The 144,179-nt window shown below is 40.0% G+C and overlaps 1 protein-coding gene, 1 long non-coding RNA gene and 1 other non-coding gene across 3 annotated transcripts; 1 reads left to right on the top strand and 2 right to left on the bottom strand.

The window, feature by feature from the left end:
- Positions 1-10,490: 10,490 nt before the first annotated feature.
- On the bottom strand, positions 10,491-12,273 carry LOC147657407 (uncharacterized). The gene is made up of 2 exons (XR_015292473.1): positions 11,925-12,273; positions 10,491-11,837 (listed from the first exon to the last, which is right to left on the bottom strand). It is a non-coding gene; the product is annotated as an uncharacterized LOC147657407 (long non-coding RNA).
- Positions 12,274-19,438: 7,165 nt separating this feature from the next.
- LOC116415591 (U12 minor spliceosomal RNA) lies at positions 19,439-19,587 on the bottom strand. The gene has a single exon (XR_004226218.1). It is a non-coding gene; the product is annotated as a U12 minor spliceosomal RNA (small nuclear RNA).
- A 57,040-nt stretch (positions 19,588-76,627) lies between these two features.
- LOC147657406 (uncharacterized) lies at positions 76,628-136,895 on the top strand. The gene is made up of 6 exons (XM_086909701.1): positions 76,628-77,181; positions 85,730-86,126; positions 102,741-102,853; positions 125,477-125,518; positions 129,423-129,609; positions 136,776-136,895. The coding sequence occupies exons 2-6, from the start codon at positions 85,901-85,903 to the stop codon at positions 136,823-136,825; spliced, it is 618 nt and encodes a 205-aa protein (XP_086765827.1). The 5' UTR covers positions 76,628-77,181; positions 85,730-85,900; the 3' UTR covers positions 136,826-136,895.
- The last annotated feature ends 7,284 nt before the right edge of the window (positions 136,896-144,179 follow it).

Raw genomic sequence — 144,179 nt, 5'->3', positions numbered from 1 at the left:
TTTCAACGTTGTTCCACCGAAAATTACAACAGGCGGAAGAAAGTAGGTCGCCTCAACGTGATTTTCAACGACTCTTCAATCCGAGCAAAGCAGCGATTTCATCGCGGGTTCAAAAGTCCAAGTACAATCGTGCAAAATTAAATTTCCTCCAAATTTTCGTTGAATCTGTAGAATCTACTACAATCGCATTTAACTACATTGTCCTGTTCCCCGGATTGATTTATGGCGGCGGGGAAAAAAAAGGTCGAATTGAAAGAATATTATGAAACGAGAGGGCGGCACCGCGCGACAGCTAATACTTACGACCCAATTACGACTTGCACTCCTGTTACCTCGAATTATGGAAATATTTATATGCCGATAAATAATCGTACAGCACCGCGCCTTAATTGTTGCCGTCGCGAGCCGAGTTGTTGTTAATGATGCATAATAAAACGTATTCTCCATCTCTCGTGGATCTCTCTGCGCTGGTAAACTCGTTGCTAAACTATTATGTTCACGATCGGATCACGGAGATGATTTATAATCGAACCGGTCGACTTTATAACCCCCTTTCCTTGATAAATGTTTGAGAGGGACTTGTGGACTAGATCAATTGATAATCAAGCGATAGGTACCGGCCTGATAAATCTTAAGTTTTATTCACGGCTGGTTTCAGCCTTTCCAATATTTTCCACTGAATCGATGTTGATAAGTACAAATTATCGAAAGTTAACGATTACGAGAGACGACGTGAGAGAGGGACGGGCGGAGAAAGAGAATAAATTATTCTTGAATAAATTTTATCATCGAAGGAATTTCGAGAAAATGAAAATGGCTTCTGTCCACGCGGGGGAGAATAATTTTTTTTCTCGTGTTAATAATTGCATAGGTTCGAGGGGCGTAGTTGGAATCGAAGCTGGTGTACTCAAAGCGTGTAGGTTAAATCGAAGATTGTGTAGTTGGGAGAATTGAACGTTTCAACGAGAAGCGTTCGATATAATACGATAGCTTGTTTGCTGGAAAATCCTCCGACGCGACTCACTCGCTTTGATCTCCCGTGTTACCTTTATTCGTTCATTAGTCGCGACAGCGTGCTGGCTATCGTCCTTTCGCTTCACTAATTATGCATCCTATCGCGATATGAGTAATGTTGAGGATTGTCTTTATTGAGGCCCTATCCTCGTTACGGAACCTCGATAAATACAACTTTTGGTTTGAATTCTATGAATCTCGTGAGAAGAATTTTTACAATTTCGAAATTAAATTATATTTTTCGTGAAAAGTTGAAATTGCATCGATGTAAATTTTGATACGAGATACGAATAATGTTGAGAATTATCTTTAAGGCCGACTTTAAATACAACTTTTAGTTTGAATTCTGTGAATCTCGTGAGAGGAATTTTTACAATTCTAATTTAAATTATTTTTCATAAAAGTGAAAAGAAAGGGATTGTGTTTAATATCGTTATCAGCGTGGAGAAATGTTACGATTATATTAAATTGCCTTTCGTGAAAAGTCGAAATTGCATCGATGTAAATTTCGATATTAATTTCGTTAGATTAAAGTTATTTATCGTCGATTTCGGATAATAAAATCCATTAATAGCTCCTGAAAAAGCTTGCATTTACGAGTGTTCTCGCTCGATCGATCGATGGGGAAAAAAAAAAAAAAAAAAAAAAAAGAAAGAAAGGAAAAGGAAAAAAGAGCTCTAGACCGGGGTCGGGCAGCACAATTGTTTAATCTTTCTCTGGATAGCTCCAGTATCCTGCAAAAAGCCATCAAACAAGCGACGCCCAGCGTAATTGAAATTACGGTAGAGACCCGGCGCATCCTGGTAGAATGGCAATCGTTAATTGGCGAGCAAACGGCAACGAATTTAATACACACACGGTACTCCTATCTCGGCTTGTGTACACGTAATAATACGTCTGTATTTGCCGTGGATGTTAACGGATGGTCCCGGGTTAAATTATCGAATTGACATACAACGAAGTTGCAGCTTTTATTTTATTTTTTCTCTTTTGCAAACAAAAGAGATTACCGTGAATAATCCGTTATAGCGTTATAAATATATTTATAAAGATCAAACTTATCGCTACGAAAAAAAAAAAAAAAAAAAAAAAGAAAGAAATTCCCTCTTTTCTCGATCTTAATGAAATTCTAATCTTGCATCGATTCTAAATTCCTTTCCACGCACTTCCTATAAGAACGCAAGGATAAGAGAGCGGAATGGCGGGACTAATTAATTAAGAGTGATACACGGTATCGAGGAGATTAGACACGGCGATATACGACGATGGTGTGCATCGCGGGTCATGGTGATCCCACACTCGAAGGAAGAGTTTCTTTCGTCGGTGAAGGAAAGAGGAAAAAGAGGAAAAGAGGGGAAAAGAAGAAGAAGAAGGGGGGAAAAAAAAATAACACCAGTTCCGGCATAACGCGCCGCATAATGATCAACCGTGTGTGTACACCGGTTCTTTGCCGCTCGGTGTAACAATATCGCGGTGCAAGAGATTGTTGTTGGTAGGTTTACGGTTAAGAATCGTACACCGTCGCCGACCTGTCTTCAACTCCCGTGTTTCCGCCCCCCATTCTCCCGTTTCTTCTTGTCTCTCCATTATGCCTACTCTCCTCGCCACTTCCTTTGTCCACGCAACGTTGATTAGATTCATTTTTCATGCACGCGTTCCACGAACGTTTCTTCCTTTCAGCCTCCTCTTTGAGGAGGCCTTTGAGGCCTTCCACGGATGGCCACGTTACGCCATCAGCTGTTATCCCAAACATTACTTCAACCCTGGAAACTCCTTTTCCTTTCGATAAAATATTTTCCACAAAATTAATACCCGATAATTTATCGAGATAGGATCTACTTATTCTCTAATGATATTTATTAATTACGTGTCATTTGCATGTAAAATAGGGAAAAACCGGTTCTCGCGATTTTTCTAACTTTCGTCAATTATTATCAGATCTCGATTGAAACACTTTCTCCTTGCCGATTTTTCGTCGTAACCGGTTCACGCATCCGTCCGTTTTCATTTCTCATCCAAACGAAACGAATGGACGTTTCGAAGTCGGTTAACGCGTTTCACCCATCCACGATAAATCGTGATCGGCTCCTATCCCCGCGGACAATTTATCGCGTTGATCACGCGTAGCCATCTCGTCCCCTTGCTGACACGTTGTCGATTGTTCCGCGGCTTCATCAAGCGCCATTCGTTATTTCCTTCCACGATCGTAAATCACAACATCGAAACATTTCAACAACTCCGTTTAAGGATACGTAATTTTGCCCCCCTCTCGTCGCCTTTCATGCCGCGCAGCCGATAATTTGAAGTATATTCTCACGATACCTGACGACGCAGGAATTACGTGATCCACTACATCTAGCCCGGTTGCTTCCACGAATTCTAATGTTTATCGACGAACGTAACAGGTTTCTGTTATAACGATAAAAATTAATGTAAAGAATGTCGTTGCTCGATCGAAATTGTTCAATCGTTATTTCACCTCGAAGTTGGGGATAAAGTTGCTTCGATAAGTTATCGTCCTTTTATGCTTCACTTTTAAATATTAATTTTAGCCCCTTCCTCTATTATTTCGTACTCGTATCACGAGAGTGATGCTCGAAAATAGTCGCAATACGAGCCGAATTATAAATGTGATATAATCATTTGTTTTACGTGATTTTGTAAACAATAATTCTTTTTGCTTTTATAAATCTATTATTTTTTAATAAATAACAGTTTCAAAACTATATTTCATTAATAATAATACTTTAACACAGTCTTCAAGTGTATGTCTTTGTTCTAAAGAATGTAATAATACTACGTCTAAAGATAAACGGTATATTATAAACAAAAAATTTAATTACAAAAAATGCTCATCAATATTTAATATCAGATGTTCGATTTTCATTTCACTCGTGCTATTCGCGTTTGGGCCAAAATCTTCGTCAGAAGATTATAGGGATTAACGAATTAAATTCTTTTCAATTCTTTTCTTTTTAGCGTCGATGATCCGAAGCGTGAAATCGAAGCTCGAATCGCGAATGTAAGGGAGCACTATTTACACGAAATACTGTCAGGAAATAAGTTCGTGGGAGTCGATCATATATCATGTATTACCGATACCGTCAGTTCGTGTAAAAGGATTTTCCTCTGAAAAATCAAATGCACATACATAATAAATTTACAAACAATAAAGATAACGACGTACGTATTTCTTAATTACATAATATCGGAAAGACGTCGGTGGAAGGGCGATGGCTCGATAGCATCGTCGAGATAATAAATGGCCGGGTGAAGCGCGGATGATCGAGCACCGACGCCGTAAAATCTCGTTCGCATAAACGAACTCGAACGCCACTGTGATTAAGAAGCGAGGGTATAATGATCCAACTTACTTACCGAGTACTCACTTTTCTCTTTTCTTTCTTTTTTTAACCAAGCGAAATATCTCACCGCGCGTCGGTTCCCTTCGATTTATCGCAGCGTGGCGCTGGGAACGCGGCGCACGATTTATTCCATGCGGTGAAAAATAAATTACCGCGATGATGTAACCGTGAGTAACAGCGTCTAAGACGAGCGCGCACGAGCGTATTTCTCTATTATCCCGTCAAATATTTACGATCCGCTCCCCCCCTTCGCGACCGTAAACAGCGACCTGTTCCTCCTCCGTCGACTCTCGATGGAATTATCTTATCGAATCGTCGAACCTCCACCCATTTCCTATCCTTTTCCCAATCCTCCTCGAACCTGTCAATTATTATCCCTCCTTTGAAAAGGAGAGGAGAGGAGTTCCCTTAATAAATTAGCTCCCGTTCTTTGCGCCACGAAGTGTAGCGAAGACTGAATCTATCCGAGTTGTGTCGTGTAATTAATCGACGCGAGGCCAGGATTAACGCGTTATAATAAAAAGAAAAAAGTTTGAAAACGGATGGATCGTGGAAAAATAAGTAAGCTTCCTGTTAACTTTAAACTTTAAAATGCAATGCAAAGCTCTTCGAGCTTTTCTATTACATTTTTGTAATTTTGCTCGTAAGACAAAAGAGGTAGAGCAAAAGTGATAAACAATCGGATATAATATTTTCGAGAGAGTTAAAATAGGATTGCGATACCTGTTTACGATTTTTTTGTATGTGTATTTAGAGAGGATCAAAGAGTTTGGAGGTTTTATCGAAACGGGATTGTTCGAGATCAGCGGAATCGAAGGAGCAAAGAACCGATTCGGAACAAAGAAGCGGTTCGATAACAGCGATAATTTCAGCGAGTAATCGTAATCTCGACTCGACCTCGAGCCAGGGTCTGGGCCGTTCGATGGTGCATTCACCTAATCGCCCGTAAGATCCGGTATTATCGCGGTGGATCTTCGATAATTGCGATCAATTAACGACAGAGGAGTTGTCTCTGTCGAAATCATCCCCGAACAAAGATATCTCTCATACGAGTATCGAGTATTATTATTATTATTATTGTTATTATTATAAAATTGTCGCCTCGATATTCCACTGCGCGTATTAACTCGTCGTACGCCTTTTCCAATCTTCGACGAGAATAGGCCATTGTGTGCTAATGGGGCAATTTTTATCATCCTTTTGTCGCCGATCGACGCTGGTTGTATCAAGCGGAGCACACCGCTTGGAACAATGCGTTGGAATAAACGACGATTCATCAATTAATTCCTCGGAGTAATTTTTACGATTACGATCCTGATCGAATTAATTTTGTTCCTCGTTTTCATTAATTTAGCTTTCATATACCATCGTGGTGGATTCGAGAATTTCTCGCGAAGCGTTAATTCGGGATAACAATTCGATTTCATCAAATCAAACGTCTCGAATCCTTAATATTTTAAGAATTTCGAGACGGAGTAAAAAGTATACGTTTTCGATGCGCGAATATATATGGGATATTTTTTGTATACCAGTTGAAAAATTACAGGAGCTGCTAGGTTGCGAATCAGTCCCATCTATGATAAACTAGTTAGTAATTTCACCAACCAGAAAAGGATGTGCTGTACACAACAAATACATGAAGCACGAATGGCACAGTGGGGTTGTTCAAGTTCCACTCTACAATTAAAAATCTTTACTTCTTTATTAGAATAAACCAATTTTGTTAAATTTAAATAAATTTAAAGAAAAATTTCTGTGTAATATATTTATTTTTTTTCTGAAATTCCGTTCCGAGAAACACTTTTGAGTTTTGTTATTCGAGTTACTCACGTACGGTTGACAATATATATATATATATATATATATTTTTTTCTTTTCCACCAACGAAGAATTTCGTAATAGCAAAACAACGTTTTCGAACGAGATCATCATTTTAATTACCGCCTTTCTCTAAACGAAATGAAACGGAGGGAGCAGGGAGGGGAAGATAAAAGTTGTGTCCCACTCGTTGCGAAACGTTGCTGCTCGTAAACGCGTCTGTTTCCCACGTGTTCTTGCACATGTTTCCGGTGGGACGGGTTAATTAACGATGGAAAAAAAGAAAAATTCGTGAATGAAATTAATAAAATTGGAATCCGTCCACGCTCTTATAGAATATGTGTATTCGAGAAAGAGAAATTTCGCGGGAAAGGGAAAACGAATATTTAGAAGGTGACATCTTTGCGAATCAATGGGAGCGTTATAGAATTTAAAGTTCACTGAATTTATTTTTATTTTTCTTCGATACGCTTCAAATGTTTTGTGAACAGATTACGTATAATTAAATATAATTCGTTCAGAAATAAATCCGTATATCTTATTTATTATTTTTCAATCAACAGAGAGAAATATGTGAGAAAAATGTATAAGTTTATCTCTTTCAAAGGAGAGTTCTCCGAGTTTTTATTGGATATCTCTGGAAAACGAAGTCGAACGAATGTTCGGTCGAAAATCTCACTCTGTTCGCACTTTCAGAATTCTGTGGAAATCAATGAACGAATTCGAAATTGAACCCTCTCGAAGAGAATCACGTCCGCATCGGGGTTAAGAATAAATGCATCATACCGATACGTCTGACGCATATTTCGTCCTCCTCTCGCTTCCTTTCGTACGTGTCCACGTTTATTTTAGAACCTGCCACTTATCTCTCGAATTAGAATCGCTCTCCTTCTTTCTTTGAATCCTCCAGGCCAGGAGTTATTGATGTTTCCTATCCGCGAACGGATTCGAGAAACGGAAGTGATCGAAATTTCGATCACATTTCTGCCATACTTTTCTTTCTATCAAAGAACGTTCCGAATCGACAATTATCGAGTCTGTTGACACGACTCGAATCGATCCACTCGCAACAATTTTGCGATTCTTCTTTGATGATTTAATAAAGATGCGGAATTTCATCGACACGAAATTCTCGCTTTCCCGAGCGGTTGGGCACTTTGCAACGTTAGATTATAAGAATCGTGATGAAATTTCGATCGAGAAAATTCATTCCACTCGTGATGTTTAAGTTTGGCTGATCTTCACTTCCACTCGTGCTATTCACGTTTGGACCGAAATCTTCATCACGAGTCAGATAATACGGTTAATTAAAAAAATCGCCCTCTCAAAGTTGTCACGAAAAGTCGAAGGAGCAGTGGAAGAAACGAAACGAAGTTCGCGTGAACGAATATTTAGGTTTCGTCGCAAATTCTCTCGCAATTTTTATATTCCGCGGAAACTGCTGCAACTAGGCCGTTTTTCCCATGGAGAGTGGCGCGCGATAGTTGTGAAATAATTGCATCGTTGTAAATATTTATAAACAAATTTATTCCATTCTGTTTTAAGAAAATTTATCGCGTTCCTCTTTCTCCGATAAAAAACGGGAATTCATCTTCGATGCCTTGGCATTCGTTATTATCACGGCGGTGCAGGAGGGAGTAAATTAAAAAGTCGGTGAACCGCGGAATTGCTGTTAAATTGGGAAAGTTTCGTAGGAAGAAACGCTTTGCCCTTGGTTCCTTCGATCAACCGGGAACGAGTCATCCGAGGGACGAGATTAAAGTAAACGTGGGATATATATATATGAAAAATACGAGACAATCATTATTTATTCCAAACCTCGAATTCTAGGCGAACGAATCTTGTAACGAACATTTATTATTCATATTAGTTTATTTTTTCAAAGAGATTTTCAAGTTTCATTTCAGCCACGTAACATTTAATGGTACAATGATATAATTAAATATTTATGGGATATTTTTTGATCAAAATTCCATCATCCAGCCTCAAATGTATCGGACAGATTTATCCTCGATACGTCATCGCTCGTCCGAGAAACTTGCGAATTAATTTCGCTTTATCGTCGGATTTAATTTCGAGCCCTCGTAGATCGTTCTTTCTTCCGAGATTGGCGACCGTTCTTTTCAGAAATTGGCTCTTTGTTGCACGTGTCGGCGGGTTGAGAAAGGTGGTTGAAACCGTTTCGGATCGATCCCTCCTCCAAATATTTAATTTGCTCGCTCGAGACGAGAGTTATCCTCGATGGGATCGAATTTTGGGATCGAAAACGACGACAGAAGGCTATCCTAATGCACCAACGAATTTCCTTCGAGTTTCAACATCCGTTCAAATTCCGCGGGTTACACAGGCGAAACTGTGCAAACCACTCTCGCCTGCCACTCTCGAATTTTCGCCTATTGATTTTACAGTCTCCCGGGCTCAGAATTATGGCATCCGATTCCGATGCGAAGGAAATGAGAAAGTCGTGCGATAAAAAACGATAAGGAAATGGCGTTTCCCCTCTTTATTAACACCATTTTTCACCCCCCTCCCCTCCGAAATTCCGAAATAAATTCTTTTAGGCAAATTTTAATTTTTCCAAACTATCCAAGATAGATAAGAAATACATTGATACGACAACAATAACGAAGAATTATTTTCAATCCGCAATCATTTTTCCCGAACGAACAATGCGAAACTTGTCTCTCGAAGCTGCAACCACACAGATCTATCTTAGAAAGAAAACATACAAAATCGAATACCTTTAAACGCGACACAGCTTTGAAATGGCCGTTTTTGAAATTTCGTTTAGAATTTCTTGTATACAAAGTTGCTGTATCGCTGTATATTGACTTTTTCTATAACGTAGATACAACCCATTTTTCAATATTCACAACTTTCTGTATCGTTTACTTGACGAATCCAATTAGCTAAAATCTCTTTCTACATTAAGATACAAATGTTTTTTCTTTTTGCATTCGACCGCTCATGATAGGTATACACGAAATGTCGGTAGGTTTAGTGTTAAACTCGATCGTTCGAGCTGTACCACGGCAGACCGGAGCGTAGCGATCAGAGATGTAGACGGCGGTGTTCATTATACCCGTTATCGCTAAAATGCAAAATTCATGATAGCAGAGCACGAAGTCTGGGTCTCCTTCTCGTAGCCAGTATGGCGGCGAGAAAGCTTGATTAGGGGCTAATGAAACTTCGAATATCTTGGCAAGTCTATCCAATCCCTCCTCCACCGCTGGGAGTTACGGCATAATTATGTCGTTGATAAAGCAATCCTCCCCTCCTCTCCACCGCCTCTTTCTTGCGCGACGATACGCCACGTCTTCGTGCTGGTGGCTGGCGTCGTATCAAGCCTCGTTCGTCGATTATATTCGCGGTGTCGGTGGCTTCGTTCCACGGCACACGGTGGTGGTGGTGGTGGTGGGCAAAACGCGTGCCAGAAACTCTTGCCTCTTACGGACGATGAATCGTGATAAACGGCTTAAATCGGGGAAATCGAGATTGAAATTTTTGAATAAAAAAAAAAAAAAAAAAGAATTGGGAATTAAATTTAGACGAGTGGTGGTGGAAATTCGTTTATTCGTCGAGTGAACCGCGATTCGTACGAATTATTGACGAGACTTTTCCAATTCCACGTACCACGACGAATCTTTGTAACGCGTTTAGAATCGAAATTCTCTGATCTTTTCCTTTTCGTCGCAGAAACAAGATCTCGTAATTAGGAAAGTTTAAATCTGAATCTTTGAAAATTTTCTCACACGCTTCATCTCGTGCTCTTTCTTTCGCCAATCATTTTTACACGTGAAAGGTATATGTAACAAGAGAATAAAATTCGAGCGCAAGGATCGAATGGCACGAAATTTCAAGTATCCTCTTAAGCGATTGAACGGGTATAAAGTATTCGGAAATTCATGCGATAATTGCGGTAATGTAGCATGTAAGTTCGCGACAGCATTAAACATTCAATCGAATCGTCGTCGGTCGACTGGGTATTTATCACTCATCACGTTCGCGTTGACGTTTAATCGATCGTCATGCCGGATAGGCATTGGACCAGTGTAAATTTCGTGTCGAACGTTTCTATTTCGTCGTCCTGGTGGCTCGTCGTATGTCCGCTATTTTTCACTTACCTTTTTTACTCTCGGCGATAAAACTCTCCACTCTAAAAGTTACAAATCACTTTTCAACTATGCTGTACTTCGAGTATCGTTCGAAAGCGAAATTGCACGTTTTCTCTCTTTGCCGAGTCATGCTTATTTTTCACGGAAACGAACGGTTTTTAAAATGACTCGAAGAGAGTATAAAACGATCTAACACGATTTATTATAAATTTGGAAGAAAAGACTCCACTATCCGAACGCTATAGCTATATATCCTTTCCTATCGTCTCGTGTAATCCATCACAGATATATGAAAGAACAGATATATATATATATATCCTCGAGAATGATGAGCGTAAAATTGCTTAACTTGGGCTCCAATATCGGCGATATTGGAAATAAGTTTTCTCCGCTGCGAAACGAAATTTGTCCGTGAGAGCTTGGAAATTGCATCGAACTGTTTTTTCGTGGACAATTAACGGGACGTATCGCAGCACCATTCCAATTTCTTTCCTCGTCACACCAGCGCTCAATTGTTTCTTACTCGGTGCGGGTAACCGTCCTTTCGTCTCGATGATACACACCACCTATTCCTCCTCCTCCTCCTCTTTCCTGTTAACACAAGTGTCCCTCTGCTCGCGATCGTTGTCCACGGTGTGGACGGTCCATTAAGGGCCTAGACGGCAATTCGCAATTAAATGCTTGGGAGAACGGATGCGAGGAGGATCTCTCTCTCTCTCTCTCTATGCCTTCCCTCTCCTCGAAGAGTGGCCACTTTTGGAACTCTTGCTACATCGTTTGGAGTTTAAATACTCGACTCGAAAATTCCAATTCGATTCATTGGACGAAGATAGCGAAAGAAGCGTGCAATTCTTTAAAATTGAAAAATTAATTTTCTTCGCTCGCTTTGAAAAAAAAGCGAGGGAAAACCTTCAAAGTTTGAGACCTCTTTTCGCTCGTTTTTTTCGCTCAAACAAAGACTGAGAGTCGGGGGAATAAAAGAAAGGTACACGTCTGTCTTTTCGAGCGGGTGCTCGCTAGAGGGTGGATGAATAAATTTGCCAGGAAACGCGAGGAGAGGCGAAGGAATAGGAGGTGACCTCATAGGCTTAGCTCTCCCTCCTAGTCTTTTTCGCAAATGTGTCTCTGGCCAGGATGATGCTTGCCAGAATGGAATTTCATTTGACGAGTTCGCGGGAAGGGGAGCACACGTCAAAGAGATACCATCGTTGTTGTTTCCATCCACCCGTGGAAAATGTTGCATACCAGCTCTCCGCCTGTCTCTCTCTTATTCTCTTTCTCTCTCTCTCGCGACTGAATTTTTGTCGAAATTTATATATATATCTTTCTCTCGCTCCTCTCTCTCTCTCTCTCTCTCTCGATTTCCCTTTGGTCCTGGCGATATTGCTTTGCCGAATTTTTGGAAGGGTCGCGATGGCTCGTATTATCGAGTCGATTTTCGTGGAACAAAAGGCGAGGCTGCAATTTATCCCACCCGTGATACGCGCGCTTTTTACGGCGCCTCGATCATTAGGCTTGATCGTCTCTGTGAAATTTAATTCGACTCGTTAATAAAAACTCTCTTGCCGCGACCGGTGAAACTATTCAATCGTATACTCGTATCGCGTATTACCGAATTTTTCCTCTTCTAAAGAATTGTAGGAGATCGGCGTTAATAATTTCTTTCTTTCTTTTGTTCGAAACTCAAGTTTGGTTTCTTCTCATAAAAATATTAATCCATGCTTCGGAATTAGTTCAGAAGATATTTCAATAATTTCCCTTAAAAAAAGGAAAAGAACAAAATTGACCGAATATGCAGACACGTTTATTTGAAATATTTTTCGTTTCACAAATTCCTTTCATCAATTTCTAGGTTAGTTGCTCTAACACACGGTAATTGATACGTGGCGCCCTCTGTGTCAAATCGTCAAACCCACAATTTGGTTAAAAGCTGGTAGGGCGATCGTCGCACGCCAAAAGGGATCACGCGAATTCCTTTTTTTCCCCTCTCTCCCTCTCTCTCTCCTTCATACAGATACGCGAACACCGTAGAGCGGCGCTTTTAACGGTTTGTAAACTCGCGCACGAACGCGGTCGTCGATGCGTGTCCCTTATCTATGATGCGTGTCATGCATGGCGAACACATTTCCGGCACTCTCTGTCTACAGTTGCACCTATCCATTGACCCGTCGTCGTAAAGGTTGGGGATCGAGCCGTAAACCACCGTGTCGCACTTCGTCCTCGAACCGGTTGCTTGCAAGCATTCCCTCTCACTCTCGCGCTTTCTTTTCAAACGCTAGATCAAACGAAGAAAGTTCATAAAACAGGGGGCGTATGCGGTTCGCTTTGCTCGCGGAAAGATAAATCTTGGCTTCTCGCGGTGAGAAATTTGTTTAACGATACTTGTTTCCTATGTCGAGGAGGGAGAAATAGATTTCTCTTGGAAAGTGTAGTTTTTTTTCTTTCTTTTTTCTTTCGTTTTCTCGTATTAATAAGATTACTTATCGTGTATTGGAAATGATTAATTCTTTTTTGGTTCTTAATATATATACGATTTTGAGAATTTTTTTAAAATATACATTTCTTTTTTAATTCGTCGCAGAAGGTATAACAGCAAAGAATTTTTTTCTTTGGAAAAGTTTGAGAAAGAGAGTTCGAAATATCATAAACGTGTATAATAATATTTATTACGTTGAAAAAATTGAAATAAAATTCTTCTCTGCCAGATTCGAATTCGAATGTATCGCTTCGAAACAATCGATAATTCTCTAGTTAACTTGTTGAAGCTAATTCGACCATTATCTACTTATAACACTTTAAAACACGAAACAGGCATCAAAATGACTCTGCATCGTGCGAGAGTTAACTCTAATAATTGGATCTTTTGATTCGTTTTAAATGTAATAGAAAATATCCTCGAGTTAACGCGCGCAAATCAAAAAATTAACGTTCTCGAACCCAGCTTTAAAGCTTCGCCCGTCAAAAGACGAAAGAAAGATCGTAAAAACGCGAAGCCTTGCACGGAGGAAACGAGCTAAGTCACGTAATACCAGCCGCGTATCCTGTTCGCAATATTCCTTTGTCGACAGCAGAGTCGTGACATGCGCAAGACGTCGCGATAAGGAGGGAAGTTTGGCGCTTTAATTTAACCGTCAAAGCGTTCTTCTTTGTCATTGGCTTATGCGGAAATATGGATGCTCCCCTCGGCTCACCTCTCTCCATTTAGATTATTAACATCTCCGCGAAGAAAGGATCGCCGCCAGTGGCTGCACTCGTAATTAAACGCGCTTGCGACACGGCGAACCGAATTCGAGCATCTCCCACCGCATCGCGGATAGAGATCGATCGATAAAACAGGAATCGGACGAATTTTATCGACCACGAAAATTCGAACCATTTCGCCGCGTAATAAAATTGTCGTACTTTCAACAAACAGGAGGAAAAAAGAAGAAGAAGAAGAGATTTGCTCGAGTCAGCTAAACTGTTGTCGAAATATATATATAAATAGGAAGTGCAGTTTCAAAAGCGGGACATTGCAAGGCCATTTAACCTTCATCGATTTCGTCATTGTCGAAAAGAGGATGCTCGATAAAGCACGCGCAAATATCCGGCGTACAAACTGCAGTTCGTTGTAACGCAGCTAATTCGACCACGCATCGAGGGCCGCTCTCGTTTATCGTTCGAAAACGAAAGAGAGAGGGAGACTCTGTTGCGTAGGGTACAAGTTGCATGGGGTGCAACGCGACAGCAACGCGTACCGTTGGGGATCATCGAGTCCCACCACCTGGATACGAATGGAAAGCTGACTGGTTGACGGTGTAAGGGTTGTTGTTTCGCCCCTACCCTCGCCTTCTATTCCGATACAGCTCGTATACAACGATCAGGAGACGTGTGTGATAGAAACATTGAAATACGACAGTATTCTCTCTCTCTAACTCATTTGTCACTACTAATACGTTTCTGAGCAGGTTTTAGGGAGGGTGTCGCACCCTGCTGGGAGGAAACACACGAGGGAAAGTGAATGATGATCCGTTGATCGAGTTCGTTTTTTCTTTTTTCTTTTCTTTATTTTTTTTTACAAGAGTTACGAAGAATTTTTGAAGAGGATAGTGTTGCTCCAAGGTGAGACATTTCATTCGGACACAGCAGCATAAGTTGTACTTATAGATCGAAAAGTTTCGAGGAATTTATTCGCGCAAAGGATGAAAGTTTAAAAAAAGAGGAGACTCTCGTGTATCCCGATTTATAAAAGTTTCCTTCCTTTTCAACTATTCTTCCTATATTCTGACTAATTATTATAATTTTTATTCTTAAAAATATGGATATTAGAGATTATTACAATATTGTATCTCTTGATGCAATTTTAATGTTGATACATTGATCGAGCAAAATTGCTTAATCGAGTAATAAACAATACGTAATAATTGGAAATATTCATATTCCAATATGAAGTTATTGCAAATTAAATTTCCGGCGATATTTCATTATTAATTTATGAATTAATTTATCCTTAATTAACGAATATCGGTTAAGGATAAATGATTTAAATTGAACAATTTTTATTTTTGTAATAGTCGCGAGTTCCAATTTTCTCTCGCAGTGCAACTATTTTCTCTGTTGCGGCTTCTAGTTCTATCTAAAAGAGAATAGAAAAAACCAAGAATCAATAAGAAGAAACGATACGCAAGGAGAAAAATAATTTTGAGGTGTTTAACGATCGTTACGAAGAGGAAAGTAAATTTTATTTCTGTAATAACACGAGACGAGTGTTGTTTCGTTAATCGTAATGAGATTAAATAATTCATTGATGGATGTTTTTCGTAATTAATTTCTTCATAAATATTCATTCGTATAGTCAATGTATACATATATATACATACGTATTGAAGTTGATTCGAAACTGTGTGAAAATTTATTCCATTTGCCGAATTTCCAAAGAACAAGCTTTAATCGACTTTAATCGATCATTCTACCAACACTTTAGAACAATAATCCGATCGTTGAAAATGGAAATTCACACGCAAAAGTATTTAAAAATTATTTCTCGTACATAAATATTCATCTCGCGCGCATATTTAAATCGATCGGGAGAAAATTAATTCGCGCACGATTTATACTTCCACACCTACGGATTATTAAATTTCAAACAGCAAATTTACCTGGAAAAAAATAAATTTAGCTCGTTCGAATCGTTCGAATTATGTTATTTAAACATTCCGTAAATATTTGATCGATTTCGAAGCAGTCCGAATTTTTAGCATCTGTTAACCAGTCGGTGATAATCGGGATGATCCTTCGCGGTATTCAAGGATCGTTGGCGGATTGAATTCCGGATGGAATTTTGTGTCGCAATTGTGTGCGAACGCAGAGTGGCTAAAGGACACTCGCGAGGAGGCTTTGCACCGTTCTCGCACGATAATGTGAAAGTGGCTCGGCCGTTATTCACAGGGACACCGTAGAGGAATGCACTTATCCAATCGTGGCGGGCACGCGTGCACGATTCTCTTTCCTTCGCATGCCTGCACGAACCCGCCTCTGTTTTTCCCTCCCCGCGGATCGGCGAGCCTAATTGCCCCGTTTCGTCCGCCCGATTCCAGATGCCTGTAATTGTAAGATTACCACCGAAGTGGCTCGCTCGCCGCTTCTCCAACGAGATAATCTTCCCCCTCGAGAAGAGATTTTTTTTTTTTTTCCTTTCTTTCTTTTCAGCCAACGAGAATACTTTTTTTTTTTTTTTCTTTTTGGGCCGCGTTTCGACGAAGTTTCACGATTTCTGCCGGTATGCCACGGTATCTTCGCATTTTCTTTCGAAGAAAAATCCAACTCGATGATTATTTTTTTTTTTTTTTTGGAATAATCGGATAATCGCTCGGGGCGATTCGATTTTATTCGTTTGATGTTGAAGTTCCACTTTTTTTTTTTTCATTCTATTTCTCTCGACGTTTGCACGAATTTCGAAGATCTTAAGAGATTAACCCTTGCTTACGTTTTAATGTTTATTATCTATCTTTGCATATAAAGGAAGATAATTTTTTTGAATATTAAATTGTTGAATATTAAAAATCTATATTGTTGCGTGATGATTTTGATAATAAAGTAATTACTAAAATGCATCCTCGGTTTGTTTATCACGATAAAACATCGTTACAAATCTTACGATCTTAATAGCGTGCTCTCATTTATTGTCTGTTATTCTTATTTTTCATCTTCTTATCTCTATTTTTATCACTATTCTCCTTCTCTCTATTATCAATTTCTTAACGAATAGAAATAATTTCATTATTTAATAACGAAAAACATCCCAATAACTTGTTCTCACATTCACGGTCTATTATTCTTATTTTTCTCCTTCTCTTACTCTATTTTCTTTCGTTTTATCGTCAATTTCTTAACGAATAGGAAGCATTTCGTTAATTTCGTTACAGTAATCCATGCTTACAAAACTCAGAAAATAAATATGAAAATTTTGAAAATAATATATCGCCACGAATGTATATTATTCTACACTTTATAAGATAATACTTAAAGAGCTTAGGAATCTATTCACGAATTTTTAAAAAAATCAAACATAAATAAATATTGTCGTTGCTGCATCAATCCAAGTAATGGCGAAGAGTCACCGTTGGAGCGCAAAGGATTAATAAACAATCCTGATTCGAGTTGTAGTAAAATTTAATACGGAACGATCCTTCCGTATTTTCCATTCCCCATCGACAATTCGAATCTACATTCGATGATTTATTTGTCTCGGCTACGCTATCATTCGTCTAAACCTTCATTTTCTCGTGCTTTCATAAAACGTCCAGTCAGCGTTTCTCTCTCCCTCTCTCTTGAATTGTGCACGCGTAACAGGAAGAGAGAGAGAGAGAGAGAAGGGAGAGCGTGTGTATATCTCGTCCAATCAGTGATCTCGCAACACCCCCTTCTAACCTCGCTCTTTGCACCCTCTCGTATGAACTCCCGTATGAATATACATGCATAATGCATGCGAAAGAGTCTGCACGCTGCGAGATTCTGCCGGAGTGGTAAACCGCCAGCCAGAAAAGATTGCACTCGTGGTTTGCTGCACTTGCATCCTCGCTACCCCCAGAGTAACATCGTTTCAACGACGGATTCTCCTCGTTCCGCCTGAAACGAAATGAAACGAACGAGCGGCGATTTCTATCCTCCAACGACACGATACGTTTCGAGAATTTGAATTTTCTCATTCTAAACATCTTTTGTATCATTCGAATTTTTGTTAGAGAGAGAGAGAGAGAGAGAGAGATCTCTGCTCGACACGAGGATTCCGGCTATTCGATGCCTCTTAGGACCCTAGAATGGAAATTTCAGGGGATGATAGCGTTGCGTGGAATGGTAATGCACCGGCCAACCATAAAGATCGAGATTGCGCACGTGAAATTATTATCGATCGTGGCCGATATCGTCCGGAAATACCGTCACGTATAAATCTCACCAGCTGCTTATCTCTCTATACGTGCAAATGATAAAAACACATGATGGGATTAATTATGAAACGACAGTTGGCATACGACTGAGGCAGATTTCTGTTTTCTCTTATCACTTTCGTAATAAAACGAGTAAACTTTTAACTTTTTATTTCTTCGTTTCGATCGTTTTATATTTCTCTCTCTCTCTCTCTCTCTTTTGAGTCAGCGTGTATGCATCGCTGGCGGTGATGGTTCCGATTGATAGTTTTACATGCGAAACGTTCAAAGAGACTCGTCTGGAGTCTCCCTCTTTGTCAGTTGGCAATTAGTTCGGATTCGAATTGCTCGGTTTTTTAACAGACGGGGAACAATAATACCGAGGCACCCATCGGGCTGGGTTTAATCTTTAGTGGGGGGGAGGGGGGGAGGGGGAGAAAAAAATACGGGCGCCACTCGATAGTTATTGTCGCTGGTTTCTCTTCTGTCCTTCGTGCGACTGTTCGTAGCCGCGTATGAAAAGATCATTAAAAACAATGGATACGTGGAACGCATGCTTTTGAAAAATTCAATGAAACTCGAAGATGGGGACGAAGAGCGAAACGAGTTGTGTGTACGACATCGCGTATACTAGTTTCAATTTCCTCAGTAGTTTGAAATTTTATAAAAAAAAAAAAAAAAAAAAAAAAAAATTCGAAATAATTTATTCTTTTTATAAATAATTCGTTGTTATGAAAAATGGACGAATATGGAACCAATCTTTCTCTGTAAGTGTCAAACTAGAAGAAAAAAACGAATCAATAGAGATCTATCGAAGTAAACGCAAAATATAATTTAGAACCCAAGCTCAGTAAAATCGTTATCGGTCTCGTGGATTTATAGAGTCTGTATTAAGTCGACTCGACGTAGCTCCGACTTTAATATATCGCAGTTTCTTCATTGTCTCTCCCTGTAAGGCATAAAAAAAAAAAAAAAGACGAGAAGCCCAGACAAGTCTGGTAGACTCGTAAAGAACGCAAGAAATGGCCGGCTACATTATATTAAACACCGAAGACTGAGAAAAAGGTCCGGTGCAAAGTGTCTGCCCTCTTCAGGGACATTTCCCTGACGAACGCGTAATGGAGCTTACGAGCTTGCGTTACAAAGCTTTCGTACTTACACTCGTTGTAGCTGCTTGCAAACGTGGGGCGACACGTGAAACGCGTTGTCGAGATAAAAGCATGGCCAGCCCCTATAATCGTGTATCAGGGATATGCATGTGTCTTCCTCTCGCGTTAAAAATTTTTCCTTCGAGTCGTCGATTATTTTAGTCTTTTTTTTTTTTTTTAATTTTACGGGAAAAAATGTTCGACAGATCGTAAGCAGGGATTTTCGAGAGAAAATAATTCTAGCAGAAGAAAATGACTTTTCGCGACGACGATGTTAAAATAGGTTGCGAAACGAGAGATACAGGAAGAGAGAGAAAGAGCGCAAAGAGCAGTTGTATCTTGCCCGTAAGAATGTTTTTATTTAGATTAGCGAGGCGTGTACCGTTGCGAATAACGTGACTCATACGTGACTCGGAGATAAGATGAAATCCAAGACGCGAAATTATTATTTCGCGATAATACGATTACGATACGATAAAAATAGAAAGTTACAGAGTGTATTATGGTACACCTACACGGAAAAATCGTGATTTATTTATTAATCTTTGAAATGCGATTGGTTCTTTATTTACGAGGTAGATCGCTTCACCCGGCCACGCGAAAAAGTAGTCGCGTTACCATGGGACGACCTTTGCCCCTTCAAAAATATGGTCGCTTGATAATTAGCATAGCTAAGCGTTACCAAAGCTCTATATTTTCCTTACTCATTAGTTTAAGGCACGATTCGACCTCGCGTCTCACCGGCTTTTGTGCTCGTACACTTCACTTTTTACTTGCGAGAAATATAGAAGGTACTTGCCATCTACTGGATACCGTAAAGTACTAGAATTCAAAGGCGGGAAATTCAAATTGTTCTAACGCATCGTTACGCGATAAATGAATATGCAAACTAGATTAACGAATTCTTTGATATCTCGAAACGGAATCTTTTTTTTTTTTTTTTTATAAAACTTGCGTACTTCTTTTTAGACATATTAATATTAAATTTAATTAGAGACAGCAATCGACGAAATATATATTTAGTTTTGAATTTTTTTTCTTTCTTTTTTCCTTTTCTTTTTTTTCTTTTTTTGAACGTTATAAACTTTTGCTTTGAATAGTAAATTGCAAAAATGAAGAGGAATCTTTTCTGAAGATATCTTTAGAGGTAGAACGCTTAACCGGAGCAAAGATGACGAAGCTGTTAAACGAACTCTAATGGTTTCATTATGCCTTAATGAACGTCCTATAATTATATTAGATTCATTATGCGCGGTGCTTATTAAAATTGCACGGCTGGCCAGGTATTTCTCCGTACGAGTTCTCTATACATTTTGCCACGCTTTTGCCTCTGTCAATCCTTTTCCTTAACGATTTTTATTTAAATAAACATTCATCGAATTATAAGAAGAATGAAACAGCAACGAATGAAACAGATCAACTATATAGCGGTTGAAATGTGTCACCATTTCACATACACCTCGTTCAATTACTCCGTTTATTTAATGGTATTTCGGGGCATTATATTATACAATATATTGTTCTCGACTCCGACGTAATAACCTTTTAATCTCTCTGACTGCAATAAACGAAATATATACTTTCCAACCGTATAATATTTAATTACACGGATGAAGGTATCGTTTAGTCGATAATAATAGATAATTAGCGTTTTCAATAGATAAAAGCTACAGTTCTATCGTTACGTTAATATAAAAGCAATAATCGACTCGCCTATCCGATACGTCGACTCCGTGTTTAATCATTTGAATTAAACGATAAAATCGATTTAATCATCATCAATGATAATTTTCTTTTTTTTCAAAAGAAACTCAACCATTTACTCGATTTAATCATAAATACAAAATCGAGTAATACAAGACGATACAAGCTTTAATCCTGATCTCGTCGAAACGGTGTGTCCATCGAGTCGGCAGGGACAAATCCTTCCACTTTTTCTCCAACCTTGGCTAGCTTTATCGCGAAGGAAGATTACGCAACAACGCAGCACAGCAGCCGTAATTAACCCCGATGTGTCTCTGGCAGCTCTGATGACAACCGGGGTCAACGCGCGCGCACACAATTCGCTAGGAAACGCGTCTCGGTTCATCTCCCTCCTTCGTCTCCCTTCAACCCTAATTATCTGGGTGCTGCTCTCCCTTCAGGGATCGTATGCACCCCACGCGTTGCCGAATAATCCCCTCGTTGCGACTCCACCCCGTGCCCACATTGTGTGCAACCTGTCACATTGTTCCGTACACGTGCACACGACCATTTTCGACCCCTCCTCCTCTCTCTCTCCGCGTTCGTGTACGTTTTACATTTTCGATCACGGAACCTGTAACCTGTGCCTCCACGCGCTATATATATATATATATATCGTTGGTTTTCTTTTTTTTCACTCGATCTTTCGCTTCTTTTCCACTGTTTCGCGCGTTGTTACGCTCGCAACCGATCCCATTCATCGTCCTGCAGGCGAATTGATAGCAACGCGCGAGAGTTACGAGGCCAGGTATCGCGTGAGATACAAGGTGGTACTGTATATCACGTTGATGCCCTCAGCCTCGATCCTCCCGTTGAAACCAATGCCTTCTCTCTCTCTCATATATATATAGAATGTTGAAAAGATGCCCGGATCAATTATTGTGCTCCGCTTTTTGCCTCGTCCGTTTTGAGTGGAGTGGCGTAATTTGGAGTGAGAAAATTTGTCGAGTCAAATTTGGCTGAATCATTTCAAAGAGATATTTCCCTCTGCTTTTCTGCACGAATAATAGGGTATTACTCGTTCGAGAAGTGTAAATAGTTAGAAATTGCAGAAAATTTTATTACATTCCAGTTTGTACGGATCTGTCCTGACTATTTTCCAGTCATTCGATTATCGACAACGAGGCGTCGATATTTTAATATCAAAATAAATTGAGTATAAAAATAATTAGGTGTAGAAAGGGATATAGAAACGTCGAAGTATAGAAAGATCGTAGTATGGTTTCTTCGATTCGGTTCTTCTCTTCTTTACGGGACGGATATATTTGACAAGTCGAAAGGACAAACGAACAAGTCTCGCCGCCAAGGCAAACAGAATAGGTTATTTCTGTCTTTCGTCGTAGCTTGCGCGGAAATTCATGCTTACCTAATAAAGCCAACATGGGAGGAACAAGCGCGGTTTGAAGAGACGGTTTCGTTGTATTCTCAGGCAAAAGTTCGGATCCGGGCGAAGTGCGATGCCACCCCAAATAACGAGGGTGCAATTTGTCGTCGCGTGCAATATTAAAACCGTCCCCTCTTTTGTTACGAGGCCTCCGCAGGCCTCCTAGCATTCCTCTCACCCATTGTTGTAAGCAGGATGCAGTTTACCACTGCCTCGTTATTAGCGATGTAAAATACTTTTTCCAAAAAAAATAACCAACCTTTTTTTCTTCTCCCTTTTCTTTTTTTTTGAAAAAAGAAAAAAAGAAGAAAAATTTATTTTTAAAATCTGTCTCTATCTACAAACAAATTTCTAACTCTCTACTTTTTAATAAAAGAAGCACGATTCTAAATTCTTTATTTTCTTTTTCATCCTATCGATAATTTCGAACGAAAAAAAAAGAAAGTTTACGACGAAAGCAGTCTCTCGCTTATACCGATATAATAATATTCTATAAAAATACACGCGTCACAACTATATGTACGTCGAAAAGAAACCAAAAAAAAAAAAAAAGTTGAAAAATAACTTCATCGAACGAATCAAAGTGTCGATTTTCTCTTCTTCTTTTTCGACGTAGATATCAAAGGCTTGCCAAAAATAGAAAAACGGAGAAAGAAGCACGAGGGGGGAGGGAAGGATCACCCCTCAAAGCATGGGAATCAATTAAAGCACTTAAAGGCACGTGACTCGTGCGTAATACAGCGAATTTTCGATCGCATTATCGTTCGACTCGATGAGAAAATGGGCGACAGTGGCCGCCCCCTTTTTCGCCTTCCCTTCGCTCGGGAAAAAGGGGAGAGGGGGCGGTTAGTAGTCGTATCCTCCCCCTCCTTGTGCGCGTAGGTGGACAGGGATGGGGTGGGTAAAAACGAAACGAACGCGGCATAACTCTGAAGGGGATTGATCGGCGAAGGAGGGAGGGTTGGTATCGATTGCTCGCACTCATCCACGCGGAAGTCCCCTCTCCTCTCGATTGGATTTTTCCCAAGATTTTTCGTTTACACGGATAACAACCGTTCCCCTTTCAGAAGGGAGTTTCTTCTTTGTAAAATTTCATCGATCGATCGTTGCACAAAAGATACAACAACACGTTGTATTGCACGAGACGAGATCGATGTTTCCTCTTGTCTCTTGCAGTGAAGTTTGTTTGTTTTTTTTTAATTGTTGCCCAAGAAAGATTCCTTTTCTTTTTATGTGCTCGATTTTTTTTTTTTTTTTTTTAATTTATCAAGGTATGGACGTTCGGCGAGAGGATGTCACAGTTGGGAAATTATCACGGATTTAAAATAATCGTTCTCCTCTCGTATATTGGAGAACGTTAAACCCTGATCGTAGGGATCGTAACGGTTTCCATTAACTCCGAACTGCCTTGCATAATCTCCCATTAACCATGGGGTGTAATCTCGGTTTGGAAATTCAAACTTTGCGGTTCCCGTTAAACGGAAATCGTTTCCACGTGTATCGATCGTTCGAGTTCGTTTGCTCGCTCAATTATTTCACGACTCGATCAAAAATTACGCTCTTCAAAAATTATTTATCGACGCTTTTTCTCAATTTTCTAGCTTAACTATTTTAGATATTTCGATACATTGCCTTCTAACGTTACGTTTAATCTTACGTTTCACGCTCCGCGCGTTTCTCGAGCAACTCCGGCACATTTTTGAAGCGCCTGGAAGTCTTTCTGCGTAATTGTTGGTTTCTTTTATAATTTCATTTACCAATTCCAGTCCGTGAAGAATAATTTAAAATATCGTATCGGCTGTTCAATATTTGTAGGAATATGTAATTCTTCCGTACCATTCATCCAAGTCTTGCAACGAATCTTCCCTTTCAATAATTCTCATTCTTCGTCTCTTTGGTAGTATAATTTCGCTATTATTACTTGAAGTGTCAGAATCATTGTCTTCCAGATCAATAACGTCTTCAATATCACTCTAAATTCAGCTCTAAATTCTCATCATAATATTTATTTTCCTTCGTGTTGCTAACCATAGAATGACCAAAATACGAAAAATCATATATATCCATTTACATCGTTTCTTCCATCTTGGAAAGATCTTCGAAATATCTTCGAGATGTGACCTCTGAGTCGAAGAAATTCACGACGATTCCATACGATTAACCCTAACCTCTCGTCTCTTCTTGCCGAGAGTGGCGATCCCAATCTCGAACATCGTCGACAACGAGCTACTTACTTGACGAACTCCTTCTCTCGTTCGCCCAACCCCTTCCTCCGGCCGGGATTAAGGGGTGGATACCAGAGAGAGAGAGAGAGAGAATGGAAACTGCGCGGCAGTTTGTATCGGATTTGCATTCCGTTGGAATAATGGCTGTCGGAGTTTGCCGAAGGAGGAGAAGGGAGGAGAGAGAGAGAGAGAGAGAGAGAGAGAGAGAGAGAGAGAGAGAGAGAGAGAGAGAGAGAGAGAGAGAGAGAGAGAGATAAGACAGAAGTTGCTGCGATAATTATGATCTTTCCATTCGGTCGTATCGACAGTTTGTCCACCAAGGGAGGAGGGATGCTTGAAAAAGAGGAGGAGGAGGAGAATCGTTGAAAGAAATAACGAACGAGCCTCTCCTCGCTACGCAACTCGTCGTCGTCGTTGTCTCCTTTCTTTTTTCTTTCCTTTCGTCGAACGAACGAAAAAAGGGAAAAAAAAGGAAGAAAGAAAAATTAAATCGAATGCGAAGATAACGCGGCGTTAAACCGCGCAAAAAATTGTGAAAGGTTTCTTTTCTCAGGGAGGGCTAATTACATGTGTATCCTTCTCGAACCAAATTATACTTTCGTTGTGCAAAGTTTAATGGACGTAATTGCATTTTATATCATTCTGCGAGGGATACAAACGAGTTACGAAATTATCGAAACGGGGGGTTGCATAAGTTGTAATTATTTGAAACGTGTAGAAAAATTCGTTCTCCAGGAAAGGATTTCGAAAAATCAAAAATAATTTAACATTCGTCAATTTATCTCCCCATCCTCCGTTCCTTTCTCAACCATCGAATTATCTCAAAACTCGACGCAAAAAAAAAAAAAAAAAAAAAGAAGAGAAAAAAGAAAAATCACGATGATTCTTCGCATCTTTATGCGAAGCACGAGGATAAAGAGCGCCATTAAAATACCGGGTGTTAGTGAAATCAATGACCGAGACCAGAAGCGACACCACGACTCTAGGCGGATGGATAACGAACGAGATCTCGTGATTCTCTCTCTCTCTCTCTCTTTGCCAGGAAGCACAGTGGCACTCGGTGTTCACCGCTCTCGAGAGATCTCGACGACATCGTAATCGTAAATCGCGCGCGCGGATGGAAAAGCTTGACAGGAATGACGACAGTGCGTGTACAACTTCCTGGAGGAGGGCCCCATGTTAATTTAATAAGAAGAGACGTCAAAGCGATTCGCGAGAGGAACACTTTCTTTCTTCCTTCCTAGCTTTGCGAGAAATCATATTCATCCCCGGATAATTTCTTTTTTCCTGGTGGATACGAGAGGAAAGAGGGACAGGCAGAAATTAAAAAAGGAAGAGGAAAGGGGAGAAAATTGAATCTAACTATTTTAAAGTTTAAAAAAACGCGATATCGATCGGCCGAGGAGGAAATAATTTATCACGCGGGACATTTCAGGGATTTCTGGAAGAGAATCTGGCGAGATAGGTGGGTGTCGCCGGACATTTCGAGCGAAAGATATCGATATCGGCAAAAAGATAGATCGCGGAGAATGGTGGACTTTACACCACGAGGATTTTAATTTTTCTAAATTTACGAATTAACCTGGCCGTATATATATAAAATAATACGATGAAGTTGTTAGTCGGGAGGATAAATCGTCGGCAAGAAATATTACCCGATCCATTACACCGTAATACGTCGTGCTTACGTTGAAATAAAATCGGCGAACCCCTTACTTACTTACTTACTTAATCTTAGGTAAGATTTTTAAGATCAAAGATCGTCCGTTCATCACTATCACGTAGGCACAATTTCGTTCCATTGTGCTCTCAGAATTGCCTCTTGCCTCCCCTCGATTATCCACGATCGTTTTTTCGACACGATTTCGTCCCTTTTCCTTCGAGGGAGTAAACTTAGGATCCAGACAAGTCACGTTGTCTAACGTGAAAAAAAGAAATTCGAAAAAAAAAAAATCAATAAAAAAATGGAAAACGACGCAAGACGAATGATGCAAAGAGTACACCGAATGTTACGCGTGGAAGCATCTTAGCCACGAATCGTATATCGTTGTCATGTTGGATGAGAGAGAGAGAAAAACGAGAGATAGGGCGAACCTGGAAACGATGTTGGCACGCGTGACGAGATACGTTGGCGTGTGGACGAGAGAGAGATCCTTTTTGGTCACCTCTCGCGAGACTATTGCGCCCGTCCATTCGTCTGCCTGCCTACGTACGACTGTCCCTATCTGTTTCTCTCTCTCGGTCGACTCGTTTTTAACCTACGTAGAACGCCGTTAATGAACTTGGAAAAGATCACCGACTAGGGATAACCTTGTACTCGTCTTAACGTTTCAAAAGTCGTACGAAAGAGAGAGACGCGCGAAGTGAATCGTTCTCGCAGCGCACAGTGGTTCGAATAATAGGAGTTAACTGGATGGATGGAGAATATTATTTTTTTTTTCTTTTTTTCGATTCTATACGAAGCTTATATACGGATGATTCAATTTTTAGAAAGATATTGCTATTGAAATCTGTTGTTTCGTTGTATATAAGGTAAAAATATATATAAAAAAAGAGAAAAATTAACGTTGCAATTAATTAGCATAGAATAAAGAAGAAAGTACACGATAATCAATATGTGAAAATATGTATAAATATGGAAATATACAAAGATCTACGAAACTGAAAATTATAAAGTGAAAAAGGAATTGTACTGCATCGCTCAAAGATTGAAAGGAATATTATTACTGCTTATATCTTCAAAATATAATAAATGAACGAATTAAAATTAGTCTATAAATATCAGTACATGGATGGCCGTGAACAAAATTAATTTTAATTTAGCTTTGCAAATCAAATAAACGACGATAAAAAAAAGTAAAAAGTTTCTATTTTTCACACATTCCATTCTCGTTGCATGGAACGATGTGGAACGTGTAAAAAAAATCATTGCCGAATCATTATGTGAATTTTTACTAAGAAGCAATTACTTCAAAAAAAAACTTATCGATAATTTATAACGATTTAAATTAAAATAAATGTTTTCGAGATGTTATATCCGTTATAAAATTGAAATTTAAATGCTTCTTAACTATTGAAATGCGACCGATTATCGATTATCGATTAGTTCTCTGCTTATATACGCGTATTTTCTTTAATCCGTGAACGTTTAAAAAGAGGATTTAAAATTTCAACGTATAACAGTTTCAACCTACATATAGTTGTTGCACATTGAAACAATTATTTTTCGTATACATTTAAAAATGAATTTTCTCCAGTTATAACGTACACTATTCGAACCGCTGCGCGTGATTATTCGTTTTTTCTGTTTTTCGAGGGAAACGCGGGTCCGTTTGTAGAATTAAAATCTTTTTATCTCGCGGATTATTCGCGCCAGGTGTAAACGAACGCTTTTTAAAAGGGGGACAAAATCCTAGAAATACACGCTCACTTTTCACTGTTCCTGCAAAAATGTAAAAATATTTCTGGGATATAATTAATTGTTCATTCTCTCTCCTCTTTTACTTTCCCTGGAATTTCTTCTTTCTCGTTTTTTCTCGAAAACTTAGACAGTAAAATATTCGATCGATTGCCGTTCATCGAGAAAATACGAATCGAAACACTATACGCGAAGCAATACGATCGATCTTTTTCTTTCTGTCAACAAAGTTGAAAAAAAAAGAGGGGAAGGGACGAAATAAATCGACTAAAAGAGAATCCACGGTTGGCATTTAAAAAAATGGCACCGGTCGTGGTAAATGGTATAATTTTGTTTGGCGAGAGATCGAGCCGAGTTCGACCAGGTGCGGTCGTTATCGGCCAGTTTCGCTTGGAAACAAAAGGTTGGGTGAAGAGAAACGGCGACAGATAACGCGGAGGAGACGGTACCCTGGAAAATAGGAAAAGGAAACTTTCTTCGAAACGAGCGTCGCCCAAGATTTTCCAACATTTTTCAACCGTCCTTTATTCAACTTACCAACCACGTACAAGAAACGATTTTAGCATAATCGTGTCTTCTTTTGATACCAGCTTACACAGACTTACGAAAAATATACGTATTTTATTTCGTGCGTATATATATATATATATACATATAGTCGAATATTTTTTTCTTTTATTCGTCGAAAAGTGGTTTCTTTTCTTCCTTTCTTCTCTATTCCTCGAGGATCTTTTTTTCTTTTTCTTTTTTTTCAACGATGAATCCTTGGTTTCGTAAGAATAGTTTCGTATTCAAAGACTGTATAGTAGATAGGAGTTTAATGTAAGTTAAGACTTTTTTTCTTTTTTCAAACAACGAATCCTCGATTTCACAAGAATAAATTCAAAGACTAAAAAAACGAGATTGTTATTTCTTTAAATTAACAATTTAACATTTTCTTCTTACGACGAATGTAATTAGATTTCGCTTTTCAGTTTGTTTTTAAGAAACCAATCTTCTTCTCGAACGGCCAAGTTTTCAGAATGGAAAAGGATATCATATTTTATTCGAGGGGAATTCGAAATAACCGTAAAACATCCCCCTTCCACCCTTCTTCACCAATTATCAATTAGACCGCCGTTCCTGTTTCAGTGATTTAGATGGGTCGCGTGTCGGGCTACAAATTAGCGGCCGCTTACTAATTAGCTTTCGCTATGCTTTAAGAACGCCACGGCCAATTATCTAAATCAGTGCTTTCGCGGCTCTAATTCGTATCGAGGGGATTATCTCGAAGGTACGATGTGGTTGTAATACGATGGATAGCCGCCTGATGTCTCGAGTCACTTTAAACTCCTCGCACGAGTTGATCAATCTATTTGATTCGCGACTTAAAAGTTCGCGTCGAATCAATCTCCGTGCAACAAGAGTGCATCATTCGTGAGAGCATTAAGTGTAAATGTGGTAGTGCAGGGAATTAGAAAACACAAATTTTTCCTACTTTATTTAATTTAGAAGAGTATTTTTCAATTTCAGTTTAACACGCGTTTCCTAGCAATTCCTGCTCAATTCTTATTCGCATTTCTCAAAGTTTCGTAGAATACATACATTTCATTGGATTCTTTTCACGGTATAGAGACACCTCGTTACGAGATCTTTGCATATGTTGCACGAGATGAAAAAAGAAAGAAAGAAAGGAAAGAAAGAACGATTCGATTTTAAATACAGGTTCGAAAGTATTTCCTGTGAAATAAAAATTCCCGAGGAAATTTATCAGTTTCAGAAATGGGGGATGAGCAAATTGCAGGCAGGTCTCTCCAGGCCCATAAGAAGATGTTATTCGCGGGATTATCTTCGTTTTCGTGGAGGTCTGCCGTAAGTCGGTTCTTTTCATCGGGCTTTTGATACCGTTCTTAGTAGCCGGCAAGGTGGTCTCCTCGCGACGTTCGGTCGTTCCCTTGTTTCCTAGTATGCGATCCAACCCATGTTTACGAACATTTCCGCTCGAAAACGAAACATTCTTCGCTGAATTCTTTCGAAGGCAAGAGCTGTTGGTGAACTCTAAAAATAGTTTCTCTTTAATATGGATGCTACCTTTGATTTATTATACATTCTCTCTCTCTCTCTCTCTCTCTCGAAAAGAAGAGAAAAATTCAGAAACATCTGTTTCCTTTTGCTGCTTCCACAAAGATGATCGAGGCATTTCGAGCATTTCAAGTTCACGTAGCGAGATTCTCACGGTTTGCCAAGAATCCAATGCGTTCTTCCGTTGTGCCTCGCGTTTTTATCCCCCTCCCGAGATAAGAGATGTCGGATAAGAGATTACGGAAAAGCCGAACGCGAGTCAAATTAAAGTTTAATCCGATCCGTATGTACGGCAGTGCAGGCCGTTCAACTCCTTAATTCCTTGAACCTCTTCACCACGGATCCATTAAGTTCACGCATCGAGTGGCCAGCAGGGGGATCTCTTCTCAATCTCATTACGTGCCTCTCGTTACGTTCAATTTATGCGAGTAATCAATTCACCGTCTTATTCGCGGTTACGAATAAGACGTGTTCGCGAAACCACGAGGACGTGTTTCGAAAAAAAAAAAAAAAGAAAAAAGAGGGAAAAAGAGAAAGAAGAATCGTCTCGATTTCCATTTTTCTTTTTCTTTTCTTTTTTTTTTTTTTCTCAGAGAGAAACGCACCGTATATGAAAATTAATAACCGAGGAAGGAACGAATTATATTTATCATATTTGAGAGAATCCTTGTCTCTGTCTCTGTGTCATTTGCATAATCGTATTGCGTTGAATCTTCGTCTTTCGTAAAAACCGTAAAAAGGAAATCTTATAAGACGAGCCATCCATCCTATCTCGTTCCAGAGAGGGAAGAGAGACGCAGTGCGATTCTTTTCGACCGAATTTCCATCGTGGTTCATATTTTCCATCCATATTTTCAATCAAAAATTGTAAAAATCGTAAAAAGGAAATTTTATGAACCGTTCCGTCCATCTTATCTCGATTTCTTTCGACCCAATTTCGATCCATATTTTCCATCCAATTATTTTCAATTAACCTCGTAAAAATCGTAAAAAGGAAATCTTGTAAGACGATCCATCCATTCTACGTCGTTCCAGAGAAAGGCAGAAATTACAAATCGTACGATTTCTTTCGACCCAATTTCGATCCATATTTTCCATCCATATTTTCAATTAACCTCGTAAAAATCGTAAAAAGGAAATCATGTAAGATTCCATCCATCCATCCTACTTCGTTCCAGAGAAAGAAAGAAAGAGAATTTCTTCGATTTCTTTCGACCGAATTTCGATCCATATTTCCCATCCAATTATTTTCAATTAACCTCGTAAAAATCGAAAGAAAGGAAATCTTACGAACCGTTCCATCCATCCTATATCGTTCCAGAGAAAGAGAGAGAGAGAGAGAGAATGCGATTTCTTTCGACCGAATTTCGATCCAATATATTCCATCCAATTATTTTCAATCAATTCTCGATCGCGTGGAGGAACGACTCGGCTTCGTACGCGATACGTTATATAATTAAATTCTCGCGCGCGAGATTATTGTTTTTCCAAGGATCTGCAGGAGGCAACACGCGGCGCACGGCGTCGTTTAACGCGCGGGGCGCCGTTTTGCATACAAAACGGACGAACGTTACTCATCCTCCCTCGAATAATCGAGGCTCATTCACATGCATGCCGGTTAGGCGTTCGATGGTCTGTACACCGGGCAAGGAAGTTCCTAGGGTACGTGGGCTCTGTGTATCGAGACCGTCTGGCGCGTGCAACACACCCACATTCGTGAAATATTATCCATCCTCGACGCGCCGATATTCCTTAAATAACTCCTCCTCGCCGCGTCGATGAGCGAGAATTGCTTTATCTCGTTCCTTCTTTTCTTTTATTTTAGAAAATGAATTGAAAAAAATTCGAATCGTTTCTTTCCTTCGAAGCCAATTTTCCTCAAAGTTTGAAACAAACTCGAAGAAGTAATCCTCATCGAATCGAGTAATCCTTACATTTGTACATCCACAACGAGTGATCAAATTTTTAATCATCTGGTAACACATGAGTAATTACCAAAAAAAAAAAAAAAAAGAATCAAATATCGTACGTTTATCAATTAATTACCGTCGAATTATCGTGAAATTTTCCCCAAATTTTCCTCAAAGTTTGGAACAAACTCGAAGAAGTAATCCTCATCGAATCGAGTAATCCTTACATTTGTACATCCACAACGAGTGATCAAATTTTTAATCATCTGGTAACACGTGAGTAATTACCAAAAAAAAAAAAGAAAAAAAGAATCCAAATTACCAAATATCGTACGTTTATCAATTAATTACCGTCGAATTATCGTGAAATTTTCCCGCGAACGACACGACTCGACTGATAAAAAACGTGCATACGAAGCAATGGTGCTATTTCGAATTCAACGAGAATACGCGCGTATTTATCGTTTGCCCGATTTCTGGCGAATTCAAGCGGGAGGGAGGGAATTCTGTTGGTGGCGAGGACACGCGAGAAAGCGGGACAGGAGGAAAATATCGGCGCGCGCGCGTGTTCTGGCAACACTTCAAACGATGCATTTCCGAAAATCAATTTCGCGCGGTGAAATCCCCGGCGAGTTGAGCTGTCGCTTCGTCGGCGTCGGTCGGAAAATTAAAGCGTCCAGATCGGAGATTCGCGGCGGCGCGTTGCAAAAGGAAAAAGGGGGGGGAGGGGGGGGGAGGAATACAATTTTCCTCCCATCCCTCCCGGAATTTTAATTTCGAATCGAAGGGAGGGCGGTCAAGTTAATCTCGAACGAAAGCGAAAATGCTGCTGTCGCTTGCCACGAATTTGCTAAATAACGCATAAATGCATAAATGGGGGAGAGAGGGGGGGGATATATCTCTGGCCCGGATAGAGATAGCATCGCGTCGTGAAACTTTCGATCGATAAAACCGTTTGTTTTATCGTTCGTTCGTGTTCGTGTTCTCTTTTGTTTCGTTTCTTTTCTTTTCTTTTCTTTTCTTTTTTTTTTTAACCTTTAACCAACGGACGAAGCAGTAAATTTTAACGATGCCGTAAAACAGCTAGAAATTGTTACTCTTTAATCCATAATAATTACTTTACTGCACGCGGATTATTTATAGACGAGTGTCTTATTATGGCGTAATCAGCAAATTGCAAATATATATATGTATAGATCGAAGAGCGACAGGACGAGCGTGCATCTGTCTTTAAGAAATTTGAATTTGATCGTTCGTTGATAATATTTTTTTATCCCTCCATTTGCGATTCCATTATCTCGCGTTTCCGTCCGCGCGCAATTAATCGTAGCCCGCCAATCGTTTCTCTAACAGATCTAACAGGTTGCCCGATCCAAGGACAGCCTGTTTCGAAATGAACAGCTTAAGCGCTTTCTCGACGTGCAAATCGGGTCAATCCTTTCGGCACGTTATTTACGCACGTTCGTGCAGGAAATTCGACGCAATAAAAGAAAATGTCTGCCCAGTCCAAACGATTCAAAACCATGCCAAGCTAATCAATCGCTCACAATCGATCAACTTTATTAGATATTTTCAGTTTAAAAAGATTCCTCTTCGTTCCAAAGCTTCGTTCTAAAAAACATTTTACTATGGTTTTACTACGAAAAAAACGAGGAAAGGGGAGGAAAGGAAACGAAAGCTAGCGAAAAAAACACAATTAATTTCCAGGATCTCGTTAAAACGCGACGGGGTCGTCGCGTTACGAAACGTTACGAAACCCCTCCCCAAACCAATTAACGCTATATTCCTCGTTTCACGAATATTATTAATCCATCGGCATTAAAATTCAACGAAAATACAAATTTTCCATGAACGTGATCCAATTTCACCCGCGTGTAACTGTCGCTCCACGCTGAAATTGGCGAACCGTTCTCTCCCATTCTCCACCCCCCCCCCCGCCCCCTCCCTAGAGAGAGAGAGGAGGAGGAGGAGGAGAGGGCGCTCCTCGCGTCGAATAAATTACATTTAATCGCAAATTGCGCGTAATACGCGGTTTTACATTCGCCGCGTAAACGGTCTTAATGGGCCTATTGTTAGCACAGCCTGTACCCAACGCTGGAAGCATGCGTGATGCTCGAACCATTCCCAACCCGTTATCACGGTAGCAGGTCGCCTCTTCCATCATTTCTAGCCACGCTCTATTGTCCATTAGACGACCGGTTTATTAACGCGCAGGGCGATCATCCGATGCGATGAGATCGTGGCTTGGATACACCGACTTGTTAACCGTCTTCTTATTTCTCTCCTTCGGATTTTCATCAATTGTCGAGAGAGAGAGAGAGAGAGAGAGAGAGAGAGGGAGAAATTATTGGGGAATGTATCGATCGAGGCGTTGAAACAATTACGCGATGTAAATATATGTTTATTGAAGAGATCGATAATGGTGAGTTTGGTGATTTGGATGAGGAGAAACTCATGATTTCTGAGAGGATTTTACAGATTTTTCGGGAAGGAAAAAAGGGGTGACGTCAGAGCGAGTTAATAGAGCGGGAAATTAGGGGTTTTCGTGGGTAAAAATGTTTTTAATGGTGGTTTTAGGGAGGGGGGCTAATGTAATGGGAAGTGAAAAGAGCATTAGATTTATTTTCGAAAGTTTCGATAACACGCTTTGCCGGTGAATAAAGATCGCATGTCAATCTTTCATAAATAAAATAGCATTTGTCAAAACGAAACTTCACCTGGACCGTCGTAGTTTTCTTGTATCGAGGAAATATCTCCCAAGATTCGCTTTAACGAAATTTATTCACGCGGAATAAATTTTCTAAAGTAAAATAAATACCTTTCCTCTCAAAATCGATCATTTTCATCTCCACGTTCGCTTCGAAACGATAAAAAAAGATATAGTAGAAATTAAAAATTCGATCCACAAATTAGAGCATGATTTCTCGATTCTCCGTATAAATAATCATCGAACGAGTAACAATATTTTTCATATTCCTTCCTGATACACCAACTCCCTCCATTTTTATTCCGAGTATCTTACCATCCAATTTATTCCATTTCCCAATTCATTCGATAATCGTATTACCAAGCGTACCGCGATTCGATCGTTCAGAAGCTTGTTCAGAATTGCTCGCCGAGCAATGAGCGAGGTACAATGAGAGGAGGAGGGAGAAGGGAGTTGAGCGAAAAAATCGCGGTGGATGAGAACCCTTTGTATTTTTGTCTCCCCGGGTGTTTGTGTGGCGTGCAAGTTGGCCGTGGATCGGCGAAAACGAAAGCGTTGTTCCACGGCGGGGCTCGTTTAACGAAGCGTAATTAGCACCGCCGTTGCTCGAGGATCCGCGAACAACCGCCTTGGCCTCTCCACGTTTTCCTCGTTCGCTCGTGAAAACAATTTCACGGCCTAATTTCACCGTCTCCTTCGCCTCCTCGTAAAATCTCACGGACCAATGATTCCGATTCGTTTGCGCGCCGACAGACGCACAGCGTCCTGGCAATTTATCGAAGGAAGCGTTTGTTGGCAGACGCTTGTTGTCTCTCGTTCGTGATTAATTATTTTTTCTTTTTTTTTTTTTCCCTCTACATAGAGACGAATAATCCGTCTGTTCTCCGATGGAATTAAATTGGATAATTTTCTGCGTTCGAATCGATGTATGAAAGAGGGGGATTTTAAACGGATGGATAGAGTTTGATGGAAAAAGTGAGTAATCGATCGATACAACGATTTTTTTGGAAAGGTATTTCGTAATTGGAAGGATAATTTCCTGTATTAGAAGCGATATATGAAAGAATTTTAATTGTAATCGTATAGCAGAGGTATAGTAGAAATTGGATAGATGGAAAAACTGGTTTAATTAACCGATCGAATAATGCGGTACGTGATTTTTTGAAATGTTATTTCAAATGTTGGTGAGATTATTTTTTTTATTGTTGCTGTTGTGCAGACAAATTGTATTAGAATGATTATTTTTTGTTTAAATTAATATGTTCTTTAAAAAAAAAGAACAGATATTGTGGATCCAAGTTGAAATTGAATAAAATTGAACGAAGAGATTCTTATTTCCAAAAGTCACGTTAGATGAGTATCAAATAATAACAATAAAACTTGAACAATGTTACTAAAAACTGGATTTTTTTTTCTGGATTCTTCGAACAAAGTTTTCAAATTCACGATTTTCACGATTAATCGAGCGAATAATACGACTGTTAAGAAACTATCATGCTAATTTCCCTCTTTATCGTGCATAAAGAGCTGATCCGCCAAGAGGTAACCGTGGGAACCGTGGTGCGCGCTGTAACAACCGTAACGTTCGATTCGAGTGATTTCGTTCCCCCTTCCTCGCCCCCCTTCCCTATTTCGCGACCGAGCACAATTTCTCTACATTTCAATTCCGCGAGTTGCGCAACGCCGGGACACTTTGCCGGTTAAGCGTAAATTAGACGCGATTCGCGAGTAACGAGGATGGATGATAGTCGTGATGATATCCCTCGCCGTCGATCGAGATCCTCCACCTTTTATCTTTCGGTGAAATTTCGTAATTCGCGCCATTACGCGCCACCGAGAGCGAGAATCGAGTGGAGAGAGAGAGAGAGAGAGAGAGAGAGAGGGAGAGAGAGAGAGAGAGTACGAAGATCGAAAGCAAGGAAGAGAAGTAATTGAGATTTTCTAGAAAGTAATCTCTCGCTCATCTATACGCGATTAAGATATATAATCGACGGTAATTTTCACGGTGAGTTTTTAATCGAATGTTATTAACTCGATCGAATATTTCATATACACGTGAAATCCGAGAAAACCTCGTAAAAATCAATCATCCTCGCACGAATGCGTTTCTTTTCGCACGAGTGATACTCGTTCCTTCTCTTTTCTTTTCTCGTAAAACGTCGTTCCTCTATACTTTTATCTTTCGGTGAAATTTTCGTGCCACTACTTCGTCAAGCGAAATCAAATAAACGACAAACGTCGTGGTGATGACGGTTGACAGGTGTAGAAAGAAGAAGAGTAATTGAAATTTTAGAAAGTAATCAACGTTTCGAAGATCGTTTTCTTCTCGCGATTAATAACAGTCGATGATAATTTTCATCGCCGAGTCTTGATCAAATAATCGCTAATTTCACCGAATATTTCGTGAGAAATCTAAGAAACGTTATTAAGAAAAGAAAAGAAAAAAAAACACTTTCGTATACATTTTATATTTTCCTCCAAATAATCGCTCCTCTCTCGTTCATCTTCCGCGCTTTCTCTTCTTTATTTATTCGAGCCAGGGAGATAATCTCGACTCGAGATTTGCAAAAATCCCGGGGGAACCGATGCTATCATTAATCAGCTGCTCATTTCTAATAAATAAATCTAGTCGGCGATAGTATCGAGAGATATATACCCAAGGAACGTGTACCTTTATCGATCGTCAGAGTATTGGCATTCAAGCTTTACTTTCACACGGCGCCACGCTTCGAATTGCACGCTTCCCGACGAGATACGCATACGCCGACACCTGTTCGTTTTCCATCGCCGCGTTGCTCAAGGGCTCGTTCGTGTTTTCGTGGCTGGAGACTGACTCACGACGTTTCGTATTTATGAATCATCGAGGCGACGAATCCTTGAAACCGGTGTCCGAGTTGAAGGAGAACTCGTAATCGACTGAAATGGAAAACTCTTCGGTGTGAGTAATTGTCTACAGGGTGATCCAAAATTGCGATATTGCAAAGAACGCGTGAATATCGTCGAACGTGATGTTATTCTTTGTATCGATTATGCCGAAAGGAATGTCTGATTGAGAGGAAACGCTTTTCTTTGTTTCTAACGTGATATTTGTCGCATATATTGATCCAGAATATCTAGACGTAATATAAAAAATAATATGTGTAGGCTAATTATAATTTATATTCAAATAGTTAAGATTATATATAGTATAGGAATAAGCTAGATATACTGGTCACAATAATTTCGAAAATATTTCATACATCGATTTTGAATATTCAATTTATCTAGCTCTTCTACATTATACGGCGTGTAGTGTCAACAAAGGATTGTCAACAAAGCGTGTGAAGTGGGGATAGCGAAGCATGTCCTCTTGTCCCCGTGCCATCTCGCGAGACTTCTTTTCACTAATGAAAACAGTACAGGGAAAGGTTACAAAATCTATAAACGTGCAAATTCTTCAAATCTTATCTTCTGGATAAACACGTCGTTTTAGTATACTATATATAATCGTAGATAATTCAATCATCGTAATCTCAATTATCTTTTTCTTCGTCTGGAAGAAATCACGAGATACGAATTGAAAACGGCGTTCATCGAACGCTTTCTTTAATTTCCAAACGCTGGCATCTTTTCGCGTCTATGGAAGAAATACAAGGTTTTAAGAAATACTTGGCTGATTTCATTCCTCGAACACGGCTGCTTATAGCCGTGGAAACGAAAAGGGCCGTTTAGTCGGAAACGGAGAAAAGATAGGAGGGGGGAAAAAAGTAGGTGTTGTTTGCGCGGATAACGCGAGGAATAAGTAACGCGAAGATCGTAATTTCGTGGCTTCGTTTCCAAGTAAAGATCCTTTTGGCGGCACAGCCATTATCGTGGTGTGGAACCTTCTTGAACCAGAAGGAACGGAAGTATGCCGGACAATTCGGTCGTAAAGAGATCGTGCTCTCCTCCTTTTCCACGTTTCGCCGCGTCCAACCATTTTCTTCTTCTTTTTCTTTCTTCACCTCGTTCGAATTCACGTAACGCGATTTCTTTCTCGAGACCGTGATTAATATCGATAAAACGGGAATTTCATTGCTCGTCGTTAAGAATGGAACGATCGCTTAGCAAAAAATAAAGTAGAAGAAACTTTACCGGGGAAGAGAATTTTTACGATTGTAAGGACAAAAATATGCAGATTTGGTTTTCTTTGGTTCCCTTCAGAGATCGATGATCTTTGAGAGAAACGATTTTTCGGATGCGTCGAAAATTTTCTTTTCCACGCTAACCTCTTTTTCCTCGAGCCATCCATAATGGCATATCCGCTATCAACGCTGACATTTACACAGAATATTATCGCGCGATAGGCTCGCGTGAAAAAGGTCTCGACATGCGCATTGACGCGCAGAGTCGTGCGAAGGGAGAGGGAAAGAGAGAGAGAGAGAGAGAAATGAACGTTACGAAAGTGGCGATTTCCTTCGTGAATACAATACCCAGTGTTGGGCAACGGAGAGTTACTATAATCGAGAGAATAATGCGATTAATCTCGATAACGGACACGAAAGATCGAGGCAACCGTTTCGTCAAGTGTCTGAGAGACCACCCACGTGATCAACACAACGTGTTCACGCTCGTTAACTTGGAAAAAAATAGAGACGTTTTCTCATCTGAATCGTGCGAAGTAATCTCTCGTTTATTCTCTCTCTTTGCTTTATTATCAATCGTTTAATCCACGACTGAAAGAAATCAAGAAGTTGAGACTTGGAAGCATTCTTACAGAAGAGTGAAATTTTCACGCAAAGTTTCGCGCATAACGAATGTATTCCTAAGCATATACAATGCAGCGACATTCGAAAAATGAATATCGATGCATTTAACGCTAACTGTGGAAATTATGCTTTTATTCTTGTTTACGTGACGCGAATATTTTTACAACTGGCTGGTATTACTGGCCAACCACTCAAAGAACAATGGTAATAATGAAACGAAATTACAGTCGGAAATTGTCATTAATTTAACGTTCGTATTTTTCTTTCTTTTTTTTTTTTTTCTTTTGTTTCGAGCAAACATGGTCGAAACGAGAAACATTGTTACGTACCTCGATCTTTTTCCTCTGAAAATTTTAAATTGAAATTCGTAGTAACAAACAAATGGTTTTTTCCTCCTTTGCTTCAGAAGCAAGTTTTTTTGAAAATTAAAAAAATTCGCGGCACACACTTTTCATAAATATCAAAATATTTTTCATCCCAGTTTCAACCAGTTTTCAATTTTTCAACGATAATTCACTTCTGGCCGAAAAGTTTATTCTTTAAAAATTCGAAACACGAATTGCTTCTCGGCGATATTTCCTCGCGCATCCCAAATTTTCAACGCTCGTCTCTCATATTCCTTTTTCTTCAAACTTTCGATCCTTCTTCCTATTTTCTTTTTCGTTATTAAAACCAATCGAGAATTTCTCTAATGCGAAATTTTATTTTTAAATATCGCGTATACGCGATTGATAAATCTTCTGCCCCTTCAACTTTGCACAAGTGTATCTTTGTTCTCGTCATTTCGTGTATATTAAAGTTTCACAAAACCATAAATCTACCGTTGCATCGAGCAAGCTTCTTCAATACCTCTCGTGTATTCTACGATTTAAAAGAACTTAAACTAAAATACTTTGATATATATATATACACATATATTTTAGAACGAATCTCGACCTGAATATTTCCAATCCAATCCAAAATTGTTATCCTCTGTCCATCTAACCAACTCGAGGAAAATTGAACGAGTTCCAGACTCGGCTCGATAACAATTACGTTTCGCCCTAAAAATCATCCATCTATTACATTTGCAACGTCCTGCTGGGAGGAAGACGTAGGATATACCGCATTCGTTAAATCAGTTACTTAGCAGGATGCACCCTGGATCGGTGCCAGGTCAGTTTCACAGGGAAGTAGAACGCCCATCGATCGCCAAATCTTCGTATGTCTACGTGCATGCTTGCATTTTCCAAAATTCAACAATTGAATTTCCCTCGATTCTTCCTTATCGAAAACATTAATAATAATAATACACGTAACGAGGTAATAACAGAAAGATCAATCGTAACTGATCAGCCACGTCATAATAATCATTTTTCAAATTTCAACAAATCGCTTTGCTGGAAATTTTTATATCGAGATTTCGAACGGGTTAATGGGCAAATTCTCGGCACTCGAAAGCGATCGAAGGGTTGGGAGGAAAGCGATGGTCCTTGAGAGCAGCCAATGATATCGGTGGAGGCGCACACGGTTGACAGAGGGAAGCGTAAATCCGCGTTATCCACGCTTTAATCCCTCCTATATTCGTCATTCTGTACGGCTGTCCGCCGTATACAGCGCGGAGAATATGGCGGAATTGGCGAGCGACGTTGCCTCATTTGTTTCTCTCCCTCCTTCCTCCCTCCTCGCGGTGTTTCCTGCTGTTTTTATTTGCGATCAAGGTGGTTGCGGGACACGGGGTGGCTTCGAGGCTAAAAATCGAGCAGTGATGGGGAAAAACGAGTCGACGTTCTCGAAAGATTTTCTTTTCCTCCCTCTTTTCTTCTTTTCTTTTTCTCGTGTTTTGCTTTCGATTTAACCCGATACTTGTTTCGTAAGGTTTTGGATGAAATTGCAGCTATTGCATATAAATATACGAGTTAAAAAAAAAAAAACAAATAAAAGAAGAGTAAAAGTGGGAAAGTTGAGATTGAACTTTTACTCTTATATAATTACAGCTGCCTTCTTTTGATACACGTGTTCATTCTTTTCATCCCCGTTTTCACGATTCTTGTCGCATTTTGTTGCGCGAAGGAGACGCGAATAAATGGCATTGAGACAAATAGAAAATCAATTCCACGGACGCTTGCGTTCTATGGTTGAGCAAGCTTATTTACCTCCTTCCCCCCCCCCCCCCTCCCTGTAATTCGAGAGAGAAACTGGGAAGAAATTACGAAGAAAACGAGACACCGGAAATCGTGTCCGATTTTCCACGATCGTCCGACTGGCTAGCTATACAATTTGCAATCCCCGGATTGGTTGTTAAACGAAAAGCAATTCTACTTGTTCAGCAACGAGTTCTCGATTCTGTTTCGTAACGAAGAATAATTACCGATCGTTCGAACATATGGTCTCCCCAAACTCGGTTAATTAGTCGCGATTAACCGCTCTCGAGTTCGTTACGCAGCTACTTCTTTCGCCCTTTCTTTCTTTTTATCCTCGAAGGAAGCCTATCTTCCTTCCTTCCTTCCTTCCTTTCTTCGTCGTATATTCCCAATGTCCCTTAAACGACCCGTCCACCCGTGGAAATAATTCTTGTTAAACCCCGACCGGTCGGTCCATTAACGTAACGACGACAATATTGCTTTCGCGACATCGGCACAGACACTGGCCGTGAAACAACAAAAACCCGTACAGTCGGTGGTAATTACCATCGACGAATATCGTAGCTCGGATTAATCGGATCAATTAGAGGCGAAGCTTCCGTCTTTCTCTCTCTGTCTCTGCCTCGAGAGGCACAGCTTTTCCTCGCTTCATGAACAGAAACGCAGAAAAGAAGAGGCGAGGCTCGATAAATGGCGGCCAACGAATGTTCCATCGATAAATGTATTGAGAAGGGCAATTGGATGGCCACGGGCCGGCGCATCGTATAATTAATCGCGCGGTAATTACGAGTAATAATCTTGGCTCGATTTATCGTTACGTTTAATGCGACTTTCCACGGAGAATTGTCGCACGGATGGACGAAAGTAAGGCGAGAAGAAATTTTTAAATCTCCTTTTCGAATTCGAAAGAGAAATTGTTTTCAATTTTATTTTATCATCGGCCGAAAATCAACCGCGCGGAAAATAATCATCGATTCGAAGTTTTTTCGGAGAATTGTCATTGGAAAATAAAATGTTTCCATTCCTTGAAATGCTTCGAAGAAAGCATCATCGATATGGAAAAACTTTTAAATATTCTAAATGCGAAATTTATTTTTCAATTTTATTTCTTGGCCGAAAATCAACCGCGTGGAAAATAACCATCGATTCGAAATTTTTCGAGTCGAAGGTTCCATGGAGGATCATCGATGGATGGTCGAAAGCGAAGCGTCTCGATCTCTTGACATGTTTCGCAAAGGAAGTATTATGGGAGAAATTTTAATCCTTTTCTAGAAATCGAAAGAAAAACATTCTAAATGCGAAATTTAGTTTTCAATTTTATTTCTTTTTTTGGAAGAACTTTCGAAATTTTTCGGAGAACTGTCATCGAACGAAAATAAAATGTTTCGATCCCTTGAAATGCTTCGCGAAGAAAGTATCATCGAAAGAGAAACCTTTAAATATTCTAAATGCGAAATTTAGTCTTCAATTTTATTTCTTGGCCGAACAGGAAAATAATCATCGATTCGAAATTTTTCAAAAAACTCTTTCGATCCCTTGATTGACACGCTTCGCGAAGAAATTTCAATCCTTTTCTCCAAATCGAAAGAGAAACCTTCAAGTATTATAACCAATTATATCCAAACGCGAAAGTTTAGTTCACAATTTCATTTCACCGCGGATCGATTCGAAGGGGAAAGTAAAATCGTCGCATCCCACTCTCATCTCCTCCGTTTCGTAGAACACCTTCGTTTCGCATCGGCGAAACCTCACCTCTCCCCCGTTCCACCGCGTTAAAACACAATACTCGAGCCGGTACCCGGCACAATCGAACGGGACAATATAATCGATCCGATATTTATGGATCTGGATAATTATTTAACCCGGCTCCTCTTTCTTCTGTTTCAGGTAAGTCGATTACGGTTGCCTCGTAATTCCAATTACGCCGCCGCCGTTCCCATCACCGCCCGATTCAACCGATAATTAATTATCCACGCGTTTTGGCATGCAATTTCCCACCAGCCCGACGCATATTACGAAGGGGTGCACGCCTACCACCATGTAATGAGATAGTATGCGCGAGTATGCGAATCGCAGCTAGAACCGATCTTCATTATACTCGGTCTTACCGCATTTAACGTTTAATTTACTAATGAACGATTCGCGACCTACGCAATCCTCCTCCTCCTCCTCCTGCCCCCCTCCTCGGGGGATTAATCAGTTAAGAAGCCGATGGATGCGCCTCGACCGTTGCAAGCGAATTAATTGTGCCTCGTTTGTCGCGGGTTTGACGCGGAGGTCGATGCCATTTCTTTCATTCGAATTTTTTCGGATTTTTCCCTCCGAATATTTAATTGTTGCTTAACTCTTTTGTTATTATTGTTCCAAATACAATATTTGTGTTGTTGACGTGATATCATGGAGAGAAATTTTATAAAAGACAATGAAAGAACAACGATTGTATTTGTGTGCGAGAAGGTTGTAATTTGTTTTGCAATTTGGTTGAAATACCTCTTCCAGAGAAATGTTATTAATCGTTATCTTTGATATTTCTCTGTATAAAAGTAGTAGTTCTCTGTATACTGTAGTATAAAAGTCGATCGATGGAGGATACACAATTACGTACCGCGGAAAAATGGTTTGAAGGCTTTTCCAGAGAAATTATATTCTCTCGTCGTGGGTGGAATTTTTTTTTTTTTTTTTTAATATCAAAAGATTCTTACGCGTAAGAACGAGTCATTCCTATGAAGGATTGGTATCTTTTAATAAAATATAAACGCGTGATTGATCTCTCTCCCTTGTTAGATTAACAATCTCACTGACTCGTCGTTCGAGTGCAATCGAGGTACTTGTAAACAAGCTGGCCATTCATTGGATCGCAAGAATAACAGATTGTATCACAATTGATTGCACGAGACGAATATCGAGTTCCAATCGACAAAATTTTATATCATCATCATGTTGCAATATAATATAAATAAAAGGCATGAATTAAAATTTTCTGAACTGGATTCCTTTCCTGTTTGAAAAAAGGAAAAAAAAAAAAAAAAGAACGAAAGATTCATTCGTGAAATTATTGAAAAATATTCAAAGTTTTCTCTGAAACTTTGAGCAATATTTCTCCTCTTAATTGCTAAAAAATAAATCCCCGCCAACCGTTCCCTCTCGGTAACCGCTCTTACGTAACAGCGATCGTTCCACGTTGTCCCCGAGGCGCATACACCCACGACTACTCCCCCCCCCTCGCATAAACGACTTCTCTCCGACTTCTTTCAACAATCCCAACTTTGCCGCCAAAGAAAAATTCCAAATTTAATCGATCCTCCTTGCGCCAAATGTCGAAGTTGCGATTAAATTCTCCACCACCCTCCCCCTCCCTCCGTGTTAAACGTGTTAATCAAATTGAGGGAACGAATGAAGATTTATTTAATATCCGTTCAAAGCGAAGTTCAATAGGTTAGGTTTAACCTCGAACATCTTTTCTATTTTCTTTTTTTGCTCTAAAAAAGTTCGAATCGTTTTTAAGGTTAACTATTACTATTGCTATTTCGAAATACTTATTCTTTCGTAAAGAACGGGGCGGGAAAGTGATGCAATTTCACAGGAAGGAATGAAAATACGTTGGAAGGATATTTGCATCGAGCTCGAATTAGAAGACGTGCAAGACACTCACACTTGTCCAAAGGTCGATAGATGGGCTGCACTTATATACCTCGAACGAGATTTCGTTTCGCTACGAGAATGGATCGAGGCGATCGTATTGATCCTCTTTATCGTTCGTTTAGGAAAATGCGTATCGATTTCCCCGTGAGAATCGGTTTTCGAGCTAGGCCCGGCTATTTATGTCGTTGTCCAAGCACGATGGAAAATGGATACAATCCGGTTTTGTATGCAAATGGGATCGACTTGCGTTTACAGGTTAATGCAGTAGCTCGGCTTTGAGTGGCTTTGAAGTTGCTGAACGGTTATTGCGGTATAACCGTTGTTACGTTACATCGCGTGAGTTTCATCATAGTGAGGGAGGGAGAGGAGGAGACAGAATGATTGTTTTAATGCGGACAATTTAATAACTTTGCGGTACGATTGTTTTAGGTTAAACATTTAAGGATAAATATCGTTTACATTGGTAGAAGAAAAATCTTGCACGAGAAAGTTATTATTTCCGTTAATATTTCAATTACGACGAAAAGTTTTTCGATTTAAATAAATTTTTATATTTCCAGAATATGGAATCGTCTGGTTTTGAAAGTGTTACGAGAAAACGAGGATGTCGAATGCGTTGAAAGAATAGAATTTATAACCGTTCGAGAATGAATTTCGTTCTCATTCATACTTAAACTTTTCTCACGCTTGTGACACGTATTAAAGTTTAAAAATAGGGGGAAACGTTCGACGCGAATCGTAGAGTTAAAGGAAAGGCCCTTTCCGACAGTTTCTCTCAAACACCTTTTTCTTTTTTCTTTTATATCCGTTTAATCGAATGCAATTTTCTCGACTTCTCGTCTATTCAAACAGCGTATATTTTCCTCGTATCAGCTAATATGAAATGGGGCGCTATCAAATCCCACCAACGGTACGCATACAAAGCTTACGTGAATTTACCGCGAACACGAGTCGAGAATCGCGATAAAAGCGATTATACGTACTCCGCCTTCCATTTCGCGCAAAATATCCCCAGGAAGGGGTTAAAGTGCTTAGGCGATAATAATAGATTTCCCGCACGGTTCCCAAGAAAATATTATTAGCGATCGGTATTTAATTTAGCAATAAAATCGACTTCTCAGGCACGGCCGATTAAAATTAACGAATGATTTTAAAAGACGTCGGCCGCGTTTTAACGAGCGGGTAATTAAATCGATAAAACCATCGTGGAAGCCGATCGCGCGTAGTACACTGTGGCACAAAAGTATCCAGAAATGTTGGTCTTTCAATGAAATCTGTCGATAATGTAGAACACGCGTTAATTACGTTCAATCGTTTGCACTAAATATTTGATACAAAGATTCGCCAGCGAAATTGATAGATGAATTGTGATAAATAGTATTTTATGCGTAAAATATGTAAAATTGTATTACTTGCCCCTGTGTTTATGAAAAATACTTTTAAAATTTATCTATTTTAAAAAGGATTCGAACTTTTTCATCGTTCTTGAAGCAAAAAAAAGAAAATACTTCGAGGTTAATCCTATTGAACCTATTGAACTTCACGTGGAAATAAATTTTCATTCGTTCCTTCGATTCAATTACGTTATGTAAGTGGGATTGTCTCAGATCGATACTTTTGAACAGCACTGTAAGTGCACACGTATCCGGCGTACATTGGGGAAATTTATCGTGAACGAGGAACAGTTTCATTAAAGGAAATCCTTCGAGATCCTCGCGTGTTTTTCCACGTTCCTTAGCGTGGCTCGTTTCGAAGGTAACCGCCTTTTTAAAAGTACCCGCGAATTCTTCCAATCTGAACTCTCCCATCGACTCCTCGTGAAAATCTTCCCGATTTCATTGTTTCTCCCTCTTTTCTCTTCGTAAGACGTGTCCACGATCGCTTTTGTCTCGCGGCAAAATGAAAGCTCGATAGAAACTCGTTTCGCGTTTTCTTCGTGTTTGGGTTTCATTCCATTTTACACAATCTTGTGAAATGAGATTGATGAGTATGAAAAGGAGAATATTTTTGTTAACATCAGGTTAGGTTATGAATGGAAGGATTATTCTTGTTTCATTGTTGCAATCGTGATAAGTGTGACAATTTCTGCAACCGTAAGTTCCTCCAAGTTGATTGGAAAAATATGAAATGGATCAAACGATCCAATGTTCCTTCGTTAGAGAAGAACAATATTCTTCTATCGATCTAATTGAAACACAACTCGATGAAAATTTGTTTTTCTAATTCTCTATTAACCGTTGCACACGAACGAAATCATCTATTCCCCCCCCCCCCCTTCCCCCTCCCCCGCCCCATTTTTTTTTCGAGAATACTTTCGCAAAAATTCGTTGGAAAAACCGGAGCCTCTATTTTTAATCGTTTCGTGTTAATCCATTGTGAAAGAGGGTCCCCTCCCCTACACTCCCCCCCCCGCCCAACGGATTCTCACCTTTTCAAATTCGAGGAGGCGGAACGATGATTGTGATCCTCGTCGCTCGGTTCGTTAACGACGCCCCATTTACTCGCCTCTCGTTCCCTTTATTATCGAACGTGGAACGCGTTAGCCACGTATCGGCGATCCAGTTTCATTATTCTTGGTCCGGAAACGCGGCGTTTGCCGTGTTATTCAAGGAGAACGGATGGAATCAAAGGCTGGCGCGTATTTATAGTCTCGGTTGGGTCGGTTGATAATTATTGAACGATCGGTTTCCCTTCGGTGAACTGTACCACGGCGCTCTACGGATGGAAGTGTACATCCCGGCGGCACGAGGTAAGCAAATTGGAAATGTTCGAGAGTTTGTTGAACCATCTTGACGTTTGAGTTTCTCTCGGTTTCTCGCTGCAACGAGAATTGTCCAAAGTTTCCGAGATTTCGTTCGAGAAATGGAACGAAAGTGATCCTCGAACGAAGTGGAAAACCGATTTAATTCGATATGGATCCTCCTCGAGAGAGAGAGAGAGAGAGAGAGCGGAGTGGAAAAATGACGGATAACTTTTTTCCTTTATTTCCTCGTTGTTCTTTTTTTTTTTTTTATCTTTCTTATTTTCCTTTCCCTCAAAAAGATATCTTTCGCTAGGGATAATTTTTCAAGCAAAAAGAAAAAAAAGAACAATCGCGATGACCTCCTTTCACCCACATTTTTCACGATTTTTCACCCCCTTGCAACTGCTCGATTATTAATATCTCGATGAAAATATTTTTCACGCGGATAACTTCCGATTAAAAATAATCGCGACGACCTCCTTCGAAGGGTTAATCCTTTCAAGAAAAGAGAGAGAGAAAAAAAAGCAACAAGAGACACCTTGTAAGAAAATATATTCTCTTTAGAAAAATGAAGAAAAGAAAGGAAAGTTTTCATCCTGCATCGAGTCACCGCGATTAAAAGCATTTGTAAAATCTCATTCGGTTACAATTAATTCTTCCCCAACCTCCACTCGAGGCCAACCCTTGGATTTAGATTTTATTTAATTACACTTCTTTACTGTGAAAAGTTTGCGCGAAGACAACGCTTCCCTTCCTCCCTTCCTTCCTCCCTTCTATAACGGGACAACACCCGTGAAATTAAGCGCGCGCGTTTTCATTAGCGGATCACCGATTAAAGCATCTCTCTATCCCTCTCTCTCTTTCTCTCGTTTTCGCGGTTTCATTTTTATTCATTATTCCCCTCGGTTTGAAGGGGAGTGGTGGCCCACTCGACTCTGATTCTCCGCGTTAAACGTTCGTTATCGCGATCGTCGAGCAACGTCGACACATTCGACCCCCCTCCACGCACGAGTATACATATTAATCGGGGAATTAGCGAAACTGGTTTAAACTCTCCACCCTTCCTATTGTGGCGCAAAAACAAAGTTGGTGAATATTCATGGACGAGAAAACGATACGAACGAATGATATATAATGCGGTTTTAATTGTGGGAAACTTTTGCCCCCCGAGCGAGAGAGAGCAAGTTTTTATTCGATACGACGCTTCCTTCCGATTAACGCGTTCGAATCGAATTTCTCGTGACAACGACAAATACACACTCTTACGGGGAATGACATCCTTTTTGCGATGTTTCGTAAACTCGTCGAACGTATTTCGAGGCGTGTTTCGAGTCTTTGTACGTAATTTACACGGTTGCATGGTAATTTTTTGATAAAAAGTAAGGCTGGAGAATTTTCGTCTTACGTGCAATGAAGCATTTTTACGTGGGAATTAACACTCGTCTTATTCGAAACTTTGTTAAAAATGAGTTGCAGTGAAAATAGAGCAGAAACGCCATCTATCGTGATAGAAGAGAAACGAGAGACGTAATATAGTTAGTGTTGGTGTTAACGAAATAATTTCGAACGATGATAAAAATTTCTCGTGTACGATAAATCACATTCTTGCAAGAAATGACTCCTTTTTGCGGTGTTGAATGTATCGAGGTGTGTTTCGAGTCTCTGTGAATAATATCGACGAATCTTTGTTTGTACGTAATTTACACGTTGTAGGTAATTTTTTGATAAAAAGTAAGGTTGGAGAATTTTCGTCGTACGTGTAATAAAGCATTTTTACGTGGGAATTACCTTTCGTCTTATTCGAGACTTGTTAGAAACGAGTACGTATATTGAGAAATAATATATTTTTATATGAAGATTATCTTTGTACAATTATAATTTTGTTAAAAATGAGATACATCGAAATGTAACAGAAACGCCATCTATCGCGATACAAGAGAAACGAGAGACGTAATATAGTTGATGTTGTTTAAACGAAATAAATTCGAACGATAATAAAAATTTCTCGTGTACGATAAATCACATTCTTGCAAGAAATGACTCCTTTTTGCGGTGTTGAATGTATCGAGGTGTGTTTAAATCTCTGTAAACAATGTTGACAAATAACGGTCTTTGTATAATTTACATGGTGTGCCACGTAAAACATTTTCACGTGAGGATTAACTTTTATCTTATACGAGACTTTGTTGAAAATGTGATTGAATTTTCTTATACGAATTATCTCTGTGGGGACAAGACTTTGTTAAACGTGAATGTATGCTGACGAATAATATTCTCATGGAGATTATCTTCGTAATTTCGTTAAAAATCGAAAATACATTGAAAAAATAGCAGAAACGTCATCTATCGCGATGAAAGAGAAACGAGAGACATAATATAATTGTTACATGGACGTAATAAATCCGAACGATAAGAATTTCTCGTGTACGGCAAATCACATTCTTCTTGCAGGGAATGGATTTCTTTTTTGCGGTGTTGAAACTTCGTTGAATGTGCGTTTGAATCTTTGTAAACAATTTTGATTAAAATAAAGGAATTGAGAATTTTCGTCGTACGCGTACGATATTATCTTTTAACAATTTCGTTAAAAATAAGATACGTTGAAAAAATAGCAGAAACGTCATCTATCGTGATGAAAGAGAAGCATAAGAGAGCAAGTAATACACTTGGTGTCGCATAAATTCGAACGATAGGAATTTCTCGTTAATTCTACTCGGATGACGCGAACGATTCGATATTGTTAAAAATTCTTACGGATAATTAGATACAGTGTAGTTGGATAACGCAAACGCCAAGTAAGAACATGATAATACAACGCCAGAAACTTGTATGTTTTACCAAAGCAAGAGATAAAGTGTTACGTTATTACGGTATGCGAGATAGAAAACGCGAGCGCGATAAGAGGGCGCGGAGAACAAGATATGAATGCATAAAGAAGAAACGGTTAAAACGCGCAAGAGAGGAAATCAAGCGAGAAATATAAGTGAAAAATGTCTTCTGTAAATCGCGGTTCATGGTTCAAAGAAATGGGTCGGTACAAATATATATATACAAACAAACGATTCGCGTTTCTTATATATCTTGATATTATTTTTCCTTCCTCCCAAGATGAATAGCTTCGAGTCTAAATCAAATAGCAACGACTTTATTACCAGTTTCACCTAGAACACATTCATTTTTCGATCTTCCCATCCCGATAAAGGGAACGAAAAAAGAAAACACGAAGGCAAAACACATCGCACCGTTTAATAATCACGAAATAAGAGAGGCGTAGGGAAAAACGAGATTGAAATATTAATCGCGATAATCATGAAATATATCGGAATGATTGATGCGTGCGTGAGAGGTCACGCTCGAGGGGAATTGGCGTCGAAGCCACGTTGCGTCTAAACGCTCGTGATCCGTTAGTGGGTGTGTGGAATGGCTATATACCGATCTATACCGGGTGTATCTCCTCGCTTTGGATCTCTCCTCCTCCGCTCACCCTCGACACGCTCCACCGTACAGAGCCTACGTATAGTGAGCCGCGTTACGTAGCTGCAAGTCGTTTCTCACCACGTCATTTCTCACGGTATCCATTACGGATTTATATTTATACTCTCTCTCTCTCTCTCTCTTTCTCTACGCTTCATTTTCCTTGCCTCCTTTCTGTTTTCGAAATGAAAACCTTGATATCCTCTTCGCGTTTATTCTTCGTTTCGAAGGAAGAGATCGAAATTTATTATGGAGACGGAGCGCGGATCTTCGAATTCGTATTTCGATAGAAAAATATCTTCCAAGAGGAAGGTAAAGATTGGTTTTTTTTTTTTTTTTTTTTTTGGAAAAAACACGAGACACGTGAGAAAAGCGTGCGAAACGAGACCGGTCCCGTTCAATCCGAAAATCCAGTCTTGGATCGAAGTGATGTATCGCGCGTCAAACCGGCCGATTAATGGCGGCCAGCCATCTTCGCAGCTCGTATAATTTACGAGGGTGCTGCTTCGGCGGCCGATCATTACGATCGACACGATCGGTCAAATCGGCGCGAGCGTTTAACAGGGATCGTAGTTGAGTCGAGTTCATCCCCTTGGAATCGAAGGAGAGAAAAAAACGGATCGATGGAACGGAAGGACGTTCACCTTTCTCGATCTCGAGGGAAGAGAATGGAAGGGAATGGGGGGGGAGAAAGGAGGCAGAGATCGGAGGAAGGAATCGAAAGTGGCGGGTAGGCGATACCTGCGTGTAGTGTGCAGGAATGCGATTCGATCGGATTTCGATACGTTTCGATACCCGATACCCGCCAACATTTCAGCAATCGATACCAGCCTCTCTCGTTTGTGTTGCGCAATCGGCGCGAACCTCTACGTTCGAAGGAGCCTACCTCGTTCGATTAATTAAATGGATTTCACCGATCGAGAGGACGCTCGGGGAACACGCTCTCGATACCATCGAGAGGGAGTTGCACGCGAGTTCCTCGAGCCAGTGAATCACGATGGTCACGAATCGCGATGTTTGGAGGATATGGGTGTCGTCACGCGCCACGGTTGATCGTCCACCTCGATGCGAGGCAGCCAAGTTTCGATGAGCTTGGAATTGGAGAGAATTATTATGCGATACGATTGGGTTATTAATATAAAATTGGGCATTTGTGATGGGATATTTTTTAAAATAAAAATTTGTGAATGAAGTGTTGCAAGCTTCCTTAGATGCAAAGATAATGATTTAAAAGATGGATAAAAGAGAGATCTTTAGTATTAAGTATTCTTTAGAAAGATAAAATTCGTAATTAAGAGTTATTGTGAATAATTCAAAGAGCGAGAGAATTATCGCGCGAAACGATGCGTTCGTGGATGGAAAGATAAGGGGGAATGAGAGAATATGAATTGTGCTGGGATTTATTTTGATTTTCCTTTTTTTTTTTTTTACGCAACGATCGATCGAAAATCTAATCTTTTGGAATCGAGTTATTCGAGGGCAAACATACGCGGATGCGATTCAAGCCGTTCCTTTCTTCGTTTTCACGCCTCGTTAAATCCAGCAGCTTGATCGGTTAATCTCTATATTTAACACCTGTTACGTTTCTCCTACTACTCGAAATTGCTTTCGAGTCAACCGGTTAATCGATTTCGCTTGTGCGGTTACTATCGTAACGAGATGACGCATCGATTTGTACACGAAATGACATATCGACGTAACGTCGATGTAATCAACATTTCCACTTCTGAAAACATCAAAACATCTTGGAGTCGTTTTTTTTCATTTTCTCGCGAAAATAGGGGAAAAAATTATATGTCGCTTCAAAAAGAAGAAAAAGAAACATTCTCGGAAGAAATATGCGATAATTATTTACTCTCGATGACTCTTTTTATATATATATTTTTTTTATTACGATCATCGCACTAAATGTAAAAATTTAACTCAGCCGCGAAGTCAGAAATTAAATTAATTTTTGTTCGACATTTTAAATTTCATTTCGATCAATTTTCGTTAATAATTTTTTAACTAGAACGTCGAGTAAAATCTTCGCGATTCAGGATGTTGATCTCGACGCCACATTAAAAAAAAAAAAAATTAGTTCTTTCATTATCAGAATTATTTCATCTTTAACGTCTAATAGACGACAAACTTTTCGCAAAAGAATGTACCGCTTCGAACAAAAAAAAAAAAAAAAAAAGAAAATGGAGAGGACGAGAGTAGTAGAACAAAGGGATCGCGAGGAGGAAATGATAATTAAAGACAAAACTCTGCCGCGGAAAAAGTTGTTCCTCGAGGAACTTTCGAGGAACCCATCCCTTCAGACAGCCAAATCACCCCTACCTTCTTATTTTAATATACTACCGCCTATATCGTTCCGCCCCTTGGCCTCTGCTCCAAACTACCGGAAGGAAGCCCAGTCGATAAAAAGTCGTGACGAAATAGCGGAGGATGAGGAGTGGCGCGATTTCTCTTTTCCTCGCGCCTCTGTCATACTTCCAATGGAACGTCTGTGTGCTAAACTTCCCCAGAAACGAGAAACTTCCTTCCTTCCTTTTTTCCTTTCTTCTTCCTTCATCGAAGAGATTTTGAACGAACCGCGAGATTCTTGGCGCGAAACTTTCCTTCGATAGACTGTCGTTTTAATTTACTACCGCGAACGATTCGTAATTTTGTATGAGAATTTTCGAATGGATTCTCTTCCATTTAACAGAAAATATTTATCAAAATATTTCCTCTTTAACCGTCAAATTTATACCCTTACATTCTCTTTACATGTTAACAATTTATATCAAGTTAACGAATACGTATCTGGTTATTGTGATCATTTTCGTTTCGTTACGAATATGTATCGTCTGTTTCCATCGATCGAGGAGCAAGCCGTGTATCGACAGTGTCCTTTGAACGATAAGATAGCGATCGGAAATCGGATCGGACGAATTATCGAGCGAGCAAATGGCTAATTACGATGGCCATCGAACTCGATCGGTCGAATTAACGCCGCGCTCGAATTCGCGTCTTTCATACGCCCCTCCCTGTTCACCGACCAACGATTATCGGCAGACATAATACGATTGTGTAATGACCGGATAAACGAGGCAACGACGATGATTAAACTGTCGCCGGTGGCGCGGATGCGTGCACGATCGCCAGGTAATGGCCAGGTATTGGAAACGAGAATACGCGTAATTGGCGGGAACAGTGCGTGGTTAAAGCTCGAGATCGATGAGTAGATTTTAAATAACTGGGAGGACAATGTTTGTAATCGATGAATGATGATTTCTTTTTTAAACTTCGATCGAGGAACAAAAGTTTTGCAATTTGAATGGTACTTTTCTTTATTTTCCTGTTGAGTAGATTTTAAATAGGACAATGTTTGTAATTGATGAGTGATTTTTTTTTTTTAAACTTTGATCGAAGAACAAAAAAAGTTTTGGAATTTGAATGGCACTTTTCTTTATTTTGCTGTTGAGTAGATTTTAAATAATTCGAGGACAACGTTTGCAATCGATGAATGGTCTTTTTTAAACTTCGATCGAGGAACAAAAGTTTTGCAATTTGAATGGTACTTTTTTTTATGTTGCTGTTGATCGACGAGTAGATTTTTTTTTTTTTAAAGCTTCGATTAAGTAATCGAAGAATGAAAGCTTTATTTTGCTGTTGATTGATGATGATAATTCGGTGGATGATTTTTTTTTTAAAGCTTCGACTGTTAATTTGGAATTTGACGAATAATAGTTTTTTCTATTTTGCGTGTATAATATAATGAACGATAAAGAAGGTTTTGGGGGGAGATTTGAACGTGAAATTAAAACGGAGAACAGCGTTGAAATAAAATGAGCGAAAAAAATGTATCGGAAGCTGAAAAATTGAAAGCTATACAACGTCGATTGTTACGTTATGAAACGTTCTGTTCGATGTTCTTCACGAATTTTCAGTGTATAGTTGGTTAATACGGACAAAAAACGGAAACGACGAACGAAACAAATACGAACTAGAAAGAGATTAAAGGCAATAGAAAAAAAAAAAAGTCAATTTTCTGTTTTAAATTCAATAACAACAGAATTTCCATTTCCAATTGTTTCGAGAATTTTCCAAACAGAACGCGCACGTTCTCTCTTTTTCTTTTTTTTTTATAGCATTTATTTTTGTTGCAAATTTATTATTTTTTTTGGCTCCTTTTTTTCCACGTTTTGTTTCGTCCGATTTTACTCGTCGTCCTTTCGTTTCTTTCACGTTCGCGCGCACCTTTCGTTTGATACGATTTTTATTCGAGTGGATCCCATTTGGCAAGAAAAAAATTTGACGGCTTTAAAATAAGGTTCGGCCAAAAGTCGGCCTTCTCGTTTAAGCGAGCTCGCTTTTATTTTCGCATTTTCGATTCGCTCTTTTTCACCGTTTGTGCTCCCAACTACCTCGTTTCTCTTGCGTTTCTTTCTTCTTTTTTTATAAAATTCAACGCTGGAAGAAATAATGAGAACATTTTTTAGAAATGGAAAAATTTCCGAGAGGAAAACGACGAATTTTCTATCGTCGAACTGCTATTTAAATTCGACGACAATTTCTAAATCGATTTAACAGAATTAATCCTTCGCAGTCTCTCGCTTCTAAAATTAACAAACATTGAAGATTCTAAATATTAGAAATAAAAAAAAATATGTACAGTTTTATAGAAATTTTATTGCCAAAAATTGAACAAATTTTATTCAATTGAAACTTTTGATGCCGTTTTAAGAAAAACACGATAATTTTCCAAATTTTCTTTCGGCAAAATTAAATAAAAAAAGCGATAATCATTTCTGTACACAAAACACGCCCCTTTGTACGCAAGAATGATTCGCGCTTTCGAAATTTTTTATCGAACTCGATCAAAATTACTTGCGAGAAAATTAAAAAAAAAAAAAAAATGGAAACGATCGTTCAAACATGAGACTAGTCGTACACGCGAGTACAACTCGTGTGCACAATTTTTGATAAAAAAAAAAAAAAAAAAAAAAAAAAGTACAGTTTGTCAGCCGCAGCGATAGCAGTAATTTATCGGCGCGACGCATGGACGCGCCGTTACATCGGAACCGAATAAATCTTCATTGTATGGCGTGGCGGACAGTTCTCGTGGGACATTTACGTCTGCATAGCCTCTTCCTATTTACCCAATAACTGGGCCGGATGATCGCGTCGATGAAAACACTTTGCTGTTGGACGGAATCCTTGTTGAAAAATGCCCGAAATTTTATCGATCTTCCTAACGATCCTTGGAACGTTGCAACCCCCGTGGCTTTCCCTTTTCAACTTCTATCGCGAAATCATCGATGCGATTGAATTCGAGTTTTTTCTTAACTCGGATCGAAAATTTATTGGAAAACTTTCGAGTAGGAGGATTTTGCCCGATCACGTATAAATGTAATGAAATTTTATTTTTGGTATCTTTAATGGACAATAATGTAATAATTTCAGATAGCAAAAGTTGTGTTTCACTTCGATTTCGATTCAAAACTTTCGAGTAGAAGGATTTTGCCCGATCATGGATAAGCGAAATGGAATTTTATTTTTGGTACCTTTAATGGACAATAATGTAACAATTCAGATAGCAAAAGTTGTGTTTCGCTTCGATTTCAATTCCAAACCTTGGAACAGAAAAATTTTGTCCGATCCCGGATAAAGGAAATTTTATTTTTACTTTAATGGGCACAATAATTCGGATGGTAAAAGTTTCGTCTCGCTTCGATTTCAACTGAAGAATTTAATTCGCGCAATTAGCGCGATTCAAATTTCTGGGGTGAAAATTTCGTGGGCACTTACGGCTGGCCAAGCGGATGGGGAGTTTCTAACAACTAAAGGGGAGAGGGGTGCGCAATGCATCACACGGTTTTCCACCCTTCGTATTGTCGCCTCGTGTTACAACAATTTTCGCGACCATCTCGTCTACGCTTTGTCACAAAATTGCTTCGCCGCATTGTTCGGAAAACGCCAGCTCCGAAATATATCGCTGTTCGAATTGTTAAATGGCCCTTTAACCGTCGTTACCCCGAATTCCTCCAAATATTTTACATCCCCCCTTCTCTCCCCCCTTCCAACAAATCGATAACAAAATAAAATAGACGAGGAAAGGAAGAAAGGAAAGAAAACGATGCGACGACCGAGTCCGCAGAAAAAATTTCCTTTCCACGATGCTCAGAATCACCCTCCTAGAAACGTGTCGCGAATTAAAACACGTTTCATTAGTCCCAAGAGCGTCTCGGTGCTCTCCTCTCGCCATTCCTTTCCCTCCTCCCTCTTTTTTTCTCGCGCGCGAATATTAAATTGTTTACGTAGCGGTCTGCCATTCCGTGGTTCTCGTGACGCGATATAGCGCGTTCCTCCCTCCCCCTCTCTTTTTCTGCTGCCTCTGCAGCAACGGAATAGGGGTCGATCGATGGGGGATGATTCTGTGCAACGAGGGGTGCAGAATTTTCATGCCCGAACGAGCGAGCCCCCCTCGTCGTTCGTGGTAGACGAGACACGCGGGGTTGTCGCCCCCACCCCTCTATCTCCGCCTGTATAGTTTATGTATAGCCGGCGGCTAAGGCTAAAAGGGATGTCGGCGCGGAGCCGATCTCGACTTCGGTCACGGCAGCCTTCCCCCATAACGCGTATCCAACCAAAATCTTGGACAAGTATCGGCTAGGAGAGGTATTGAGGCTAGTTGAATACCGATATTTCATATTTTTCGCACGATTGAGAAGTGGCAATTGTTATGGAAAAATTTCTTCTTTTTGGAGCATTTAAATGGACACGTCGAATTATCAAATATAATTTCCAAGGTTTATTAGGAAATTGAGAAATATTGATTTTGTTATGGGTGGAAAAACTGTTATATTTGCAAGTGTTTTCTTATAAATGGATGGTCGAGTTGTAACTATTTTGCAAAGTTTTGGAAGTTTTATTGGAAAATTGAGAAATATCGATTTTGCACGATGGAACTGTTGTATTTGAAATTGATGTGTTTTCTCTAACATTTTTGACGTGAAATTCTTTTTTGAAGGATCTTATAAATGGACGTCGAATCATAACCATCTTGTAAAGTTTTGGAAGTTTTATTAGGAAATTGAGAAATATTGATTTTGTTATGGATGGAAAAAGTGGAATTGTTATACTTGGAAGTGTTTTCTTTCATATTTTCTGACGTGGAAATTTTTTTTGGAGCATCTTATAAATGGACGTCGAATTATAACCATCTTGCAAAGTTTTGAAACGTTTATTACGAAATTGAGAAATATTGGATAACTATTGACAAATATTAATTTTACGCGACGGAGAAATGGGAACTGTGATATATCTGGAATTGGTGTATTTTCCTGATATTTTTGAAATTTCGCCTTTGAATATTTTATAAACAAATCTATCAAAATGTATCTCGAAACTTTTTATCAAACAATTGAGAAGCATCGATATAATAAACCTGGAATCGATTATTATTTAATTCTCCCTAACAATTTTAGGAATATAACTAAAATGGCATTTTTTCCGTTTAGAACAACGGTACACTTAGATAATATAAATTTTATTATAGAGATAGAAATGGATTCGAAACTCGATTACAGTTACTTATCACCGATGAAAATAACGCTTAGATCGCTTGATATTCACAAATAACAATTAAACGCTTCCCTTAATCTGTACACGAGTTTACACGCGTCCTAACTCGCTAATCTAATTGCTGCTCTCCAGATGAGCTTGATGGACGTATTAACGGTGACGGCCAATTTTCTGATTTATCACGGATGAACACTTTAACGCTTAGATTAAGATTCCAAAGAATCCCGATAACTGGTATTATACCGCGTAATTAATCCTCGAAATATCGTTTTATACACTCTTACAATAATTTCCATCAACCGTGATAAATTGAACCGTGTTGCCGCGCATTTTCATTAAACACTACATTTACCGCGCGTATCATTATTAAAATTAACATTTACACGTTTCCACATTCCACACCCGTTTCGCAAAGTTTCAAAGCCACGCACGATTATACAATATAAACCGCGTTACATATATGGCGCGATATCGACGTAACTAAAAGCAATTCGAGTTTCACGCTAACGTTGTTTCCAAAACCGGCGGATCGCTTTGATGTCCTGACCGCCCACTCGCGTAAAAGTTTCTTTTCACCAACCCCGATAATAATCCCTCCCCTCCCAAAAAGAAGCAAGAGAGAGAGAGAGAGAAAACGAAGATATTTCTCGCGAAGAGGAAAGAGGGTCGTTCATACACGGGGTAAATTAAAAATAAATATTCGAATCGAGGTCGAGGGAACGAGAGATGAACCTTAAAAAAAGAAAAAAAAAAAAGAAGGAAAGAAAGAAAAAAAGGAGGAAAAAAATATTCCGCGAAAAAATCGGGGTCAACCGGATGGGATGGGAAAGGAGAAGGGAGGAGAAAATACGTAACATCGTATACGGGCCTTGCCTGTACGTCGCCTGTGTTTGCAAAGCGTTGCTTTGTCCGTGGTCGTCCAATATCGCTCGATGCCCGATGCATCGAACAGTTTCGTTTGTCGTGTTACACGTGTTGCAAGCGGCACAAGGACACGCGATAGCCTGTCTTTTGCACCGGTTATTAAAATTGACACGACGCGGGGATCATTGATTCACTTACGCGAAACCTTTAATAAGATCGTTTGTTCTTTTTCTCTCTCTCTTTTTTTTTTTTTTTTTTTTGAAAAGAAAATCCTCCTTTGAGGAGGGATATCGATATCGACGCCCGTTCTCGAGGGATTAACCGTTCGATTCGATGTGATTGTTACCTTGCTTTGACCGTCGAGCGGAATAATTATATTTAGCGGAGGAGGATTAAGGAGAGGCGGGTGTTCTCTAAATAATATTATCGATTGTTGAAGAAGATACAACTTCGCGAACGTTATTACGTTGTCATCGGTGTGCCCGACAAGAGATAGGTTTGTGGAAGAACGTTCGCGAGGTTAGGTATCGTTTCGAGTATTGTTCAGAATTTCTAATAGGCCGTCTCAAGAGGAAGGGTCGGGAAGCTGCGTCTGTCTCTAAACAAACTTATTAACAGATTCTTAAGATTTTCCATGAAATTTTCTTCAGACGTCTCGAACATCCATTTTCATCGTCATGAACGAAGATACATTTTAACATCGATTTAATAAACGATATGTAAAAAAAAAAAAAAAGAGGGAGGAAGAAGAATCGAGGGATCACTGTACAAACAAAAGTTACGCAACAACATTTCCAACGACCAGTTTCATCAATTTGAATTACTAGTTTGCCACTAGTTTCAAGCTTTGCAGGATTACGGGGGGATTAATTTTTCTCCGCAGTTTGTAGAGTGGCCATTTTGTCACCATTAAATTTGATCCATGAGCTTGATCTACAAACTGGCGCGCATCGTATTAATCCAATTCGTAGACAACGTTAGCGCCAATTAATGACAAAATGGAAATAAATGGAGGAGAGACGGAGTTAAATCGTATCACCCTCCTTCCTTGGGTGGACGGAGCCGGAGAGCTTAAGGAGTTCGTAAATAAACGTCACGAAGATCGGACGCAATCCTCTCCAGTTTCGAACGAAAGTGGACGCATCGAAGATAGATTCTCGCTTCTATCTGTGAATCCGTCTTTTTAATCCTTTGCATTCGCATGTACTCCCTATCCTATATTTTATTATTGTACGTATATTTACATTAGTATGACATTCTCTCTAGGTATTTATAAAATGAAATGAAAGATAATAAAAGATTTCTCCTCTTTTCTTTCTCCGGCTAATTGATTTTGTTCTCATTTATTTATAAAAAAAATCTTCGAAAAGGAAAAATAAAAATTGAAAGAAAACATAAATTTCTTTAAAGTTATTGTTAAAACTTGTATTTTTTTCAAATTTCTTCTACTGAAACAGTTAAAAAAGTTAACTGTTTTCATTCTGATCGAATACGAATGCAAAGGATTTACCTCGACACACACTTCTTTTCCCAAGTAAGAAGCAAACGTATTAATTTCTACACCGTAATTCCTGTGAAATAATTTATACGAATAAGCGTGATCAATCGCGTTTAAATATTCACAAGAATTCGATGCGTTCCTCCGCGATTTATCCTCCTCCTCCTCTCCGATCGTCACTCCTCGTCGCGACCCATCCAACCCCCTTGTCACGAGATCGTCGACGGAAATATCTTACCTCCTCGTTCGAGCGTTTCACCAGCGAGGCTGGCCGTGTTTCCATAGGGTTGCTCGCGGCCCTTTTGGAACGCGGTATCAAAGGGTGAAACGGCACAAACGGAAGGGAGCAAACGGTGGAGGGATGGTCGAGTCGATTTCCCCTATTATCATACGTCGACGAGGCGTTCGGATGATGGGGGTATCGGGCCAGGTTAGGCCACTGCGAGCTGACATTTTAATACTGTACGTGACGGTGGCAAGGGGATTCCCTTCCACCCCTCACGACCTGGATTTTTCATCGTCGTTGTCCCTGGTGATTAAAAGCGTGACGAGCGTAGGTGGTGTGTGTGTGTGTGTGTGTGTGTGTGTGTATATACACGGCTCCTCTTCCATTAACTTCGATTCCCATCGAAGCGAGCATCAAACGGAGCGCTCGAGCCGATGAAGCGGCGCGATTCGATAAAGCGAGAATTCTCTCCGTCCTTTTCTTTCCACGCTTTTATTTATTTACTTTTTATTTCTCTCTCTCTCTCTCTCTCTTGGTCGATTTTCCTTCGTTCGAACCCGATTTCGTTTCGTGGTTCCCGATGTTTTCCCCGGGAAAAAGATGGAAAGAAAATGTCGCTCGACGGATCGATCGGTCGCGTTCGTTGGATTAATTTTCGAGATGGTTTAAACGCGGAGAGTTCTTGCTTCTTCGAGTAATGGGTCTAAAACGAGATTAATCGTTCCTGAACAAAATCGAACACGCGTGAAAGAAATTGATCGAGGGAAGAGAATCGATAAGTTCAACGACGTTGCTCTGATGTTAATCGAACACTTTTAATAAGTTATTCTAAATTTTTAACCAGTTTTCAAGGGGTTGATATGGCCAAACTCGCGGACAACATATTTCCAACAGATTATTCTTCTCCGTGCACGAAATTTATTCCATTCTTTCGTCCAACGTTAAGACACGAGTTTCCCACACGATCCACTTATCAGAAATTGTAACGAGTTGTAATAAATCTACGCGCATCGTCGTCTTCCAATGCGTTCTCCAATCCCGGAAGCGATAAAACGTATCGAGCGAGAGTGGTAGAGTGTGCCTGATGTGTTGCACCGAGAATGAAGCACGACATTGATCCGTGAAGTTCGCTCGTCCTCCGATTCCGTGTCGATATTTCGTACAACGTGTTCTTTGATCGTTCGTTCCCCGACGTGTTCCCGCGATAGGATAGAATGCTTCGACGCCCTCTCTTTTTCTCTTTTTCTTTTTTTTTTTTTTATCATCCACGATGATATCTACGATGACACAGTTCGCTCGAGGCGCGAGGAAAGATATTCAGGGATCGAAAAAGCGGACGGTTTCGTATTTGGAACACGGGATTCCGTGAATTTTTAATTTCGATCTTTCGCCAATCAACCGATCAAAGAATAAAAGATTTAATTCAATTTTCGAAAATCTGGGGATTGTAACGAGGTCAATCCGTGTATTATATGTTGAAGAGAAGATTATATATTGGATCGATAAAGGTGAAGTAGACTTAAATAAGCTTCTTAAACGAGGATCGCGTTTCCGCCCACCCCTCCATCCCTTTCACCCTCTGTATTTACCGAAAGCGCTGCCCCGATCCTGGCTCCTCTTCGTTCATCAACTGTCCCGCGTATATAAACATATTTCGAAGTTGCGATTAAACATTCTCTCGTCTCCAACCTGGAAAATCAGCTTATCGCGTTAAAGGGTAAACAGGGTTTACCTTATCCTCGTTTGGGATAAACTACTTTAGAATAAACACGCTATGTACAATCCATCGTGTAACTGCGTTAATCCTCGTGTAATTTATGTGTGCTTCGATTAAATCTCAATTAGTCGTGCACTGATGGTAAGTTTCTAGCAGATTAATTATAATCGGGATTGAGTCGATTTTATTTTTTTGGAATAACAATTATCGGAGAATTTAATTTAATTCAGATCAAAGAAATCAAAATGCATCGTGTGTCGTATCGACGGTAAACTACGTCTTCGCTCCTACGTTATTATTATACGATAACGTTGATATTATAGGAAACTTGATCGAAAGAGTAAATTTAAAGTTGACGTTTTGAAATATTCATTTTTCTGCTTTATAAAATGCGCATTTTACGCATCCTTTCCATCCATGTGGTTCCCGTTAAAAGCCATGAAAATTCAATTCTTAACATTTTCCAATTCGTATCGAGGAAAGTATTCAACGTGGAATATTTTCATTTTAGAAAAATATCTTGGTTAAAAATCAGGAATATCTTCGAGCCGAGTCTGAGATTTTCGTTCGACGGTGAATTATGATTTTATGCGATCGTCCGCGTATAAACGGATAATGTTCTTTTCTGTTTCGTTGTCACGCATCGGTACCCGATTTTTATTCATCGAATCGAAAAGCTGGCGCCGTAAAATCCTATCGAGGCATAGCGAAAAATGGAAAATGGATCGTTTTCTCCGCGTCGAGGAGCGCGGAAAAAATTTTCCATCGCGCATCGATTGTTTTCCACGCGACGAGTCGAGTACCGGCGCGAGAGTAGTCGATTCGAAAAACTTTTTTTTAAAAAAACAATCTGGCTAACGAAACAGGCCGTCGTTTATCGAACAATCGATATCACTGAAACAGCTGAAACAAAGAGTTCATATGTGTTCATCTTTTTCCTCTTTTTTTTCATCCATCGGCTATGGTAAAAGTATTTTCCCTAGTGATATTTTTCAAGTCGGTATTTCAGAACACATGAGCTCTCGTAAAATGATCGGTCTATTCTCGTTCGTAGTCTATCTATGGTACGACACCTAGCGAACAGACGTGTTTTCTCGGAATCAGAGCCGATAAAACAGAGAGATTGTTTCTTATCGGCGATTAATCCACCCCGCCGATAAAAAAGAGCGCGAACCACCGATAAAACAAAAACGTCGGAAGATTACGTAATCATGGCGAGGTGAATAATTTTCAAGCACAATGGCACGGGGGGAGAAAAGCAGAGTTAAAAAGCTCGACGGGTAAGCTGTTTTTTCACAGAAATAAAAAGAGAAACGTACCGGTTAAGTGATGCGAAATTAAAACTCATCTCGCAGACGAGTGCAACGCTTTTATAAAATAATTCCCAACCCTTTTGTTTCCTTCCTTCCTTCCTCTTTCTTTTTTCCCCTCCTTCCTTCCTTTTGTTTTTTCTTTTTGTTGTTTTTTTTTTTTTTATTTATCTTCCGTTCAATTAACGTTCCGTTCATTTCGTGACAATGCGCGTAAATAACGTTACTTCGAAGTGAAAATATTTTTTGATGAATGTGTCTGCCCTTTCTCTCCTCTTTCGCGCTCTCTCCTTTATGCGTCATCATTTGCAGAGATAAAATTACGAATATTCGAGAAACGATATTACCACTCTCCTCGTATATATTCTCGTATCAACATTCCGTGATTTTATTTACGGAATATTTTTTTTTTTTTTCAACTCGATACAATACGAAATCCTTTCGAAAAGCTGGATAACGAAACGTTTCGAACGTGAACGAAACGAAATTCTAATCGAAACTCGAAATACGCTCGCGTACAATCGCGTACGAAGCGAACTTTATACTCTCTCCCGGAACGGAATGCCGCTCGTCTCGAACGACGAAGCTCCATTCCCTCGACGAAACCTCTGAGCTCGCTCTCTCTCTCTCTCTCTCTTTCTGGTGAATAAAAATTCATCCGCCGTAACTTCTGGTAGCCGTTCGTAAATCGAAACACTGGTCGCGGTATCGATTGCACTCGAGAGTTGCGTATGCACGTAATACCTTTGGATACTAGAAGGTAGCACGATCGACAGGACGAATTCGATATCGAAGGCCGCCCGGTACGATTCATTTTTCCCCTCCCCCCATTTCCTTCGCTTCGTTTTTCGCCCTTTTCGCTCTTCTCCCCCGCTCTCCTCCCAACATCATTCCTCCTTGTCGCGTGGTATCACGTGTCGCTCGGAGTCCTGTAAATCCGGCTGGGATACCGAAGGGGCCAACGAGGAACACGGGATCGGCGAGGCACGCACACGTTTATACACGCGTTTCTTCTTGCCACCCACATTAAGTCCGTGTACCGCCGATTAAATCGGTCGGCGAAAGCCGCTTACGCATGCCACGCCGCTTCTGCTTGATCTACGAGGCGACTCGAGCTTTCTTTCTCCTCTTCCTCTTCCTTCACGGGGAATTTTTTTCTCTCCCCTCCCCTCCTCTTCCTTCCCCCACTCTTCTCCCTTGTTTACTCTTCGATCCGTTACCGTTACTGTTTTGTTTGGCCGTCGGGCGAGACGCGCCGAGCTATATTTGAATTTTATTATACACTTTGAGATTGAACGTGATGAGTAAAATAATCAAAGTTTTAGCCAATTATAATTAATATATATATATATATATATATATATATATATATATATATACTTTTATAAAGAGGTATTTGAAAGAAGTTTTTTGAAGAAGTATTTGAAATTCGACAATTTTTTTTAGAGAAAAATTCTTTTCCACCTCGTCCATCCGATAATTCTCGCGCGTAGCACGATGAGCCAGCGATGATATTAAGATTGGCGAAAGAAAGATATCGATAAAATTCAGCTGCGAATAAGGCAACGAGTGATCGATCTTCATTTGTCTGATTGCGGACACTGTTTGTCCATTAAATATTCATGGCTGTAAATTCGACAGATTTGATTTTGTTCGGTTGCAACCGTATATGAATATTCAACGATGGATGATTGCCAAGATACATATTTTTTCGATTAAAAATTGAGAGATAGCTCGCTCTCAATGAACGGCCGTGCTCGAATTTAAAGGGAGATTCGGAAGGAGTTTGCGGAAGGAGTGGAAATAATAGAATATTCGAAATAACGTTACACGCTCTGTTTATCGCTCTGTTTTTCACGCGTGATCGAAATTCATCGGGATTTCATATTTCGCGGGCAACGTTCACAGTTTAAAGCGCGAGGAAATTACTTTTCCACTTTATCATCCGTCACGTAACGCGCAATATTAACACGATAATAACGCGATTCACGGAAAATAATTTTCGACACGTTGCATTTCATAAATCCGAAATTTCCTCCGCGTTCAAATTCTCACTTCGAGTCGAAATCACTTTTATTTCTTTAACACCCTCGAATTTCGTAATCGAATTTTGAAATTTCAAAATTTGTCGATCAAAAAAAAAAAAAGAAGAAGAAGAAGAAGGATGAAGGGAAAAACCACGAAAAGAAAAGATGAAGATCCGTCCCTGTTGTAAGCTTTATATAAGAGAAAGAGCGGAGTCACAACGGGGGATTGAAGAAAAACTTTTTTTATCGACCCTGCCCTCTCACGGGCGGTCCCTTCCCTTTCACTGGAATAGCGTGGGGAGAAAAGTTGGTTCACGATGCATTTCCTCTATCTTAAATGATTCCGGGCCAAGGAGCCGCGGGCCCTTTCGAACTTCTTTATGCCGACGTCGCACCCGCGGCATTCAATAATTTCTTCCCTGTATCACGAGGGCGGTGAAACGTGGGGGATGAAAATAAAAACGATACCCGCCACGCAGACGGGGGATTGGAAGTCGACGAGGGGGAGAATCGAAGGGAGAAGTTCCCAATTGCGATCGCGCCTCAACTTTCTCCTCTTCGTTCAAGTCTCGTCGAAATATTTGTTGTTAGCCTGATAGACGACGGTGGGGCGTAAATGGGCCGATCGTAATGCGAAGGGGAAAGGAATTCGGGTGGATGGGGAAGAGGTTTAAGGGAGGAATGTAGATTAGTTGCGTGATATTCGTGAAGTGGTTTCAATGAAATTTACTTTCACTCTGGACGATATTTTATGGCTATTCTCTCTCTCTTCCTTTTTCGCGGGAGGGAAAAATATTAATTTGCCTCTCTTGAATTTGTTCTCGTTCGAAAGTAAGTTTTTTTCCGAAAATCGTATTTAAAAGTATCTTTCTTGATGATTTTGTAAATAATTTAATAAATCGGGTTTATTTTAATAAGATTATTAATTATTATTCTGACTTTATAATTCGTATCGGGTTGATAACTTTTTGATAAGAAAATTTTCACGAAATATCACGGGAGAGAATTGCCTGTTTCCAAATATTATTTATTTCCACTTTCGACTCCTACAAATACCCAATAATCCTAAAAACTTCGAAAACCGTTATTTGGTTCCACTATTGAATAATTGCTCCAATTAAAAAAAGGGAAAAGAAAAAAGAGTACGAATAACCATCGAAGCGAAAAACGAAACAAAAAGACACGTCCACCGATATTCATAGCTATAAATTTTCTCCCGGGGAGAAAAAAAAAGAGGAAAAAAAAAGAAGAAAAGAAAAAAAAAATATCGTCCAATATCGTCTGTGATCGCGAGATACGAGAGGAGCACGCGATCATCGGCAAAAAGGTCCGGAGCGGCAAGCAGACCGAGAAACATTGGACCGCCATATGCGCGAGGCATAAACCCAGTGACTCCGCGGCACGCTCTTCTTTTTATTCCCCCCGTCGAGTAACGGGTGACGGGAATAATAACGGCATACGGAGGTTTTCGAGGCCGACTGGACTAGAGCCGCGCACCCGTCCTTGTCCCCCGTTATACCACATCGCAATTCCCCTGTGATGTTTCCACCACCGTGGCTTGCCTCGGCCGACCGACCAACCAGATTCGCAACCTGTGCTAACGTAACGCGAGATCCTCTGCGTGTACGCATTAATGACCGTTCCTCCTTTTTCCGACCAATATTTTTCGACCTTCTCCACTCTAACGCGCTCGCAACGTTACTCCTGCGAACGCGTTAACGTCTTTTCACTTTCACGTGTTTTCGTCACGTGATACGCGTGCGCACTCAACCTCGCTTCAGTTACTTCGTTAGAATGATTTCGTCTCGTCGATCGTCGTCGAGCGTTTCTCAGTGTATCTCTGCGGCGAAGCGCTTCGTTAAATTTTACTTTTCCCCCCCGTGGATTACAATTCAACCGTGGTAAATTTAAACGAAAGACGTTTCCCCTTTTCGCTACGGGATAAATTTTAGGCGGAATATTCCGTTCCGGATTTCATGGGAAGGCAAACGAGGCTAACGCGTTACGTTTGTAGCGCATTATTCGGTATCGAAGTTTCGAGTTACTCGACCCGTTAGGAAAATTTGTTAAGGATCGTTCGAAACGTTCTCGTACAAAGAGGGGAAGGGAGACGGCCTTGGTTAAATTAAAACGAAGGCGAAAAATGTAGATTGGATCGAGGCTTAGCCGCCTCGTTGCCCGTGTAAACGGGGTTAATGAAAGAATCGTAAACGCGTCGCGCTTTCGTTTTTAGCGTCGAGTTGAATTACCCACGCTTCCTTTCCAATACTCCATTGAATTTTCTCAGATCACTTTTCGTCTCGAAAATTTCTTATCGGAAAGTTTACGACTTCTTTTACGTCTTTATTTACTTTCATACGATTCCTGTAATATTGGAAAACTACGTTACGTGTTCTCGAAAAGGATTATTATGGGAAGATTTTTTTTTTTACATATTATAGACGTTTATATCGGTGAAAGGATATATGTATATTTCTTTTTTGATGTTTTTTTTTAGAATGGATTCGACACATGTGTTAAGATATAATACCTACGAAAGATTCAATTTTATACAACACTCGATATCCAATTAATCGTAATTCGATCAATCCCTTCGAATTCTCCCGTGAAATCCATCATTCTTGCGCTCACCCTCCTTTTCACGTTCTTCCTTTCGACACGACGCGCAATGAATCTCGCCGATCCACCTGCCAAACTGAGAGAAAGTTCGAATCCACGAGAGATTTTATTGCTCCCCACTAGAATTCGTGGCTCTTCAACAGCAGCCAACAACGGACAACCAAATACTCGTTCTTTATAGTCTGACCAATGGTCGACCATTAACTGACCACCGACTGACCATTTATTGACCATTAACCGATCGAGAACCGAGACGAAAGAATCGTTTTATCGAAATTAAGATTTTAAGAATCTTTGTTCCACTTTCGCTTCCTCTCCAAAACCATTACCAAAATTTTCCACGAAAAACATTCCACGATCTTTCTAGGATCCTCGAGTTAAAGAATCGAGCTCTCTCTCGAAGCGCTCGATCGTTCCACTTCCGCTTCTTCTCTAATACGAAACCATTATCGAAATTTTCCACGATTTGAAAAATATTCCTGGAAAAATGATCTTTCCAGGATCCACGAGTTGAAGAATCGACGTCTCAAAATGTTCAACCTCCACTTTATCTTTAATGCAAAATCATTACCAAAATTTTCCACGATTTGAAAAACATTCCACGATCTTTCTAGGATCTCGCTCGATCGTTTCACCTCCGCTTCTTCTCTAATACGAAACCATTATCGAAATTTTCCACGATTTGAAAAATATTCCTGGAAAAGCGATCTTTCCACGACGAGTTGGAGAATCGAGGCCAGGTCTCGAAGCCAGGTCCACCTCCACTTCCTCTTCGCTATAACCATTCCTTTACGACCGTTCCGCATCTCATCGCGCGGATGTTCACCGTTAGATTTATTCAAACGCGCGAATCTGCCGAATGATTCGAAATGTCGGTCTGTCCCTCCTTTCCTCCTCTGTTTTCCCGTTGCCCGATCCCTCTTCTCGCGGTGCTCAACCGCCAATGTAGTGCTCCCTCTCTCTCTCTCTCTCTTTCTCCTTCTCTCTCGTTCCATTTCGTTCTCCTCCTCGCGACTCTCCTCTGCATGTATCTGGCGCGCATGCATGCAATGAAATACGAATGCCGTGAGCGTTGGCGGAACCCGGGCGCACCGATCGAGAGGATGAATTGTGGACCCTCGAGGAAACCCAGCGAGAACCTCCTGTCCTCCTTCCGTGAACCTTTCCAATCCCCTCCTCCGAACGACACGGCCGTTTCGCATCGCGGCTCGAAAAGGTAGCGTGGTGGATATTCTCAGCCTGTCAAAGTTTCTGCATTGTTCTGTCAGGCATCGATATTTTTCCAGATCCTCCGTTGTCGATAGCTCTCTCTCTTTCTCTCTGTCTCCGCTGCTATTCGCCGGTGGACATCCGGTGAACTTCGAATCAACCGGTTGAATTCGAGTAATGCGGATCGTTCGAACGATTGCTCGTTTCTCGTCGTTTCCTTTTTTCAATTTTATTTCTATATGTATATATGCATATAGAGTGAGTGAGTGACGAGCGAAGAAGATTCGGATGTCGTAAGGGAGAGGGAAGCGGAGGAAAGATGGAATCGGGATGAGGATGTTCTGTCTGCGGGGTGTGAAAAGGTTTTGGTTTTCTCACGCGCGTCGTAAAGCGTAAGGAATGTGCGATGTTTAATGGAAGTAAATTGGCTGAGGATGTTGCTTGAAACGATGAATCGTGAATGAAGGTTTTCTTGTATCGACTTTTAGCTTCGTCGAGTCGCTTTTCGAATGTGTATAAACAGTTTTATATATCACACAGTGGACAAATTTTAAAGATACTTGCGATAGCGAGTAAGAATGAACTTTGAGGTTTTGTTGCGAATAATTGTATATAAACGGTTTTAGATATCACACGAAATGGAGTTTTAGAGATACTTGCGAAGTAAGTAAGAATTATTGGCAAGAAAATAGATCAGATTCGTTCGAAATAAAATGTAAAATAATTCAGATATAGAATCATGAATGAATTTTGAAGTTTTGTTGAATAATTGAATCAACTTTTAGCTTCGTCGAATCCCTTTTCGAATGTGTACAAACAGTTTTATATATCACATAGTGAATAAATAAATTTTAGAGATACTTGCGATAGTGAGTAAGAATTATCGTGTGCAATTAAATATGGAATAATTTAGATATAGAATCGTGAATGAATTTTGAGATTTTATTGAACAATTATATCAACTTTTAGCTTCGTCGAATACAAACAGTTTTAGATATCACACGAAATGAATTTTAGAGATACTTGCGAAGTAAGTAAGAATTATTGGCAAGAAAATAAATCAGACTCGTTCAAAACAAAATATATGAATAATTCAGGTATAGAATCGTGAATGAACTTTGAGGTTTTATATCAACTTTTAGCTTCATCGAATACAAACAGTTTTAGATATCACACGAAATGGAGTTTTAGAGATACTTGCGAAGCAAGTAAGAATTATTGGCAAGAAAATAAATCAGACTCGTTCAAAACAAAATATATGAATAATTCAGGTATAGAATCGTGAATGAACTTTGAGGTGTTATATCAATTTTTAGCTTCATCGAATACAAACAGTAAGTAAGAATTATTGGCGAGAAAATGGGTGAGACAGGTATTCAAAACGAAGTGTGGAATACCGTTTACACATTAAGGTATAGAAGTGGAATAAGAATACGTCTAACAGCAAGGTATGTAGGTATCCGGGTGTAGAGTGGGATCGAGAGATCGAGCTGCGTATCAATGTAGACAGGCAAAAGCGAGGAACAGGCATACTTATCGATGCCACTGTTCGATACTTGGCTGAAAGTTGTTTATACGGTATATTCCACACGAGTTTTCTTGCTCATTCGTTAGTGAATGGAACATCCTGACGGCAAAACGATCACGTTTACGTGCGCCGTTACGTGCACGTTCTCTGCCTGACCCACTACTTTTACGATAGGCCATCTTAGTGAAATTTAGTTTTGTTTATCCGCGCTAAAAAATCGAGATTTATTTATCGTTTTCGAGCGACCGAACGTTCCTCGAAACTCTTCGAGAGAGGAGAAACGGCCAAGTTGAAAATAGGCCAACACTTTCAATTATCGTCGAAATGATGATGATTTAAATTCGGTATCCCTCTGGGCGGATTTCCAATGATGATTATATCGATTTGACGACTGCGTGAACCGAATTTAATTGCTTTTGATAATTAATCACGATGATTCAATAATACGATAAACAGAGAGTTAATCGTTTTATCGTGGCGATATGGAATTCGTAAATATAAAATTTTATCAAAAATAGAAATTTCTCGAGCGTTTTAACGCTCGTAAGGCATAAATATCCTGATATATTTCCAAAAACAATTAACACGCGCGTTGAATACATTTACATTCACGATTTCACCGTCACTTTTCGCGATAAACCTACATCCGCCGAACCAACAACGCCATCAAGCTCAAACTGTTATACTTATCCTTCGTACACGTGATACACTTTTCTTACATTGTGCTTGTACTCGAGATTGAATACGAGTTTAATTCGAGATGGAAGCGAAAAAAAGGGGGATCGAAATCGAAGAAAAAGGCTTAACTACACGGGACGTTAAAGATCGATAAAGGAGTTTTTCGAGAGCCCTTTATTCCTCGAGCGGACGTTAGATGCGTTATCACGAAAGGCGATCGCTTCGAACGACACATGATTACTTCCCGTAATTTGTGCTCGCCATTTATTTAACGCGAATACATTATAAAACGGTGGCCGTATTACGCGGAGAGCCTTCTTATTACGACAATATGTTTCTCCACGGGTATCATCGCCCGTCTAGATTCGTCCTGAATTATCTCGACTCACGGTAGGCTAGCGATGGAGCCGAGCGCATCGCGAGTACAACGTTCAATTCTTTCTCGATTATCTCTCGATCGTCTTGAAATCGAGATCGTGTTTATTGAGAGTGCAATAATAAATATAAAAAATGATCGTTGATCCTTCTTTTTAAAAAATTTCTCTCCATTTTTTGTGCGCATGTAGATTTAATTACAGGATTTTTAGTAGCTTATCGCTAAAAAATTTCCATTCGTTTAAAATCGATATTCTTTATCGATTCCAATTCACGCGTGATCAATAATCGCGATCGAAGCAAGAGATTGTCACGTAACGATTGTCTCGTTCGGTCCCGTCGCTACGTTTGGTCCGTAATAAATGTCACCAATTGCGGACCATTTTATCTCCACTTTTTCCTTCCCCGGCGCGGATAACAGAATGGAAAAGCCGGCTCTCGTTAGAAAGTGGAATGGCCACTTTTAGACGCGCAACGTTGTCGCGCGCAGAACAATGACACGTTGTTGTCAGTCATTTTCGTTAATCATAAACGTTAATGCGCGCCATTACGCGCTAAACCATCGTATTCGATTGTTCGTCGTTGCCAATTTTTTCCCCAAGATTGCCGTGTCGAGTATCGTAAATATTCACGACTCTGCGCAATACGTTTGTGGATGGAAATGATCTATTATGAGTTTTGTTTGAGCCCATGTATCCAACACGTACGTTCCAATTTATTTTCCGTCATGGATGATGACAATAAGTTTAACGATCAAATCGATCGTTTTATATAGGGGAGGGGAGTGAAGGGATTATTTCTGTGTGTTATTCTCTCCAGAGAAACATTAATGGATGTTAATGCTCGGCTGTCGGGGAAAAGTATCGATTCAAACCGCATTTAATGGCACCTTAATCTGGTGGCGATTAAATATTTCAACAAATACGTTAATTATAATGCTCTCGTACCATTTCATTACCAATTATTATATACTTTAATTGCGAGGAAATCATCCTGGACTCGATGATTCATCGCGCTCATCCTCTCGTTCCATTCGATGACATAACATTTTCGTATTCGAAGAGATATTCCGCCAGGTAAGAAATAAGTCCACGGAAAAGATCGATCCGAAAGATATAAAAACTGGCGTATAAACTGGAATTTCCTTCGAGAAATACTACTTTATTTTGCATAATCATATTCCCCCTTTATATTTTTCCCCTCGATATATATTTTCCACGTCGTTTCCCTTCGTACCATCTACGCGAATTAAAAAATATCTCCGTGACAATTTTACCCAACTTCTTCTCTAACTATCGAAATATCGTTTGAAAAATAAACGACGCAACACCCGCATCTCTTCGTGAACTAAAGAATAAAAATAATTATTGCCAACCATTCGTCGAGTAAACATTTTCAGCCAAGCATCGAATCGAAGGTTTCCAGGTCGCCAACACTCCACATATTACGCAATGGTCGTTCAGTCTTGAATATCATCCTCGTCGATCTTCTCCTACCCTTTCCTCCACTCGTGTTCCTTCTTGTGTTGCACGGATCGCGATAAACTTCTCCAATAGCCGAGGTGGTGGTCGTCTTCTTCTTCTTCTTCTTCTTCTTCTTTTTCTCCTCAACTCTCCTTGATCCGTGGCCAGTTGATAATTTGCAGGCTTTACACTTCAATAAATCCGCGTATCTTATCGCATCGTTACGTTTGCCGGCGGGTAGAGGAAGGTTGAGGAAGGCTGCGCCTGACAATGAATCCCATACTCTCTGTTTGGCCTCTCTTTAATGGCCCCTCTCGGCCGTCACATCGTAGCAAGTTCAACGATCGTTCGGGCACCGTTACTTTTCTAGCCGAGGTGGAGAAGGGAAGAGGAGGAGGAAGGAGGAGGAGGAAGAAGAGGCCATCGAGAACCGCCATCGCTGAAGACCTCTCTCGGATTTTTGGCTATTTTCGACTTCAAAGTCCCTCCACTTCCTCGGCGATCTTCCCCGCACGGGAAGAGGAACACGCTCGTCTGGCTAATTTCAAATGCTTTATTTTCACGACCGGTTTACCAGCATTGACTGCTAACTGTATAAGTTAGGAGTGGCACGATACGAAGCGTGGACGTCTCTATCCGCAGCGCCTACGTGCTACCCGCGGATAGAATGGAATCTTCGATTGTAACGGCTGCAACAGAGATCGGTTATCGACGATGAGACTCGAGGGCGGTGGTCGTGTATAAAGCCGGCTGCTCAGCTCGCGAGGAAATTGATATGGATGCTGTTGGAAGAGGTGTCTGGGGAAGAGGGGGGAGTATGATGGTGTAAAAGTGAAATGGTTTAGTATGTATGAAAATTGTAATTGGTATTGATAAAATAATATGGATAGTCTAGATTGGATTGTAAGTAGTAATTTGTGCGTCTGTAATTGATTATTCTGTTATTCTATTAATAAAAATCTGTGGGGTTTGAACGAATGCGTTAATTTCGTAGATCGTAAATTTCGAGAATATAGAACGAAACGTAATTGGGGATATTTGGAGTTAAGTGAAGCGTAGAGAGCAAATGGCAGATATTACGTACGTTCTGATATAGATATTGTAGAAGTTTGATTCGGGCGAGATGTGGGTAATAGATGTAATACATTAATTCCGCGGTGAGCGTTAATTCCGTTGAGAGCGGAAATACGATACGTGTTTGCATAACTGAATATCTCGTAATCGAGAATAAATGAATCGAAAGAGGAAATATCTTTAACGCAGGGAAATATAAACGAGCGAGCGTAAAAAAAATCAGATAAAAATTCTGAAATTTGAAGTTCTCGTGTCCTTTAAGGAGTGAAATTTTGTACGAGTTCTTATATAATTTGTCGATGAAAGAATGTCGATTGGTCGTGTAAAAATACACCTTGCTAACAAAAAAAAAAAAAAAAAAAAAAAAGAGAGCTCGATCGAATTCTGAGAATTTCTGGATTCGTTTAGAAATAGATTCGTTGTAAAACTATCAGATCATTAGATATTTTAAATGAGATTCTACAAAAATATTTTTTATAATTTTTCAGATCGAAATTATTTGGATTAAAATTCATCCTTCTTCGTGTTAATTTTTTGCTTTGTATCAATTTACGTATTGTTTAAAATTTTTCTTTTGTACGCTTTCATCTAATGGTTGGCAATATAACGGCTATTTTACGCGCAATACTTATTTCGAAACAAATAAAATTTACTGCTATTTCTCTCTTTGTCCCACTCGATACAGCGAGGAAAGTTTGTCATTAACCTCGAGTATACCTCGCGCCATTTGTCACGGTGATGTTTGCGACGGTAGAGAGAAAGAGGAATAGACGAGATAGCAGCGACGGTTTAATGAAGAATTCACTGAAATTCGTGTACTGAAAATTTGAGTATTGGAGTCTTTTCTGGCCAGAGACTCGCTAGTCGAAACGTGTCGGTAATACAAATTAGTAGTATAATTTTTTTTCTTCATAAAACAGGATTTTTTACATTTCAGATATATATTATAATAAAAATAGAATCATTTTGATAAAGGGATTTTCAATTATTTCAAAGAATATGTATAAATAATTCATTATTGTATCGTCAGAGAATCAATTTGAATATCGTAATAATTATAAATAATAAAATTTAAATGCATTTCCGATGTAAAGATGTAATATCGCGCATGAAAATGTGCAGTAGAACGTACGTAATAGTAGAATTCAACTGAAACATTTTTAGCTCGTTTTTTTTTTTCGTACTCGAATAACGAAAGAGAGAATAGAATATAATAATTACGAGATCGGAAAGAAAATTGTCTACCGTTTGTCTCTATTTTCTAAGAGAGAAAAGAATTTAATTCTCGTCGGTTTGACCGCCGACAGAAAGGATTAGCAGAAGCATGGAAATATCAATAGCCCCGCGGCCGTCAATCGGTCGACGCACGTAATACTTGCGGACTGTTCGGCCATTTTCGTGCGCGTTCGGTCGGCTTCGGCCGAGCAGCATTGTCCCGCGTTGTCAGTTCGCGGCAAGCAAGCATCGCGTGTGTATCGTGTGTTTTCGTTCCGCTACGACTAGCGGGAAAATGTGATCGTTCAAAAAGTTCGCCGACCTGTCGTTGAAAATTCTCATGCCCGTGACCGTTTCGAAACGTGATCGAAAGAATCACGCGCAAAAGGTGGCGCGTCGTGCGCGGTGATTCGAGTTTCCGATTACAGTCGCGTCTCGTGTATCGTCGTACGTATGTTCTCGCGGTGTTGTGACAGTGTTTTTTGGTGTTTCGTGGCCAAACGAATTCGATCGAATAATTTAAATCGCGTGGATCCTTGCCAAGAACAGAAAAGGGCCGGATAATTTGTGTGGCGTTTTTCGATACGAGATTTTTAACCGAGAGGAACTTCGAGAGACGTGTCGGTATGTCTTCGTGTACGTTGACTCGGGGTCGAAAGTCCTTGAGCTCGAAGTTTTTCGGGCGTTTATCTTGATCGCGACGACAGTGCTGGGGAAAAAAGTTCGGTGGAGTCTCGGCAGGATTTACGCTGAAAATATTCGGACAACGTCCGTGGTTCGTCGTGTAACGCTTCGCTACAGGTAACTGTCAATCGATTTATATTTTCGATAGATGATTCGATCACGTGATTTTCCGAGGCATATCGAAATGTTAATGTCGCGATTGATTGATAATTTGATCATCTGGATTATATTCGTCGCATATCGAAGTATTCGAAATTCAACTAGCCATATAGGTTAGAAAATTAGTCGGTAAACGTATCGTTACGTCGCGAATAACATTTATCGAGCGTATTTGCAATTCGATGAATCGAAGTTCATTCTCCTCTATCGATCGATCGTGACCACACTATTTTCACGTATTTCCAAGTGTTCTCGAAACGGATAAAGTTAGAATCATCGATAATATCGAATTTATAATACATAGGCGAATAGAAAAAGATAGAACCGACCGAATTTGTTCGATAATGTCATTCGTAAAATGGCATTCGCGTACGATATAAAACGAAGTGAAACAACTTTGAATCGTAAATGAATTTGTCTATTCATTTTCGACCAGCAATACCATATTTAATATTACGCATATTTCTCTACGACACATTTTTTGTTTTTCGATGTATTATTACGACCATTTGCTGGTACGAATGTTTCCACGAATTCCAAGAAGTAGGAAGTCCGTTGACATTTGTAAACAGAATATTTGTACAGACATGTTTACATTCATGGCATAGCTAAGCTGGTTCGATCAAGTTTTCATTATAGCATCTCGATGTAAATACCATCGCCGCTAATGTAAAGAAGATTAATACGACTTGGCACTGGTGGATAACGAAAAAGATGGGGAAGGGGGACATCGAATAAAATCGACGCGTCTCTATCTGCCGAGCAAATGGATTTCGCAAGATTCTGCATAATTAAATATAGCCGGTCGCGGTTGAGTAACTATGCTTGCGGTTCTTTATACAAATGCTTTATTTCATCCGCATGTTTGACGACCGTTTTCAAATTTAATTCCTCGTCGTCGTGGTAGAGACGGTTCGCAAAGTGCTGTCATTAGTATCGATTACTTTTCGAAGCAATGTTTCTTGGTACTTATTCGTTTTTTTTTTTTTTTGATTCTTTTATTATTTTGATTTTACAAGATTGAATATTTTTCGTTTAATATCGAACGATAACGAATCGAAATTGCATTTTTATTTGTCGTAGAAAATTGAACGAGACATTGATTCATTAGAGATAATAGTTATTTGAATCGTTGATGAAATTGTTTCATTATTTTTTTCATTTAAAATATTGGAAAAGTAACAATTGATAGAAATCTTGTCCAATTTCAAACGTTTTTCTGTCCAATAAAGAATCGAAATTGCATTATTGCAGTGTATCAATATGCGTACGTATATGTAACGCGATCGAAATGAACATAAATTAAAATAATTATTTCTTTGAAAGTATATAATTAGTTGGCAAATGTTTATTGAATTTTTCATGCATATTATACATGCAAAGAAAATAAATCGTAATAAATGTCAATTTCAATGTTTCGTTTTATTCCATCGAGATACACGTGCTATTGAAATTATGATTCGTTTTGATCGATGCTTTGTCGCGTATTTTCACTTCGCTCTTTACTTTTGAATATTTATTTTTGTTTCCATCCGCATCATCGAAGCAATTTTTTTTTAATTTATTACGTTTGAAGCATTTTTCCGTCTGATTTACGAAACATGGATTTTTTCGATCAATTATTACTTTTTACATTTAAATTCTTTTTTCAATTTTTACCACTTACTTACAGTAAAACAAATAGAGATCCCATCAAAGACGAAAGAAACACATTCTGATTCGTACAATTTTTACTTTCGATCGAAAATCTCACGACATAATAATCTGATAGCACGGTTTAGCGAATAGAATAACTCCATTCGATCCGTCGATTCGGTCGAGCGCATTCATTCCACTCCCACTTAAGAGAGAAAAAAGAAAGAGAAAAAAAAAAGAAAAGAAAAAATCCGAAATGCTTTCCTCGATGATTGGTAGAGACTTGGCGGCAAGCCCCGGATCGTCACTCTTAGGAAACGAAAGTTTACGACCGCGAAAAAATGTTGAGTTGGTTGTAATGGGTTTTCAAGGTAAGACAGATCGTAATAAGCCCTTGAAGCTCCGGGCGCTAGTCGTGGCTTAAGATCGATGTTGCAAGAAACCCACGGGTCCGCGTGTTATGATTGTTAAGGTTTTATTCACTCGTTATTGCATCGGTCGTTAGCGAGCCCTCTATTTCAATCTCTCTCTCTCTCCCTCTCTGCGCCGAGTTACGATTTCGAATTCTTATTTTCCGCGCCTCTTCTCGCGGACTCTCGATTCCAGAGAAACCTCGAGAAGCGAAGAAGAAGAAAACGGGGAGGAAAAGGGACGAAAGTGAACGAAGAGAATCGTTTACTCTCGGGTGGAAAACCTTTGGGAGGTTTATCAATAATTTATAAGGGCGAGCCCTTGGAACGTGAGTCCTCCTCTCGAAAGACTCGACGAAATGAAGCGACTTCCTTTCTACGAGGGTGCAACGCCACGGGACACCTTTGGCATTTCCCTGACTTTCCGTATAATCCTCGTTCGATCGAATTTCCCAACCCGAATTCCCTCTAAATCGTGGAGGGGGAGACGTCTGCTCGCTGAATTACGCGCGGGGAGAGGTAAGTTTCCGTTCTCGAACTCTCCTCCGAGGACAGATATTATACGCACAGGTTGTTACAGCTTGATTCTGGCGCCCGTGTTTCTATTTAGTTTCGATTACGAATAGGTGTTAAGTTGTTAGGAAGCCGCCGTGTGTGTGCTGCGTCACTTTGGTCTTCCCATTACAGAGTTGTGTAATTCTCGGTCGAATCGAAGGGGAAAGGTTTCACTCTTTAAGGTTCAAGAACACTCGTTTCGAAGAATACTTGTTCGGTAATCGGGCGGGTTCGATTTTTTCCCCTCCCTCGACCTCGTTAAGAGACTGCGTTTTTTATCGTTTTTATCGTTCAGAAGCGAGTTTCAGAATGCTTGATAGTCGGCCTGTTGCACACCTAACTTAATTTGATCGAAGATTTAGATTAAACGCGTGCTTTATGTTTAATCAAATATGCGATTTTACGTTCTTTTATCTCGATTAACTCGAGTTAGAAAATTCTCCCAATTAAATTCGTTCACGGAAAAAGTGAAACGATTCTCGAGACAAAATTTCTCGATACTCCGACAACCGGTGATCGTCTTTGGAAGAAGAAACAAATTACGACCGACTTCGCAGCCGAGTCGCAACACGGTTTGACAAATCTCGGCAGTTATCGCTGATATAAAGAAACGTCGCACGCCAGCTGATTCGATCTCGTTTCTCTTCCCCTCGGTCAACCTTACCTCCCCGGAGGGAGGCATAGTCCGCATAACCGAGTTGCAGCGAGGCCAGATGGAGCGACCACGCGTTCCAACCAGATTCGAATCGGGGCGAGATACGGCGCTGCGTTGTGGATCTCGAGCCGAGCGCAATTAGGTAACGCCGCTCGATCTCCTTCCGCGTTTCTTCCGCGGCTGACAGCTGCGAAAAAGTTTCGAAACCCTTGTTGTTCCCCCCTTTCCTTCCCCGCCGATTTTATCGATTCCCCGATAACTTAAGAGCCAATTACCTCCCTCTCTCCCGTTCGATTACTTGGAAACTTGTTTCCAGGCTTTTTATGCGCTTCGTTAACGGAGAGAGAGAGAGAGAGAGAGCGATCACGTTCGTTTGCTCGTTCGGGAAGGAAGTTTGAGAAACGATAACGGGCAACGATTTGGAAGTACGTATCGATTCGTGTGGTAGATAAAAGAGAAGTCTGGATATTTTTACTTTTAACCCTTTCGTCACTACGACTACAGTCGAGACGCTGCCCGTACGATACGAGCGAAGTTGTCGAGTATCTTTCTCTGGAAACGTGGCATCGATATTTCGTTTTTATCGTCAATTTTTTTTTTTTTTTTTTTCAATAAACGCTGACGATCTTTCTCGAACACACTTTTTGAAGTCACCTGTAGCGAAAGGGTTAATAATTTAACCTGTAAATTTATCTACACCTTGACTCTCGATTTCCGAGCACTTGGAGGCGTTACGATAAGTTAATCGAACGGCGATCTCTCGACGAGAGAATAATTTTAATCGTGATTTCGATATATGTCAATAACGATGTAACTTCATATTTAATCATCTTTTCCGTGTGCGTTCGAATAAAATATTAGGCTGTCCCATAAGTTTCTTTCTTTTTTTTCTTTTGATCTCCTCGATTCGCCAATTTTCACTATTTTTGTGCTATGGCGGTTTTCCATTTATCAAGCTGATCGAGGAGCTCATCGAGTAGACTACATCTTCCTAGTCGAGGCCTCGCAACAGTTCAACATCCATTGTCCATAGTCTCCAGTGCCTCTTCAACCCTTTCGCTACTACTTAATTTTTCCTTTCAATAAACACCGTCAAAGCACCGTCGTGCACATTTTTGACCCGTGACAAATAAATTCTTCACCCTGTTCCTTATCGTCTGTTGAAAGTGGACAAGAGGGGGGGAAGAAGCGTTGAATTCTGCCGCCACCGTTCGTAAATCCGGCAAATCGAGGGGAGGGAAAAGGGGCGGAATGCGCGCGGAGCACTTGGGAGGCTCGTTATCAGGAGGAGTGCACCTGGTATCCTTGTTCCAGCCGCGGCATCGGGAGGCCTCGATCCGATGTTTACGAGGGATCCTCGTGAGCAGGCACTCTTCTTCCTCTCCGTGGTCTCGAGGAGGAGGCGGCACGGCTCTCGGCCAGGAACAGATCTCCACTCGAGATCCTTTTTCAGAGAGGTTTAAGGTCGGCCGCGTGCAAGTCCCTCGAAATGTCCAACTTCGTGCATATATTTCGAATATACTCGAGTATACTCTCTTGTTGCTTTGCCTCGCGTGTTTCCTTTTTCCCTTTTTTCTCTCCCCAGTAAACCCTTCTCCCATCCACCCCGGGAGAGGTGCGTCTCCAATCGAATGCCCCTGGTGCTTTCGATTCGAACAGGATGCGGTGTGACGGAGCGAATGGGCCAATTAGTCGAGCCTCTCCTCGCGCCTTTCTCCAGCGATTGGACCCCCTGCTCTTTCCTCCTGGAACAGATTCGTCTCAAAAGAGTTGTCCGAGCGATTTGAAAATCTTTCAACGAAAAAGAAAAAAAAAATTGGCTTCCTCTTCCTCGCTCGCGATTTTCTTGAGATTTTCGAGGAAACAAAGCGTTTTCTTTCGTTCATTTTTCGATTATATTATTCCATTATATTATTTCCATGGAATTTCGTGGAAACGGAGGCAAACGCGACGTGGCAAATTACTTCTCTCCTCGCGCCTTTCTCCAGCGATTGGACCCCCTGCTCTTTCCTCGTGGAAGAGATTCGTCTCAAGCGATTTGAAAATCTTTAAAAAAAAAAAAAAAATTGGCGCTCCTTCGATCCTCGCTTCCCGAAATATTCGAGGAAAAATGAAAAGTTTTTTAACACGAAAGAAAAACAAAGCGTTTTCTTTCGTTCATCTTTCGATCATTCGTTATATTATTTCCATGGAGTTTCGTGGGAAACGGAGGCAAACGCGACGCGTTAAGCGGCAAATTACTTCTCTCCTCCCGTTGCAAATTGGAGAGTGCGTGTCCGCGGCCAATCCCTCTCCCACAGGATCGTTCTTCTCGATCCTGGGAAAAGAAAGGTAGGGCGAGAAGAAAGAAAGAAGGGCAATCTCCGCGTGGTCACGAAACGAATTGCACGGGTTCGGATGCGAACGACCTGCCTGGCCCTCTTCCTTCCTTCGATCCTCCTCCTCCTCCTTCGTGCACACGCACACGTCACGCCTCCTCGGTATTCGCGAAACCAGTTCACCACTGATCCTCGCGGTGATCGCCGAGATCCGCGATCTCGATCCCCTCTGCGCGCGCATCCCACGGCCTAATCGTTCTCGCCCCTCCAGCCTTGCCTATGCTTTGAAAATTCGATGAAGATAAACAAATGTCGAATTGCTGGGTCAAAATTAATTTTTCTACGTATTTTAGGGAAAAAATGGGTCTCTCTTATTCGATATGTAATACGATACCGAAAGAAAAATCCCGTTGCTGACGAGTCAAGACAAATCGAACCGTAAATAATTGTGTCGTTAGAAGAAAAATATGAATTTATTATACGCTCGATTGATCGTAAAATAGTAAAATGAGTTTCTAAAAGAACGGTAAATATTAAATAAAATTTACTTAGTTTCAAGTTATTATAAACGGTGAAATATAAAACGGTAAATATTAAATAAAATTTACTTGATTTTAACTTATTATCGATTGAATAATAATGACTTAAGGTTACAGTTAAATCGTGAAGTTATAAAAATTCGATAATTTCTAGAAGATTAGAAGATTTAATATCTTTTAGTGGTCGAGATATATTTCGATATTTCGATATTAGGAGAGGTTGAAGAACGAAGAGAAGTTGGAAGGAAACGATACGAAAAAATATTAATTCGGATACAGTAAATAAAATTATTTATTTAAAAAGTTTGTAACAAAAAAATGTACGAGAACCTCGAAATGTTCTTTCTCGAATCAAACATCTCGAAATCAAAATTTGCCGTTTAGAACGAGCGTTGCAACGAGAGAAGTTTAAGGTTTTAGAACGAATTAAGAGTGCAAGTCTTCTTGGAGAGGGAACAGATTGTTGAATATCGATGAATTGGATTGATTTGGAACGATCGGTGTTCTATTTTAAAATTTTAAAGGGAGTCATTTGATAATTGGAATTCTCACGAAACAAGTTCGTGGAGAAATGTGGAGAAATGGAAAATTTTGATAAAGATAAAAATGCTTCGAGATACTTCTTCGAGATAGGACAGGATAAGAATTTGATGGATGGATTCCGTTTAATTTAAGCTAATTTGGAAGGATTAAAACGTGTTCGACGATGATTGGAATTCTTGCTCGAACAGATTGTCGTTGAAAGGATTTGCAATATTCACAGAATATTTTTCAACAATCGAGTACAATTTCGGGGGGATAAATTTCCACAAAGAGGGATTCCTTCCTCTCGAGTTATAATTCGATCGAAAATTCGAGCCTTTTTTTCTCCTCCTCCCCCCGAATTGAGGGAACGGTTGTTGTTGGGCCAACAGCCGCTCCGGTAATAGATTTTCATCGCGCGAAGCCGCTCCGGCATGCGAGCCTCCTCCGTTATCCTTTTTCAATGAAACTGGTTTTTTCGCTTTTGCATCCGCAGTGGCGGGCCGCGGCCCATGTAAATATGTGTAAATAATTTATCGACATAAGTGCACGCCACGTTGCCGTCGCGATATATCTCGTTCACGGGGATCCGAGTAATTAATGTCCCCTCGCCTTCCATTACCACGCTCCCTCTTGGAAAGTGAATCTTGCCGTTATGAAAATTAACCGGATGATAGATCAAGGGGAGAAAAATGAACGACACGTGAAACTAGCACCGATTAATATCCTCTCCCCTTTCAAATTCGAATTTTCCACTTTTTTTTAGACTCTCTCCCTCTCTCTTTTTCTCTCAAAGTTTCTGAAATCTCCACGCGCTGATTATTCGATTTGAAACGGCGAAGAAGAAGCGATTGCTTTCGCTTTGACACAGAGTCAAAACCGAGACGTTTTAATTTGTCGGCGGATAAAAGTCGCGGTTCGAAGCGGGCCAGGAATTTGATGAAAGTTCGCGAACGCACTCGTCGAAAGATTGTCGATATTTCTGATGACTTTGTTTCTGTCCAATCTCCAAGAAAAAGCACGGTTCGAGAGTGCTCGGTCGGCGTTGTTGGATAGGTCATAACTCTGGTCGACGTGTCGCGCGGGGGATGGGGAGAGCAGGCAATTAATTACAAGCTCGCTTAATTAAAGAGGGTCTTGGCGTTTCAGACACGGAGAGGAGAGCTCCACTTTCGAAACATCGCGAGTGCACTCGGCCTCTCTCTCTTCTCACCCACGGACGTGTAACTTTGATCCACTCTGTCTCTCGATACGCCCTCTCTCAAAGCACTGCTCTCCAAAGTTTTTAGTTTTTCGTCAAACTGCTTGCAACAATCGTCTTCTTTTCTTTCTTTCTTTCTTTCTTTCTTTCTTTCTTCGAATTATTGTATCATCGGGGAGGAAGATTAGTGGAGAAAGGATCAAAATTTCAACGTTTTCTTTTTCATTGAAGAAGAATAAACGGCGTCTATGGTAAATGTCCCTCATTTCGTTCGATTATCAAAATCTCGTTATCGAGTCGCGAGATAATTCATACGTAATTATCGTACGAGGTGAATTGATTAAAATGAAATTACCTTCGATGATAACTTTACATATGAAATGCTCGAATGATAATTTGTACATTGAACAGCTATAGTTACCGCGGTTATTAATTAATTAAATTCCTCGAAAATTAAAAATTCCCTTGTCTTTATTTCGTATCTTTTTCCACCGAGATGCAACGAAAAAAGCGTCTACCGCGCTATTGGAACAATTAAAAACTCGAAGGCGATCTTGCGTGAAAACCGTGCCGCGAAAAAAGAAAAAGAAAGGGAATATGCCTCGATATGCCTCGGCTCGAATTTTCGAACAACGCGTCTCGATCGATCTCACGAATCCGTGTGCTTTCAGTTCCCTAATCGAAAGCAACAATCGACAATCGACGATGAACCGTGTCGAGTAGCGATTTCCTTCGAACAAAATTTTCTCGAAATTCGTCCGTTTTACTTGAGATCGCGCTCTCGAGAGAAGAGGGCCGCTTGTTGGGCGTTCGACAAAGGTTCCGAGGAAAATTGCGCGGAAATGGCGTTGACTCCGACACGGTGCCACGGCGAGAACCTCTCGGAGGATACGACGAACGAGGACGAGGCGGGGAACGCCGGCAATTTCGAGCCCCTGAGCGACTCCTGCGGCGAGAGCGACATGGAGGGCCTCGATCTCTCCCTGTTCGAGCCCCAGGTCGACACCACTTCCTGGTGCGACTCACGGATTCACGCGGGCACTCTTCATATCCTGGTCCATTACTGCGGTAAGCTTTGATATTTTTCACATGGATCATACATAGCTCTTTCTCTCGCCGAGGAATATTTAAGAATTATGTGTGTGTGTGTGTGTGTGTGTGTATGTGTATTATTGAGCGGTTGACGGAAATATCGATCTTTTCGTTCGAGAAATATTTTATTTGTTTCTTCTTTCTTTTTTCACGATTTTATCCTTCGGGGGATAAGTTATTGTAGATTTTGTAATTATTAACGCAATATCGGAGAGAGATTTTTTTTATTTTTTGAGAGGAATAATTCGAAAGGTAGGCATATTGCGTTTCGAAATCCTGTGAAAATTGATTTCAGATACGTTAGAGGCATCGGGTGAATGAAATTCTTCGAGGGAAAATTGATTTTCCCTCGTCAAAAGTATTTGATATGTAGATGAGATCCCGTGAAAGAATTTTCTTTTAAGAGAAAATTGGTTTTATCCCGTGAAGGGCGTTTGGTAAGTAGAACTTTTTACGCGGATATTGATTTTTCCGCGTCAAAAGGATCGATAAGTAAAACTCGTGTTCTCTCGTATTTGGAAAATTAATTTGTCCGTTCGTCCCGAAATCCAATAAAAATTAAGAAAGAAAAAGCTGCACGAATTATCAACGAAACATCAATGCATCGCGACAGACTACCTCTACAAAAATATATACCATACTCTGTTCATAAATTTCACAAAGTTACAAAAGTATCGAAAAGTTTGATTCGCAAACTTCACAAAGCATCACAATATCTGCACATCGTCACAATGCATCACAATATCTCCACGTCGTCACGAAGCATCACAATATCTCCACATCACAAAGCATCACAATATCTCCACGTCGTCACAAAGCATCACAATATCTCCATATCACAAAGCATCACAATATCTCCACATCACAAAGCATCACAATATCTCCACATCACAAAGCATCACAATGTCTCCACGTCGTCACAAAGATATATTTGCAAAGCGAGTACAGCAGCAGCCGCTACGATTTTAACGCGATATCGCGTTAGATGAGGCGAGTTCACCTGCGAGAAACGAGGCGTCGATTTCTATTAACATACAATGCCGGCCACGATTCGCCGTCGCGAATTAATCTGCCGCGTTAAATGAAAAGCCGAAGAAGAGGAGTAGCGTCGCCGCGTGGGTGGCTAAACGCATCTGGATGATGGGCTTTCTTTCTTTCTTTCTTTTTTTCGGGATCGCGTCGCGCGAATCTAGCGGGATTGAACTCGACGCGGAACAGAGATGATACCGGGGAGAGGATTGAGTTGCGGTGGATTTAGGATACGAGCTTCGGTTCGATGATGCGCATTGTCGGTAATAGGATGGATTTTCCTAGATTTTTTTGGGGGGGGGGAAGGAATATTTTCCTTTTTCTTGATAGCGAAAAGTTTCTTCGTTTACTTGTCTCTCTCTCTTTTCAATACGAGAATCGTAGATTATCGCGGGATGAGAAAATCGTAGGAATTTTTGAAATTGCCAATTCGGATGAAATAATTTGGGATATTCGGTTCGAAGATTCGTAGCCGCGAGAAAAATCGGTGGATGAGTATTCTTTTATTCACAGGCTTATTTTCTTACACGAAAAGCATTTCTATATGGAAAACAGGGAGAGAAATTCGAATTCAAAGAATCTCGCAGCCGCGAGAAAAATTGGCGGCTCGTCGACGAATATTTTTTACAAAAATTTATTTCCTTGCGTGAAAATTATAGGAAGAATATTGGAAAGTTGAAATGAAACGGAATTTTTCTGATCGTACTTTAAACACACTTTAAATACAAGCTTTCTTCCATCCACTTTTCTTTTTCCTTCCCCTTTTGGTCCAGATCAAACGACGAGCCCTCCAAAGCTTTTTCGGTGGAGGAAAATAAATTCCTGGTCGAAAAGTTCCCGCGCGAGGACAAGACGATAATTCCGATCGAATGGTTGGCGAATCACTTGGATAAAAACAGCGGGATCGGGAAAAGGGTGATCGATTCGCGGTGGAGGCCAATTAAACGGTGATTCACCGCGGATGTAACGCCGCCCGCAGATATAATCTGCTCGTTCGCAATAAATCGATGTAGGTAAATGAGTCGCGTGTCCTTTCCACCGTGTTTCGTCCTCCTTTCTCTTTTCGTTACCTACTTGGAAACCGTTTCTTCTCTCTCTCTCTCTCTCTATCTTTCTCTCGTGTTTGTGTACTCATTGATCCTCTCTCCTTAGAAAGAAGAAAAGAAGAAAGGGGAGGATAAGGGCGAGGCAGAGTTCTCTGTTCCGAGCTTCCAGCTTTTCGCTCGAATCGTTCGCGGAACCTGTCCAATGGGAGGAAAAGAGGTTTACAAGGAAACTAGGGAGGAGATCGATGCTTCCTTGATATTTCCTTCGCCGTAAACTCTGTGATTATGGCCGCTTCGAGCAGAGAAATCTCTGGTCGGAGAGGATGTTGATTAAATCGGTGGACAGGTGCGATTCTTCCGAGTTTGTTTGATCGATAGATTCTTTTTTTTTTTTTTTTTTTGCTTAACGGGATAGTTGGATGTTATTAATGATAGATGAGCGAATTATCGTTTCACGTTATAATTCAATTTTGCCCGTGCGTGTTACGTCGTCGATTAAATTCCAATTCGAACGAATGATGCTATATTTTTCTCCGTTTGTGGTATTCTTTGATTTGTAATCAATCGACACGAATCGCGATATAATTATTCGCGAAATGATCATCGATCAAATTAAATTTTTCAACAATATTTCCTCCTATTTTTAATATTCTTTGATCTGTAATCGCGTAGAAAATATCCTCGGTCATATCAGGATCGAGATGATGATATTTTAAAATGGCGAGAGTGGATGAAAAATTGATTCGTTTCGTTTAAATTTCTTCGAAAATCATTGTTCCTACGCAATGGAGAAAAATAGGGGAAAATTTGAAATGAAAAAAAAAAAAAAAAAAAAAAAGAAAAACACGCGTTCAATTAATCGAACTCTATTAAGCCGGCACTCGTCGTAATCACGACATTCACAAACTTGATTTGCGACGTGACGCAAAGCTCTCCTCTCGTTATAAGTCTGGTTTCGGGTCGAACGAAAGGGTCGATGTCGAGTTCAGTGGTGCGGGTAATTAAAAACGTCAATGCGATAATTATGGCGTCGTCGAATTGAGTGATTGCGATTTGTCTTGGCATGGAATGGAAACAACAGCCGATCCCAGCGCCCGTTCACATTGTCTCTGCGGAATAATTGGTAAACGCGACTTTAAACTTGAACTTCGATCGACAGGATGGGGTTAAACTTTAACTGATCAATCGTTTTCGCCTTATTTCCTTCACCTTTCAACGAAATCCTTCCTTGTGATTCGATGAATCACAATTGTGAGCAATGGCCACGTTGTAAAATTTAAAAAATTTTTCTCACCCATGTTTATTTCGATCTCCAACGAGAGAGATTTTATTCTGCCTGAATTAACTCTTAAGAGATCGATCGAGGATCAATTTCATAGTGCAGATTCAAAGTGAAATCGGTGTCGATTTTTCTTATGCAAAATACTTTTGTACACAACTTTGATCCATTAAGAGGAATTTATATGCTTCGAACGAAACGAAACTGGTTTATATTTAATCTTGCTCGCCATCTTCAACGTAACTCGACATAATCGATGCGCTCGTTTTTACATTCAACTTTGGACGTTAAAATTAGAACGTTCCATAATTTACGTAATCGCGATGGCGTCGAGGCATCGTTACACGATCGCGCGTGACTCGCGGAATTTTGAACTGTGCCGTCGATACATCACGAACCAGTTGGAACACGACATGTAAACCGAGCCGAGTTACATCGATACGCGCGTTATCACGCGCTCGTCCAACTGCTTACTTAACTTTCCAACATTTTCAGATGAAGAGGAAGAACGCTCTTCCTCTTGCTTCTCCTCTTCTCTACCAGATATCCGCACGATCTAACGATACTCGAATTCCTTCTTCCCATTAATAATCTTCCATTCAAAATTTCAATCGAAAGATCTCGTCCAAGTTTTCCTTTTGATAAAATTACTGGAAATAGGATATCCACACGATCTAACGATACCCGAATTCCTCCTCGATCTTTCTTCCCATTAATAGTTTTCCATTCAAAATTTCAATCTCGAAACAAAGGAAAGATCTCGTCCAAGTTTTATAAAATTACGATGCTCGAAATAAGATATCCGCACGATCTAACGATACTCGAATTCCTTCTTCCCATTAATAGTTTTCCATTCAAAATTTCAATCTCGAAACAAAGGAAAGATCTCGTCCAAGTTTTATAAAATTACGATGCTCGAAATAAGATATCCGCACGATCTAACGATACTCGACAGCTCACCCGAATTCCTCCTCGATCTTTCTTCCCATTAATAATCTTCCATTCAAAATTTCAATCTCGAAATGGAAAGATCTCGTCCAAGTTTTCTTTTTTTAATAAAATTACGAAATAAATGGTGAAAAAAATATTTTATTCACAGTGTTACGCGAGTGACGTGTAACGAGTCATTGGTTGAGGGGGGTTGAGGGGTAAATGAACTCGTGTAATATCGCGTGCCAATCGAACGCCTGTCTGCCGTTTGCGCCCAAATAACAAATGTGCCGGATAACGCGAAAAGGAATTGCATACCTGTTGATGATCAATTCCCTGCCTGTGTGTGCGTTTAGATAAAACGCGCGTACGGTTTCGGAGGTGCAAGGAGGAGATATATGGCACGGAACGCGCGTGACGTATGCGCGTGATAATTTTAAGAGCGATCGGAGAGCTGGAGCGGAGAGATGAGTCAGTCAGTGTCAAAGAGTAACAAGCTAAAAGTGATGGAGCATCGCTATCGAGAATTAAACGATAAACCGTGATGATGGGGGAATACAACTTGGGATAGAATTTTTTTTTTTTTTTTTTTTTTTTTTACAATTCTTTTCCCTCCCTCGATGAGGAGCAACGATCGTCGTTGTCCACGATCCAATTCGATTTAATCAACACACGATTTCCGATTTTTAAAAATTGCGTACAACAAATTTTTAATTAAGATCATTCCGAACGTCATCCGGGAAATTCGATCCGATGTTTTCGAATCGCAACGTGTGTCGTTCCCTCGTAATGAAAGTGTCAGCTGCAGCTGCGCCGCGGTTTTCACGCAGCCGGATATATTATTCGATTTAATTTCTTCATTTAGGTTATTTAATTGGACTCGCGTAAAAAAATATCCCGTTTAATTCATCCACGATTCGATTATTTCCAATGTTTCTCTCTCTCTCTCTCTTTCTCTTTATCGGGGGGTTATCGTGGAAAAATTGTGAAAAAAAATTTTCGAAAATCGTCGCTTCGATCCGTGTCTCCCGAATGAATCGAGAAAAGGGAGTCTATGGAGAGACGAAGTGACGCCGGGAATTAATTATTCGAAATGAACGTCGGTGGTCGATGGCGGTTCCATTAAAAGCAGGAAATTGTTGGGGAGCTATGTTTCGTCTCTCCTCCATCCGTCGAATCGACGATGAAACACCTATCGTTCTCTCTCGTCGAGGTTGCGTAATAACGATCTGATGTATAAATTTATGTTCTCTTCACCACTTTTTACAATCGTTGCGTAATCTTATTTACACGCGAGTGGAATTAACTGCTACGTTCCTTCTTCCTGCGCGCAATTACCCACGTGCCAACCTATTTCACGATTACTCTCCATCACGCTACGACGAGAACAGTTGGAATTCTTCTGCCCCTTTTTGTCGTCCAAATTATGATAAATTATGGAGCGACATCTGGTGATAATTTCGTTTTGGGGCAATTAAGTTCGAAATTCAATTAATAATCGATCGTTCAAATTTTCTCCTATTTTCTCTCCCTCTTATTCCAAACAATCACTTTTGCGCGTCCAATTAACTTTTCTTATCAGTTGTCGAAGAATTTATTCCTTGGATAATATAGGAGAGAAATCGAATGTGTCGATTAAACGCCTCCCTCTTTTCTTCGAACGCTTGTCACAATGCTCCGGATTAGACGAGGCGAATTCCAAGTCGACGAGGCTCGGACCCGAGAAAGCTCGGAGGAGCCGGGTCCTTCGCGAAGTTTACGACCGTGTATCGAGTTAATAATAATCTCCGAGCGAGAAACTTTCACGAAATAATCGAAGGGAGAGCACGCATGTCCCCGCGCGTGTCGCTTTATCGCGCGGCTCGGAGGGAAACTCGTCGAGATTAATTCGTTGGCTCCAATTACAATCGCCCCCTCTCCTCTCTTATTAATTCGCGCAGGGTCATCGGTGTCTATTGTGCTCGAGAAATTGGAACGTTCGAACGAAAGTCGATGACTCTCTCTCTCTCTCTCTCTCTCTCTCTCTCTCTCTCTCTCTCTCTCTCTCTCTCTCTCTCTCTCTCTCTCTCTCGCTCGCTCGCTCGCTCGCTCTGAGAAAACGATGTTGCTTTGCCGACCTAATTTCGACTCGTTTCGTTCGTTTAACGATCGAGCCTTGGACTCGATTGTTTTTATTTCTTCCTTTTCTTTCTTTCTTCCCCCCTCCCCTCCCCTCCCCTTTTAAATTCTCTCGATTCATATTTTTCATCGCGCTTGTGTCGTTCGATACGAAATACACTTTTTATACGTATAATTCGACTTTTCTCGCGAGAGACGAGATTTTCGACGACGATGAAAAAAATTTTTCTTTTAGAAGGCAAGTCGATTCGTTTTTTTTTTTTTTTTTTTTTTTTTTTTTTTTTCCTCTCCGTTTTTCGAGAATCACTGGCGCGGCGGTTGAAAACGGCGATTGGAAACGACAAATGGTCGGTTTTGCCGTTGACACAGAAAACAACGGAAGCGGAGAGGGGACTGGTTGCCACAATTGAAAGTAACGATTACACGGCGGCGCGGTTTGTGACACGGAAAAGTGGAAGTGGAATTTTCTCTCTGGGATAATGCATCGCATTTGGGCCACCTCGTACGGTTTGTATTTGAACGGTAACGAGCCGTGAAGTGGAGTTTAATCGATGGGAACGAATTGTGTGTAACAAACTCGAGTAGAAAAGTGAGTGGAAACTTTTTTTAATCGATCGATCGGATGCTGAGAAAGAAAACGTTAGGAAAGTTATGAACCGTTTTCAAGAGGTTCGAACGGATTATCGAACGAAACGAAAGGGGAGCACTTTTGAGTTTTTAGCGACGCGTCAAAGATGAAAGGAAACTGTGTCTGTGGAACGGAGGCCGATAGTCGAGATCCGTTTGACGTATCGTGGACGCTCATCGATAAATATAGCCCGATTGATAATCGTTTTGGAACGAGCGAATATTGCGAGTAAATCGCACTATTCGAATTTTTCTCCCCTTTTCGATTACGAAATAATCAATTTCGTCGAATTCAACGATGCTTTACGATGCGAGCGAATAACACGATCGTTAACTACTGTTCTACTAATATCTTCCCCCATTTCGAATAATTATCGCAAAAAAACGAATGGTTCGGCTAAATCTCACGAATATATCTCACCTTTTTCTCTCTCTCTTTTCACACAAATCTGTTAAACACAGTTCGATAATTGAAACGAATCGATCAAAATGTCACAATCTTCTCAGATTTCTCAAGAAATTTGTGGGAAACATACACAAGCATGGAAAAGTTGCAAAACAGAAAGAGGAGGAAGAAATTAAAATTGTAAACGTTTTTTGTGTGGTAAAGTAAAACTCGTGCAGCAACGCTCATCCCGTTACGCTACGAGGTTAAATTACACGTTTCGAGCGAGAAGTTTCGATGAGTATCGATAAGTCATTTCGCCAACAGCGACGTTTCACCCGGCGACAGTTGTCTTCTCTATCTATCCTGTAATTTCCATGCTCTCCACTGCTGCTACCTCGACGACGACTAATTACACATATCCATTTAAATTAACCAGTCTCTTTCTCCCCCCATAAACGGTTTCGACCGATAGCGTCACCGTTTTCCACCATATGCTCCTCCCGTTGAACACTCTTAAATACGCCATGTGACGTCGTGTTTTTATTAACTCGTCGATCGCGCTACTTTCTCTGCAACTTTGTTTTATATATATATATGGAGTAGCGATCTATTAAACGCACGATTAACCTAGAATCGGGTTAGAGACGTTTATAGGTCGATTTTTAGGTAGTTTTATTACAAATTTACGTGAAATTGAAATTGTTCCAATACAATGAATTTTACTCCACTTTTAACGTCTGAGATGTTCTGTAGAACATTTTATACGATACTTCTTTTGGACTCTTGTTCAAGAGGAATTCAATTGAACCGACTCGAGTTTGTTTTCTCGATGGATTAGTTTATTGGAAGACAAGTGTAAAAATATTTTAAGAAATCAAATAAATGTAAGTTAGAGATTAATCGAATTTAATTTATCCGATTCTTTATCAATCTGATAAAAAGAGAGATTCGATTGAAAAATATGGAATCGCAAATTTTCAACTATAATCGTAGTTTTGGATCGAATTGAACCGGCTCAAGTTTCTTCTCTCGACGGATTAGTTTATTGAAAGGGATTAATCGAATTTAACCAATTTATTCGATTCTTTGTCTGATAAAAAGAGAGATTCGATTGAAAAATATGGAATCGCAAATTTTCAACTATAATCGTAGTTTTGGATCGAATTGAACCGGCTCAAGTTTCTTCTCTCGACGGATTAGTTTATTGAAAAGGATTAATCGAATTTAACCAATTTATCCGATTCTTTGTCTGATAAAAACAGAGATTCGATTGAAAAATATGGAATCGCAAATTTTCAACTATAATCGTAGTTTTGGATCGAATTGAACCGGCTCAAGTTTCTTCTCTCGGCGGATTAGTTTATTGAAAGGGATTAATCGAATTTAACCAATTTACCCGATTCTTTACCCGATAAAAAGAATTCTCTCTTTCTATATCGCGATTCTGTAGACACAAAATCTATTGGAAATTTTCAACTGCAATCAAATAGAGGGGGATAATGACACGCACAGGGGTAACACGTGTTACACGCTAATTAATTGGACACCGTGGGTCTCCATACTCCATACACCCTCGTGCTCCTCCCTCCCCCAACTGAAAAGGTTAATGACTCGTCCAATTATATCCAAGCATGCCTGGAAAAATCACGGAGCAAACATCGGTTGTTATCGAGGGCTTATCGACGTTGCCACGTGCCCCCATTTATTAATTAACAAGAGAGGGGGAGGAGGAGGAGGCTGCGTCGTGGAGAGACGTGGGAAAAAGGTGGTGGAAAGGAAACCACCTCGGACCCGAGATGGCTCGTGAAAGAAACGAGTCGGAGATAAGATCGTGGGTAATGAACTAGCCCTGCCTAACCGCGCTTCTAACGAGGACCGAGCAATCTCCATGTCGCTGAAGGAAACACGCGCTCTTACTCGCGTTTTCGACACGAGCACGCGGGCCTCGAGAACCGTGAAGGATCTCTCTCTCTCTCACCTGTCCGCCACTTTTCATCTTCTTCTCTTTCTCATTCGTTCCAACATGGAGATGGAGATGCAGTTTACTTTACTTTAATCGTGGATATGGGAAATTTAGAGATGTGTCGAGAGAGAGATAGAAGTGGTCGTGGAGAAGATATTAGCAATTTTGTTTGATGGAAAGCGTTGCGATGGGATGAAGAATTTTCGAAATTATAATTGATTTTGATTTTCATTTCGTTATATATTTTCGAAAATGGAACGAGAGAAGAACGAAATTCGAATATTACTTTATGCAGTTTGCATTACTTTAATCGTGGATATGGGAAATTTAGAAGTATGATGTTGAAAGAGAGAAGTGGTGGTCGAGAAAACGTTAGATATTAGCAATTTTGCGATGGAATGCAAGTGAATCTCCATTTTCGAAAGCATAATTGATTTTGATTTTCATTTCGTTATATATTTTCGAAAATGGAACGAGAGAAGGACGAAATTCGAATATTACTTTATGCAATTTGTTTTACTTTAATTATGGATATGGGAAATTTAGAAGTATGATGTTGAGAGAGAGAGGAGAAGGTTAGATATTAGCAATTTTGTTTGATGGAAAGTGTTGCGATGGGATGAAGAATCTCCATTTTCGAAATTATAATTTTGATTTTCATTTCGTTATATATTTTCGAAAATCGAACGAGAGAAGAATGGAACGAAATTCGAAATGCATATTTGGAAAATTCTGCCGCGGCGTTGGCCCACCGAACTTGTTCTTAATGCGAATTTGATATCATTGTATCGAGATCAAGTTTCGAGAAATGTTGCGCCTCGATCGTTACGCTAATATTTTCTCGCTTTCCGTGGCGGTCGTTGGAACGAAATAAGGGGTTTTCCGATACGATATATCCAGACGAGACATAATCCCCTGAAATGGCCGGTTTTCCATATAAGAAGAGTAGGAATGTGTCGGGTTTAGGTGGAAATTGGAATTTATTGCGACCGATCTAAAATTCCCGTAAGAGTATCGCGTAATAATGTACGCACGGGTTCTCGTGTGACGATAAAAATGCAATGAAATAGTTGTGGCTGACGTGTGTTCGATATTTCGTAGACGATATTTCCACGATCAAGTTGAATAATCGTGCCTCCCTTTTCGAAAAACGGTGTATTCTCTTCCGTTCATTCCGTTAAACAACGATTCGTCCCGAAGAACGTAACTTGTTAAATATTTTTCAACTCGACTGTTACGCATTCGTATCCCTCAAACATTATGTGTAATCAACGAATATTCTATTCCATTCCAAGTTTTTGACAAGTAAAAATCCAATTCGAAATTGCTTCTCGAAAACGCAGCATCGCTATTTCGTGAGAGACGTGATCGAAGATGTCTCTAAGCAAGTTCCATTCGAATATCGAGGCAACAACTTTCGTTTTGGAAAAAACGAGCTTGAATACGCACATCACTGCATAACAAAATATCTCTCTGACTTGGCCAGAGTGGCCACATCACACAGTATTTTACATGGTTGCACGATATTAGGAGCAACACCTGTGCTACCAGAGAATCTCGTGAAGGAGGATAAGAAAATTTCCAGTGAATCGATGATTCTTTTTCTATATTTTGGAAGTTTTAATCGAGACGAGGTTGGATCGATGGAAATAAAGTCAAGCAACGAACATTTTCGAAGTTGAAATGTTTTATCGATTTCAACATTAACTTTTCTTTCCTTTTCAAGAGATATTCCTTTTATCTTTCGCGTCTGTTCTCTTTCTTTCTCTCTCGAGACAGTTTCTTTCGAAGTTGCGAGGCGAAACTTGCGACGAGCCTTGCGAGAAGTATCGGGCATCTAGTCGGCAAACTTTTCCACAATACGATCCCGCCAGCTAACTTTCGAATTTCTCCCGCCAAAACCGCGCGCAGACTGATTCTTGAGATTTAATTTCTCGCGTTTAATTACACCCCGTTGGAACCTGTTGGAACCTGCCTATGATCTCATTTACAATTAAACGTAATATTCTTCTCGAGGAATCATGTAAAGAGATCTGAAGAATCTTCATCTTCAACAAAACAAATTCAAATTCGAAAAATATCCGTTCCTTCGATCGTGAAAAAGAGAGATTCGTCTTCAACGAACGAGCTTCACCACGTGGATGGAACTCGAGGTTGGCTGGCTGTTGGCCAGGACTCCTTCGATCTTCCTCGACATCGCGTCGTGCATCTCGCATATGGAGATATGCTTCCCCGTTGGGAATCCATACGCTCGGTGATCGTCGCCTTTGAGAGGCGTCCGGAAGAAAGGAACAGAGCGTATCGATATTCGAAAAATATTTGCTTAAAGAGAGAGAGAGAAAAGAAAAAAGGAAACGAAAGGTGGATGGAAGGGAAATTTCGCTGGGACGTGAATACGTGAATATTTTAATAACCTCGACTCGAGAGTACTCAGAAAGAGAGAGGAGAGCAGAGAAATGACTGTACAATCCTTTTGTCGCATCGCGAATAATAAGAGCGAAAGAACATATTTTTCCTCGGAATTGTCTCGCTTTTCGAAACGGTTTCCTTCCTTGAGATTTTCTATCTGTTGAATGAACGGGAAAAACACCGATCAAAATCCGTTCCGTACCACATCCTCCCCCCCAAAAATCTTTTCTTTCTCTCAGCATTCTGGAGAGGAAAACTACAGGAGCAATGTCAAATATCTTTTCACGACGAGTCGTTCGTTCGTCGAGCGGCGGATTGTTGTGCATCGGCGGACAAAATCCCGGCAACGACGAGGCGGGACGTGTGAATGGAAGGGCGAGGGAGCCGGTGGTTTCCAGCTGACCCGAACAGAAACGTTGCATTCGAAATGCCTTCCGACCGAATAGGATCACGCAAACTCGGGAACGAAACGCGAGAAGAAGGCATTCACTGGGAAAATGGAAACGTCGCTTTAAAATAGCGGGGAACGGTTGAGTGGAGAGGAACGAGGCACTCCTCCACGACGATAAAGAAGGAGGGGTCTCGTGGTAAATGCGAGTTCTTACTACTACTACTTCGAGGAAGTAGTCGAGGTCCTCTAAAAGACTAGTGATATCTGGGGAAGACGAGACTCTGAATAAACGAAAATCGTTGGATCGAAATTAGTTGCTAATTCTTTCCACGCTCTATCTGCACGCGTTGATTTGCAGGTAGGTGATAGGGGAATTCATCCCCCTGGATACGGAGAAAATCCGCCATATTTCTTTGGGCAAACTTTGTTCTGGTCGCGTGATGGAAACGACTCGACGGTGCAAATTGATCTCTTCGAATGGATTTCTCCGCGTGGAGGGATTTTGAAATGTTCCGCGAGGAGATTTGGAAGTTTTGGGGAGGGCGATGGGGAAGAAGGGATGTCTAAAAGTCGGATCGAAGGAATCCTTCTTTCCTCGCTATTTCGAAACTTTTCTCTCGAGAAACGTGTTTATTCGAATATTCGAATGTATTATTATTAGTATAATAGATTGGCGCATAATTATATGACAATTAACGTTTCGTTTAATTTCTTTTCACAAAAATAATCCTCTCTCCTCGAGAAAGATCACGAGAATGCAGCACGGTCATTTCACCATCTCCACAAACTTTTTGGCGAAGGCAACAACAATCGGCAAAAGTTGGTTCGAGAAGGGCGATACACGAGCCTTACAAATGAAGAAGATCGATTGCATTCCAATCTTTCTCGAAACGAGTATAATATGACGAATGTGGATTTTGAAAAAAAAAAAAGAGAATTAAATTTAAAAAGAAAAAGAAGCCGCGACAATTACACGACCCAATTTATCCCAACCGAGACACGCACCGTCTACCCTCCTGATTTCTCCCCAACGGAGGAGGATCCCTCGACCTCATTAACCCCTCCCGATCTTATTTATTCCGGAATGAACAGCCAGAATTGAAACGTTCCCTTCCTTCCTCGAACGCTTCGAAACGAGTTAAACTCGTCTTTTCCCTCCTCCCCTCCCCTCCCCCCCACCACACCCTTTGTTCGAGAATCAAGCGGGAGAAAGATTTGCACGTACGCGTAAATAGACAGAGAACGAGCCGCCGCCGCCGTCGTCGTCGTCTCCAAATTCAACGACTCTCTCGCGCAACAGCCTGCTCTCTCGTGCGGATGCACGTGCGGCTGCGGTTCTGTAATCTGGTGCAACCGTCTCGCGAGGAAGGAACACGGCGTCTCGAATCGATATTTGTTCATCGGCCCAAACACGAGCGCGCTCTCAACCCACTTGCGCTTTCTCGCGACCGGATTAGCGTCGCGAGACGTGGCGCTGCTGCTCCTTTTCCAGATTGCCACCGACTTCGTTCCTCTCCCCCCTTTTTTTTTTTTGGTAACACTGAACCTAGCAGTTCTCGTATTCCTATCCTGCGCTCGGTCGAAATGACCTTAAAAAAGTTATCGTTTTTATGATATAATTAAATTTCGTCCAAATTTATTTTTATATCGTTTCAATTATAGGTTCAATTATAGTTCTTCATCTGTTTTCATCTGTTGTTAGGGAAATTTCTTGTTCATCGCACATTGAACGGTTTTCTTCCTTAATTTTGGAACGCCATTTTTATAATAAATATTATAAATTTATAATTCAATAGTAAATATTATATAATGGAATATCACACCAATATCACATCAATTCATTTGCTTTACTCTTTCTTTTTCAAAAACCGCACACGAAACTCTCTGCTATGCTTTCTTATTGAGTTTGTACTTTCTGCTGTTATTATTTGCTATTATTACTTTCAATTGTTATCCGATCTTGAGATAATCTTTTCTTTGAACTGATTATATATATTTGAAAGAGTAAATAAAATATTTTATCGACCGGTCAAAACGATCGAGCGCGGTAGCTAGGACAGAGTATAAATGTTTCTTAGAAAGAAAGAAAAAAAAAAAAACTAAAAGTAAGTATCGAAGAAATATATTGTATACATATTTCAGAAAAAGTCATAAAGTTTGATAGCGAAATAATAACTTTATTGTGACAGATTGTGACGCAGAGGGAGGCAATAAAACGATAATTCGATCATTAACGATAGTTTCAGTTTATGAATTGTAATTTTGCATTCGAAATTTTGTTCGTATACATAAATATTTCAATTTTCGATCTTAGACGACTCTCTTTGAATATTCGAATTATAACTCTTCTACTGTAGCTCGTTCAGAATTGTGAACAAAGCGTGTCTAAAATGGGATAACAATGGGACTTCTTTTCACCGATGAACAGCTTCAACTCGAATCCCGTTGAAAATTTTCCCAAAGTTTTTGAAATTGATCCATTCGAGAGAATCTTTAGAAACCTTTTTCCAAAGAATTTTTTCCATCATATATAAACAGCGAAGTCGTTTCCACGACCGTTATCCGATAGAGAAAGTAAGCGATGGACGTCTTTATCCCCCTAATTATCGATCGTGGGAATCGCAGCTGTTGTTTCCCCATTAATCTGGCGGATTAACAGGTTTATCGACGAAATGATCTGTTCCGTGTAATAAGCGTAGGCGTAGTGGAAGACGATTCGCGCGGATCAGCCGGATGATTTATCGAAGGTTTATCACGGCCGGCGTTTCTTAGCTCAAACTTAAAATCGCGTTGCTCTGGAAATAATCCAGTGGGCGCGTTGTGGACAAACTTACGTAAAACTTTTACGTAAACGCCCACGCGCGACTATAAATCTCTCTCTCTCTCTCTTTCTCTCTCTCTCTCTCTCTCTTTCTCTCTCTCTCCCCTAATTTATAACAACGAGTGAGCGAATAAGTGATACGAATCGAATCTCTCGTTTCGGTCCAATTTCATTTTTCTTTCCATTTTTTCTCATCCGCCAGAACGGATTCTCGAGCAGTTTGCCACTCGACGTAGACGTTTCGAGACGACGGACGAGATGATTTCGAAATCAGGCAATTAATTTCCAGATGTCTGTCCCGGCCGCCTCTTGGGTCCCCCGCACGTATTCGGCCCCTTGACCCCCCCCCTCCCCCCAAGTAGGTGGCCGTCTAGTCGCGTAACACGATTAGATTGCGGACACGTTTCGAGTAATGGCGTTAAGCGCGGGGACATAATAATTCGCGTGACACGTGCACGCTGAAACTTTTAGCTGGATGACGTGATATTCATGATATCAATTTCACGATATCTTTTCTCAAGTAACGGTTAACGGTAGTGTCGAAATCATTTAAAAACGAGATGAATTTAGCAAATAAGTTGTCTTTGTTTTGTATAAATCAGGTAGAAGATTGCCCAAAATACTGCTCGATTCTCAATCTTTCCGCCGATTCTTCTCGCGTCGAATTTTCGTCTCACCTTCCAAATTTAAATCTTTGATTCGATCTTTTTTCCACGTTCTCTCACGGTGCGAACCATTTCGGCCGATTTGCTAAGCTGGAACGCAAAGAAATCGTTGGACTGGACGTCGTTTCTTAAAAACGGAACAACGTTCTTTCAAATGAGGAATAATTCGAATAAAAAAAGGGGAAGAAACTTATTCGCACACCTAATACGATTGGCCATATATGTACGATAATATACGTTGTTACCACCAGATGGTAATTTATGTTTGAGAATAAATAAAATGGTCGACCTCTCATTGCGATTATTTCCAATTATTATCATCGAAAACGATAAATTATCGAACTTATCCAAGCGACTTTACTCGAAAGCAACTAACGCGTAAATGTTAACGATAAGGACTTGAATTCCAATATCGATCATCGAAAGTGATTCGAATTCGGTGAGAAGTTACGATCGTAAGAAAAGAAAAAAAAGGGGGGGGGAAGAAACTTATTTATAGAGCTAATAGATAAGACACCAAAGATTGGAAATATTCCGCACAGTCTCCATCGTCGATAAAGTTTCTCCCTCGTTCGAAATTTCACCGTAGCTCGGCTATTTCCATAATTCCATCGTGGATAAAATTCCTCTCTCGGCCAATTTTCACTCGCGCGCACGAGAAACTTTCCTGTGAATTCACACGGATTTCTCACACGATACGAATAGAAAAAGATAATCCAGTTGGATCATCCAACTGGACGATCCTTCCTCTCGAGAATTATCGATCGTTATCGATGGTTGGCCGCGGGCGGGCTTCCGCCCCTTTCGCGCCGTATAATTGACGGGGTAGCCATTATTCTTATTGTCGCTGATCTTATATACTCAACAATGGACGCTCGCTGACCGCCTCTTTTTACGCTTTTCTCTTTTTTATTTTCTTTCCAGAGGCCGAGTGCTGCGTCGGCGAGGCAGCGGGCGAGGCGTGCTGGGAGCCTTGTTACTGCGTCCTCCTCCAGGATGAACAGACCCTCACGGCTTACAGGAGCGAGGACATGGCGGTGAGTACACTATCTCCTCCCCTTCTCCGTCCTCTGCTCGATCGTGAAAAGCCTCCCCAATTCGAGCGGATTAGCCGATAGGCTTCCTTTTCCCTTTTCCCCCCCTTCTTCATCGAGCGGATCACGCGGTTGGGAATATATAAAATATTTCTTCTTCGTGTATCTTCGAGTGTACAATTCGATTACGATTTCTTTAAGGATAGGATTTAGCATTTCTCGTCGTGGAGTAGATTAGAAGGAAATTTCTAGTAGTGGGGCTAAATAAATATGGATGATTCGAAGCTCGTTCGAGATAAAATAGATTAAGGATTGTTTCATAGGTCATTTTCGTATTCCCAACTTCGATATCGGATTCTTGACATACTTTGATCGTATCCTTCCCTCAAAATTTCATTTTATTTGATCGTAGGATGCGCGTTGCATTTCAATCCTTTTTTCTTTTCGCAATTTTAATTATATTACATCAATTAGAAGCCGCAAATTTGTGTTCAATTAGGAATATCAAATTCAATAGAAACTGTATATGTATAACGAGTAATGGCAATTGCTTGTTATTAATCGTATAGGATCTTAAATAAAACTTCGACACGTAGTCTTAACCCTCTGCACTCGTCATATTATTTGCATTAGTAAATATATGTATAGATATAATTACAATCTAGGAACCCTTGTCGCCTTGATTGCTTCACCTTCTTAAATGCAAATACGAGTGCAGAGGGTTAATAAAATTGAGACGAGGAAATGGAGCATTCTCTAGCCAAAAAAAAAAAAAAAAAAAAAAAAAGTAAAGCAGAAAGTACACAAAGCAAATGTAATGAAACGTGTGTGCAAAGCGTAAAAAAATCGAAAATTAAACGAGTTCTGTAATTGGCGAGTTGCACGCGTCCTATCGACTCGTGTGTGACTCGAAAGCGAATCATCGGAATAAGGGTGTAGAGCAGTGGTGATGTTGTAGACTGAGGGGGAGGAAGGCGAAGAAACACATCGACTCGTTTTATCGCGTCGCGCAAAGGACTCGTGTTGTGTTTGATCGCACGCTCGGAATGGCAAAGGGGTGGCCAGCCTCTAATTCGATTAGAAAGTTTATATCCCCCTCCCCAACCTTCGTTTGCTGCCTCGCGTTTGCCCGGCCCCTTTGAAGACTTTCTACTTCTGTCGCTGTTGCGCCACAATCCATCCAAATTGTATTAAATCCGAGTTGCTCGTCTATTTATTTTCCCCGGAACAGAGGCGTTCTGTGTTAACGCTGTGCTTCGATATGATTCAGTTTCTCAATGAGTTTTCTAAATGAGTTACCGTTGGGAAACCGGATAAATAAATGGAAGTAGTTTTAAGTTAGTTTTATTTTAAAATAAAATTTAGTTGGGGTATAGTTTTATTTTTATGTATATATATCGGTTCTTAGTTTTCATTTCAATCACCTGTAATATTGATTCTGAATCGGTTGTTCTCAGTGTCAGGCACTTCTACTTTTTCGTTTCCAAAGTCGATCTTAAATATTTTGGTCCGAATATAAAGCCTCTAATGGGTTGTTCGACTTAGTTCTGTATTATTGGTGGAAATTTATAACAACACGGTACGGTATAATATTAGATTTGAAAATTGTATAAAGATGATGTAGAACGGTTCCCTCTTTTCTGTTTCTATTCTTCTTAAATTTTAAATTCTGATTCCAATGTATATATTATATTTACATTTCGGTGCTTGTTCCATCAAATTTCTTTTAAAATGCCGCGTCGCCATATAAATATACGTAATCACATTCTCTTGTTACTTGATTGTTAACCTTCTCACGAGGGTTAGAACCTTATTTTTCTTGAACAAGAAGACGTCGTCCAAATATGAATGACGAGTGGCGACGAACGCGTTTCGGAAAGAAGCAGAAGAAATGATAATTCTAATTTTTTCTCGAAGAGGAGAGGAAAAGATGGGAAACGAAAGATGTTACATTGTTATCGAAATTCTCCGCTTCCGCTCACGCGATCGAGAGGACATCCTCGCATTAAACCGTCCGTGTTATCGCGGGGAGTGGAAGCCAGGATCTAGAAAGAAGCCTGATCGAAGTTGTTCCGTGAACTTTTCCACCGCTCCCCGGTTTCTCAGACACGCGAGAGCTTTCTATGGAAGCTTGCTTAAGCTAATAACTTTCCGCCAGACTTGCTTCCTCTCCCTCCCCCCTCCCATCGTCTCGCTTCCTTCCTTCTCTCTCTCTCTCTTTTCTTTTTTTAACCTTCTTCTTAGGTCTGCAGTCTTACGAATCGACTCTTCCCTCTTTCCACGACTCATATCTTTATGGATATTCTCGTTATTATTGCTCAACTCGTTGTCGAGCAATTATGCACGACAATTAGTTTATCCAGGCAAAAATTGTGGAGAATTCTTTCGGCCACTTTGAGAAGAAAGAAATTTCGCTAAAAGTTTCGAAGCGACTTTTGTCTCTCGCGTTGCTCGATTCCATTCCACGAATAACCTCGTCTCGTTGACACATTTTACTCCTAGTTTTGTCCTTCCTCCGTCGTAGTTGGCTATTTTGCTCGCGCATAGTTGTCCGTGAAACGAAGGGCGGGGGACGAAGTCTCTCTCTTGTTCCGGATCCATTTTGGTCGACTCTCGGTTCGTCTCCAAGTGTAGCCGCCGCCATGCGACCGTCGACCTCTTTTTCTACCGTCTCCTCGACTCGAGAATTCTACTCGTTACATTGCCTTAAAACCTCGCGTCCCCTCCGAGATTAGCTAATTTTAAAAGTCGGATCTACTCTACTTCGAGGGCCAATTATCCTGAACCGTGCGCTTCCAGCGCCTTCTTGCCCGCCTCTTCTCGTTGTCGCGCCTCCTGGCCTTCCTCTTCTTCCATTCGTGAACGGAATGTTGGCGCGTACGATAGCGGCGAGCGTAGTGAAATTAATCTTGCGATGGATATTTGATGGGGCGGGGAACGCGTGGCGAGATGGAGATCGCGCGTTGACGAAGCTTTGAGGTGAGAATATTTAGAGAGAGTAATTTTTTTTAGACAAAAGGCGGTGTAGTGAGAGTAATTTTTATCGAAAGATCGAAAAACTTTGGAGAGGAAAAAGTTTTTTAAAACTCGTCCTTGCTTTTGTACTCAAAATTGTATTTTGGTAAATAAATTTCACGAATTTCGATCGAATTTTTTTTTTTTTTTTTTTTAGAAGAAGCATTTCTTTTAAAAATCAGAAAGTTTTGATTTATTGTCGAGAAAATTCCGAGCGAGAAATTCCGTGTGACTGAACCGAGAAGATGGAAATTTTTCCAAAATTCGTTTTATTTAGAAAGTAAAAATTTTAAAACTCGTTTGCTTCTATCTCCTAGAAATATCCTTTTAAAAATCAGTATCGATTCTGCCCTGTTAGAAAACGATAGTAAAATTAATTTTGCGAGAAATGAAGATGGCGTGAAATCGTATATACTGACGAAGCTTTTAAAGTGAGAATACATAGGGAGTAATTTTTATCGAAAAACAATTTTTCCCAAATTCCAAACGCTTTAGAAAATAAAAATTTTAAAACTCATTTAAAACTTCTATCTCCATTGTATTTTCACGAATTTACCAATTCTTTCTTGGAAGAAAAATATCCTTTTAAAAATCAGAATCAATTCTGTCTGTTGTTGTCCAAAAAACGATGGTAAAATTAATTTGGCGATGCTTTAACACGAAAACACTTAGAATCCTAGGAGGGAAAAAAGTCTCTCAAAAAACCGCTTTAACTTTAACGTCTTCGTATTAAAATTTTACCAATTTAATTCTTCCCTTAAGAAGAAATATTTTCTTAAAAATATCCTTCTTCACCTTCACCCTAAAAATCACGGATTCTTGCTGTTACACGTGTAATAAAATTTCGTGGAAACTTCGAGGAGAGTTCACTGTTCTCGAACTCGTTCTTCCATCGATCCGCGCCCCGTTTCCGCTGGCTGGAACGACTTGGCCGGACGTAAGTAGTAGCCATTACGCGTTTTAAGTCCTATCCTATACAGAAAACCAGCGTCTCGTTACTCGTGCGCGCCGCGAGAGAGAGCCACGGCTCGTCCAATTTATTCGTACACCCTCCGCGAGTATATAATAAACCGTGCCTGGCTCGAGTGTTTTTCCTCCTTTCCTCTTTTCTCCTCGAAACGGGGGGGGGGGGGGGGGAATTTGCCTCGTTACTACGCGGTATCAATGACGGGATGTCGATACGGAGACGACGGTTTAACGACGAATTTCCCTTCAATTTCTGGGACGAGGGGATGATGTTTCTTCGGGCGAGAGGCCGTCGATAATGGGAGAAGATGGCGGATAATTCGAATTCCGCGATGGAAGGGAAAATATTAGATGCTTCTTTCTTTCGCCGTGGAATCCTTTTGCGCGGAACAATATTGCGAATCGGAGCTGGCTCCATTAACTGGCCCCGTTGAAAGAGTTAAAAAATTTATAAATAGAATAAAGTTGGTTCGAGTTCGTGTAATTGCAATTATCGTTTACCTTTTCGAAGAACAAATTATCGATTTGTCGATTCACTGATGCAAACGGTACGAATATTTAATCGCGTGGATAAAAATATCTATTTATATAAAGGGATCTTGCCGTATTTTTGTGGAAAAGTCGACGAGTTTGTCGGATTGGAAAGACTTTTGGAAAAATTGAAAGACGTTCGTTCGTTTCTTCTTTTCTTCGTGTAGGATTTTTTTTCTACAATACGCGCGAGGAATTACACGCTAGGCTGATTTTTATTTATTAATTTCCAACGATGGTTACAATGGAAAGATATTTCCCATACGCGTGTAACGTTAGAAATATTGCTTCTTCTTTATTAAAGCTATGAAAGCCGATCTTGAAAGATCCAGCACGGTGGAACGTGGAACGAATGCGACAGCTTACGGTTGTATTTGCTTTGTGGCTCGTTTTCAAGCAATCCTCTTGAACTAAGCAAATCCACGGCCAAGCCCTTGAGTAACTCCGCGATACGCGCATCGGATTAGTTGATTTTAATCTCACAAAGCGGCCGACAATGGATTGCGGCGTGGAGTTCGGTTTATTCCACGCCGTGGAAATACGGTGGTCGTATAACTCGAGGCAGAAATCACGCGGGTCGAAGATACTCCTGGCTTCGTTCGTTCTCGTTTACGTCGTTTGTGTCGTAGTGCTATTCGAGATATTGTTAATCGTATTTTAATTACGCGTTTCACCGAAGACGTCGAAAATTGAAAATTCTTGTCTCGCGATGGAATTATTGTTACTCGTCCCTTCGCTTTCATATCGAACGGATATACTCGATTGCACAATTTCATTAACCGCTTTATTAACTCAATCGTGTCTTTTAGAAATTTGAACGATTCGATCGAGAGGATCGCGTATATCCAAACTTGACGATCAACCCGGTCCATCGTTATTTCAACCGTTCGATTCGAGACGTATATTTACCTGCTGCGACATTCTACCTAACCCCTTCGATCTTCCCTTCTCGTTCTCACCTTTCTTCCTTCCTTCGCCTTCAATTTTTCCGCCGATTTTTCGAATGTCTCGCGTTTCCAGCGACCATCTCGCACCCCCCTCCCCACGCCTCCCGAGCCCTTGTTATTACTAAATCAAGACCGGCGCCCTCTCTTTCGCCTTGTGTCCCCGGCTCACGTCCTTTTCGTGTAATCACATTCGACGGGGTCTAGGAACACGAGAGACCCTTCGTTACTCGACGCTCAACCAACCCGCCCCCGAGGAATAGGTTTAACGGGTCTATGGGTGTGCTGCGTGTCTTTTCTCCCCTCTTTCTCTCTCTTTCTCTTCGATTTCAGCTCGAAAAGCTTGCTCTCCTCCTGCCTCTCGCCTGCCGTTATCGGATAGAATTTAGTCGGCGAAGAAGAAGTAGAGAAAGCCCGTGCGCGATCAGCCGTGCGGCTGTTCAGGATCGGGCTCGATCGAGATTTTTTCCAACGGTCTTGGTCTCTTTTAATCCTTACTTTTGTTATTTTTTTTCTTTTTTTTCTCTTTTTTAGAGGAAATGCGTAGATTATAGCGATTGCACATTTTATCAAGGGTGTTCTTGTTTCTTTGGATTAAACTTTGAGTCAACGATGGGCAAAATTTAATAGTTGAACGCGTTACTTCGATAATTTATCGTTCCACGTTTCTTCACTTTCGACGAATATACTTTGTATTTTATTATTAATTTTTTTTTTTTTATTAAACTTTGAATTTGTCAACGATGGGCAAAATTTAATAATTGAACGCGTTATTTCGATAATTTATTGTTCGAGATTTCTTTACTTTCGACATACCTTGTATTACTTTTTTGTTATTTTTTTTACAGAACGTGTAAATTATCGCGATTGTACATTTTATCAAGGCTATCCTTTTTCCCGATTAAACTTTGAGTTTGAGTCAAGGATGGGCAAAATTTAAGTTATTTCGATAATTTATTGTTCAATAGTAATAATTGCAAATAATTGTAACGCTAAAAAAGTCAAAATTATACGAATAGTTTTATATATATTATTTAAGCGTTTCAATTATTTAAACTTACGCGTTATATAACGAAATTTTTCAACGAGTTAATGCTCAACTCAGCCCTGAGTATATTACGCATAACAAATACCATTGGAACACACGTAACACGAGAGATAAAATAATACCACTGCTTAGATTAGCAATATTTATGTGCAATAATCGACTCGTACAATTTTCAATACTACAAACTGCTACGCTTTCATAAAATATCCCTTATTCTCGTCGTATACGATAAAATAATACTCAAAACTCTTCGAAGCAAGTAATCTTCCAATAAGACGCGTCAATAAAGATAAAATATGGAACAAAACCCAACTTGTCCCCTAGCCGTGTATCCGATAATTGCTGCAAACTAACCAATCTTACCAGCAATCGAATCGAAATCCACGCATGATAATTTTCTTCCCATAAATTTTAATCGATGCGAAACCCCATAGAAATTCGACACATAGACCCCTCTGTTGTCACGAGTTGTTTCTCAAGCATTAGGAATTATCTTCCAGATGAACAATTCCTTTGTATTAAATAATAATCGACGAAGAGTCGGGCATAGAACACGAACGATAAATACGCGAAATGGAAATCCTTCGATATTGGAGACGCGCCCTATGGGGGGGGGGGGGGGCTATCTCTCTACGTAATTCTTGGGGATTTTATTTTCGTAGATAACGGACAAAGGATTTTCTTGCCTCGATCCATTAGTATCCAAGGATATCCTTGGATCAAAGACCTCAACTTTTATCTCTTGTACGATTAGTCGCTACGAGAGAAACATCCTTAATCGATCGATGTGAGACGAAATTCGACGAACAGTAGTTGGTCGAAATTTCAAAAAAAGAAACACCCTTTACACCGATTATTCATACTACCGAGGTCATCTCTGCGCCCTCTACTCTCTTCTCTAGATTTATGGAGGGGGGTGGCTTACCTCGTTCCGCGTTACGAGTGTTTAGCTTAGATAACGCTGGCTAACCGCCTCGCTTTCAGCGGAGAGGAACACAGAGGATGACGAAATCGAATGAAAATATCGAATATCCTCGACGACTTTTTCGATCGGTCGCGTTTTGAGACGATACGAGTGTCTTTTGCATTATTTAACGTTAAATTGATTTTCCTGATAAAGAAATAAATTCGCAAATCAATACTCTCGCGACTACAAGAATCGTAATCGTAAATCGATTGGACGGCGAGAGAAATCGAAGGAAATGAAAATTCGAAAGAAAAGACTAGAGGAAGAAGAATGGAGGAAGAGAAAAGGATGGAACATAGGTGTCCTTGAGCGCATCGAGGGAGCCATTATTGGCGGATGAAAGCGGGCAGTTTAAGGGAGAACACCCTGCGCATAATTTATCGGTGCGCAGGGATGGATCGGATTCGTTGGCGCGCATCGAGGCGTCTGCGAACAAGTCGTAATAATCTAAAACTTCTGTGGGGGATCTCGACGACCCTCTGCGCTCCAACCATGACTCTCAGTGGATTGATGCAGCAATTGAATGAACGACAATATTTATTTATGTTTGATTTTTTTTAAAAATGTCGCTTCACGAATAGATTCCTAAGCTCTTTAAGTATGATCTTATAAAGTGTGGAATAATATACTATTAAATAGTTAGATTTTTATGTGAAATAAGACCGTGATCTCGGATCGAACTATTTTCGGCGTTGGTTTTCGAGTTTGACATTCGTGGCGATAGAATAATATTATTTTCAATGAAATTAACGAAATGATTTCTAATTTCGTTAAGAAATTGACGATAAAACGAAAGAAAATAGTAAGAGAAAAATAAGAATAATAGACTGTGAATGTGAGAACAAGTTATTGGGATGTTTTTAAATTAAATAATGAAATTATTTCTATTCAAGAAATTGATAATAGAGAGAAGAGTACTATAAGAAGATGAAAAATAAGAATAATAGACAATACATGAGAGCATGTTATTGGAATTGTAAGGTTTGTAACGATATTTTATCGTGATATTTGCCCTGACAAACCGCTTTTTAGTAATTACTTTGTTATCAAAATATCACACAACATAAATATAGATTTTTAATATTCAATAAGTTATTACGTAAAGATAGATAAAATATTAAAATATATAAAAGTTTTATACGTTAATTCGTGTGTGAAATCATTTTAAGTTAGCAAAGAAATTCACCGAACGGGAAATCGTCTGGAGTTGTTGCTTCGCCCGGAGCGCAAGGATTAAAGGTATTTTGGAATCGAATTGGTTCCTTGTTTCATCCGCCGATTTCTTCCTCCTCTATGCAATTGTTATTTAACCAACAACATTTCACGCGCGTGAAACTTTTGCGTTTTGACGCGTCTTCGATATTTTATAAAGCAATCACGTTGAAACGTGTTTCATCCTTCTTATTATTTCGTTGGGAGCGAAGCTTGTAATCCTTCTTAACTCCTGTTAACGTGCCCTCGCATTCGTTATTATTCTTATCTCCCGCCTTTTCTTTCGCACGCCTCTTACTTCATCTCTATCTTCATCGTTGCTCCCCTTCTCTCTATCTATTCAGTTTCTTTATATTCTTTACATTCGTATAAAATATCCACGTTAGATAGAATGTTGAAAGATTATTGGCTAAGAATATTTATACGTTTGTCGCAAGATTTTCGATCGTAGAAAAATATATACTCGATGGATCTGGCTGGATATGCGTTTAGATCGCTCACACATTTTTTTTTTTTTTTTTGAGTAAAATACTTGATTAAATTCTACGTGTCCTTGTTTTACGCATCCTCTCTATGAATTTTATCGTATGACGTTCCTCAAAATTAATCAAATCATACGTCGTTGCCAGCGATCACTCGTCGTTACTCCAACGGAAACTCAAATGGTTAAGGGGTGAGAGAGAGAGAGAGAGAGAGAAATGAGAATAATTTTCTACGTTTGAAAAACAAGATACTGCAAGTAATAGCGCAATAGAACGAGGTCGCACAATTTTCTTCCATTTTTTAACTCGAAACGGTGGCAAAATTTCTCCCACGAACAGGGACGTGTGTGGAACGTTATCAACGTAGATCTGGCCGCGCACGCGCCCGTCTGCCGCGATATTTCTCCGCCTCTGAATTCTTTGGACCCGATGCGTTCATACTCGTCACGTACAAGACAAACGGCACGCGAGTAAAAAATGCAACCTTCTCCATTCGAATCGTTCCCCGAGGATGGAGGGGGGTGAGTCCCCGTATTAAATCCTATCCCCCCTTCCGTTTTCTTTTCTCCTCTTTCTCTCTCCTTTTACGAGCCCGCCGTCTCCCTTTTCCCAGACGTGAATGGAATAGGGTAGGTGTGATTAAATCTACCTATCCCCCTCCTTCTCCCTCCCCCCATCCATCTTCGTCCAAAGAGACTCCCTCTCTCTCTCCACACTTCCACGTGTACGAGGATGCGAGATATCTCTCTGGACGAGAGGAAGGACGAGATATCTCGGGGGTTTTAAGGTATCGTCGGCCAATTTAACCCTTTGCCATACGATTTAAGTTCCGATAGCCCGTGTTGTAACGTTTCGATCACGTATCTTTTGATACGTGAATGTGCATAAAGTAGAATTAATTTTATTTTTTTCGTAAGATGTTTAATTGATGGTCGTTGAAAAAAGAAAGGTTTATTACGTTGAAGGGTTATGATAAGTCAGGTGAAATAACATTTTTATCTTAACGTCTCGATAAAATTTACAAAAATTTAATAATCTTCGGGTTGTTCAGAAAGTAATTCCGTTTTTTCACACGAGTGTCGCTAGTTGTTTATCCAGCCAACTTCGTTCTAAATTCGTTCGAGAATTTGGCATTTCGTGGTTTATTTGTAAGAAGAATTCGTTCCATTGTGTTTCTCGTGCTTGATAACAAAGATGCAAGACGGGAAGGAACATTTTCGGTATATTTTACTTTTTTTTATTACTACAGAAAAGGTAAGAATGCCGTTCAGGCAAGGAAAAAGTTACAATGTCGAAACTGATTTTCGAAATTTCGTTCCGATTAAAGATGTGCTTTGGAAGGGTCAGTCGAAACTTACGAAGACAAAATAAAAATACTGATCGAAGCAAACAACGACTCGAGAAATCGCTACGAGATTGAATTTATCGAATTCCACTGTGAAAAAAAACGAAATTACTTTTGCCATTCTCCGATCGTTGCGATTTTTCGAATCGTGTTTCTTAAATTTCATTACGAATCGATTAAGATACTTTGAATCTTCGAGACGAGGTTATACAATTTACAATAAATTTTTCTTCTTTGGAAAAACGAGTCTCCTTAAAAAAGCTTGTATTTCTCTACTAAAAAGAAGTATACAGTATGATTCGCACCCCATCTCGAGTCCCCTCATCGAAATTCCTCTTAAAATTCCGCTGAACGAGCCGAACGAGTCCTCCCCTCCGTTCTTCAGCATCCGAGGAGCTTCTTCCTGTTCTCGAACCGCATAATTCCTCCGAGAAGGGATAACTCTATTCCCGTCGAGTCCACCAAGCCTCCAGATCCTACACTATTTAGACTCGTCTATCTTAGCCAAGGGATGGGAGGGCGAAAGTGGCCTGCTGCCTCTTCGTTCCTTATCCCTGTCCAGTCACTCGATATATATATATATATCCCCGTTTTAAGAAGATGAGAACAAGCTCGCTGAGGAGGTTTCCACATCCTCTTTCACCCTCGTCTCATCCCTCTGGAGGCCTCCTCTCTCCTCCGTTCAAAGATAGGATCTATCCTTTTCTCGGATCGTGGAGAAAGAAATTCTGGTGAAAATTCGAAGGGGATGAAAGGTGTAAGGATAAATCGGCTCCGCCTTTTTCGCGAACCTTTCGAATCTCGATCTCGAGGAATCATGGGGGAAGAGGAATTTTTGGACTCAGGTCTGTCAGGATAAACATTTTCGGGATAAAGCTGAAGGGTGAATACGTTTCCTCTCGGCTCGAATCATTTTTCGAGTCGACGAATCAAGCTGTTGGTTCGAGAATGTTTCGAACAACGATCTAAAGATTTTTGCTGTTTTTTTTTTTTTTTTTTTGGAAAGACTTTCACTTTGGTATATCATTGGGTACATTGATGAATTGAAGATATTTCGTGCTAATCGAGAGAGTGGAGGATAATATCGATGATAGAGTTTTGAATTTTATGGTTTTTTGAGTATTTGGAAAGATTCGATTTGAGGAGAAAAGATTCTTTCACGAGGGAGAGAGAATATCGAAGGGAGTTAGGATATTGTGTAAATCAAGGCTGATCGGAGATTCGTTTCCATATTCTGGATTAATAACCTAAGAAGCCATGGATAATCCTCGAAGGGGAGCCTCTTCAATTTTAAACTCCTATCTTCCCGGCCCAATCCGGTCGCCTGCGTGCTAGAAGCTAGATAGTTGATAATACTTTGAGAGGAAAATTCGAGCGGACGGTATTAGAACGGATTAGTGATCGTGAATGGAAAATAAAAAAATCTTAAAAATCGATTTTTCCATGGATTAACCCTCTGCACTCGTATTTATATTTAGTAACAAGAGTCTCTAGAATTATTTACATTAGTAAATATATGTATAATAATAAAATGTAAGATGGCGACATTTTGAAATATGATAACTCTTATGAATCGATTTTTCGATGGATTAATCCTCTGCGCTCGTATTTATATTTAGTAACAAGAGTTCCTAGAATTATATTATATTATACATATATTTACTAATATAATAATAAAATGTAGGATGACGATATTATATTGCGACATCTTAAAATATGGCGAATCTTAAAAATCGATTTCTCCATAGATTAATCCCTTGCACTCGTATTTATATTTAAGAAGATTACCGATCAAGTAACAAGAGTCCCTAGAATATAATTATTTATATTAGTAAATATATGTATAATAATAAAATGTAGGATGACATCTATATAACGATATCTTAATACATAGCGATTTTTCGATGGATTAATCCCTTGTATTTATATTTAAGAAAATTACGAATCAAGTAGTAAAAGTCCCTAGAATATAATTATTTATATTAGTAAATATATGTATAATAATAAAATGTAGGATGACATCTATATGGCGATATCTTAATATATAGCGATTTTTCGATGGATTAATCCCTTGTATTTATATTTAAGAAAATTACGAATCAAGTAGTAAAAGTCCCTAGAATATAATTATTTATATTAGTAAATATATGTATAATAATAAAATGTAGGATGACATCTATATAACGATATCTTAATATATAGCGATTTTTCGATGGATTAATCCCTTGTATTTATATTTAAGAAAATTACGAATCAAGTAGTAAAAGTCCCTAGAATATAATTATTTATATTAGTAAATATATGTATAATAATAAAATGTAGGATGACATCTTTATGGCGATATCTTAATATATAGCGATTTTTCGATAGATTACTCCCTTGTATTTATATTTAAGAAAATTACGAATCACGTAGTAAAAGTCCCTAGAATATAATTATTTATATTAGTAAATATATGTATAATAATAAAATGTAGGATGACATCTATATGGCGATATCTTAATATATAGCGGTTTTTCGATGGATTAATCCCTTGTATTTATATTTAAGAAAATTACGAATCAAGTAGTAAAAGTCCCTAGAATATAATTATTTATATTAGTAAATATATGTATAATAATAAAATGTAGGATGACATCTTTATGGCGATATCTTAATATATAGCGATTTTTCGATAGATTAATCCCTTGTATTTATATTTAAGAAAATTACGAATCAAGTAGTAAAAGTCCCTAGAATATAATAATATCATATGCAATTATATTATACGTGTATTTGCATTAGTAAATAAAGCGTAGGATGGCGAGTGCAAATTCGGATATTGCAATGAAAGCGTATACATTTAAAGCTCGTACGATCTGTGCATCGGATTTAATTACCTTCAAACGTAAGTTCGCCCCTTTTGTTTGGCGAATCGTCTACGCGTTCCAGAGAATAATTCCGGAGAACAGGGAGCGAAAGGAAATGCGGGAGGATCCATTATTCATGAATGGTCGTGATGCATGAATTTGTATATACAGAGAGCTAATTTCTTAGCTGTGCCAGACGAATAGAGGCGAGGAGGAAACTCTCGCGGAATCTTATTTAACCAGATGTTTAATCCTGTACCCGTATGGAAACACACTCTCTCGTTTCGTCGATCGAGAGCTAGCCTCTCTATCGCTGGCCACCGACATTTGCCATTCCTTTCGTTCGAGCTCATTGATATTCAAAAAAAAAAAAAAAAAAGAAATTCGAGAAAAATTCCACGAAATTATCCCGAGATTAAATAAAACAGAGAGAGAGAGAGAGAAGAATTCCTCGTTTTCGAGTAAAATTGCAAAATCTTCGTTGTACCGTAATCCAGTAAATGTATCCATTAAAAAAGAAAAAAAATGAGAGAGAGAGAGAGAGAGAGAGAGACAATTTCTTCTCGACTATTCGTCATATTTTGTGAAAAAAATTTTTCATCTCGATGATTACAATGCCAGCAGACGTTGGAAACGTTCGACTCAATCTCGAGAGATCCTTTCAGCAATCACGCTAATACGTGAAAAGCCTTCCAAACGCATTCCTCCAAACGTGTCCTCCGATAGAAAAAGAAGGAAGAAGCGCGATAACCGGGTGTAAAGGAAGGAACCTTCGTATAAATAATCAGCTTACATTCTCAGGTTAAATTGCTGGGGACATTTCCTGTTTCCATTTCGCTCGCTACCTCTTCTCTCTCGAGAGCATAAGAAGGAGGAAAGGAGAGGAAAAGAAAGAAAGCTCATCAAAGGATAATGGAATGGCGTTGGTTCCGGTTTCGATCGACTGAATAATGCGCGTCCCGTTTATTTTCACCGGTTGTGTAAGCGGTTCTCGATGTATAAACGCGGCGTTTCGTATGGCGCGCGACGTGGTGGAAGCCTTGGTGAAACGAGCTCTGAACTTGGACGATCGACGGTCTCGAGTTTGGTCGTTGAAACGGCGGATACGCGGTTGGCATTAAGCTCCGCAAGATCGTTTCACTGATGAAACGGGTCTGTTGCAGGGGGGTGGGCGGATGTATATTGGACGGTGGCTAGCAATTTCGCCGATAGTTTGGTTCACCTGAACGAGTATGGCGCCTGAACGGTGTCGGAGGAATTTTGCCAGACATTCAGAGGATGCTTTAATCTATGCTGTATTTCTTTTTTTTCCTTTTTTTTTTTTCCAAAGGCTTTTAATGAAATAGCGTAAGGGTAGTTTGCAGGGAACTGCATTGGTTCACACATTCGATCCCTGTGACCGAGGGGATAAAATTTTTGATAGATATTCGAGGATACTTTAATTTATATTTTTTCATTTTTCTTTTTTTTTTGCGGGGATTTTTAATGATATAAGAGTGATTTACGACGTACGATCGAATGATAATCCAATCACACGTTAAATTAGATTTTTGATAAAGATTTTTGATAAAGAAGATGTTTTGATTTATTTATTTATTTTTTTCGAGGCCTCTTAATACGAAATAGCGCAAGGATAGTTCGCAGGGATGACAGCAATGTTAATTATACTTTACTTTTTTTTTACTTTTTTGCGAATTCGAAATGATATAAGACGTACGATCGAAAAGATATAATAATTCGCTGAGGAAATTAGATTTTATGATAGAGAAACGAAGATTTTTTGATTTACCACTTTATTTCTTTATTTTCTCGAGAACGTTTGAAATAATGAGATAATGTAAAAATAATTTACGTCACGCGATCCAGAAGAGGGTTAATGATTCACACATTCAATCGTACGATGAGAAATCGTACTCGTTTCCAGGACGAATTGAAAAATTCTTCGATCCATCGAAAAAAAAAAAAAAAAAGAAACGCACATCTTGTTATTTTTACCACGATCCTGTCCTCTTAAACTCATTCCCTTCGCTCAAATGATCTCGAGTGAATCGAGAGAAACGTTTGACGAGAAAGAACCGGTCTCGTCGAGGAAAACGGCCCTTTTTAACCCCGACTAATTTCGCTCGAAGCGAATTTCGGTAAATGGCCAACGGCGAAACAACCCCGAGACGTTTCCTTCGTTTATTATTCGACTGTGGGGGAGGGGAGGGCAGAAAAAAGGGATGAGGCTGATGCGGAGAGACGTCCAGTTGTAACAACGATCTGAAATTGAAATTCATCGTTCGTTGTTCGTTCAACGCGTCGCCGCTTAACCTTTCGACCGAGCGTATCGTCCTCCTTTTCGTTATTAAGGACACCGACCGCGGAAAAATACGATCAACCGCGGGCATCGCGTAATTGAAGGAAACGAGCGCGTTTAACGACGTCGTATTTTAGGGTGACGGAACGCGCTTTCGAACCGACGGGTTTCTTTATTAATAGAAATAGCAGCAGGATTTATCGATCGTTAAAGATTTCGCCGATTTTCTTTCTTTCCTTTTTCTTTCCTTTTCCTTTCTTTCCGTAGAGAATAGAATAGATTGTATTTGTTAATAGAGCTAGTTGAGTTGGAATCACGCGAAAGAGCATTCTTTCTCCTTTTTTTCCTTTCTTTCGTAGAGAGAATAGATTTTATTTATTAATAGAGCTAGTTGAGTTGGAATTATTCGAAAGAATAAACTGTATTTGTTAGTAGAGCAAGTTGAGTTGGAAATTTCGCAACGGAGGACTCGTTTCTTTCATAGCGAGTATTTGTTAGCGTTGTATTGTTAATTAATAAAGCAAGTTGCACGAAAGAGGGTTTTTCTTCGATGTTTCAAATTTAGAATTGTTGAACAAATTGAAATTGTTCGCAAGAGGATGCATTTGCAATCTCTTTCAATTCTAGAATTATCGTTAAGATCCACCAGTTCGAGTTTATTGGAAAATTCTTGCAAACTTCTTCCATTCTTTCTCCAAAAATTCTCCAAAGGCTTCGTGGATCTGTTTTTTGACATTCGAATCAACCTTTTCGAAATCGTTTTAAAAGAAACGCATCCTCCCTAAGCTTTGGAAAGCTTTAATTCATCGAGGTTATCTTCATCGAACGAATTTGCTGGTTTTTTGGAAAGAGGCGCTTCCCCGAGATTCCCTATCATAGTTACGCCTTTATCGTATAATCCGATACAATCGGCTCGTTATTGCCTTCATTTGGACGACGACACGAGCGAGAAATTCACCAGTTGCTCGAAGCGACTCCTCCCTCGTTAGAGATTCATGCTCCTCCCTCCCTCGAAACCTCTCCTTTCAACCAAACCCTATCCAAAGAGCGCCTCCTGCAAATTCCACGCCGCGAATTTTCTCCTCCCCGTTGGCTTGAAAAAACGGCCACTGTATCGCAACCTCGATTTCCTTATCCCAATTTGCTTGATTGAAATTTATTATATCAAGGTATATTTAATATAGTTGAGATATCTGAGAGAAACGATATCGCGATTCATTTAAACGAAATTCAAACAGCGTCGTTTCTCGATGTATTCGAAGATGAGCGATAAGAAATTCTCTTCTCTTCTTTTCGAATTTTCAAGACGAGTCGTTGCGAATAAAAATCGAACGAAAGATGTATCAAGATAGTCGGAAGATAAGAGACACTGTTCTCTTCTACGAACTTTAAAGACGAATAAAAATTACGACGTTTCCGTTTCTTTTCTCGCGGTAAACCTGAGAAGGGATCGACGCAGAGCTCTCGAAGGAATCGCGGTTTACGGCAGTTTTCCAGAGTTGGACTTTTAATTCAGGGGAACGAGATCACGTGGAAACGGGAGCTTTTATGCTTAGGGGGGGCTTATTTTGCCACAGTTTCGTCCACAGATGCAGCAGCAAAACTTTCTTTCGAAGAATTTTCTTCTCCGGTCGAATCCGTTCGAAGTGCTCGATTCTAGACAAATTTTGCCAAACGCAATGAGATAGAAAATACTTCGATCTGATCCGTGTTGCATGGGAGAAGAACGACTCCTTTTTGACCGATTAATTAGATTTCTTACTTTTTATTTTGCAAGTCGAGTCGTTGGCAAACGAACTCTTATTTTTCTAAAGAAATAAAAAAAAAAAAAAAAAACTCTTGTTGCGCTCAACGATGTATTCGAGCTTTCGTTTCTGCTCGTAATATATAAAATCCACGATCCTCCCTTCGAATGGAACGCAATTGCGCGGAAAAGAGAGAAGTAACGGTTAAGGAAATTGTACATTGACATCTCAGCTCCACGGGTTGCAAATTATTCAAAGGGAAAAATTCGTAGAAACGCGTCACGTCCTTTAATCTTCGAGGGTTCATAACAGGGCGAATGATTAAAGTTTCCCCTCCACCTTTTCAATTTTCTCGTTGTTTGTCAGCCTTGTCTTTCGCGGGTTATCATTCGACAGAAGAGAAACGTGGGTCGCAAATTACCTCGAAATAGATCCGCTTTCCATAAAGAATTGGCTGGCAACAAAGTGAACCGACCTCGCATGCGAAGCATGCTAAATAAATCTTTCTCGTGACGCGGAACCCCAGTGATTCACGTGCGTGTGGAAAAACGAGAAAAATCGATCTTCTTTTCATCTACGATCTCCTGATGAAATCAGGAAAAACATCGAGTTAATCTCTTCGTTTAAAATACAATAGCTGATCGTTTATTCGTCGTAATTTATCCATCAGGTTTAATTTGATTTATTATTTTTTTTTTTTCTTTTAAAGAAAAAATATGAACGGTTTTTTTTTTTACATCATAGAAGAATTGGGATCTTTCGCATTATATTTATATTTTTATCTATTACAAACCAATTCCAATTTATCGGTAGGTTTTTTTTCTTTTTTTAAATTAACGATAACGTTAACGTCGTTCCTTCCTGCAAAAGTTGCTTGTTGGTGGGTGCTCACCGTTCGAATCTAAAGTGGTTCATGAATTATTGATGTTGGTGGAAATGGCATCAAATGAACCTCGTTTTGCGCGTTTTCTATTCCACGGATGCATAATATATTTTCCAATCTCCTCGGAGGTTGCGACTTTTAAAGTAAACTAGCTTCGCCTTGGTCTCCTTCTGTTCTCGTACACGCTACCACAGTAACAGGTGGTGGCTGGTTCAAGGATTTAATTTGAATCGTCCGACTCGTCTTGTAAATAATTTCTCGCAAAATTTTGTTCAATGTACGTATAACTTCCGTCCTGTCATCGATCATTCTTCTAAAATCTGAACTAAAACTAAACTTCCATCGATCGTTCTTCTAGAATCTGAATTTTTATCAAATTCATTTACATCGAGTATTTGAAGTCTTTTCTTTTTTTTTTTTATAATTCTTCTATAACATTGTTTCTACGATCTTGGTTGCGATATTTTCTCAATATATAAAATTCCATCAACAATATTTCAAGATTCTTTTTTTTTTTTTTCTATAATCCTTCCAGAAAATTGTTTCGTGCAACGACTTTCCTTTCAACGTTTTGATCAGATCGATATCTTGATACTTGGTTGCGATATTTTCTCAATATATAAACTTCCATCAACAATATTTCAAAATTCTTTTTTTTTTTCTATAATCTTTCCAGAAAATTGTTTCGTGCAACGACTTTCCCTTCAACGTTTTGATCAGATCGATATCTTGAAACTTGGTTGCGATATTTTCTCAATATATACAATTTCATCAACCATTCTTTTAAAATTTAAATTCTTATTAAATTCGTTTATATGGAATATTTGAAGTTTTTTTTTCTTTCTATTTTTCTATAATCCTTTCACAACATTATTATCAAGCAACAACTTTCGTCGTTCCATGATCGACATCTTGAAACTTGGTTGCGATATTTTTTCACAAAATTTCAATATATATATTAAAATCCCATTCTTTTAAAATCTAAATTTTCATTTATATCGAATATTTCGAGATTTTTTTTTTTTTCTATTTTCCTATAATCCTCCGCGCAACAACTTTCGTACGTTTTCATGATCGACATCTTGAAACTTGGTTGCGATATTTCCATCAATCATTCTTCTAAAATCTAAGTTTTCATTAAATTCATATATATCGAATATTTCAAGATTCTTTTTTTTTTTTTTCTCTCTATAATCCTTTCAGAATATTGTTTCGTGCAACAACTTTTCTACATTTTCATCATCGATATCTTGAAACTTGGTTGCGATATTTCCATCAACCATTCTTCTAAAATCTAAATTTTCATTAAATTTATTTGTATATGGAAGTTTTTTTTTTTCTATTTTCCTATAATTCTTCCATAAAATTGTTTTGTGCAACAACATTCGTACGATCGACATCTTGAAACTTGGTTGGGATATCGATTCGAAAGGCGGACTACGAGGGTAGCGTGCAATTTCATTGAACATCATTCTTTGATGTTTTTCGTAGGAAAAAAAATCGGTATTCCGCGGATCGTGTCGAACAGATAGGCGCAACGTCTGCGTCGCCCTTTGATATCGCGTGACGAGATTGCAGATTTCCATGTAAACTGCGTTCACAGCGTTCAAACTCGTTGTCGGACTCGACTGCTTTGAAACTCGTCTCGTCTCGTACGGCATTCAACTTCCGTTTCCAAAAGGACAGATACTTGAACGTAACGATTGTTTAAAATTAATCGTATCGTGTCGCATTAAATGAAATCGCGTACAATTCAATAGAGTCGAGAGAATTGTTATTTCGTAACACGAAAGAAATGGAATGAATTAGAGATGAAATTCGATACACGGTGTGGGATCGAGGCGTACATATATTAGAATATGGTAAACCCAGCTGAGAACGTGACGTAAACGCGGATCGATTCCATTGAATAGATTCTATTCATTCTCGCTATACAATATCTACTATTTTGCTTTCTGCTCGACACGATATCCTCCCCTTCCCCGCTAGGAAAATAGTTTCGAATTTTTTGAAACTTTTAATCAACGAAACGAAAACGCGGAACAGAGATTCTTTCTTCTCTCTGGGCGGGCAGAATTATTCTCAAAATTCTATTCTATATGAATTCTCAACGTTCGGATCGATTCCATTCCCATCTTCTTTTCTCTCGAAAACGGGTATTCCATCCCCGACATTTTCATCCCTCGCCCCATTTCTCCCATTTTCCAAAACGAAACGTTCGAAATCGACGATTCTCTCTCGTTTTCGATCTTGCCTCGGCCATGCTTCAGATGAGAAGGAATACTCCATTCACCGCGACAAAAGAGCCTTAAACGAGTCTTGGGGAGACGTCGTATCTCCTATCCTATATTCGAGTCGAATTTCCAGCGTGGAAAGTTTCTCGATTCGTTGGACAACGGTGGCCCAACGACGAGGAAACGAAGAGAAGGACGGCGGCGCGTGTTCGATTATGATCCTTCCTGGACGGAAATCGATTCCGCTGACGGATCGCGCGTAATCGGATAGGGACGGATCGAATTAGTTGGTAGAGCCAGGGATCGAACGAGAAGCAAATCTTATTGCGAAAATCTTGCTCGATGGCGATTGATCGAGATTGATGGAATTTCAATTTCCAAAATTATTCTTACGGCGTTGAAATCATTTTTTGCAATCATTTTTGTATGATATATCGATTATTCAACGCGCATTATACGTTAAATTGGGTTAGACTATGAATACTTTTTTTCTATAAGAAAAGTAAAAGATGAAGAGAAAATTAATTGTCAATATTATCGCTCAACCACAATGAATTTTCTTCCACAATTGTTTTCCGTATTAATAAAAATCAATATCCATCCATTTCGTAATGACACGAAACAGAAATGGACTTTATTTGCCAGTCCATTAAAAATTTTGAACGTACGAAAAAAAAGTATGTATCTAAATCCCGGATCTCTAATCTAAAGTGATAATAAATCGTTACACGCAAACAGACTTTTCGAAAATCGAAAAATCGCTCTTCCCTCCATTCTTGGTTTCCATTCGGGCTAAATATTCTTTCGCGCGCGCAACAATGACGGAGGAAGCATAATTAATCGGTCGTTGACGGGGATAATTAATGGCTCGAGTCCGAGGGCTAAATTAATCGCGCGCTGCTCGAGGAAAACGGGCGGATATTATCGTCATTATTGCCACTACGTGTCGTAATTCGAGCGATCCCTATATTCCCTATACGTATACCGCGCACGGTTTCAATCGTGATTAATAAATCGACCGCTTTTCCTGTATCCTCGAATCGAATATATTACGGCGCGCACGAGAAAACGCCGTGGTTCGATCGCGAAAAGAGAGGATTCCCTCGTGAAATCGGGTGTAACAACAACGTGCTTTAACATTCAGCTACGCCAACGCGATTGCGCGATTCGAATAAACGAGAAAACCAAGCGACGATGCGTCGATAACGTCGTGGTTGCACGTATTAAGGTTACGATTCGGAACGCTGCTTTTTCTAACCTCTTTTCCAACCGTCGTGACTCTCCTTTGTCCGACTGAGTCTGAGTGATGTGCGATATTCGAGCGTTTCCTCGAAAAGAAGATTTTTTTAAAGGAATATAATTCTAATTTAGGCTTCGTGTTCTTGTGAAAGAAAAAAGAAGAAAAGATATTTGTTTCGCGTAAGAAAGAGTATTAAGATTCGAAACGATGTGTATTTTTCCTAACTTCTTTTACATCCGTGATCCTCTTTTGCAACTTAGTCCAGTGATTTGTGTATATTCCAGCGTTTCTGAAAGAAACTAAAAGTGGGTTTTCAGAGTGTTATTCTAATTTATACTTTTCTAAAAAAGAAATGACGAAAAAATATTAAGATTTGGCACGATGCTTTCTAACCTATGTGTTTTCCATCGTGATCCTTTTTCGTGGTCAAATCCAGTGATACAGTTCGAGTGTTACAAAAGGAAAATACAAGTAGGTTTTCAGAGTATAATTCTAATTTTAATAATAAGGTTTATATTTTTCTACAAGAGATGATATTTGGAAACGATATTCTCTAACCTCTTTTGCACTAGTCGAGAGTGCGATCTGTTCGAGTATTTTTGAAAGAAGATATCTTAAATTTCTAATTTAAAGTTAAAATTCTAAAATTGAAAAGTTTATATTTAAAAAAAAAAAGAGATATTTAAGTGTTTTGCGTAGAAATTATTTTGCTCTTCACGTTTAATTGTTTTGAAATACGCAAAGCACGCAATGTTAGAAAGATTTGTATTAGTTAAATCCAGATGGATTTCTGAATCCGTCTGGATCTGTTGATGCAATCAAACAAACGCAATTAGTAACTAATTTGTATGTTTCCTTGGACGCAGCTGTTCGCCGGGACCGCCTGTATGTTCAAGTCTCACAATAAGGTTTGTTTCCTCTATCTGTGTGTGTGTGTGTGTGTGTGTGTGTATGTGTGTGTCTTCGATCGTTGTATTTGTCTCTAATATGCTCCCGTTTCGTCGTCTCGTGTCTCGTTTTATTTCCCTCTCTATGTGTGTTTGCATAATTCGCACATTTTCTCGCTCCACCTTTCACACCGAAACCTAACCTTTTTTTGTTCCACGTTTCGATATTTCGCACAAGGATAAAAAAACGCAATATACATTTCTAACGCACCGCTTGTCAACCGTAATGTATTTAATTTTGTTTCACGATGGTAGGTTAGTTGATCTCACGCCTAATTTCCAGAATTAGAAGAAATTTCTTTCGAAAATTATCCACTTTTTCCCGTAAATTCATACAGTGCAAATTTTAAACGATGAATCCCACGTTTAATCCTGAAAATTATATTTTTTTTCTTTTCCTAAAAATCAACTATCCTCCTTTCCAAGATCCACAAGTGCACGATGAGTCTCGTGTCTAATTTCCAAAATTTCTTTCGAAAATTATACAAGATCCTCAAATTCATACGTAAATTTCACGTTCAATTTCCATACTTCTGAATCAAATTTCTTCTGAAAATTATATTTTTTTTCTCGCTTTTTTCCCTATAAATCCCTCAACTATCCTCCCTTCCAAGATCCACAAATTCGGAATGCAGATCTCGTGTCAAATTTCCAGAGGAAAATCCCGGAATTTTTAATCAAAAGAAATTTCTTTCGGAAATTGTACACTTTCTCCTTCTCTAAAAATTCGTTTAAAACTGTCCACCTCCTCGGATTCAGAAGTAAGTTCGTGACTAATTATTTCCTCGATGACGCGTGAGCAAGGAAGGGGCGACGAAAAGAAGAAGAGGAAGAAGGGTGAAAATCCGAAGAATCGAATTAACGAGAAAGGAAACTTGTTCTTTCCTCGCTGTTCGTCGAACGATGTTGCTGGCACGAATTTAGCGTAATGCAATTTCGGCCGCGACGATCCTCGATTGTTCCTCCGTGGAAAGAGCCCACGAAGCCTCCAGAGACTCGTCCACTCGTTGCAATATTGTTTGCCCCTCCACGATTTGCCTCGGCTGTTTCACGCGTTGTTTGCGGGAATAGTTTCGTCGACCAGCTTCCATTATTCGGTTGATATTCGATCGATCGTGCCAATTATTCCTCCGATCGTCTTCGTTCCGATGACAATTAATACTCGCTCGTGGACAAAATCGTTCCTCGAAACTTTTTTTTTCTTTATTTTTCGCGATCCATCTATTTTTTTGAGCGAAAGAATACAACGATTCTCCCTCGATCGATGAAAATTATTTTTCGAATTAACACTAAACCTACCACGGTGCGATCAAATGACCGTTTTCGAAATTTCGTTTAGAATTTCTTGTATACAAAGTTACTGTATCGCCATATGACTTTTTCTATAACGTAGATACAACCCATTTTTCAATGTTCACAACTTTCCGTCTATCGTTTACTTGACGAATCCAATTAGCTGAAATCTCTTTCTATATTAAGATACAAATGTTATTTTGCATTTGACCGCTCGTGGTAGGAATAGGTATACACGAAATGTCGGTAGATTTAGCGTTGAAAGAGAAAAGGTTTGAGAAAGAAACTCTTGAGATCCTCATCTTATCCCTCTGACAAAACAACTTAATCGCAAACGATAATCTTCCATCGAGATTTTCCTTCTAAATAAAAAGAATCCCTTTAGGCTTAAAAGTTGGAGGGGAGAGACGCGGAAGCGAATGGCGTCGGAATTAGTGTCGAGCCGCAATTGGCGTAATGGCCGCGGCTCGAGGGAAACGGGGTCGCCGTATTATTCTTCTTTCGGCGAAGAATGCGAATACTAATTGGCGGGACGACGTATCGTTGCTGGATACTAATACCGGATTCGTGTAATTGGACTGGATTCGTTGGTTTCGTTCGCGCCCACTGTAATTACAGTTAGAACGCGATGGAGCTGCATTCGCGTTCTATCATCGATCGTGTCTTCCCTTTCTTCTTTTCCCGTTCTTCTTTGTTCGTCGCGGAACTTGTTGGCTTTCGAAGCGACAGATTTACGAAGCACGATGGAATCCAAGTCGTTGCCCGCCATTTTCGTAAGTGTAATTTTGGAATTTTGGAATGGAGGGGGGGGGGGGGGACAGTGTTCAGTGTGACAAGTTTCAGAAGGAAGGGAAAACGAATAGGATGAAGACGTTATTATGTTATTATTAAAATGCGGGAGAAAGAAGTTCGGTAAAGGTTCGGAGTAGGAGAAGCTTAATTGCGCCGGGTGTTGTGATTTAATCGGAAACTTTGAGAGCGGAGAGAAATTTAATCAACCAACTTAAATTTAATTCTCTTCTAGTTATTCGACTTTTTTTCTTCTTTTTCCTCCTTCGGTTCAGTTTGTTCTAGGTAAATAGTAAAATATTGTGGAATAGAAGCACTCCCTCTTTCTTGTTAACAACGACCCTTTCCTCTACCAAAAATTTTCTCACGTTCGTGCCAACTTTCGAAAGTTTTCTTTTTCCAAAGATCGAAAGAAATTTCCCTCGAATGGTCGTAATAGCGATTTTATACAGCTGAAAGCTGCAATTCTTATTAAAATCGATTTTTCAGAACTTCAGAATTAGACGTAACTCGTGAGATTTTCAAAACACAGGATTCGCGCAAGATAACTTGATCATTTTCCACTCGACTGTTGACAGCTATTTTCAAATTAAAAGCTACGATTCTCGAAAACGATTTTTCAAAAATTAGCCGCAACGAGTATTTATAATAATAAACAACGAAGGAGGAATGAAAAATCGGCAAAATGCAATTCTCCCCCCTCTCCCTGTTTATCACGCTCCAACGCATTGCTTCCCATTTCCATCAACCAACCGACCAACCTCCTCCTCTCGTCGATGCTTCCGACCCGTTACAATTTTCATCAATCTCCCCGTCTCTCCCCCCTTGGAAACAAAAAGCCCGTGGAAAAAAAACGTGCGGCGGTCATTGCCAAGTCAAACAACAGTTGTTGTCCCCAAACAAGCCTAATCGGTCGAGTCGCCAAAACGTCCAATTTCGCCGAATTCGTGCGGGCAGCGGAAATTCGTGGAGGGGTGCGATAATCGGCAAATAATGGCCGAGCGATGCGGGCGCGAAACAAATCGAGATTAATAATTTGGAACCGGTTGGACGACCGATGGCCCGATCCGTTTGGAAATTCGCTCGAAATTCGTTGCTCCCCACCGTTCTCTCTAGAGAAGAAGCGATGGTTGGAGGAGGAGAGGATGGTTCGTGGATTTCGACGCGTCAACGAGCTCTAATTAGTGACGTCATCGGGTCAATCTCCACGGTATTTTAAGATGAACGCCAGGGCCAGTCGTCGTCGTCCAGCTTCGCTCGCGAAGCGTTCTCCATTTGCGAATCTCCGTCCAAGGCGGCAAATTTTTGCTTTTTTCGCGGGACGAGACGAGAACACACGCTCGACGCGTATTTCGATCGAGGGGGGATCGGTTGGATACACTGGCTCGTCGCACTGGTGCTCGTTCGATGATATCGACAGGATCGATTAGACGCGGACCACGTCTCGAGCTGCTCCGCCCAAATGGACGTGATTCGGGGATACGTGAGTGTGGAGATGACGTGTAGAGTTTAGTTATTGATCTAGGTGTCTTGATTCGAGAGGATTCGATCTTTTCTCGAGAACGTATGCATCAAGTTGAGATAAAATATCTCGAAGAATCTGTGTTGTAGCATAGTTTGTAAATAGTTTGATCGGTGATATTTTGCGAAAATATTGATTGACGTTGATGGGAGGGAGATAAATAAAAATTAGACGTATCGTTTTTCTACTTTTTCGATTTTTCTTTTTTATGAAAAAGAAAAATAGAAATAACGAAAATGCGTGGACTGGTTTTGATTTCAGTTGGGGGACGCAATGTTCGTCGAGTTGCCACGTGTTCGATTGGACGGCGGCGCACGTGCTTTTCGACAGCATTGGGGTTACGAGTCACGACCCCTGGCACCGCCGCCACCATTGATCGAAGAAGACGAAGCGGCGGTTGAACCAGAAACGGTCAGCCTACGGGAAGCCAACACCGCGTCTCCGATAGGTGAGTTTCCGACGCGACTTAATCTTATTTAATGGGATGACGCAATTTTCAACCGGTTTAGGAAACGGCGTACCAAATTTCTAAAGTCAAGGTATACGTTAATTAATTAACGGTCGAGGCATCCTACGAGAAATCGTTGGATGAAAAATACGCTCCTTCGAACGAGGATCAATCAAGGAGGATCAATTGTTACAATTTTCCTTTAGAAATCCTACTCGATTTCCAATTTCGACGATTGCCAATCAACGTGTTAATAAATGAGAGATCCAATGGAAAACGTGTCACATATATCGCGATTAGAGTACAAAAAAATCAAAATTGATACATTTGTGAGCCCCTCGAATTTTAACGGGAAGAAAAATTTTCCTAAAATAAAAATTATTCCGCAATGCAAAAAATCGTGTCTCGTGTCTTTATAATTTTCATTCGCGATAGAAAAATCAAATTATTCCGCGGCTCGATATCGCTTCATTATTCATCGGAACGCGGCTGGTTGGAACGTATCTTTGCGTTGGTCTAATGGTCCCGCGTTTAAATGGACGAGAACACGGAAGCGTTGCTTTTTTTCTTTGTCGAGTCGCGCGCGCGGCTCGATCCCGATTTATATATCAAAGGAATCGGGCCACCTCGTATTAATTGCGCTTTGTCGCCCAAATGGCCGCCGTTGCTGCTGACAAATATCCGTGCGCGCGACACGCTCGTCGTTAACGAGCCGACATTGTTCGACAGGTGCGATTCCCCAATGCGCGTGAACGCCTCTCGTCGACAATGAAGCGTTTTCCACTCCGTTTGTTTGCTTCGATTCCGATTCTTAATCGCCGGCAATTAGCGTTGCTCGATTCGTGCAAAGATGTGGAAGCGTGTGAGCTTTGAACGAGCGCGGAAAGATCGATTCGTTTTTCGGAGATTTGTTTTTTTTTTTTTTTGATCGATTTGGTAAATCGAGGAGAGCGAGAAGTATCGTCTGATGGTAAGCCGACGAGTTGGATAGGATATTGTAGGTTGTTGCAGGATATAGAAGATTCCTGTTAAGAGATCGGTTGCATTTATTTCTTTATTTTTTCTTCGTACATCGTTCGTTCTATTCGAGCGTGAAAATGAGATTTCAATTGCGCTGCAGATTATCGATTCGTATCGTTACATGGTAACCTGAGATACGTTAGTTGAATTCCTACATTATCGATAGGAATCTGCAACTGCAACGCAGGGCGCAGTATCCTGCTAGACCGACAGCGAATAACCATCTTCTCTTCTTACCTAACCTATAGAGTATCATCTGCTTAAAACAATCGTTTAAATTTCCACTGTTGTCGCATCATAAAGACCAATTCGAGAATAATAACAGTTAGATTCCACGTTTTTTTAAACGTAATCCCTCTCGACTTCTTCGTTTTCCTTCGTTCTCTTCCCTCTAAACTTTAAACTTTCAAACGTGCTATCTAAAAGTTTCACACCAACGATTTTCCGCCCCTCGTTTATCATTCTTCTTTGAAAGGACCCGAAAAAAGGGTCTCCTTTCATTCCCTCCCCGTTGTCCACATCGGCGTACTCGTCCAGAAAATTCAGTTTCACACGAACGAGCCGTAGACAATCTCCACCAACTTTTTTTTTCACATCGCTTTAAATCATCCTTTCTCTGAGAACAGAGTTTCTCACCTCCCTCTCACAAAATTCTCGCTCCCAGGCCGTTCGACGAATTCCCCTCCCGTGAACTTGTCCGCGACAAGTCGATTCCGCTATCCCAAGCAAAGCAGAAGGGATACGGAAGAGAGAGATTTCGTGGCACGATACCCGGTTGCTTTTGTCGCGTTGACGGCCCATATCGCGCGGATTTACGCCAGACCTCTCCTCTGTCGGAGACGCAATATCAGCTGGATTTCCTTTCCGCCCTCCTTGAACCTCGGCCGTTCCCTTTGTCCCTTTACCTCTCCTCCCGAGATATTACGGCTGTTTCGATAACACGACTCCTTGGCGCCTCCTTGGTGTCACTGGAAAAGGCGAAATGCGATTGTGGTAAATCGCGATCGATTGATACGCGTTTATTTGCGAATTTCGCTCGAACATAAGTCGAGGAGAAGAAGTAGTTAATTCTTGGGTTGCGGTGTCTTTTCTTTTTTCTTCCAATTAATTTGATAATTGGATTCTAGGGTAAAGTGAATATTAACGAGTTGAGGGTTAGAGAGGGTTGGATGTTTGGAATCGGGATACGAGATGTTGGGAGTGGATAAAGTAGCGGGATGGGAACTTACGATAATGAGCTCCCTGAAATTGCAAAGTTCCTTGATAACAAGTTAATGGAAACGTTACGTGTGCACGTATCTCCGTTGAATTTGTCTTTTGGAAAATTGGGCGAGGAATTAACCGGCAGGGATGAGATCGAGAAAAAAGAAGGCATGATTTTTTAAATATAACGAGCTCGAAGCTGCGCTTAAATTACACCCCCCGTTTAATTCTCTCGTGAATTTTGCAACCCCCCCATACTAAATTCTTCGAGATTACTCGAGTTAACCCGTAAGCTCGAAATTCTAACACTTTCAAAGTTGGAAAGTTAACAAAAAGTTAAACTCGCGAGGCTCTGATGTTCGCAACTTCGAATCCCCGACCTGTTAACTAACTCTACGCGCATAAAACAACGTAGCAACGAATATTTATCCTGAAATTCCTAATGTAATTCATCGATTCAACGAAAAAAGAAAACAATCCATCAATTCTACTTCTTCTCACGAAGATAAATCAATCGTGAGAATCGTTTTACCTTCGAACAAGTAAACTTCAAATTGAGAAAATTTCATTCTTTCGCTTCAGACGACTTCAAAAATATGCACGGTGCTCGAGAAAAATCGTCAGCGACCCCATTTAACGCTTTACAATTCGAGTTGCATCAACGATGTTTATTGAAAAAAGGAAAAAATTGACGATAAAAACGAAATATCGATGCTATGTTTCCAGAGAAAGATACTCGACAACTCTGATCGCTCGTCGTATCGTACGATACGCGGCATCTTGTGCAAACCGACTATAATCGACCGTCGTATCTCAGTGACATTTTATGCAGAGCGACTATAAAGTCGATCGTAGTACCTCAGTGACATCTTACGCAGAACGACTATAGTCGCCCATAATATGTCAATAATATCTTATGCAAAGCGACTATAGTCGCCTGCGGTATCTCAGTGACATTTTATGCAGAGCGACTATAAAGTCGACCATAGTACGTCAGTGACATTTTATGCAGAGCGACTATAGTCGGCCGTAATACCTCAGTGACATCTTATGCAAAGCGACTATAGTCGGCCGTAATACCTCAGTGATATCATGCAAAGCGATTATAATCGGCCATAATACGTTGTCAATGGCATTTTATACAGAGCGACTATAATCGGTCATAATACCTCAATGGCATCTTATGCAAAGCGACTATAGTCGCCTGCAGTATCTCAGTGACATTTTATGCAGAGCGACTATAAAATCGGCCGTAGTACCTCAGTGACATCTTATGCAAAGCGATTATAATCAGCCGTAATACCTCAGTGATATCATGCAAAGCGACTAGTCGAGTATAGTACTTTGTCAATGACATCTTGCAGAGCAATTATAGTCGCCTGTGATACCTTAGTGACATCATGCAAAGCGACTATAGTCACCTGTGGTATCTCAATGATATTTTATGCAGAGCGACTATAAAGTCGACCGTAGTATCTCGGTGACATCATCTGCAGAGTGACTATAGTTGGCTGTAAGTGATATGCAAAGTGACTATAGTCGCCCGTATTTTAGAGACATCATGCAAAGCGATTATAGTCGGCCGTAATACGTCGTCAATGGCATTTTATACAGAGCGACTATAATCGGTCATAATACCTCAATGGCATCTTATGCAAAGCGACTATAGTCACCTGCAGTATCTCAGTGACATTTTATGCAGAGCGACTATAAAGTCGACCGTAGTACCTCAGTGACATCTTATGCAGAGCGATTATAATCGGCCGTAATATCTCAGTGATATCATGCAAAGTGACTATAGTCGCCCATAGTATTTTAGAAACATCATGCAAAGCGACTATAGTTGAGCATAGTACGTCGTCAATGGCATTTTATGCAAGGCGACTATAGTTAGCCGTAGTACCTCAATGACATCTTATGCAGAGCGACTATAATCGCCCGTGATACCTCAGTGACATCATGCAAAACGATTATAGTCGCTTGTGGTATCTCAGTGACATTTTATTCAGAGCGACTATAAAGTCGATCGTAGTATCTCGGTGACATCTTATGCAGAGTGACTATAGTCGCCTGTAATACCTCAGTGATATCATGCAAAGTGACTATAGTCGCCCATAGTACGTCATCAATGGCATTTTATGCAGAGCAACTATCGTCAGCCGTAGTATCTCAGTGGCATCTTATGCAGAGCGACTATAATCGGCCGTAATACCTCAGTGATATCATGCAAAGCTATAGTCTATAGTCACCTGTGGTATCTCAACACTGACATTTTACGCCAAACGACTATAAATTCGACCGTAGTATCTCGGTGACATCTTATGCGAGTATAGTCGGTCGTAGCACGTCAATGGCATCTTACGCGATGCGACTATAATAACGAACAGATTAAACACGCGTGACTTCCGCTTCGTTCACACGTCCCATTTCCCTCGAAAGATAACCGAGACGTAACAACTCGATGATTTCGAGTTGATCTCCCTTCTCTGTTCTCCTCTCCTCCCTTCCGCATCGAGGATAAGTATAAACGCGGTAATGATACGTTGTTTCGAATATAATCGACAACATTTTGAAGGAAATAAGAATTTTCATCGGAATTTTCGACTTGGAAGGCCGATGGTTAAAATGATATCGGTGAGGTGTGTATATATATATACAGGGAATCCTCCGTTTCCCCTCTTCCCTCGTTCTCGTACGGTACACCCCTGATCCTCCCCTCTCCCCTCCAACAACGCGCGTGATCATAATTATTATTGAAATTGCACGCTGGCCGTAATAACACGCGTGTAACGGACGCCGTTTCCGAGTGACGGCAATCACGCGACGCAACGGGGATTATTAATTTAAACGTAATACCACGGCCGAGATTGGTGTCCGGGATAAAGCGACGCGGATTCGCCCGTCGAGAATCAATCCTATGGAAAACTCGTGTTCGATCCGGGGAAGGGGAGGGGATTTTCATCACGAGCGGTTACGTGAATAATCGCTCGTGATAATTTTGTTTCTCTGTTGTTATTTTGTTTGGAGGAGAGGGGAGGGGGGAAGGGCAGCGTGGATCTTTTCGTGCGATTTATTATAAAAAGTTATTGACGAAAATGATTTCGGGTAAAAATGAAATAAATTTTTAAAAATCGATTAATCCCATTAACTGTGTGGCTTATAAACTATATATAAAATAAAAATAAAATAAAAAACAATAAAAGAAATTTTTTTAAATAGAATATCACTTTGATAATATAATTTAAAATTAGAATGTATACACTTATTCTTATTTTATTTTTCTTATCGTTGATTATAAAATGTATACTTTGTCGGTCGGTTTTATTTTCTATTCTATTTTTGTTCTGATACAAGATGAAAGTTTAGTTTCATTTTGATTGCTATTCGAGTATTCTTTCAAAGTATATTTTTGTGAACTTTCCCTAATAACTTTCCCTTCTGCCTGTTCCAATTCCTCGAGGAAAAAATCGTGTTAAACAAAACGTTGATAAATATTTAGCAATGAAATTTTAATATAAATTTTGAAATTTTAATAACAACTCGTACTCTTATTATTTACTTTCTTTGTAAAATATTTTTTTTTTTTTTTTCGTTTTCATCTCGACTCAAAATTAAGTTAAAAAGTTAATCAATCCAATCGTTAACCGATCCAATCGAGTTAATTTTTTTCAATCCACCCGACTTAAACTATTCGTTTGAAACGTTTTCAACACTTTACCTAAAGAACGATATATCACCCTTGACATCTTTCATAAAACTTCCATCTCTCCTCACGATTCTCCAAAAAAAAAAAAAAAAAAAAACGTTAAGAAACGCAAACGTAACGATGAACGAAAGAGGAAGAGAGAAAAGATAGAGTCTGAAGAAAAAAACACAGAGAGAAAGACAATGGAGGATGACGGAGTGGTTCTCGATCGATGAGTTGAGAATCACTCTCGAAAAGACTTCTCCTCGATCATCGGTCACCCATTGTCTCGGATACCGGATACGCTTTAGCACCGGAAGAACGTCCCTACACAGGCCCCTGTATACGGTTAGGTTGGCTCGTGTCGGCGCGTCGTCCAACGCGCTGAATGCGTTTTCTCCACCCACCCACGTGTACATATTTATATTATATATACACGTATGTGCGCGTATCTGAACGGATCTTCGCCATTGCCAGCTCACCTATCTGTCCGTTCGCTCTCCAGAAACCTATCGCGTCTTTGTTCGGTTATGTAACGAAAGCGCGCGGGGCATTTCTACCAGTTTGTTTCGAAATCCAATCTTTTCGAATTCCTCGCTTTCTTCGTTCGAAAGAAATTGCCATTTTTCCCCCGTTTTTCGCCTCGTTAACACGTCGAAAAGCAGTAAGAAGGTAAACAGAGCGATAAACGGAAGTAGCTTTGATATTTTTATTTTATATATTTTGATATAAAATTAAACCGATTCTGAATTAGTTGTTTTCTTCGCTCCCTACTTCGTTTCTAAAGTCAATTTTAAGTATTTTGGTGTGAATATAAGCCTCTAATTGGCAACTTCGACTCGGTTATACCCTCCTATGTTACCATATACGGTATAATTTTAGATTTGAAATCGTATAAAGATGCAGAGTGTTTCGCTAACAAATCATACTACGTCCCTCTTTTCTATTATTCTTAAATTTTAAATTCTGTGATTCCAAAGTATATTTATATTTCAGTTTCATTGAATTTCTTTTAAAATTCCGCTTCAACTCTTTGCGTTCATATGTCGCCGTATAACCATATTTACATCAATAATATATCTTCTTACTTGATCGATAATAACCTTCTTAAATATATAAATACAAATGTAAATAGTTAAAATCTTATTTTTCTTGAAGAAGAACGTATTAATTTTCGGATTTTCATCGAATAAAATAAAAAAGATTCGTTATGTGTTTATAATACATCTGACTGTTCTCTAACTCGGCCAATTTCTAGCGTTCATCTGTCGACGAGGGATGGTGGAAGATTTTCGAAGGAACCGTTAAGCGGAGAGAAGAAGAAGCAGCGATTAAGCGTAATCGGCCGATTCGCATGCTCGCCGCGTGTGGAACGTGACGCGTTCCACCGATCGAGAACGCTTCTTTGAATCTCGAGGAGGAGGTGCTCGTAATGGGGGTGAAACCCTTTCCTCGCACCTGGCGGAATTTCCTCGAAAACTCGGACCTCTTTCTCTTCTTCTTCGAGAAATGGCGGAAGAGCGAAGCGATCTCGTTTGGAGAAGAAAGGAAAGAGAGAGAGACAATGTGGCTCGTTCTCTTTTATACGTTTTAACACGCAACGTGGAACAACACGTTCGAAAGTGGTTCAGTAGTCTTTGTGGATACTTCGAGACGAAGTTTGCTCGGTTTTTACCTCGTTCGCGCCTCGTCGACCCTAATTTCCCTATTGTTTCGTCGCTTCGCGATTTTTATCCTCGCTCCCTTCCACCGAGGAGAGAAAGATGGCGAATTGAATTGTGCCAAGTGTAAATTAACGCGTGTTTCTAGAGACTCTGTACAAACTCTGCTTTAACCGTTAATCGCAAGCGACCGTAATATGTACTCGGTTGTCGCTTGGGCGATGGGCGGACGAGCACGCGTGCCCGATTGAATTTTCACGAGCGTTGAAAATTATCCGTTTGTTTTTTTTCTCTCTCTCTCTCTCTCCCCCCTCCTGTGCAAACAGCGCGATTGACCCAACCAACGTCTCTTCAAATTTTTCCCATTTTTATTGCGCAAACGCAATTATCGCGGATAATAAATATGGAAGAAAGTTGAAGAGGAGACGATGCTCGAGGATGCTCGAAACTCGTCGTAAAAAGTTTAACCGTCCGGTTAAATGGAGATTTCGATGATGATGGCGATGATATTATCTACCCTTTCGATTACGTTACGACTCCTCTTCTATGACAATCGAGTTCATCGTGCGTTAACGTCGTTATATATATTTGGGTGTCGTTTCGTGGAGGGCGTCTTCTTGTTCAAGGAAAAATAAGATTTTAATCCTGTTACTAATCAACAAAGAATGCAATTATTTACTAATGTAAGTATACATTGTGGAATCACAGAATTTAAAATTTAAGAAAGCGAGCCATTTTCGTACAATCTTCAAATCTATGTGATAACATAGAAATTTCCATCGATAATATAGAACTGAATCGACAGATTGGACAGCCAATTAGATTAGCTTTATATTCGGACCAGAATACTTGAGATGTGACTATGAGAAATCTTGGAGCGAAGAAGTAGAAGTGGAGACACTGATTCAGAAGACAATGTTGCAGGTGGTTGAAATGAAAATTAAGAACCGATCCCAACTAAATATCAATTTAAAATATACTAAAACTAAAGATATTAAAACAACTTCCGTTTATCCGACGAACGAGTTTAATTAAAACGATCACGCAACATGGATTTTGCAACAATCTCGATGTACAATCTCGTAGTGTGATCAGAATTCGAACCGGCTCCCCGCTTTAGACGAATTGGCCGCGCTGGCTTCCCTTTTAAACGATCGTTTAGGTCGCCATCATGGTTGTACGCCGCGTTGAGAGAGATCCACGGCTCGGTAACCTTGAACGACTGAAACCACGTTCGTACGCCACACACGTTCGGCATCTGCTGCGCGCATATTGCAACGATTCAGCTCCAATTTGCAAGGAGAGACGAAGCATCGGGATAGGTTCGAAGCGAAACTCGGCCAAAATTGCGTGGAACGTATCCGCGAAAGCTGTGTAAAATATCAACGACTCTCGATCGATCGATCCTACTTCCAAATACTCGCGAATACTTTCCATAATTTTCCGTGTAATTTTTTAATCGTATTTATAACGACGAACTCTCGTTACTTATACGTCGTTCACTGTCCTTTCAAAACGAAAAGCGACAACGACCTCCGTCGATAATGACTCGTTCAGTCACGCTCAGTTAAATCCCCCCCCGTTTATTTTGGAAAAGCAAGTTCCTGCTAGGCGGGGCACTCTTATCTCCACCGACAACCGCGTATCCTCTATTTTGCGCGAAGAAATTCAGGATTGGCAGAGAATTGTCTAGATTTAATCGTCAAGGGCACGTCAATTAGAGAGTGATAACAGGAATAACAACGATAACAATTATTAATAAAGCTAAATGATATTTAAAACATTTTGGCGCCGTGGAACTTCATCGAAACGAAACTTTGGAAAAGTTTGGTCTTTACTTTGTTTCTTCTCATGGAGCCTCTTCAGCCATTCTAATTATTACATATATCGATATATCGATATGTATACAAAGTGTTTCGTATTTAAAACACGCGTGAAAAAGTTGTGGAACGAGATTGGAAATGACGGAGTTCTCTTTCACGTGAATTTCGAGACTAATCGGAAACGGAAGTTGTCGCGTGTTGAAAGTACGAGACACCGTTGAATATTTATTATCCTGCTCGCTACAACTGTTCAGCAAAGCGCGTTCTTCACCATTGTCCGTCCTGGTAACTCTCGTCGAACGATATTTTTTTTCCTCTACGCGAATCGATTCATCTCACTTTTATATAAGACGAAGACGCGAGTCCTCGACGGAACGAATAAATGACAAGCGAATCTACATTTAATTAAACTCAATGAGATTTTCAAGACCATCATTATCAAGGCGACAAGATATTAAGATAAAATTTCGATTTCAAAACGTGTGCAACGATAGAAAGAAATAATATTCGGGCAAAAAGAAGAACCGTGTTTGACAAAACTGTAGAGAATAGAAATGAGATTTTCATTATCGAGATAAGATATTAAGATGGAATTTCAATTTCAAAACGTGTGCAACGATAGAAAGAAATATTATTTAGAGAAAAGAAGAACCGTGTTTGACAAAACTGTAGAGAATAGAAATGAGATTTTCATTATCGAGATAAGATATTAAGATGGAATTTCAATTTCAAAGCGTGTGTAACGATAGAAAGAAATATTATTTAGAGAAAAGAAGAACAGCCTTCTCTCGGCTTCTCTCTGTTCCCTCCTCCGCGCAGAGCAAAGATCGGATTTAAAAAATCCTTTAAAAATCGATCGATTGTCGCGTTGGAAGCCGTGAACTCGAGCGGTGGTTTTCCAGGCCGCGGGTAAAAATGGTGGCCGTCGCGTTTCACTCGATTTTCCCCACCCGTCGTCCCCGATTCAACGGCGGCCGATTGGCGACGTTGGCTCCAACTTGGTTGACGCGATAAAAGTGCCGCTTCTCTCCCGTCCTCGCGTGTCCTCGCCTCCTTCGCCTCCTCGATCGTCGCCCGCTTGCGAAATCGCGTGTTCCGGATAAAACGGCCCGTGCCATCGAGCCCCGACACTCGTCACCGAGCTTCTATCTCGTTCGCGCCTCTCGCTCGAATCCAACTAATTATGGAGCAGTCGTGGAGCTAGAAGCCTAACTCTCTCTCTCTCTCCCCCTCTTTCTCTCTCTCTCTCTCTCTTTCTGTGTTTCCGAATATCGGATTTTATGATCGGTCGAGAAGTGATTGACGAAATTGGGACGATTCGCGCGGCCGATCTTCGATTCCAAGTGATTTCGCGTGATTAATAACAATGGAACGAGGGTACGTTCGTCGAGAAGAGTTGTATTGACGAGGGGAGGAAATTCGATTTCATTGGTGCGATTGGCGAAGAAAAAGTGGAATCGTTATCAAAGCGTGTCACGTGGCCGGCTAGTTGTTTCGAGCGAGTGATGTCATTGGTGCAATTTTTTACTCAATGCAATGAGGCGTCGATTGACCCAGTTGAAGCTTAGGCGTTCGGGAAATCGCGTGTGACAAGATCGATCTCTCGGCGGTGGATCGAATGTTCGCGATGAGTCGTAAGAAGGTGTGGAACTCCATCATGCGACGAAGGAGGAAGAATCATTTGGACCTGCAGAGCGGCAGAGAGGAGGAGTGCAGCGAGTCGGGTAGCGTTTGTAAGTGATGGGAGTGTCGCCTCTTCTCCTTGCTTCTGCCTTCCAAACCCAGTCTCGCTTTTCCAACTCCTTTCTTTTCTTTCTTTCTTTCGCCTTTCTCGCGGTTTCCTTCTTTTCTTTTTCCCTCGTTGAAAAGCTCAGGTTGTGTTGGAAATTATCTATTTTCTTGGCGAGATTAATGAAACGGACGACAAATGTCAATGTTCTTCAGCATTCGCGCTGATAATTAACCGTACGTAATGAATCATATTTCCGCGGAACGTTCCTTGTTGACGCGTCGTATCTCCAGGATATGGGGAAATGTGTATCTCCAGACTTGGCTCGGTAAAAATCACGGTTAGAAAGCGATTTTGAAAGTGTAAATACTCCATTCATATATATAGCTGGATAGAAATTGCGTTCGACTGGTTTATGCAATGGTGAACAATAAATAAAATATGCGGATTCAATTGAATGGGATATATTTTAATTAGACGCGAATGCGCGTATCGCTTGTTTACGAAACATCTGAAGATTGCGTATCGAAGATAAACAAAAGATACTAACTGTGAAATAGTGACAACACTGCTAGCAACGTTCAATAATAAAATTATAAATAAAATTTCAGTGAACTTTAACAACTAAAGTATTTGTTCAAGCTTCTTCGTTCGCGCACAAAATTTCTTATACATTCTCTGAAAATGTCAACGAAAGATCGATCGATTGATCCGTAGATTCGAATAAATCCTCAGATTTGTCACGACTTTTTTCGCTTCTTCGCCGCTCGATTGCTCGGCTCTCGTTCGATCGAAAATCTTTTCTGCGCGATTCTTGTCGATTGTCCTCGATTGGATTAATCGCGAATGAACGAGGCGCAGAATCACGGTATTTTTGCGGAAATGAAAACCGCAGCCCGTCTGTCTCGCCTTTTTCCCGCCATGCGTGCGTACGATCACGCGCATCGCTTCGATTCAACTTGCTTCTTTCTCGCGAAAAATAAAAAAATTCTCCAGAATTTTTTAAACTTGTCGCACGTTGCTCTATTCAATGATTTCTTCCATCGATGTATCGAATACGTATCGTCTATAAATAGTCGTCTTGCTTGAGTGCATTACGAAGCTGCTGATCGAGAAGTGTATTGATCGCGGATCAATCGTTGTTGCGATTATTAAAAAATCGTGTGACGATCGATTAATCAACGCGAATACGAATATTTTCTTCGATCACGAATCATTTAACCTTCAAAAAAAAAAAAAAAAAAAAATCATGGCTTCGCTAAGCAACAGCTTCCTTTGAATTAAATTATGATTTTTCAGTCGTATAAAGTAGAGTATCCCCAAGTGAGGATATTATTTTTACTTTCGAGTTGGGTTGCAAGTTTGAAAACATTCGAAAATCGCTTAAATTAATTAAATAAAACGATGAAAAAACAATTTTTGCATCTGTCAAACGGATAAACGAATTTAGATCACATCGATCGTTTATTTAAATATATCCTTTATAATTATCCTTATATGAAGGATTAATCGAATGAAAACCTGCACGCAGAACGCGGAATTAAAAAGAGAAGAAAAAAAACCTTTAACGTCTCTCTTGAAAAACCTCTTTGCATGTCCCCCTCTCGTTTCGACTTTACTTTACCTCCTCCTCCTCCTTGGCCGTAAACCAGTGGCAATTCCCCGACCACAAAGGGAAAGCCTTTCGAGAGCCTTTCCGGCTCGCGTGAAATTTTCATTTTCCACGAATTTTTTCCCCACGGAAACGAAGGGGGGAGTGTAGAATACGAGACGCGGCGACATCTGGCGAAACACGGCGCCACGGAGAGCGTCGAGGAGCGGCGAGGAACAGCGATCGAAGGGAGAAAGGGGTGGAGGAGGAGATGGGGCGAGAAACGCTGACACGCCGGAGGATTTTAATTGAAACGTCCGTACATTTAATTAAAAATCACTGTCGAGGTGGAATCGGTGCCCGGGGATGGATTTTGAAATTCGCGTGGGGGGGAAGAGGTATTGTGGAGGAGGGGGGGGGGGGGGTGTCTGTCGCCTATCCTCACTTTTTCACACGGAGCTATAATATATGTAATTTTTTTTTTTTTTTTTTTTTTGACGATTTTGTCGCATGAATCGGGTGCAAGATTATTCGATCGTTTCGCTCGTCTCGTGGCAAGCCGGTTTACGCAACGACGCATTGATTAGCAGTGGTCTTAACACCGGCCAGTTTATGAAATAATAAGATTCTTTTCCATTTCTGAAATGTCACGGTTTTATTAACCTACGTACGGAGGGAATAACGAAATAAAATTTGAAAGTGAATCATTCTTTTTTTTTTTTATCAGCTGTGCGAAAAGTTCTTTCCCCCTTTTTTTCCAAATTTTATTACATAAATAATCAGATACCGATCGTTTCAGTCGTCAAACTTTCTCGATCTCCAAATTCAAATCTTTGATACGATCTTTTAGCTTCGACGACCGATTTTCTAAGCTGGAACGTAAAAAGTATTGCTCGAAATCGTTGCGCACAACTGGACTTCTTAAGGAACGGTGTTTCGGATAGCGCCACGAACGAGAAGTTATATATAGAAAATGAATTCTGAATTCTGTATATTGAGAATCGAAAGCTGAAATATTTTCGAAGCTATTAATTACACGCCTATTCGTACATTTATAAATTATAAGCTTATTCGTTATTAGAAATCGTAATTACGAATATCGTAGAGAAAATAAGAAACTTTACAGTACGTTTGAATTTTATGCATCTATCGAGAATGAATATAGACACAGAAATCATCGTTTTATTGCCCCTCTATGTCGCAATAGGATTAGTATACGCGAGACCACCATAAATGCCACGGCGAGAGAGAGAGAGAGAGAGAGAGAAATACGTAAACGTATAAATAGACGTTCCTCTTCCCTCCTCTCGGAGTTAACCCTTCACTTCTTTATTTCTAAGAAATTTTTTTCAGTTAAGCGATTTTTTTATCCTCCAAAGGAGAACGATTCTTCTCGAAGGGATCGGGTTCCAGCGCAGAAACTTGGGCGAGGAGACAAGGTCGAAGGGGGGAGAGAATAAAAGTGGTTGCTGCCGCTTTGGTAACTCAAGGAGACAATGCTTTGGACGTCGTCGTGGTAACGCGATCCCACGATGGCATACTTCGGTTACACAGGGTATAACTTAACCATCGGGGTATACTCTTGCTTAATTGCGACTCGCGGCTTGCTCGCCTCGAACTCGATTAGGCCCCCGCCATCATAGGTCCGTCCGCTTCGACTAATTGCCCCGCTTCGAACCCAATCGTAATCGGGGACACGGACGGAAAGAAAAACAATTTTCATTTGCATTTTCCCTCCATTTCGTACGCGTTGTTAGATATATTGTACGTATTAGGTGTGCACGATTAAAATTGATCGCGTGGATTATAAATTGAAATTAATCAGATTATTATAATCAGAGGTTGATCTTAGAAAGGA

Source organism: Apis florea, unplaced genomic scaffold, assembly GCF_048593485.1.
Source record: "Apis florea isolate Af1SG1 unplaced genomic scaffold, ASM4859348v1 contig_3158_pilon, whole genome shotgun sequence".
In the NCBI taxonomy this organism is placed as follows: Eukaryota; Metazoa; Arthropoda; class Insecta; order Hymenoptera; family Apidae; genus Apis; species Apis florea.
The sequence above is the reverse complement of the archived record's forward strand: the minus strand, read 5'-3'. Positions and strand labels throughout refer to the sequence as shown.

Coding starts and splice junctions, on each gene's coding strand:
- LOC147657406 (XM_086909701.1), top strand. CDS start 85,901: ATGGCGTTGACTCCGACACGGTGCCACGGCGAGAACCTCTCGGAGGAT. Junction 102,854..125,476: donor ACAGGAGCGAGGACATGGCG/GTGAGTACACTA, acceptor CCTTGGACGCAG/CTGTTCGCCGGGACCGCCTG. Junction 129,610..136,775: donor CAACACCGCGTCTCCGATAG/GTGAGTTTCCGA, acceptor GCCAATTTCTAG/CGTTCATCTGTCGACGAGGG.